Source organism: Phyllobates terribilis, unplaced genomic scaffold, assembly GCF_046119375.1.
Source record: "Phyllobates terribilis strain yellow unplaced genomic scaffold, ASM4611937v1 Scaffold_9__5_contigs__length_417890890, whole genome shotgun sequence".
Lineage (NCBI taxonomy): Eukaryota > Metazoa > Chordata > Amphibia > Anura > Dendrobatidae > Phyllobates > Phyllobates terribilis.
In genome coordinates this window covers 416,558,800-416,702,978 of record NW_027362769.1, presented here as the reverse complement: position 1 = coordinate 416,702,978, position 144,179 = coordinate 416,558,800, and the positions used below count along the sequence as shown (strand labels likewise).

General features: G+C 48.1%; 1 protein-coding gene across 1 annotated transcript; it reads left to right on the top strand.

Annotated features, from left to right (window-relative positions):
- Window positions 1–45,505: 45,505 nt before the first annotated feature.
- On the top strand, window positions 45,506–87,643 carry ARMC5 (armadillo repeat containing 5). Its single transcript, XM_073649071.1, has 7 exons — window positions 45,506–45,890; window positions 48,502–48,532; window positions 73,893–74,000; window positions 81,393–82,203; window positions 83,893–84,491; window positions 85,162–85,294; window positions 86,736–87,643. The coding sequence occupies exons 1-7, from the start codon at window positions 45,615–45,617 to the stop codon at window positions 87,493–87,495; spliced, it is 2,718 nt and encodes a 905-aa protein (XP_073505172.1). The 5' UTR covers window positions 45,506–45,614; the 3' UTR covers window positions 87,496–87,643.
- Window positions 87,644–144,179: the final 56,536 nt, after the last annotated feature.

The following is a 144,179-nucleotide window of genomic DNA, read 5'->3' as shown; positions in this document are numbered from 1 at the left end:
GGATGTCCTTAAGGACAAAAATGTCCAGGAAGGATGGGAAATTTTTAAAAATGAGATTCTCAAAGCACAATCGTTAACAATCCCGAAAAGTAGGAAGAATGGGAAGCATTTAAGGAAACCAGGATGGATGAACACAGAACTTAAACACATGCTAAAAAGAAAGAAAGAAATGTTTATTAAATGGAAAGAGGGAGGCATATCTAAAGAAGATTATAATGCAGTCTGCAGATCCTGCAGGGCACGTAGCAGGTTAGCTAAAGCTGACAATGAATTAAGGCTTGCAAGAGATGTCAAAAGCAATAAAAAAGGATTTTGGGGGTATGTCAAAAGTAAAAGAAAAGTCAAAGATGCTATAGGATTTTTACAGGATGAAAATGGAGAAATGGTAAGAGAGGATGTTGAGAAGGCCGAACTTTTTAATTCCTATTTTGCATCTGTTTTCTCTCAGAAAGAAAATGTAACATCAACTGATCTTCACTGTCCTTTTAAAGGAATAGAGGAATCCAAGTTATCTGTAAACAGAAAGATTGTGAGGGAATATTTAGCTAACATAAATGAGTTCAAGTCTCCAGGTCCAGATGAATTACACCCCAGAGTACTGGAGATCGTAGAAGAAATTTTAGAACCACTCTCCATAATCTTTGAAAATTCTTGGAGAACAGGAGAAGTCCCAGAAGACTGGAGAAGAGCAAATGTTGTTCCTATCTTCAAAAAGGGGAAGAAGGTGGACCCAGGGAACTATAGGCCGGTGAGTCTGACTTCTATACCAGGAAAGATCTTTGAACAAATTATTAAACAACATGTATGTAAGTACATGGATAAGAATGAAGTGATTAACCAGAGTCAGCATGGGTTTGTAACTAACAAGTCATGTCAGACTAACTTAATTTCCTTCTATGACAGAATCACTGACTGGGTGGATCAGGGAAATGCTGTAGATATAGTATATCTTGACTTCAGCAAAGCATTTGACAAAGTATCTCACACCATCCTTATTGAAAAAATGACCAAGTATGCAATGGACCAGGCAACTGTTAGGTGGATTCATAACTGGCTTAGTGATCGGACTCAAAGGGTGGTTGTAAATGGCTTCACATCCAGCTGGATGAATGTCTCAAGTGGGGTACCACAGGGCTCCGTCCTGGGACCTGTATTGTTCAACATCTTTATCAATGATTTAGATGAAGGAATTGAGGGTAAACTGATTAAATTTGCTGATGACACAAAGCTAGGAGGGATAGCTAATACTAGAGAAGAGAGAGAGAGGATTCAAAAAGACCTAAATAAACTGGAGCAGTGGGCAGCAACCAACAGAATGGTTTTTAACAGGGAAAAATGCAAAGTACTATATCTGGGCAATAAAAATGAAAAAAGCATATACAGAATGGGAGGAATAGAGCTAAGCAACAGTACATGTGAAAAAGACTTAGGTATACTAATAGATCATAGACTGAACATGAGTCAACAGTGTGATGCAGCAGCAAAAAAGGCAAATACAATTCTGGGATGTATTAACAGAAACATACAGTCTAGATCACGTGAAGTCATTATCGGTCTTTACTCCTCTTTGGTCAGAACTCATCTGGAATACTGTGTACAGTTTTGGGCACCACATTTTAAAAAAGACATAGACAAACTGGAGCAAGTTCAGAGAAGAGCGACCAGAATGGTGACTGGTCTGCAAACCATGTCCTATGAGGAACGGTTGCAGGATTTGGGAATGTTTAGCTTGCAAAAAAGAAGACTGAGAGGAGACTTAATAGCTGTCTACAAATATGTCAAGGGCTGTCACATTGTAGAAGGATCATCTTTATTCTCATTTGCACAAGGAAAGACTAGAAGCAATGGGATGAAACTAAATGGGAGGAGACACAGATTAGATATTAGAAAAAACTTTTTGACAGTTAGGGTGATTAATGAGTGGAACAGGCTGCCACGAGAGGTGGTGAGTTCCCCTTCAATGGACGTCTTCAAACAGAGGCTGGACAGACATCTGTCTGAGATGATTTAGTGAATCCTGCTTTGAGCAGGGGGTTGGACCAGATGACCCAGGAGGTCCCTTCCAACTCTACCATTCTATAATTCTATAATTCATACACTGCGCTGTATATGAGGAGCATACACTGCGCTGTATATGAGGAGTATACACTGCGCTGTATATGAGGAGTATACACTGCGCTGTATATGAGGAGTATACACTGCGCTGTATATGAGGAGTATACACTGCGCTGTATATGAGGAGCATACACTGCGCTGTATATGAGGAGCATACACTGCGCTGTATATGAGGAGTATACACTGCGCTGTATATGAGGAGTATACACTGCGCTGTATATGAGTATACACTGCACTGTAAATGAGGAGTATACACTGTGCTGTATATGAGGAGCATACACTGCGCTGTATATGAGGAGTATACACTGCACTGTATATGAGGAATATACACTGCACTGTATATGAGGAGTATACACTGCGCTGTATATGGGGAGTATACACTGCGCTGTATATGGGGAGTATACACTGCGCTGTATATGGGGAGTATACACTGCACTGTATATGAGGAGTATACACTGTGCTGTATATGAGGAGCATACACTGCGCTGTATATGAGGAGTATATACTGCGCTGTATATGAGGAGTATACACTGCGCTGTATATGAGGAGTATACACTGCGCTGTATATGAGGAGTATACACTGCGCTGTATATGAGGAGTATACACTGCGCTGTATATGAGGAGTATACACTGCGCTGTATATGAGGAGTATACACTGCGCTGTATATGAGGAGTATACACTGCGCTGTATATGAGGAGTATACACTGCGCTGTATATGAGGAGTATACACTGCGCTGTATATGAGGAGCATACACTGCGCTGTATATGAGGAGTATACACTGCGCTGTATATGAGGAGTATACACTGCGCTGTATATGAGGAGTATACACTGCGCTGTATATGAGGAGTATACACTGCGCTGTATATGAGGAGTATACACTGCGCTGTATATGAGGAGTATACACTGCGCTGTATATGAGTATACACTGCACTGTATATGAGGAGTATACACTGTGCTGTATATGAGGAGCATACACTGCGCTGTATATGAGGAGTATACACTGCACTGTATATGAGGAGTATACACTGCACTGTATATGAGGAGTATACACTGTGCTGTATATGAGGAGTATACACTGCACTGTATATGAGGAATATACACTGCACTGTATATGAGGAGTATACACTGCGCTGTATATGGGGAGTATACACTGCGCTGTATATGGGGAGTATACACTGCGCTGTATATGGGGAGTATACACTGCGCTGTATATGGGGAGTATACACTGCACTGTATATGAGGAGTATACACTGTGCTGTATATGAGGAGCATACACTGCGCTGTATATGAGGAGTATATACTGCGCTGTATATGAGGAGTATACACTGCGCTGTATATGAGGAGTATACACTGCGCTGTATATGAGGAGTATACACTGCGCTGTATATGAGTATACACTGCGCTGTATATGAGGAGTATACACTGCGCTGTATATGAGGAGCATACACTGCGCTGTATATGAGGAGTATACACTGCGCTGTATATGAGGAGTATACACTGCGCTGTATATGAGGAGTATACACTGCGCTGTATATGAGGAGCATACACTGCGCTGTATATGAGGAGTATACACTGCGCTGTATATGAGGAGTATACACTGCGCTGTATATGAGGAGTATACACTGCACTGTATATGAGGAGTATACACTGCGCTGTATATGAGGAGTATACACTGCGCTGTATATGAGGACTATACACTGAGCTGTATATGAGGAGTATACACTGCACTGTATATGAGGAGTATACACTGCGCTGTGTATGAGGAGTATACACTGCGCTGTATATGAGGAGTATACACTGCGCTGTATATGAGGAGTATACACTGCGCTGTATATGAGTATACACTGCACTGTATATGAGGAGTATACACTGTGCTGTATATGAGGAGCATACACTGCGCTGTATATGAGGAGTATACACTGCACTGTATATGAGGAGTATACACTGCACTGTATATGAGGAGTATACACTGTGCTGTATATGAGGAGTATACACTGCACTGTATATGAGGAATATACACTGCACTGTATATGAGGAGTATACACTGCGCTGTATATGGGGAGTATACACTGCGCTGTATATGAGGAGTATACACTGCGCTGTATATGGGGAGTATACACTGCGCTGTATATGGGGAGTATACACTGCACTGTATATGAGGAGTATACACTGTGCTGTATATGAGCATACACTGCGCTGTATATGAGGAGTATATACTGCGCTGTATATGAGGAGTATACACTGCGCTGTATATGAGGAGTATACACTGCACTTGAGGAGTATACACTGCACTGTATATGAGGAGTATACACTGTGCTGTATATGAGGAGTATACACTGCACTGTATATGAGGAATATACACTGCACTGTATATGAGGAGTATACACTGCGCTGTATATGGGGAGTATACACTGCGCTGTATATGAGGAGTATACACTGCACTGTATATGAGTGTACACTGCGCTGTATATGAGGAGTATACACTGCGCTGTATATGAGGAGTATACACTGCACTGTATATGAGGAGTATACACTGCACTGTATATGAGGAGTATACACTGCGCTGTATATGGGGAGTATACAATGCGCTGTATATGAGGAGTATACACTGCGCTGTATATGAGGAGTATACACTGCACTGTATATGAGGAGTATACACTGCGCTGTATATGAGGAGTATACATAGTACTGTATATGAGGAGTATACACTGCGCTGTATATGAGGAGTATACACTGCACTGTACATGAGGAGTATACACTGCGCTGTATATGAGGAGTATACACTGCGCTGTATATGGGGAGTATACACTGCGCTGTATATGAGGAGTATACACTGCGCTGTATATGAGGAGTATACACTGCGCTGTATATGAGGACTATACACTGAGCTGTATATGAGGAGTATACATTGCGCTGTATATGAGGAGTATACACTGCGCTGTATATGAGGAGTATACACTGCGCTGTATATGAGGACTATACACTGAGCTGTATATGAGGAGTATACACTGCACTGTATGAGGAGCATACACTGCACTGTATATGAGGAGTATACACTGCGCTGTATATGAGGAGTATACACTGCGCTGTATATGGGGAGTATACACTGTGCTGTATATGGGGAGTATACACTGCGCTGTATATGAGGAGTATACACTGCGCTGTATATGAGGAGTATACACTGCGCTGTATATGAGGAGTATACACTGCACTGTATATGAGGAGTATACACTGCACTGTATATGAGGAGTATACACTGCGCTGTATATGAGGAGTATACACTGCGCTGTATATGAGGAGTATACACTGCGCTGTATATGAGGACTATACACTGCGCTGTATATGAGGAGTACATACTGCACTGTATATGAGGAGTATACACTGCGCTGTATATGAGGAGTATACACTGCGCTGTATATGAGTATACACTGAGCTGTATATGAGGAGTATACACTGCGCTGTATATGAGTATACACTGCACTGTATATGAGGAGTATACACGGCACTGTATTTGAGGAGCATACACTGCGCTGTACATGAGGAGCATACACTGCGCTGTATATGAGGAGCATACACTGTGCTGTATATGAGTATACACTGCGCTGTATATGAGGAGTATACACTGCGCTGTATATGAGGAGTATACACTGCGCTGTATATGAGGAGTATACACTGCGCTGTATATGAGTATACACTGCGCTGTATATGAGGAGTATACACTGCGCTGTATATGAGGAGTATACACTGCGCTGTATATGAGGAGTATACACTGCGCTGTATATGAGGAGTATACACTGCGCTGTATATGAGTATACACTGCACTGTATATGAGGAGTATACACTGCGCTGTATATGAGGAGTATACACTGCGCTGTATATGAGGAGTATACACTGCACTGTATATGAGGAGTATACACTGCACTGTATATGAGGAGTATACACTGCGCTGTATATGGGGAGTATACACTGCGCTGTATATGGGGAGTATACACTGCGTTGTATATGAGGAGTATACACTGCGCTGTATATGAGGAGTATACACTGCGCTGTATATGGGGAGTATACACTGCGCTGTATATGAGGAGTATACACTGCGCTGTATATGAGGAGTATACACTGCGCTGTATGAGGAGTATACACTGCGCTGTATATGAGGAGTATACACTGCGCTGTATATGAGGAGTATACACTGCGCTGTATATGAGGAGTATACACTGCGCTGTATATGAGGAGCATACACTGCGCTGTATATGAGGAGTACACACTGCGCTGTATATGAGGAGTATACACTGCACTGTATATGAGGAGTATACACTGCGCTGTATATGAGGAGTATACACTGCACTGTATATGAGGAGTATACACTGCACTGTATATGAGGAGTATACACTGCACTGTATATGAGGAGCATACACTGCGCTGTATATGAGGAGTATACACTGCGCTGTATATGAGGAGTATACACTGCGCTGTATATGAGGAGTATACACTGCGCTGTATATGAGGAGTATACACTGCGCTGTATATGAGGAGTATACACTGCGCTGTATATGAGGAGTATACACTGCGCTGTATATGAGGAGCATACACTGCGCTGTATATGAGGAGTATACACTGCGCTGTATATGAGGAGTATACACTGCGCTGTATATGAGGAGTATACACTGCGCTGTATATGAGTATACACTGCACTGTATATGAGGAGTATACACTGTGCTGTATATGAGGAGCATACACTGCGCTGTATATGAGGAGTATACACTGCACTGTATATGAGGAATATACACTGCACTGTATATGAGGAGTATACACTGCGCTGTATATGGGGAGTATACACTGCGCTGTATATGAGGAGTATACACTGCGCTGTATATGGGGAGTATACACTGCACTGTATATAAGGAGTATACACTGTGCTGTATATGAGGAGCATACACTGCGCTGTATATGAGGAGTATATACTGCGCTGTATATGAGGAGTATACACTGCGCTGTATATGAGGAGTATACACTGCGCTGTATATGAGGAGTATACACTGCGCTGTATATGAGGAGTATACACTGCGCTGTATATGAGGAGTATACACTGCGCTGTATATGAGGAGTATACACTGCGCTGTATATGAGGAGTATACACTGCGCTGTATATGAGGAGTATACACTGCGCTGTATATGAGGAGTATACACTGCGCTGTATATGAGGAGCATACACTGCGCTGTATATGAGGAGCATACACTGCGCTGTATATGAGGAGTATACACTGCGCTGTATATGAGGAGTATACACTGCGCTGTATATGAGGAGTATACACTGCGCTGTATATGAGGAGTATACACTGCGCTGTATATGAGGAGTATACACTGCGCTGTATATGAGTATACACTGCACTGTATATGAGGAGTATACACTGTGCTGTATATGAGGAGCATACACTGCGCTGTATATGAGGAGTATACACTGCACTGTATATGAGGAGTATACACTGCACTGTATATGAGGAGTATACACTGTGCTGTATATGAGGAGTATACACTGCACTGTATATGAGGAATATACACTGCACTGTATATGAGGAGTATACACTGCGCTGTATATGGGGAGTATACACTGCGCTGTATATGGGGAGTATACACTGCGCTGTATATGGGGAGTATACACTGCGCTGTATATGGGGAGTATACACTGCACTGTATATGAGGAGTATACACTGTGCTGTATATGAGGAGCATACACTGCGCTGTATATGAGGAGTATATACTGCGCTGTATATGAGGAGTATACACTGCGCTGTATATGAGGAGTATACACTGCGCTGTATATGAGGAGTATACACTGCGCTGTATATGAGGAGTATACACTGCGCTGTATATGAGGAGTATACACTGCGCTGTATATGAGGAGCATACACTGCGCTGTATATGAGGAGTATACACTGCGCTGTATATGAGGAGTATACACTGCGCTGTATATGAGGAGTATACACTGCGCTGTATATGAGGAGCATACACTGCGCTGTATATGAGGAGTATACACTGCGCTGTATATGAGGAGTATACACTGCGCTGTATATGAGGAGTATACACTGCGCTGTATATGAGGAGTATACACTGCGCTGTATATGAGTATACACTGCACTGTATATGAGGAGTATACACTGTGCTGTATATGAGGAGCATACACTGCGCTGTATATGAGGAGTATACACTGCACTGTATATGAGGAGTATACACTGCACTGTATATGAGGAGTATACACTGTGCTGTATATGAGGAGTATACACTGCACTGTATATGAGGAATATACACTGCACTGTATATGAGGAGTATACACTGCGCTGTATATGGGGAGTATACACTGCGCTGTATATGAGGAGTATACACTGCGCTGTATATGGGGAGTATACACTGCGCTGTATATGGGGAGTATACACTGCACTGTATATGAGGAGTATACACTGTGCTGTATATGAGCATACACTGTGCTGTATATGAGGAGTATATACTGCGCTGTATATGAGGAGTATACACTGCGCTGTATATGAGGAGTATACACTGCACTTGAGGAGTATACACTGCACTGTATATGAGGAGTATACACTGTGCTGTATATGAGGAGTATACACTGCACTGTATATGAGGAATATACACTGCACTGTATATGAGGAGTATACACTGCGCTGTATATGGGGAGTATACACTGCGCTGTATATGAGGAGTATACACTGCACTGTATATGAGTGTACACTGCGCTGTATATGAGGAGTATACACTGCGCTGTATATGAGGAGTATACACTGCACTGTATATGAGGAGTATACACTGCACTGTATATGAGGAGTATACACTGAGCTGTATATGAGGAGTATACACTGCGCTGTATATGGGGAGTATACAATGCGCTGTATATGAGGAGTATACACTGCGCTGTATATGAGGAGTATACACTGCACTGTATATGAGGAGTATACACTGCGCTGTATATAAGGAGTATACATAGTACTGTATATGAGGAGTATACACTGCGCTGTATATGAGGAGTATACACTGCACTGTACATGAGGAGTATACACTGCGCTGTATATGAGGAGTATACACTGCGCTGTATATGGGGAGTATACACTGCGCTGTATATGAGGAGTATACACTGCGCTGTATATGAGGAGTATACACTGCGCTGTATATGAGGACTATACACTGAGCTGTATATGAGGAGTATACACTGCGCTGTATATGAGGAGTATACACTGCGCTGTATATGAGGAGTATACACTGCGCTGTATATGAGGACTATACACTGAGCTGTATATGAGGAGTATACACTGCACTGTATGAGGAGCATACACTGCGCTGTATATGAGGAGTATACACTGCGCTGTATATGAGGAGTATACACTGCGCTGTATATGGGGAGTATACACTGTGCTGTATATGGGGAGTATACACTGCGCTGTATATGAGGAGTATACACTGCGCTGTATATGAGGAGTATACACTGCGCTGTATATGAGGAGTATACACTGCACTGTATATGAGGAGTATACACTGCACTGTATATGAGGAGTATACACTGCGCTGTATATGAGGAGTATACACTGCGCTGTATATGAGGAGTATACACTGCGCTGTATATGAGGACTATACACTGCGCTGTATATGAGGAGTACATACTGCACTGTATATGAGGAGTATACACTGCGCTGTATATGAGGAGTATACACTGCGCTGTATATGAGTATACACTGAGCTGTATATGAGGAGTATACACTGCGCTGTATATGAGTATACACTGCACTGTATATGAGGAGTATACACGGCACTGTATTTGAGGAGCATACACTGCGCTGTACATGAGGAGCATACACTGCGCTGTATATGAGGAGCATACACTGCGCTGTATATGAGGAGTATACACTGCGCTGTATATGAGGAGTATACACTGCGCTGTATATGAGGAGTATACACTGCGCTGTATATGAGCATACACTGCGCTGTATATGAGGAGTATACACTGCGCTGTATATGAGGAGTATACACTGCGCTGTATATGAGGAGTATACACTGCGCTGTATATGAGTATACACTGCACTGTATATGAGGAGTATACACTGCGCTGTATATGAGGAGTATACACTGCGCTGTATATGAGGAGTATACACTGCACTGTATATGAGGAGTATACACTGCACTGTATATGAGGAGTATACACTGCGCTGTATATGGGGAGTATACACTGCGCTGTATATGGGGAGTATACACTGCGCTGTATATGGGGAGTATACACTGCGTTGTATATGAGGAGTATACACTGCGCTGTATATGAGGAGTATACACTGCGCTGTATATGGGGAGTATACACTGCGCTGTATATGAGGAGTATACACTGCGCTGTATATGAGGAGTATACACTGCGCTGTATGAGGAGTATACACTGCGCTGTATATGAGGAGTATACACTGCGCTGTATATGAGGAGTATACACTGCGCTGTATATGAGGAGTATACACTGCGCTGTATATGAGGAGCATAAACTGCGCTGTATATGAGGAGTACACACTGCGCTGTATATGAGGAGTATACACTGCACTGTATATGAGGAGTATACACTGCGCTGTATATGAGGAGTATACACTGCACTGTATATGAGGAGTATACACTGCACTGTATATGAGGAGTATACACTGCACTGTATATGAGGAGTATACACTGCGCTGTATATGAGGAGTATACACTGCGCTGTATATGAGGAGTATGCACTGCGCTGTATATGAGGAGTACATACTGCACTGTATATGAGGAGTATACACTGCGCTGTATATAAGGAGTATACACTGCGCTGTATATGAGTATACACTGAGCTGTATATGAGGAGTATACACTGCGCTGTATATGAGGAGTATACACTGCGCTGTATATGAGGAGTATACACTGCGCTGTATATGAGGAGTATACACTGCGCTGTATATGAGGAGTATACACTGCGCTGTATATGAGGAGTATACACTGCGCTGTATATGAGGAGTATACACTGCGCTGTATATGAGGAGTATACACTGCGCTGTATATGAGGAGTATACACTGCGCTGTATATGAGGAGTATACACTGCGCTGTATATGAGGAGTACATACTGCACTGTATATGAGGAGTATACACTGCGCTGTATATGAGGAGTATACACTGCGCTGTATATGAGTATACACTGAGCTGTATATGAGGAGTATGCACTGCGCTGTATATGAGTATACACTGCACTGTATATGAGGAGTATACACGGCACTGTATATGAGGAGCATACACTGCGCTGTATATGAGGAGCATACACTGCGCTGTATATGAGGAGTATACACTGCGCTGTATATGAGGAGTATGCACTGCGCTGTATATGAGGAGTACATACTGCACTGTATATGAGGAGTATACACTGCGCTGTATATAAGGAGTATACACTGCGCTGTATATGAGTATACACTGAGCTGTATATGAGGAGTATACACTGCGCTGTATATGAGTATACACTGCACTGTATATGAGGAGTATACACGGCACTGTATATGAGGAGCATACACGGCGCTGTATATGAGGAGCATACACTGCGCTGTATATGAGGAGCATACACTGCGCTGTATATGAGGAGTATACACTGCGCTGTATATGAGGAGTATACACTGCGCTGTATATGAGGAGTATACACTGCGCTGTATATGAGTATACACTGCGCTGTATATGAGGAGTATACACTGCGCTGTATATGAGGAGTATACACTGCGCTGTATATGAGGAGTATACACTGCGCTGTATATGAGGAGTATACACTGCGCTGTATATGAGGAGTATACACTGCGCTGTATATGAGGAGTATACACTGCGCTGTATATGAGGAGTATACACTGCGCTGTATATGAGGAGTACATACTGCACTGTATATGAGGAGTATACACTGCGCTGTATATGAGGAGTATACACTGCGCTGTATATGAGTATACACTGAGCTGTATATGAGGAGTATGCACTGCGCTGTATATGAGGAGTATACACGGCACTGTATATGAGGAGCATACACTGCGCTGTATATGAGGAGCATACACTGCGCTGTATATGAGGAGTATACACTGCGCTGTATATGAGGAGTATACACTGCGCTGTATATGAGGAGTATACACTGCGCTGTATATGAGGAGTATACACTGCGCTGTATATGAGTATACACTGCGCTGTATATGAGGAGTATACATTGCGCTGTATATGAGGAGTATACACTGCGCTGTATATGAGGAGTATACACTGCGCTGTATATGAGGAGTATACACTGCGCTGTATATGAGGAGCATACACTGCGCTGTATATGAGGAGTATACACTGCGCTGTATATGAGGAGTATACACTGCGCTGTATATGAGGAGTATACACTGCGCTGTATATGAGGAGTATACACTGCGCTGTATATGAGGAGTATACACTGCGCTGTATATGAGGAGTATGCACTGCGCTGTATATGAGGAGTACATACTGCACTGTATATGAGGAGTATACACTGCGCTGTATATAAGGAGTATACACTGCGCTGTATATGAGTATACACTGAGCTGTATATGAGGAGTATACACTGCGCTGTATATGAGTATACACTGCACTGTATATGAGGAGTATACACGGCACTGTATATGAGGAGCATACACGGCGCTGTATATGAGGAGCATACACTGCGCTGTATATGAGGAGCATACACTGCGCTGTATATGAGGAGTATACACTGCGCTGTATATGAGGAGTATACACTGCGCTGTATATGAGGAGTATACACTGCGCTGTATATGAGGAGTATACACTGCGCTGTATATGAGGAGTATACACTGCGCTGTATATGAGGAGTATACACTGCGCTGTATATGAGGAGTATACACTGCGCTGTATATGAGGAGTATACACTGCGCTGTATATGAGGAGTATACACTGCGCTGTATATGAGGAGTATACACTGCGCTGTATATGAGGAGTACATACTGCACTGTATATGAGGAGTATACACTGCGCTGTATATGAGGAGTATACACTGCGCTGTATATGAGTATACACTGAGCTGTATATGAGGAGTATGCACTGCGCTGTATATGAGTATACACTGCACTGTATATGAGGAGTATACACGGCACTGTATATGAGGAGCATACACTGCGCTGTATATGAGGAGCATACACTGCGCTGTATATGAGGAGTATACACTGCGCTGTATATGAGGAGTATACACTGCGCTGTATATGAGGAGTATACACTGCGCTGTATATGAGGAGTATACACTGCGCTGTATATGAGTATACACTGCACTGTATATGAGGAGTATACACTGCGCTGTATATGAGGAGTATACACTGCGCTGTATATGAGGAGTATACACTGCGCTGTATATGAGGAGTATACACTGCGCTGTATATGAGGAGTATACACTGCGCTGTATATGAGGAGCATACACTGCGCTGTATATGAGGAGTTTACACTGCGCTGTATATGAGGAGTATACACTGCGCTGTATATGAGGAGTATACACTGCGCTGTATATGAGGAGTATACACTGCGCTGTATATGAGGAGTATACACTGCGCTGTATATGAGTATACACTGCACTGTATATGAGGAGTATACACTGCGCTGTATATGAGTATACACTGCACTGTATATGAGGAGTATACACTGCGCTGTATATGAGGAGTATACACTGCGCTGTATATGAGGAGTATACACTGCGCTGTATATGAGGAGTATACACTGCGCTGTATATGAGTATACACTGCACTGTATATGAGGAGTATACACTGCGCTGTATATGAGGAGTATACACTGCGCTGTATATGAGGAGTATACACTGCGCTGTATATGAGGAGTATACACTGCGCTGTATATGAGGAGTATACACTGCGCTGTATATGAGGAGTATACACTGCGCTGTATATGAGGAGTATACACTGCGCTGTATATGAGGAGTATACACTGCGCTGTATATGAGGAGTATACACTGCGCTGTATATGAGGAGTATACACTGCGCTGTATATGAGTATACACTGAGCTGTATATGAGGAGTATACACTGCACTGTATATGAGGAGTATACACGGCTGTAGTGCCGGCGTCCCTGCCCTCTGCTAGGCAGGGACGCTGCTCCCCTCACCGCTCTGCCCCGTGCCCGGCGTCCCTCTCCCGCTCTGCTGTCAGCGCGCGCTCCTTCCCGGCGTCCTCCTCCCGCTCTGCTCTCAGCGCGCGCTCCTTCCCGGACCCTGTGCTCAGGGCGCGCGCGCGCGCGCGCTCCCCTCCTCTTAAAGGGGCCGCGCGCGCCGTCCTAAGGAGTCCCCGGCCAATGGCCGGAGGACTTCATCATATATAAGGCACCTCCTCCAAAATGGAGGTGCCCGAGCAATGTTGTTTGCACCTGTGTCTCACCTGTGCTTCAGCCCTCAGGTCCCGTTGCCAGTTACCTGCCAGTTACCTGTCAGATTCCTGCCTGATTACTTGCTACCTGTCTGCTAGTCTGAGGTCCGACGGTCTGCCTTACTACTCCTGTCAGTCTGTCTAAGGACCAGCCTGCCCGCTCACCTGGGAGCGCACCTCAGCTACCTGCCTGCTTTCCTGAGGTCCGACGGTCTGCCTTACAACTCCGGTCAGTCTGTCTATGGACCAGCTTGCCCGCTCACCTGGGAGCACTTCTCCGTTACCTGCCTGCTTGCCAGCCCGGAGGCTCCGCTGTCACGTGCTGTGACCACCAGCTACTCCAGACTCTTGCCCGCTCACCTGGGAGCGCTTCTCCGCTACCTGCCTGCTTGCCTGCCCGGAGGCTCCGCTGTCACGTGCTGTGACCACCAGCTACTCCAGACTCTTGCCCGCTCACCTGGGAGCGCTACTCCGCTACCTGCCTGCTTGCCTGCCCGGAGGCTCCGCTGTCACGTGCTGTGACCACCAGCTATTCCTGAGACTCTTGCCCGCTCACCTGGGAGCGCTTCTCCGTTACCTGCCTGCTTGCCTACCTGGAGGCTCCGCCGTCACGTGCTGTGACCACCTGCTATTCCAGAGACTCTCGCTTGCTACCCTTTATCCAGAGACTGCCCCGATCACTTGCCGTGTCCTCCTGCCCGTACACCCAGAGACTGTCCTGGTCACCTCCTGTGACTACCTGCCTGGTCGCCACCCGCTCCCTTACAAGGACCGCCCCCTTGTATTGTAGCCCAGAGGTTCCGCCTCCCAGACCCGTTACAGTTTGCTCGGGCCATGGAACCCGGTGGCACCCAAGCTCCCTCGCTCTCGGACCTCTGTCTTGAACTGTCCCGTCAGAGGTCCCAACAGGAGTCCATCCTGGGTCACCTGCGGAATGTCAATACTCGCCTGAACACTCTGTCTGATCCACCAACAACCTCCGCCAGTGCCATATCTTGCAATCTGGCTCCGCTGCCCACTAATACCATGGCATCCTACCCCGGACCCCGGCTTTCTGCACCTCCTCGCTTCGGAGGCGACTCCGTCCAGGCTCGGGGCTTCTTAAATCAGTGCACCCTGCACTTTGAACTTTTGTCCCACCAGTTTAACTCCGACCGGGCCAAAATTGCCTTCATCATGTCCCATCTCACCGGGGAGGCCCTGGCCTGGCTAAATCCTCTATGGGAGAGAGGAGACCCCCTGGTGTCCAACTTGCCTGCTTTTCTCACGGCTTTCCGGAAAGTCTTCGACGAACCCGGACGGAAGACCTCATCTGCATCATCGTTGCTACGCCTCCGTCAGGAGAGTCTCACCGCGGGCCAATATGCCATACGGTTCCGTACCCTTGCCTCGGAGCTGGCCTGGGATAACGACGCTCTGGTTTCCGTCTTCTGGGAGGGTCTGTCCGGCCGTATTAAAGATGAACTTGCCGGTCGGGACATTCCTACCACTCTCGATGACTTAATAACTCTTGCCACCCGGATTGACCTACGGTTCCAGGAGCGTGCCAGAGAGGTCACCCGTGAGAGGAGGTTACCACGTCTAGCTCCTACTTTTCAGAAACCCGTCACTCCTTCTGTCTCTAACCAGGTACACCCTCCTGAGCCTATGCAGGTCGACCAGACCAAGATGGTCAAGACCCGTCAGGACTTACGCCGTGCCGAGGGGACCTGCTTCTACTGTGGCAGCAAGGAGCACCGGATCCGTGCCTGCCCGGAGAGGTCGGGAAACGCCTGTGTCTAGGTTCGCTCAGAGAGGTCCACCTAGACAAGAATAAATCCTCTCCATCCCTGCTGTTGTCAGTTTCAATCGTCTACGGGGAGAACCGTTATTTCGAACTAGCCCAACTGGACTCTGGAGCGGCCGGGAATCTTATTTCACAGTCCCTGGTAGAGAAATACCGCATCCCCACCAAACCTCTGGCTGTACCCTTGTCTGTGGCTGCCGTGGATGGGGGGCTCTTACCACGCCGAATCCATTACTCTGCAGGTGGGAATGCTGCATTCTGAAAGTATCTCCTTTCATGTTCTGCCTGGACTCTCTCACGCCCTCTTGCTAGGTCTGCCTTGGCTCCAGAGACATGCACCCGTGCTTGACTGGCAAACCGGAGAAGTCCTTCGCTGGGGACAAGACTGTCATAAGACCTGCCTGGTTCCCGTCCATCCCGTCCGTCCCTCTCCTACCCCAGCTAATCTACCTGGACTTCCAATTCCTTATTGGTCTTATGCTGATGTCTTTAATAAAAAGGAGGCAGAGACATTACCCCCTCATAGACCATACGACTGTCCCATCGACCTGTTACCCGGTACTACTCCTCCCCGTGGGCGTATTTATCCTTTATCCGCTGCTGAGACCCGGTCGATGTCCGAATATATTGAGGAGAATCTGGCCAGGGGATTCATCCGGAAATCTACCTCCCCGGCGGGAGCAGGCTTCTTTTTCGTCAAAAAGAAGGACGGCTCTCTCCGTCCCTGTATAGACTATAGAGGCCTAAACCAGATCACGGTGAAGAATAAGTACCCCCTTCCGCTCATTCCAGAATTATTTGATCGTCTGAGGGGGGCTAGAATCTTCACCAAACTAGACCTCCGTGGGGCGTACAACCTGGTTCGTATCCGTCAAGGGGATGAATGGAAGACGGCATTCAACACCCGGGACGGCCACTATGAATACCTGGTAATGCCCTTTGGTCTCTGTAACGCTCCTGCCGTCTTTCAAGAGTTGGTCAATGACATCTTCCGGGACCTTCTCTACTCCTGCGTAGTGGTGTACCTGGACGACATCTTGGTCTTCTCTCCGGATCTCCAGACTCACCGGAGGGACGTTCGTCAGGTCCTGCTCAGGCTCAGGCAGAATCACCTCTTCGCTAAATACGAGAAGTGCCTCTTTGAGCAGACCTCGCTTCCGTTTTTGGGCTACATTATTTCTCAGACCGGCCTACGAATGGATCCAGAGAAACTGTCTGCCATCGAGAAATGGCCCCGACCGGAGGGGTTGAAGGCCATTCAGCGGTTCCTGGGCTTCGCCAACTACTACCGCCTCTTCATACCACACTTCTCTTCCCGGACTGCCCCAATTTCCGCGCTCACCCGTAAGGGTACTAATCCCAAAGAGTGGCCGCCCGAAGCAGAAGAAGCCTTTCTTTCCTTAAAACAGGCCTTCTCTTCCGCCCCGGTGCTGCATCGCCCGGACGGCAACAAGCAGTTCTTCCTGGAAGTGGACGCCTCCTCCTCTGGAGCTGGAGCGGTACTTACTCAAAAATCTTCTTCCGGGAGGATGGTAACTTGCGGCTTCTTCTCTAAACTCTTCTCCTCCTCAGAGCGCAATTATTCCATTGGAGATCGAGAGTTATTGGCCATCAAACTGGCATTGGAGGAGTGGCTTTACCTGCTTGAGGGGGCTCTTCACCCGGTAATAATTTACACTGACCACAAGAACTTGGCTTACCTCCAGCATGCCCAGAGACTTAACCCGCGCCAAGCCCGGTGGTCCTTGTTTTTTGCTCGTTTTGATTTTGTCCTTCATTTTCGCCCGGCTGACAAAAACGTCAAGGCGGACGCCTTGTCTCGATCCTTTCTGGTATCTGATCTCGAGGAAGATCCGAAACACATCATCGATCCCGCCAGAGTAATGCAGGTGGCTCCCGTGAGTCTAAATCGTCTCCCTCCCGGAAAGACGTTCGTATCAGTACCTGATCGGGAGAAGATCCTTCACTGGGGTCACTCGTCTAAACTGGCTGGCCACGCTGGTCAGAAGAAGACCCTCCAGCTTATTTCCCGGCACTACTGGTGGCCTACCCTGCACAAGGATGTAATAGACTTTGTTTCTGCCTGTGTGTCCTGCGCCCGCAACAAGGTTCCGAGACATCTGCTAGCCGGTCGCCTCCTTCCGCTCCCAGTACCTGCTGCCCCCTGGCAGCATATTGCAATGGACTTCATAACTGACCTCCCACTCTCTGCCGGTTGTACGGTCATTTGGGTGGTCGCTGACCGCTTCTCCAAGATGGCTCATTTCGTTCCCCTGCCAGGCCTCCCGTCTGCACCCGAGCTAGCTAGAGACTTTATTCGTCACATCTTCCGTCTTCATGGCCTGCCCCTCCACATCGTGTCGGATCGTGGGGTACAGTTCACCTCACGCTTCTGGAGAGCCACTTGTAAACTACTAGACGTCACCCTGGACTTCTCTTCCGCTTACCACCCACAGTCCAATGGTCAAGTGGAGCGGATCAATCAGAACCTGACCAGTTACCTCCGGCACTTCGTTAATGCCCACCATTCTGACTGGGTGGATCTCCTACCATGGGCCGAGTTCTCTTACAATAATCACGAGAGCGAATCCTCCTCCAAATCCCCGTTTTTTGTAGTCTTTGGTCAGCATCCTCGGATTCCTTTTCCTGTCTCCACCTCGGTGGACAACCCGGCTGCGGAATCTCTCGTTAGCAAATTTTCCTCCATTTGGGAGAGTACCCGATCCGCACTCCTTCAGTCGTCCGAGCGGATGAAAAGACACGCTGACAAAAAACGCCTGGATCCTCCTCAATTTCGTCCAGGAGATAAGGTCTGGCTCTCATCTAAATATGTTCGACTCAAGATACCCTCTTACAAGTTAGGGCCTCGGTTCATCGGACCTCTGGAGGTCACCAGTCAGATCAACCCGGTGGCCTATAAATTGAAACTCCCGGCCAACTTACGGATCCCTAACTCCTTCCATGTATCTCTCCTCAAACCTGTGGTACTTAACTCTTTTTCCAAGTCTACAGGTACGCCTCCTGCTCCGGTTTCTGCTGAGGACGAGTTTGAGGTAGAGAACATTCTTGCCACCAAAAGGGTAAGAGGAAAGACCTTTTTTCTGGTAGATTGGAAGGGGTTTGGTCCTGAGGAGAGAACGTGGGAGCCCCGGGAGAACATCCATGCCCCTCTCATCCTAGCTAAATTTCTGTCTGGCCTAAAAAAGGGGGGGCCTAAAGGGGGGGGTACTGTAGTGCCGGCGTCCCTGCCCTCTGCTAGGCAGGGACGCTGCTCCCCTCACCGCTCTGCCCCGTGCCCGGCGTCCCTCTCCCGCTCTGCTGTCAGCGCGCGCTCCTTCCCGGCGTCCTCCTCCCGCTCTGCTCTCAGCGCGCGCTCCTTCCCGGCCCCTGTGCTTAGGGCGCGCGCGCTCCCCTCCTTTTAAAGGGGCCGCGCGCGCCGTCCTAAGGAGTCCCCGGCCAATGGCCGGAGGACTTCATCATATATAAGGCACCTCCTCCAAAATGGAGGTGCCCGAGCAATGTTGTTTGCACCTGTGTCTCACCTGTGCTTCAGCCCTCAGGTCCCGTTGCCAGTTACCTGCCAGTTACCTGTCAGATTCCTGCCTGATTACTTGCTACCTGTCTGCTAGTCTGAGGTCCGACGGTCTGCCTTACTACTCCTGTCAGTCTGTCTAAGGACCAGCCTGCCCGCTCACCTGGGAGCGCACCTCAGCTACCTGCCTGCTTTCCTGAGGTCCGACGGTCTGCCTTACAACTCCGGTCAGTCTGTCTATGGACCAGCTTGCCCGCTCACCTGGGAGCACTTCTCCGTTACCTGCCTGCTTGCCAGCCCGGAGGCTCCGCTGTCACGTGCTGTGACCACCAGCTACTCCAGACTCTTGCCCGCTCACCTGGGAGCGCTTCTCCGCTACCTGCCTGCTTGCCTGCCCGGAGGCTCCGCTGTCACGTGCTGTGACCACCAGCTACTCCAGACTCTTGCCCGCTCACCTGGGAGCGCTTCTCCGCTACCTGCCTGCTTGCCTGCCCGGAGGCTCCGCTGTCACGTGCTGTGACCACCAGCTATTCCTGAGACTCTTGCCCGCTCACCTGGGAGCGCTTCTCCGTTACCTGCCTGCCTGCCAGCCCGGAGGCTCCGCTGTCACGTGCTGTGACCACCAGCTATTCCAGAGACTCTTGCCCGCTCACCTGGGAGCGCTTCTCCGCTACCTGCCTGCTTGCCTACCTGGAGGCTCCGCCATCACGTGCTGTGACCACCTGCTATTCCAGAGACTCTCGCTTGCTCACCTGGGAGCACACATTCTTCATCTGCCTTGCTAGCCTACCTGAAGGTTCAGCCATCACAGGTCGTACCTACCCTTTATCCAGAGACTGCCCCGATCACTTGCCGTGTCCTCCTGCCCGTACACCCAGAGACTGTCCTGGTCACCTCCTGTGACTACCTGCCTGGTCGCCACCCGCTCCCTTACAAGGACCGCCCCCTTGTATTGTAGCCCAGAGGTTCCGCCTCCCAGACCCGTTACAACGGCACTGTATTTGAGGAGCATACACTGCGCTGTACATGAGGAGCATACACTGCGCTGTATATGAGGAGCATACACTGCGCTGTATATGAGGAGTATACACTGCGCTGTATATGAGGAGTATACACTGCGCTGTATATGAGGAGTATACACTGCGCTGTATATGAGGAGCCTACACTGCGCTGTATATGAGGAGTATACACTGCGCTGTATATGAGGAGTATACACTGCGCTGTATATGAGGAGTATACACTGCGCTGTATATGAGGAGTATACACTGCGCTGTATATGAGGAGTATACACTGCGCTGTATATGAGGAGTATACACTGCGCTGTATATGAGGAGTATACACTGCGCTGTATATGAGGAGTTTACACTGCGCTGTATATGAGGAGTATACACTGCACTGTATATGGGGAGTATACACTGCGCTGTATATGGGGAGTATACACTGCGCTGTATATGAGGAGCATACACTGCGCTGTATATGAGTATACACTGCACTGTATATGAGGAGTATACACGGCACTGTATATGAGGAGCATACACTGCGCTGTATATGAGGAGCATACACTGCGCTGTATATGAGGAGCATACACTGCGCTGTATATGAGGAGCATACACTGCGCTGCATATGAGTATACACTGCGCTGTATATGAGTATACACTGCGCTGTATATGAGTATACACTGCGCTGTATATGAGGAGTATACACTGCGCTGTATATGAGGAGCATACACTGCGCTGTATATGAGGAGTATACACTGCGCTGTATATGAGGAGTATACACTGCACTGTATATGAGGAGTATACACTGCACTGTATATGAGTATACACTGCGCTGTATATGAGGAGTATACACTGCGCTGTATATGAGGAGTATACACTGCGCTGTATATGAGGAGTATACACTGTGCTGTATATGAGGAGTATACACTGCGCTGTATATGAGGAGTACATACTGCACTGTATATGAGGAGTATACACTGCGCTGTATATGAGGAGTATACACTGCGCTGTATATGAGTATACACTGAGCTGTATATGAGGAGTATACACTGCGCTGTATATGAGGAGTATACACTGCGCTGCATATGAGTATACACTGCGCTGTATATGAGTATACACTGCGCTGTATATGAGTATACACTGCGCTGTATATGAGGAGTATACACTGCGCTGTATATGAGGAGCATACACTGCGCTGTATATGAGGAGTATACACTGCGCTGTATATGAGGAGTATACACTGCGCTGTATATGAGGAGTATACACTGCGCTGTATATGAGTATACACTGCACTGTATATGAGGAGTATACACTGTGCTGTATATGAGGAGTATACACTGCGCTGTATATGAGGAGTATACACTGCGCTGTATATGAGGAGTATACACTGCGCTGTATATGAGGAGTATACACTGCGCTGTATATGAGTATACACTGCACTGTATATGAGGAGTATACACTGTGCTGTATATGAGGAGTATACACTGCGCTGTATATGAGGAGTATACACTGCACTGTATATGAGGAGTATACACTGTGCTGTATATGAGGAGTATACACTGCGCTGTATATGAGGAGCATACACTGCGCTGTATATGAGGAGTATACACTGCGCTGTATATGAGTATACACTGCACTGTATATGAGGAGTATACACTGCGCTGTATATGAGGAGTATACACTGCACTATATATGGGGAGTATACACTGCGCTGTATATGAGGAGTATACACTGCACTGTATATGAGGAGTATACACTGTGCTGTATATGAGGAGTATACACTGCGCTGTATATGAGGAGTATACACTGCACTATATATGGGGAGTATACACTGCGCTGTATATGGGGAGTATACACTGCGCTGTATATGAGGAGTATACACTGCACTGTATATGAGGAGTATACACTGTGCTGTATATGAGGAGTATACACTGCGCTGTATATGAGGAGTATACACTGTGCTGTATATGAGGAGTATACACTGCGCTGTATATGAGGAGTATACACTGCACTGTATATGAGGAGTATACACTGTGCTGTATATGAGGAGCATACACTGCGCTGTATATGAGGAGTATACACTGCACTATATATGGGGAGTATACACTGCGCTGTATATGAGGAGTATACACTGTGCTGTATATGAGGAGTATACACTGTGCTGTATATGAGGAGTATACACTGTGCTGTATATGAGGAGTATACACTGCACTATATATGGGGAGTATACACTGCGCTGTATATGGGGAGTATACACTGCGCTGTATATGAGGAGTATACACTGCACTGTATATGAGGAGTATACACTGCGCTGTATATGAGGAGTATACATAGTACTGTATATGAGGAGTATACACTGCGCTGTATATGAGGAGTATACACTGCACTGTATATGAGGAGTATATACTGCGCTGTATATGAGGAGCATACACTGCGCTGTATATGAGGAGCATACACTGCGCTGTATATGAGGAGTATACACTGCGCTGTATATGAGGAGTATACACTGTGCTGTATATGAGGAGTATACACTGTGCTGTATATGAGGAGTATACACTGTGCTGTATATGAGGAGTATACACTGCACTATATATGGGGAGTATACACTGCGCTGTATATGGGGAGTATACACTGCGCTGTATATGAGGAGTATACACTGCGCTGTATATGAGGAGTATACATAGTACTGTATATGAGGAGTATACACTGCGCTGTATATGAGGAGTATACACTGCACTGTATATGAGGAGTATATACTGCGCTGTATATGAGGAGCATACACTGCGCTGTATATGAGGAGCATACACTGCGCTGTATATGAGGAGTATACACTGCGCTGTATATGAGGAGTATACACTGCGCTGTATATGAGGAGTATACACTGCGCTGTATATGAGGAGTATACACTGCGCTGTATATGAGGAGCATACACTGCGCTGTATATGAGTATACACTGCACTGTATATGAGGAGTATACACGGCACTGTATATGAGGAGCATACACTGCGCTGTATATGAGGAGCATACACTGCGCTGTATATGAGGAGTATATACTGCACTGTATATGAGGAGTATACACTGCACTGTATATGAGGAGTATACACTGCGCTGTATATGAGTATACACTGCACTGTATATGAGGAGTATACACTGCGCTGTATATGAGGAGTATACACTGCACTGTATATGAGGAGTATACACTGCACTGTATATGAGGAGTATACACTGCGCTGTATATGGGGAGTATACACTGCGCTGTATATGAGGAGTATACACTGCGCTGTATATGAGGAGTATACACTGCGCTGTATATGAGGAGTATACACTGCACTGTATATGAGGAGTATACACTGCGCTGTATATGAGAAGTATACACTGCGCTGTATATGAGGAGTATACACTGCGCTGTATATGGGGAGTATACACTGCGCTGTATATCAGGAGTATACACTGCGCTGTATATGAGGAGTATACACTGCGCTGTATATGAGGAGTATACACTGCGCTGTATATGAGGAGTATACACTGCACTGTATATGAGTATACACTGCACTGTATATGAGGAGTATACACTGCGCTGTACATGAGGAGTATACACTGCGCTGTATATGAGGAGTATACACTGCGCTGTACATGAGGAGTATACACTGCGCTGTATATGAGGAGTATACACTGCGCTGTATATGGGGAGTATACACTGCGCTGTATATGAGGAGTATACACTGCGCTGTATATGAGGAGTATACACTGCATTGTATATGAGGAGTATACACTGCACTGTATATGAGGAGTATACACTGCACTGTATATGAGGAGTATACACTGCACTGTATATGAGGAGTATACACTGCACTGTATATGAGTATACACTGCGCTGTATATGAGTATACACTGCGCTGTATATGAGTATACACTGCACTGTATATGAGGAGTATACACTGCACTGTATATGAGTATACACTGCGCTGTATATGAGGAGTATACACTGCGCTGTATATGAGGAGTATACACTGCGCTGTATATGAGGAGTATACACTGTGCTGTATATGAGGAGTATACACTGCGCTGTATATGAGGAGTACATACTGCACTGTATATGAGGAGTATACACTGCACTGTATATGAGGAGTATACACTGCGCTGTATATGAGTATACACTGAGCTGTATATGAGGAGTATACACTGCACTGTATATGAGGAGTATACACGGCACTGTATATGAGGAGCATACACTGCGCTGTATATGAGGAGCATACACTGCGCTGTATATGAGGAGCATACACTGCGCTGCATATGAGTATACACTGCGCTGTATGAGTATACACTGCGCTGTATATGAGTATACACTGCGCTGTATATGAGGAGTATACACTGCGCTGTATATGAGGAGTATACACTGCGCTGTATATGAGGAGTATACACTGCGCTGTATATGAGGAGTATACACTGTGCTGTATATGAGGAGTATACACTGCGCTGTATATGAGGAGTATACACTGCACTGTATATGAGGAGTATACACTGTGCTGTATATGAGGAGTATACACTGCGCTGTATATGAGGAGTATACACTGCACTATATATGGGGAGTATACACTGCGCTGTATATGAGGAGTATACACTGCACTGTATATGAGGAGTATACACTACTGTATATGAGGAGTATACACTGCGCTGTATATGAGGAGTATACACTGCACTATATATGGGGAGTATACACTGCGCTGTATATGGGGAGTATACACTGCGCTGTATATGAGGAGTATACACTGCACTGTATATGAGGAGTATACACTGTGCTGTATATGAGGAGTATACACTGCGCTGTATATGAGGAGTATACACTGTGCTGTATATGAGGAGTATACACTGCGCTGTATATGAGGAGTATACACTGCACTGTATATGAGGAGTATACACTGTGCTGTATATGAGGAGCATACACTGCGCTGTATATGAGGAGTATACACTGCACTATATATGGGGAGTATACACTGCGCTGTATATGAGGAGTATACACTGTGCTGTATATGAGGAGTATACACTGTGCTGTATATGAGGAGTATACACTGTGCTGTATATGAGGAGTATACACTGCACTATATATGGGGAGTATACACTGCGCTGTATATGGGGAGTATACACTGCGCTGTATATGAGGAGTATACACTGCACTGTATATGAGGAGTATACACTGCGCTGTATATGAGGAGTATACATAGTACTGTATATGAGGAGTATAGACTGCGCTGTATATGAGGAGTATACACTGCGCTGTATATGAGGAGAATACACTGCGCTGTATATGAGGAGTATACACTGCGCTGTATATGAGGAGTATACACTGCGCTGTATATGAGGAGTATACACTGCGCTGTATATGAGGAGTATACACTGCGCTGTATATGAGGAGTATACACTGCACTGTATATGAGGAGTATACACTGCGCTGTATATGAGGAGTATACACTGCACTGTATATGAGGAGTATACACTGCACTGTATATGAGGAGTATACACTGCACTGTATATGAGTATACACTGCGCTGTATATGAGGAGTATACACTGCGCTGTATATGAGGAGTATACACTCTGCTGTATATGAGGAGTATACACTGCGCTGTATATGAGGAGTACATACTGCACTGTATATGAGGAGTATACACTGCGCTGTATATGAGGAGTATACACTGCGCTGTATATGAGGAGTACATACTGCACTGTATATGAGTATACACTGAGCTGTATATGAGGAGTATACACTGCGCTGTATATGAGTATACACTGCACTGTATATGAGGAGTATACACGGCACTGTATATGAGGAGCATACACTGCGCTGTATATGAGGAGCATACACTGCGCTGTATATGAGGAGCATACACTGCGCTGTATATGAGGAGTATACACTGCGCTGTATATGAGGAGTATACACTGCGCTGTATATGAGTATACACTGCACTGTATATGAGGAGTATACACTGTGCTGTATATGAGGAGTATACACTGCGCTGTATATGAGGAATATACACTGCACTGTATATGAGGAGTATACACTGTGCTGTATATGAGGAGTATACACTGCGCTGTATATGAGGAGTATACACTGCACTATATATGGGGAGTATACACTGCGCTGTATATGAGGAGTATACACTGCACTGTATATGAGGAGTATACACTGTGCTGTATATGAGGAGTATACACTGCGCTGTATATGAGGAGTATACACTGCACTATATATGGGGAGTATACACTGCGCTGTATATGGGGAGTATACACTGCGCTGTACATGAGGAGTATACACTGCACTGTATATGAGGAGTATACACTGTGCTGTATATGAGGAGTATACACTGCGCTGTATATGAGGAGTATACACTGTGCTGTATATGAGGAGTATACACTGCGCTGTATATGAGGAGTATACACTGCACTGTATATGAGGAGTATACACTGTGCTGTATATGAGGAGCATACACTGCGCTGTATATGAGGAGTATACACTGCACTATATATGGGGAGTATACACTGCGCTGTATATGAGGAGTATACACTGTGCTGTATATGAGGAGTATACACTGCGCTGTATATGAGGAGTATACACTGCACTATATATGGGGAGTATACACTGCGCTGTATATGTGGAGTATACACTGCGCTGTATATGAGGAGTATACACTGCACTGTATATGAGTATACACTGCGCTGTATATGAGGAGTATACATAGTACTGTATATGAGGAGTATACACTGCGCTGTATATGAGGAGTATACACTGCACTGTATATGAGGAGTATATACTGCGCTGTATATGAGGAGCATACACTGCGCTGTATATGAGGAGCATACACTGCGCTGTATATGAGGAGTATACACTGCGCTGTATATGAGGAGTATACACTGCGCTGTATATGAGGAGCATACACTGCGCTGTTTATGAGTATACACTGCACTGTATATGAGGAGTATACACGGCACTGTATATGAGGAGCATACACTGCGCTGTATATGAGGAGCATACACTGCGCTGTATATGAGGAGCATACACTGCGCTGTATATGAGGAGTATACACTGCGCTGTATATGAGGAGTATACACTGCGCTGTATATGAGTATACACTGCACTGTATATGAGGAGTATACACTGCGCTGTACATGAGGAGTATACACTGCGCTGTATATGAGGAGTATACACTGCGCTGTACATGAGGAGTATACACTGCGCTGTACATGAGGAGTATACACTGCGCTGTATATGGGGAGTATACACTGCGCTGTATATGAGGAGTATACACTGCGCTGTATATGAGGAGTATACACTGCATTGTATATGAGGAGTATACACTGCGCTGTATATGAGGAGTATACACTGCACTGTATATGAGGAATATACACTGCACTGTATATGAGGAGTATACACTGTGCTGTATATGAGGAGTATACACTGCGCTGTATATGAGGAGTATACACTGCACTATATATGGGGAGTATACACTGCGCTGTATATGAGGAGTATACACTGCACTGTATATGAGGAGTATACACTGTGCTGTATATGAGGAGTATACACTGCGCTGTATATGAGGAGTATACACTGCACTATATATGGGGAGTATACACTGCGCTGTATATGGGGAGTATACACTGCGCTGTACATGAGGAGTATACACTGCACTGTATATGAGGAGTATACACTGTGCTGTATATGAGGAGTATACACTGCGCTGTATATGAGGAGTATACACTGTGCTGTATATGAGGAGTATACACTGCGCTGTATATGAGGAGTATACACTGCACTGTATATGAGGAGTATACACTGTGCTGTATATGAGGAGCATACACTGCGCTGTATATGAGGAGTATACACTGCACTATATATGGGGAGTATACACTGCGCTGTATATGAGGAGTATACACTGTGCTGTATATGAGGAGTATACACTGCGCTGTATATGAGGAGTATACACTGCACTATATATGGGGAGTATACACTGCGCTGTATATGGGGAGTATACACTGCGCTGTATATGAGGAGTATACACTGCACTGTATATGAGTATACACTGCGCTGTATATGAGGAGTATACATAGTACTGTATATGAGGAGTATACACTGCGCTGTATATGAGGAGTATACACTGCACTGTATATGAGGAGTATATACTGCGCTGTATATGAGGAGCATACACTGCGCTGTATATGAGGAGCATACACTGCGCTGTATATGAGGAGTATACACTGCGCTGTATATGAGGAGTATACACTGCGCTGTATATGAGGAGCATACACTGCGCTGTATATGAGTATACACTGCACTGTATATGAGGAGTATACACGGCACTGTATATGAGGAGCATACACTGCGCTGTATATGAGGAGCATACACTGCGCTGTATATGAGGAGCATACACTGCGCTGTATATGAGGAGTATACACTGCGCTGTATATGAGGAGTATACACTGCGCTGTATATGAGTATACACTGCACTGTATATGAGGAGTATACACTGCGCTGTACATGAGGAGTATACACTGCGCTGTATATGAGGAGTATACACTGCGCTGTACATGAGGAGTATACACTGCGCTGTACATGAGGAGTATACACTGCGCTGTATATGGGGAGTATACACTGCGCTGTATATGAGGAGTATACACTGCGCTGTATATGAGGAGTATACACTGCATTGTATATGAGGAGTATACACTGCGCTGTATATGAGGAGTATACACTGCACTGTATATGAGGAGTATACACTGCACTGTATATGAGGAGTATACACTGCACTGTATATGAGTATACACTGCGCTGTATATGAGTATACACTGCGCTGTATATGAGGAGTATACACTGCACTGTATATGAGGAGTATACACTGCACTGTATATGAGTATACACTGCGCTGTATATGAGGAGTATACACTGCGCTGTATATGAGGAGTATACACTGCGCTGTATATGAGGAGTATACACTGTACTGTATATGAGGAGTATACACTGCGCTGTATATGAGGAGTACATACTGCACTGTATATGAGGAGTATACACTGCGCTGTATATGAGGAGTATACACTGCGCTGTATATGAGTATACACTGCACTGTATATGAGGAGTATACACTGCGCTGTATATGAGGAGTACATACTGCACTGTATATGAGGAGTATACACTGCGCTGTATATGAGGACTATACACTGAGCTGTATATGAGTACACACTGCGCTGTATATGAGGAGTATACACTGCGCTGTATATGAGGAGTATATACTGCGCTGTATATGAGGAGTATACACTGCGCTGTATATGAGGAGTATACACTGAGCTGTATATGAGGAGTATACACTGCACTGTATATGAGGAGTATACACGGCACTGTATATGAGGAGCATACACTGCGCTGTATATGAGGAGCATACACTGCGCTGTATATGAGGAGTATACACTGCGCTGTATATGAGTACACACTGCACTGTATATGAGGAGTATACACTGTGCTGTATATGAGGAGTATACACTGCACTGTATATGAGGAGTATACACTGCACTGTATATGGGGAGTATACACTGCGCTGTATATGGGGAGAATACACTGCGCTGTATATGAGGAGTATACACTGCGCTGTATATGAGGAGTATACACTGCACTGTATATGAGGAGTATACACTGCGCTGTATATGAGGAGTATACATAGTACTGTATATGAGTATACACTGCGCTGTATATGAGGAGTATACACTGCACTGTATATGAGGAGTATATACTGCGCTGTATATGAGGAGCATACACTGCGCTGTATATGAGGAGCATACACTGCGCTGTATATGAGGAGTATACACTGCGCTGAATATGAGGAGTATACACTGCGCTGTATATGAGGAGTATACACTGCGCTGTATATGAGGAGTATACACTGCGCTGTATATGAGGAGTATACACTGCGCTGTATATGAGGAGCATACACTGCGCTGTATATGAGGAGCATACACTGCGCTGTATATGAGGAGTATACACTGCACTGTATATGAGGAGTATACACTGCACTGTATATGAGGAGTATACACTGCACTGTATATGAGGAGTATACACTGCACTGTATATGAGGAGTATACACTGCACTGTATATGAGGAGTATACACTGCGCTGTATATGAGGAGTATACACTGCACTGTATATGAGGAGTATACACTGCGCTGTATATGGGGAGTATACACTGCGCTGTATATGGGGAGTATACACTGCGCTGTATATGAGGAGTATACACTGCGCTGTATATGAGGAGTATACACTGCACTGTATATGAGGAGTATACACTGCGCTGTATATGAGGAGTATACATAGTACTGTATATGAGTATACACTGCGCTGTATATGAGGAGTATACACTGCACTGTATATGAGGAGTATACACTGCGCTGTATATGAGGAGTATACATAGTACTGTATATTAGGAGTATACACTGCGCTGTATATGAGGAGTATACACTGCACTGTATATGAGGAGTATACACTGCGCTGTACATGAGGAGTATACACTGCGCTGTATATGGGGAGTATACACTGCGCTGTATATGAGTATACACTGCGCTGTATATGAGGAGTATACACTGCGCTGTATATGAGTATACACTGCACTGTATATGAGGAGTATACATAGTACTGTATATGAGGAGTATACACTGCGCTGTATATGAGTATACATAGTACTGTATATGAGGAGTATACACTGCGCTGTATATGAGGAGTATACACTGCACTGTATATGAGGAGTATACACTGCGCTGTATATGAGGAGTATACACTGCGCTGTATATGAGGAGTATACACTGTGCTGTATATAAGGAGCATACACTGCGCTGTATATGAGGAGTATACACTGTGCTGTATATGAGGAGTATACACTGCGCTGTATATGAGGAGTATACATAGTACTGTATATGAGGAGTATACACTGCGCTGTATATGAGTATACACTGCGCTGTATATGAGGAGTATACACTGTGCTGTATATGAGGAGTATACACTGCGCTGTATATGAGTATACACTGCGCTGTATATGAGGAGTATATACTGCGCTGTATATGAGGAGTATATACTGCGCTGTATATGAGGAGTATACACTGCACTGTATATGAGGAGTATACACTGCGCTGTATATGAGGAGTATATACTGCGCTGTATATGAGGAGTATATACTGCGCTGTATATGAGGAGTATACACTGCACTGTATATGAGGAGTATACACTGCGCTGTATATGAGGAGTATACATAGTACTGTATATGAGTATACACTGCGCTGTATATGAGGAGTATACACTGCACTGTATATGAGTATACACTGCGCTGTATATGAGGAGTATACATAGTACTGTATATGAGGAGTATACACTGCGCTGTATATGAGGAGTATACACTGCACTGTATATGAGGAGTATACACTGCGCTGTACATGAGGAGTATACACTGCGCTGTATATGGGGAGTATACACTGCGCTGTATATGAGGAGTATACACTGCGCTGTATATGAGGAGTATATACTGCGCTGTATATGAGGAGTATACACTGCACTGTATATGAGGAGTATACACTGCGCTGTATATGAGGAGTATACACTGCGCTGTATATGAGTATACACTGCGCTGTATATGAGGAGTACACACTGCGCTGTATATGAGGAGTATACACTGCACTGTATATGAGGAGTATACACTGCGCTGTATATGAGGAGTATACATAGTACTGTATATGAGTATACACTGCGCTGTATATGAGTATACACTGCGCTGTATATGAGTATACACTGCACTGTATATGAGGAGTATACACTGCACTGTATATGAGTATACACTGCGCTGTATATGAGGAGTATACACTGCGCTGTATATGAGGAGTATACACTGCGCTGTATATGAGGAGTATACACTGTGCTGTATATGAGGAGTATACACTGCGCTGTATATGAGGAGTACATACTGCACTGTATATGAGGAGTATACACTGCACTGTATATGAGGAGTATACACTGCGCTGTATATGAGTATACACTGAGCTGTATATGAGGAGTATACACTGCACTGTATATGAGGAGTATACACGGCACTGTATATGAGGAGCATACACTGCGCTGTATATGAGGAGCATACACTGCGCTGTATATGAGGAGCATACACTGCGCTGCATATGAGTATACACTGCGCTGTATGAGTATACACTGCGCTGTATATGAGTATACACTGCGCTGTATATGAGGAGTATACACTGCGCTGTATATGAGGAGTATACACTGCGCTGTATATGAGGAGTATACACTGCGCTGTATATGAGGAGTATACACTGTGCTGTATATGAGGAGTATACACTGCGCTGTATATGAGGAGTATACACTGCACTGTATATGAGGAGTATACACTGTGCTGTATATGAGGAGTATACACTGCGCTGTATATGAGGAGTATACACTGCACTATATATGGGGAGTATACACTGCGCTGTATATGAGGAGTATACACTGCACTGTATATGAGGAGTATACACTACTGTATATGAGGAGTATACACTGCGCTGTATATGAGGAGTATACACTGCACTATATATGGGGAGTATACACTGCGCTGTATATGGGGAGTATACACTGCGCTGTATATGAGGAGTATACACTGCACTGTATATGAGGAGTATACACTGTGCTGTATATGAGGAGTATACACTGCGCTGTATATGAGGAGTATACACTGTGCTGTATATGAGGAGTATACACTGCGCTGTATATGAGGAGTATACACTGCACTGTATATGAGGAGTATACACTGTGCTGTATATGAGGAGCATACACTGCGCTGTATATGAGGAGTATACACTGCACTATATATGGGGAGTATACACTGCGCTGTATATGAGGAGTATACACTGTGCTGTATATGAGGAGTATACACTGTGCTGTATATGAGGAGTATACACTGTGCTGTATATGAGGAGTATACACTGCACTATATATGGGGAGTATACACTGCGCTGTATATGGGGAGTATACACTGCGCTGTATATGAGGAGTATACACTGCACTGTATATGAGGAGTATACACTGCGCTGTATATGAGGAGTATACATAGTACTGTATATGAGGAGTATAGACTGCGCTGTATATGAGGAGTATACACTGCGCTGTATATGAGGAGAATACACTGCGCTGTATATGAGGAGTATACACTGCGCTGTATATGAGGAGTATACACTGCGCTGTATATGAGGAGTATACACTGCGCTGTATATGAGGAGTATACACTGCGCTGTATATGAGGAGCATACACTGCGCTGTATATGAGGAGCATACACTGCGCTGTATATGAGGAGTATACACGGCACTGTATATGAGGAGTATACACGGCACTGTATATGAGGAGCATACACTGCGCTGTATATGAGGAGCATACACTGCGCTGTATATGAGGAGCATACACTGCGCTGTATATGAGGAGTATACACTGCACTGTATATGAGGAGTATACACTGCACTGTATATGAGGAGTATACACTGCACTGTATATGAGGAGTATACACTGCGCTGTATATGAGGAGTATACACTGCACTGTATATGAGGAGTATACACTGCGCTGTATATGAGGAGTATACACTGCACTGTATATGAGGAGTATACACTGCACTGTATATGAGGAGTATACACTGCACTGTATATGAGTATACACTGCGCTGTATATGAGGAGTATACACTGCGCTGTATATGAGGAGTATACACTCTGCTGTATATGAGGAGTATACACTGCGCTGTATATGAGGAGTACATACTGCACTGTATATGAGGAGTATACACTGCGCTGTATATGAGGAGTATACACTGCGCTGTATATGAGGAGTACATACTGCACTGTATATGAGTATACACTGAGCTGTATATGAGGAGTATACACTGCGCTGTATATGAGTATACACTGCACTGTATATGAGGAGTATACACGGCACTGTATATGAGGAGCATACACTGCGCTGTATATGAGGAGCATACACTGCGCTGTATATGAGGAGCATACACTGCGCTGTATATGAGGAGTATACACTGCGCTGTATATGAGGAGTATACACTGCGCTGTATATGAGTATACACTGCACTGTATATGAGGAGTATACACTGTGCTGTATATGAGGAGTATACACTGCGCTGTATATGAGGAATATACACTGCACTGTATATGAGGAGTATACACTGTGCTGTATATGAGGAGTATACACTGCGCTGTATATGAGGAGTATACACTGCACTATATATGGGGAGTATACACTGCGCTGTATATGAGGAGTATACACTGCACTGTATATGAGGAGTATACACTGTGCTGTATATGAGGAGTATACACTGCGCTGTATATGAGGAGTATACACTGCACTATATATGGGGAGTATACACTGCGCTGTATATGGGGAGTATACACTGCGCTGTACATGAGGAGTATACACTGCACTGTATATGAGGAGTATACACTGTGCTGTATATGAGGAGTATACACTGCGCTGTATATGAGGAGTATACACTGTGCTGTATATGAGGAGTATACACTGCGCTGTATATGAGGAGTATACACTGCACTGTATATGAGGAGTATACACTGTGCTGTATATGAGGAGCATACACTGCGCTGTATATGAGGAGTATACACTGCACTATATATGGGGAGTATACACTGCGCTGTATATGAGGAGTATACACTGTGCTGTATATGAGGAGTATACACTGCGCTGTATATGAGGAGTATACACTGCACTATATATGGGGAGTATACACTGCGCTGTATATGTGGAGTATACACTGCGCTGTATATGAGGAGTATACACTGCACTGTATATGAGTATACACTGCGCTGTATATGAGGAGTATACATAGTACTGTATATGAGGAGTATACACTGCGCTGTATATGAGGAGTATACACTGCACTGTATATGAGGAGTATATACTGCGCTGTATATGAGGAGCATACACTGCGCTGTATATGAGGAGTATACACTGCGCTGTATATGAGGAGTATACACTGCGCTGTATATGAGGAGCATACACTGCGCTGTTTATGAGTATACACTGCACTGTATATGAGGAGTATACACGGCACTGTATATGAGGAGCATACACTGCGCTGTATATGAGGAGCATACACTGCGCTGTATATGAGGAGCATACACTGCGCTGTATATGAGGAGTATACACTGCGCTGTATATGAGGAGTATACACTGCGCTGTATATGAGTATACACTGCACTGTATATGAGGAGTATACACTGCGCTGTACATGAGGAGTATACACTGCGCTGTATATGAGGAGTATACACTGCGCTGTACATGAGGAGTATACACTGCGCTGTACATGAGGAGTATACACTGCGCTGTATATGGGGAGTATACACTGCGCTGTATATGAGGAGTATACACTGCGCTGTATATGAGGAGTATACACTGCATTGTATATGAGGAGTATACACTGCGCTGTATATGAGGAGTATACACTGCACTGTATATGAGGAATATACACTGCACTGTATATGAGGAGTATACACTGTGCTGTATATGAGGAGTATACACTGCGCTGTATATGAGGAGTATACACTGCACTATATATGGGGAGTATACACTGCGCTGTATATGAGGAGTATACACTGCACTGTATATGAGGAGTATACACTGTGCTGTATATGAGGAGTATACACTGCGCTGTATATGAGGAGTATACACTGCACTATATATGGGGAGTATACACTGCGCTGTATATGGGGAGTATACACTGCGCTGTACATGAGGAGTATACACTGCACTGTATATGAGGAGTATACACTGTGCTGTATATGAGGAGTATACACTGCGCTGTATATGAGGAGTATACACTGTGCTGTATATGAGGAGTATACACTGCGCTGTATATGAGGAGTATACACTGCACTGTATATGAGGAGTATACACTGTGCTGTATATGAGGAGCATACACTGCGCTGTATATGAGGAGTATACACTGCACTATATATGGGGAGTATACACTGCGCTGTATATGAGGAGTATACACTGTGCTGTATATGAGGAGTATACACTGCGCTGTATATGAGGAGTATACACTGCACTATATATGGGGAGTATACACTGCGCTGTATATGGGGAGTATACACTGCGCTGTATATGAGGAGTATACACTGCACTGTATATGAGTATACACTGCGCTGTATATGAGGAGTATACATAGTACTGTATATGAGGAGTATACACTGCGCTGTATATGAGGAGTATACACTGCACTGTATATGAGGAGTATATACTGCGCTGTATATGAGGAGCATACACTGCGCTGTATATGAGGAGCATACACTGCGCTGTATATGAGGAGTATACACTGCGCTGTATATGAGGAGTATACACTGCGCTGTATATGAGGAGCATACACTGCGCTGTATATGAGTATACACTGCACTGTATATGAGGAGTATACACGGCACTGTATATGAGGAGCATACACTGCGCTGTATATGAGGAGCATACACTGCGCTGTATATGAGGAGCATACACTGCGCTGTATATGAGGAGTATACACTGCGCTGTATATGAGGAGTATACACTGCGCTGTATATGAGTATACACTGCACTGTATATGAGGAGTATACACTGCGCTGTACATGAGGAGTATACACTGCGCTGTATATGAGGAGTATACACTGCGCTGTACATGAGGAGTATACACTGCGCTGTACATGAGGAGTATACACTGCGCTGTATATGGGGAGTATACACTGCGCTGTATATGAGGAGTATACACTGCGCTGTATATGAGGAGTATACACTGCATTGTATATGAGGAGTATACACTGCGCTGTATATGAGGAGTATACACTGCACTGTATATGAGGAGTATACACTGCACTGTATATGAGGAGTATACACTGCACTGTATATGAGTATACACTGCGCTGTATATGAGTATACACTGCGCTGTATATGAGGAGTATACACTGCACTGTATATGAGGAGTATACACTGCACTGTATATGAGTATACACTGCGCTGTATATGAGGAGTATACACTGCGCTGTATATGAGGAGTATACACTGCGCTGTATATGAGGAGTATACACTGTACTGTATATGAGGAGTATACACTGCGCTGTATATGAGGAGTACATACTGCACTGTATATGAGGAGTATACACTGCGCTGTATATGAGGAGTATACACTGCGCTGTATATGAGTATACACTGAGCTGTATATGAGGAGTATACACTGCACTGTATATGAGGAGTATACACGGCACTGTATATGAGGAGCATACACTGCGCTGTATATGAGGAGCATACACTGCGCTGTATATGAGGAGTATACACTGCGCTGTATATGAGTACACACTGCACTGTATATGAGGAGTATACACTGTGCTGTATATGAGGAGTATACACTGCACTGTATATGAGGAGTATACACTGCACTGTATATGGGGAGTATACACTGCGCTGTATATGGGGAGAATACACTGCGCTGTATATGAGGAGTATACACTGCGCTGTATATGAGGAGTATACACTGCACTGTATATGAGGAGTATACACTGCGCTGTATATGAGGAGTATACATAGTACTGTATATGAGTATACACTGCGCTGTATATGAGGAGTATACACTGCACTGTATATGAGGAGTATATACTGCGCTGTATATGAGGAGCATACACTGCGCTGTATATGAGGAGCATACACTGCGCTGTATATGAGGAGTATACACTGCGCTGAATATGAGGAGTATACACTGCGCTGTATATGAGGAGTATACACTGCGCTGTATATGAGGAGTATACACTGCGCTGTATATGAGGAGTATACACTGCGCTGTATATGAGGAGCATACACTGCGCTGTATATGAGGAGCATACACTGCGCTGTATATGAGGAGTATACACTGCACTGTATATGAGGAGTATACACTGCACTGTATATGAGGAGTATACACTGCACTGTATATGAGGAGTATACACTGCACTGTATATGAGGAGTATACACTGCACTGTATATGAGGAGTATACACTGCGCTGTATATGAGGAGTATACACTGCACTGTATATGAGGAGTATACACTGCGCTGTATATGGGGAGTATACACTGCGCTGTATATGGGGAGTATACACTGCGCTGTATATGAGGAGTATACACTGCGCTGTATATGAGGAGTATACACTGCACTGTATATGAGGAGTATACACTGCGCTGTATATGAGGAGTATACATAGTACTGTATATGAGTATACACTGCGCTGTATATGAGGAGTATACACTGCACTGTATATGAGGAGTATACACTGCGCTGTATATGAGGAGTATACATAGTACTGTATATGAGGAGTATACACTGCGCTGTATATGAGGAGTATACACTGCACTGTATATGAGGAGTATACACTGCGCTGTACATGAGGAGTATACACTGCGCTGTATATGGGGAGTATACACTGCGCTGTATATGAGTATACACTGCGCTGTATATGAGGAGTATACACTGCGCTGTATATGAGTATACACTGCACTGTATATGAGGAGTATACATAGTACTGTATATGAGGAGTATACACTGCGCTGTATATGAGTATACATAGTACTGTATATGAGGAGTATACACTGCGCTGTATATGAGGAGTATACACTGCACTGTATATGAGGAGTATACACTGCGCTGTATATGAGGAGTATACACTGCGCTGTATATGAGGAGTATACACTGTGCTGTATATAAGGAGCATACACTGCGCTGTATATGAGGAGTATACACTGTGCTGTATATGAGGAGTATACACTGCGCTGTATATGAGGAGTATACATAGTACTGTATATGAGGAGTATACACTGCGCTGTATATGAGTATACACTGCGCTGTATATGAGGAGTATACACTGTGCTGTATATGAGGAGTATACACTGCGCTGTATATGAGTATACACTGCGCTGTATATGAGGAGTATATACTGCGCTGTATATGAGGAGTATATACTGCGCTGTATATGAGGAGTATACACTGCACTGTATATGAGGAGTATACACTGCGCTGTATATGAGGAGTATATACTGCGCTGTATATGAGGAGTATATACTGCGCTGTATATGAGGAGTATACACTGCACTGTATATGAGGAGTATACACTGCGCTGTATATGAGGAGTATACATAGTACTGTATATGAGTATACACTGCGCTGTATATGAGGAGTATACACTGCACTGTATATGAGTATACACTGCGCTGTATATGAGGAGTATACATAGTACTGTATATGAGGAGTATACACTGCGCTGTATATGAGGAGTATACACTGCACTGTATATGAGGAGTATACACTGCGCTGTACATGAGGAGTATACACTGCGCTGTATATGGGGAGTATACACTGCGCTGTATATGAGGAGTATACACTGCGCTGTATATGAGGAGTATATACTGCGCTGTATATGAGGAGTATACACTGCACTGTATATGAGGAGTATACACTGCGCTGTATATGAGGAGTATACACTGCGCTGTATATGAGTATACACTGCGCTGTATATGAGGAGTACACACTGCGCTGTATATGAGGAGTATACACTGCACTGTATATGAGGAGTATACACTGCGCTGTATATGAGGAGTATACATAGTACTGTATATGAGTAAACACTGCGCTGTATATGAGGAGTATACACTGCACTGTATATGAGTATACACTGCGCTGTATATGAGGAGTATACATAGTACTGTATATGAGGAGTATACACTGCGCTGTATATGAGGAGTATACACTGCACTGTATATGAGGAGTATACACTGCGCTGTACATGAGGAGTATACACTGCGCTGTATATGGGGAGTATACACTGCGCTGTATATGAGGAGTATACACTGCGCTGTATATGAGGAGTATACACTGCGCTGTATATGAGTATACACTGCACTGTATATGAGGAGTATACATAGTACTGTATATGAGGAGTATACACTGCGCTGTATATGAGGAGTATACATAGTACTGTATATGAGGAGTATACACTGCGCTGTATATGAGGAGTATACACTGCGCTGTATATGAGGAGTATACACTGCACTGTATATGAGGAGTATACACTGCGCTGTATATGAGGAGTATACACTGCGTTGTATATGAGGAGTATACACTGCGCTGTATATGAGGAGTATACACTGCGCTGTATATGAGGAGTATACACTCCGCTGTATATGAGGACTATACACTGAGCTGTATATGAGGAGTATACACTGAGCTGTATATGAGGAGTATACATAGTACTGTATATGAGGAGCATACACTGCGCTGTATATGAGGAGTATACACTGTGCTGTATATGAGGAGCATACACTGCGCTGTATATGAGGAGTATACACTGCGCTGTATATGAGGAGTATACATAGTACTGTATATGAGGAGTATACACTGCGCTGTATATGAGTATACACTGCGCTGTATATGAGGAGTATACACTGTGCTGTATATGAGGAGTATACACTGCGCTGTATATGAGGAGTATATACTGCGCTGTATATGAGGAGTATATACTGCGCTGTATATGAGGAGTATACACTGCACTGTATATGAGGAGTATACACTGCGCTGTATATGAGGAGTATATACTGCGCTGTATATGAGGAGTATATACTGAGCTGTATATGAGGAGTATACACTGCACTGTATATGAGGAGTATATACTGCGCTGTATATGAGGAGTATACACTGCACTGTATATGAGGAGTATACACTGTGCTGTATATGAGTATACACTGTGCTGTATATGAGTATACACTGCGCTGTATATGAGGAGTATACACTGTGCTGTATATGAGTATACACTGCGCTGTATATGAGGAGTATACACTGCGCTGTATATGAGGAGTATACACTGTGCTGTATATGAGGAGTATACACTGCGCTGTATATGAGGAGTATACACTGCGCTGTATATGAGGAGTATACACTGCGCTGTATATGAGGAGTATACACTGCGCTGTATATGAGGAGTATACACTGCGCTGTATATGAGGAGTATACACTGCGCTGTATATGAGGAGTATATACTGCGCTGTATATGAGGAGTATACACTGCGCTGTATATGAGGAGTATACACTGCGCTGTATATGAGGAGTATACACTGCGCTGTATATGAGTATACACTGCACTGTATATGAGGAGTATATACTGCGCTGTATATGAGGAGTATACACTGCGCTGTATATGAGGAGTATACACTGCACTGTATATGAGGAGTATACACTGCGCTGTATATGAGGAGTATACACTGCGCTGTATATGAGGAGTATACACTGCGCTGTATATGAGGAGTATATACTGCGCTGTATATGAGGAGTATACACTGCACTGTATATGAGGAGTATACACTGCGCTGTATATGAGGAGTATACACTGTGCTGTATATGAGGAGTATACACTGCGTTGTATATGAGGAGAATACACTGCGCTGTATATGAGGAGTATACACTGCGCTGTATATGGGGAGTATACACTGAGCTGTATATGAGGAGTATACACTGCGCTGTATATGAGGAGTATACACTGCGCTGTATATGAGGAGTATACACTGCGCTGTATATGAGGAGTATACACTGCGCTGTATATGAGGAGTATACACTGCGCTGTATATGAGGAGTATACACTGCGCTGTATATGAGGAGTATACACTGCGCTGTATATGAGGAGTATACACTGCGCTGTATATGAGGAGTATACACTGCGCTGTATATGAGGAGTGTACACTGCGCTGTATATGAGGAGTATACACTGCGCTGTATATGGGGAGTATAGACTGCGCTGTATATGAGTATACACTGCGCTGTATATGAGGAGTATACACTGCGCTGTATATGAGGAGTATACACTGCACTGTATATGAGGAGTATACATAGTACTGTATATGAGGAGTATACACTGCGCTGTATATGAGGAGTATACACTGCGCTGTATATGAGGAGTATACACTGCGCTGTATATGAGGAGTATACATAGTACTGTATATGAGGAGTATACACTGCGCTGTATATGGGGAGTATACACTGCGCTGTATATGAGGAGTATACACTGCGCTGTATATGAGGAGTATACACTGCGCTGTATATGAGGAGTATACATAGTACTGTATATGAGGAATATACACTGCGCTGTATATGGGGAGTATACACTGCGCGGTATATGAGGAGTATACACTGCGCTGTATATGAGGAGTATACACTGTGCTGTATATGGGGAGTATACACTGCGCTGTATATGAGGAGTATACATAGTACTGTATATGAGGAGTATACACTGAGCTGTATATGAGGAGTATACACTGCGCTGTATATGAGGAGTATACACTGCGCTGTATATGAGTATACATAGTACTGTATATGAGGAGTATACACTGCGCTGTATATGAGGAGTATACACTGCGCTGTATATGAGGAGTATATACTGCGCTGTATATGAGGAGTATACACTGCACTGTATATGAGGAGTATACACTGCGCTGTATATGAGGAGTATACACTGCGCTGTATATGGGGAGTATACACTGCGCTGTATATGAGGAGTATACACTGCGCTGTATATGAGGAGTATACACTGCGCTGTATATGAGGAGTATACACTGCGCTGTATATGAGGAGTATACACTGCGCTGTATATGAGGAGTATACACTGCGCTGTATATGAGTATACACTGCGCTGTATATGGGGAGTATACACTGCGCTGTATATGGGGAGTATACACTGCGCTGTATATGAGGAGTATACACTGCGCTGTATATGAGGAGTATACACTGCGCTGTATATGAGGAGTATACACTGCGCTGTATATGAGGAGTATACACTGCGCTGTATATGAGGAGTATACACTGCGCTGTATATGGGGAGTATACACTGCGCTGTATATGGGGAGTATACACTGCGCTGTATATGAGGAGTATACACTGCGCTGTATATGAGTATACACTGCGCTGTATATGAGGAGTATACACTGCGCTGTATATGAGGAGTATACACTGCGCTGTATATGAGGAGTATACACTGCGCTGTATATGAGGAGTATACACTGCGCTGTATATGAGGAGTATACACTGCGCTGTATATGGGGAGTATACACTGCGCTGTATATGGGGAGTATACACTGCGCTGTATATGAGGAGTATACACTGCGCTGTATATGAGTATACACTGCGCTGTATATGAGGAGTATACACTGCGCTGTATATGAGGAGTATACACTGCGCTGTATATGAGGAGTATACACTGCGCTGTATATGAGGAGTATACACTGCGCTGTATATGAGTATACACTGCGCTGTATATGAGGAGTATACACTGCGCTGTATATGAGGAGTATACACTGAGCTGTATATGAGTATACACTGCGCTGTATATGAGTATACACTGCGCTGTATATGAGGAGTATACACTGCGCTGTATATGAGGAGTATACACTGCGCTGTATATGGGGAGTATACACTGCGCTGTATATGAGTATACACTGCGCTGTATATGAGTATACACTGCGCTGTATATGAGGAGTATACACTGCGCTGTATATGAGGAGTATACACGGCACTGTATATAAGGAGTATACACGGCACTGTATATGAGGAGTATACACTGCGCTGTATATGAGGAGTATACACTGCCCTGTATATGAGGAGTATACACTGCGCTGTATATGAGTATACACTGCACTGTATATGAGGAGCATACACTGCGCTGTATATGAGGAGTATACACTGCGCTGTATATGAGGAGTATACACTGCGCTGTATATGAGGAGTATATACTGCGCTGTATATGAGGAGTATGCACTGCGCTGTATATGAGGAGTATACACTGCGCTGTGTATGAGGAGTATACACTGAGCTGTATATGAGGAGTATACACTGCGCTGTATATGAGGAGTATACACTGCGCTGTGTATGAGGAGTATACACTGCGCTGTGTATGAGGAGTATACACTGCGCTGTATATGAGGAGTATACACTGCGCTGTACATGAGGAGTATACACTGCGCTGTATATGAGGAGTATACACTGCGCTGTATATGAGGAGTATACACTGCGCTGTATATGGGGAGTATACACTGCGCTGTATATGAGGAGTATACACTGCACTGTATATGAGGAGTATACACTGCGCTGTATATGAGGAGTATACACTGCGCTGTATATGGGGAGTATACACTGCACTGTATATGAGGAGTATACACTGCACTGTATATGAGGAGTATATACTGCGCTGTATATGAGGAGCATACACTGCGCTGTATATGAGGAGTATACACTGCGCTGTATATGAGGAGTATACACTGCGCTGTATATGAGGAGTATACACTGCGCTGTATATGAGGAGTATATAGTGCGCTGTATATGAGTATATACTGCGCTGTATATGAGGAGTATACACTGCGCTGTATATGAGGAGTATACACTGTGCTGTATATGAGGAGTATACACTGCGCTGTATATGAGGAGTATACACTGCACTGTACATGGAGACGTGCTGTAATAACACTATTCAGCCTGTAGGGGGCAGTATGAGACTGACGTGATTATCACTGGAGTGAGGGCCACGCCCCACAATCCTCTGTCCAATGATATCACGTTATCGCCTGTTGTCTGATTTCCGCTTTGCAGAAACACCAGGTCCCGGCATGCCGCGCGGTGATGGACGCGGATGCGCATGCGCTGTCCTCCCTCCGCTCGGGTGTGAGCACTGATGTCTAGTTCGTCGCTTTCTTCCTGTCTGTCTCGGTTGGCGGCGGTGGTTGAGGACCCGGCAGGTCTCGGGAGGGCGCTGAGTGAACTGCGGAGCCGCCATGTGTCCCGGGCGGGGGGCGCCGAGCTCTTCCGGAAGCGGGGCGGGCTGACGCTGCTGCTCGAGCTGTTTACGGATCCCGCGCGGGCTGCTGTGCTCGGAAACTCGCGCAGGAACCTGGAGCTCGCCCTCAGTCTGCTGGCCAATGGCTGCACGGAGGCGGGGAGCCGCTCCCAGGTAAGACACGCCCTCTGCTGCACCTCATTGGCTGCCTGCTCGTCAGTCACTGGATGACCCGCCCCTCTACGCAGGGGTCTTCTTGTATGAGGAGATTTAGGGGAGGGGAGGTGAGATGTGGGGGTGATATCCCCCTCGTACGGTCAGGGGGGGGGTTGATGGCCCCCTCGTAAAGGTCAGCAGGGGGGGTTGATGGCCCCCTCGTACGGTCAGCGGGGGGGGGTCGATGGGCCCCTCGTACGGTCAGCGGGGGGGGTCGATGGCCCCCTCGTACGGTCAGCGGGGGGGGTCAATGGCCCCCTCGTACGGTCAGCGGGGGGGGTCGATGGCCCCCTCGTACGGTCAGCGGGGGGGGGTCGATGGCCCCCTCGTACGGTCAGCGGGGGGGGGCGATGGCCCCCTCGTACGGTCAGCGGGGGGGGGCGATGGCCCCCTCGTACGGTCAGCGGGGGGGTCGATGGCCCCCTCGTATGGTCAGCGGGGGGGGTCGATGGTCCCTCGTACGGTCAGAGCGGGGGGAGGGTCGATGGCCCCCTCGTACGGTTAGCGGGGGGGTTCGCCCTCAGTCTGCTGGCCAATGGCTGCACGGAGGCGGGGAGCTGCTCCCAGGTAAGACACGCCCTCTGCTGCACCTCATTGGCTGCCTGCTCGTCAGTCACTGGATGACCCGCCCCTCTACGCAGGGGTCTTCTTGTATGAGGAGATTTAGGGGAGGGGAGGTGAGATGTGGGGGTGATATCCCCCTCGTAAGGTCAGCGGGGGGGTTGATGGCCCCCTCGTATTGTCGGGGGGTTGATGGCCCCCTCGTAAAGGTCAGCAGGGGGGGTTGATGGCCCCCTCGTACGGTCAGCGGGGGGGGTTGATGGCCCCCTCGTAAGGTCAGCGGGAGGGGTTTGGGGTCGATGGCCCCCTCGTACGGTCAGCGGGGGGGGGGGTCGATGGTCCCCTCGTACGGTCAGCGGGGGGGGTCGAGTCGATGGCCCCATTGTACGGTCAGCGGGGGGGGGGTCGGTGGCCCCCTCGTATGGTTAGCGGGGGGGTTGATGGCCCCATTGCATTGTACGGTCAGCGGGGGGGGTCGATGGCCCCCTCGTACGGTCAGCGGGGGGTCGGGTCGATGGCCCCATTGTAAGGTTAGCGGGGCTGTCGATGGCCCCCTCGTACGGTTAGCGGGGGGTCGGGTCGATGGCCCCATTGTAAGGTTAGCGGGGGGGTCGATGGCCCCATTGTAAGGTTAGCGAGGGGGTCGATGGCCCCCTCGTACGGTTAGCGGGGGGGGGTTCGCCCTCAGTCTGCTGGCCAATGGCTGCACGGAGGCGGGGAGCCGCTCCCGGGTGAGACACACCCTCTGCTGTACGTCATTGGCTGCCTGCTCGTCAGTCACTGGATGACCCGCCCCTCTACGCAGGGGTCTTCTTGTATGAGGAGATTTGGAGGAGGGGAGGTGAGATGTGGGGGTGATATCCCCCATCGTAAGGTCAGCGGGGGGGTTGATGGCCCCCTCGTACGGTCAGCGGGGGGGTGATGGCCCCCTCTTACGGTCAGCAGGGGGTTTGGGGTCGATGGCCCCCTCGTACGGTCAGCGGGGGAGGGTCGATGGCCCCCTCGTACGGTCAGCGGGGGAGGGTCGGTTCCATGGCCCCCTCGTACGGTCAGCGGGGGAGGGTCGGTTCCATGGCCCCCTCGTACGGTTAGCGGGGGGGTCGGTTCGATGGCCCCCTCGTACGGTTAGCGGGCGGGTCGGGTCGATGGCCCCCTCGTAAGGTTAGCGGGGGGGGTCGGGTCGATGGCCCCCTCGTAAGGTTAGCGGGGGAGGGTCGGGTCGATGGCCCCCTCGTAAGGTTAGCGGGGGAGGGTCGGGTCGATGGCCCCCTCGTAAGGTTAGCGGGGGAGGGTCGGGTCGATGGCCCCCTCGTACGGTTAGCGGGGGAGGGTCGGGTCGATGGCCCCCTCGTACGGTTAGCGGGGGAGGGTCGGGTCGATGGCCCCCTCGTACGGTTAGCGGGGGTGGTCGGGTCGATGGCCCCCTCGTACGGTCAGCGGGAGGGGGGGCGATGGCCCCATTGTACGGTCAGCGGAGGGGCGGGTCGATGGCCCCCTCGTACGGTCAGCGGGGGAGGGTCGATGGCCCCTTTGTACGATCTGTGGGGGGGGGTCGATGGCCCCATTGTACGGTCAGCGGGTGGGGGGGTCGATGGCCCCCTCGTACGGTCAGCGCGAGGGGGGTTGATTTTGGGTGTGATATCCTCATACCATTGGCGGGGTGATGCCTTCCTCTCGGATGATGTGATAATCTTCTCGTGGGGTCGGCGGAGTGATTAGGGGGTGTGATATCCTCCACGTGGGTGATTTGGGGGGTGATACCGTCCTTGCATAGTGACTTGGTGGGCTGATGAGCTTCTGGAGGGGGGTGGGGTTATTGGGGAGGGGATGTAATATCCTCGTACGGTCAGTGGGGTGATTGGGGGTGGTGATATCCACCACGGATAGTCGCTTGGTGGGCTGATGACATTATGGGGGGGGATATCCGGTCTGTCACCGTGTCTCGAGCAGCAGACTGTGGCCTCTGGGGGGCGCAGCCGCGGGTATAATTCTTACTTTGTCTTTTCAGGTGCGGGAGCTGGATGGGATTCCTGCGCTGGGTGAGTTTTCTTCTCGATTGTCCGCTCAGTTGTGATTTGTTTCTTGTGATAAAGGGATTTTCTGGGACTCTTGTTCTTACTGACTGGTGGTTGCTCCCTACTTGCATGCTCTGCCGATGTCTGCCGGCTCAGCGCAGTCATGGACCGCTCCCGCCCCTGCCTGTGGGTCTGCATCTTCCGTTGACCTCTCGACAGCAGAGCGGCACCTTCTCTTCAGCTCTGCTTTATGGCCGGGGGGGCGTCTCTTCCGATGTCCTGATGATTCCTGACTGCGAGGAGCCGGGCAGCACGAGGTCGGCCGTGACGCCCCATTGACAGAGCTGAAGGAAGATGCTGTTCTGTCAATGTGAGGTCGGATGAAGCCGCAGGAGCGGACCGTGACTTCTCTGAGCTGGCAGAGAACAGCGCCGGGCACAACAGCCGGGTGGTTGGCAGCGACCTGCCGGAAAGTCCCGGAGAGATCCTTTAGGGATCCCGACTCGTCCTTCCTCTTATTAGTAAAATGATTGTAGATCCTATTTAACGTTTATCAGATGGTAAAAGGCTCCTGGCCACGTTCCTGGCGCACCCCCCGCCTGTAGTTCTAGTTCTGGGGAGACTGACGAGTGCAGACATTGGAGAGGGTCCTGAACACATTACAGATCTGTCAGTTGAATGTCTGGCCACGTTCTTACCTCACCCCCCGCCTGTAGTTCTCGTTCTGGGGAGACTGACGAGTGCAGACATTGGAGAGGGCCCTATACACATTACAGATCTGTCAGGTGAATGTCTGGCCACGTTCTTACCTCATCCCCCGCCTGTAGTTCTAGTTCTGGGGAGACTGACGAGTGCAGACATTGGAGAGGGTCCTGTACACATTACAGATCTGTCAGTTGAATGTCTGGCCACGTTCTTACCTCATTCCCCGCCTGTAGTTCTAGTTCTGGGGAGACTGACGAGTGCAGACATTGGAGAGGGTCCTGTACACATTACAGAACTGTCAGGTGAATGTCTGGCCACGTTCTTACCTCATCCCCCGCCTGTAGTTCTAGTTCTGGGGAGACTGACGAGTGCAGACATTGGAGAGGGTCCTGTACACATTACAGATCTGTCAGGTGAATGTCTGGCCACGTTCTTACCTCACCCCCTGCCTGTAGTTCTAGTTCTGGGGAGACTGACGAGTGCAGACATTGGAGAGGGTCCTGTACACATTACAGATCTGTCAGGTGAATGTCTGGCCACGTTCTTACCTCACCCCCTGCCTGTAGTTCTAGTTCTGGGGAGACTGACGAGTGCAGACATTGGAGAGGGTCCTGTACACATTACAGAACTGTCAGGTGAATGTCTGGCCACGTTCTTACCTCACCCCCCGCCTGTAGTTCTAGTTCTGGGGTGACTGACGAGTGCAGACATTGGAGAGGGTCCTGTACACATTACAGATCTGTCAGGTGAATGTCTGGCCACGTTCTTACCTCACCCCCCGCCTGTAGTTCTAGTTCTGGGGAGACTGACGAGTGCAGACATTGGAGAGGGCCCTGTACACATTACAGAACTGTCAGGTGAATGTCTGGCCACGTTCTTACCTCACCCCCCGCCTGTAGTTCTAGTTCTGGGGTGACTGACGAGTGCAGACATTGGAGAGGTCCCTGTACACATTACAGAACTGTCAGGTGAATGTCTGGCCACGTTCTTACCTCATCCCCCGCCTGTAGTTCTAGTTCTGGGGTGACTGACGAGTGCAGACATTGGAGAGGGCCCTGTACACATTACAGATCTGTCAGGTGAATGTCTGGCCACGTTCTTACCTCACCCCCCGCCTGTAGTTCTAGTTCTGGGGAGACTGACGAGTGCAGACATTGGAGAGGGCCCTGTACACATTACAGATCTGTCAGGTGAATGTCTGACCACGTTCTTACCTCATCCCCCCGCCTGTAGTTCTAGTTCTGGGGAGACTGACGAGTGCAGACATTGGAGAGGGTCCTGTACACATTACAGATCTGTCAGGTGAATGTCTGGCCACGTTCTTACCTCACCCTCTGCCTGTAGTTCTAGTTCTGGGGAGACTGACGAGTGCAGACATTGGAGAGGGCCCTGTACACATTACAGATCTGTCAGGTGAATGTCTGGCCACGTTCTTACCTCACCCCCCGCCTGTAGTTCTAGTTCTGGGGAGACTGACGAGTGCAGACATTGGAGAGGGCCCTGTACACATTACAGATCTGTCAGGTGAATGTCTGACCACATTCTTACCTCATCCCCCGCCTGTAGTTCCAGTTCTGGGGTGACTGATGAGTGCAGACATTGGAGAGGGCCCTGTACACATTACAGATCTGTTAGGTGAATGTCTGACCACATTCTTACCTCATCCCCCGCCTGTAGTTCTAGTTCTGGGGTGACTGACGAGTGCAGACATTGGAGAGGGTCCTGTACACATTACAGATCTGTCAGGTGAATGTCTGGCCACGTTCTTACCTCATCCCCCGCCTGTAGTTTTAGTTCTGGGGAGACTGATGAGTGCAGACATTGGAGAAGGCCCTGTACACATTACAGATCTGTCAGGTGAATGTCTGACCACATTCTTACCTCATCCCTCGCCTGTAGTTCTAGTTCTGGGGTAACTGATGAGTGCAGACATTGGAGAGGGCCCTGTACACATTACAGATCTGTCAGGTGAATGTCTGACCACGTTCTTACCTCATCCCCCGCCTGTAGTTCTAGTTCTGGGGTGACTGATGAGTGCAGACATTGGAGAGGGCCCTGTACACATTACAGATCTGTCAGGTGAATGTCTGGCCACGTTCTTACCTCACCCCCCGCCTGTAGTTGTAGTTCTGGGGTGACTGACGAGTGCAGACATTGGAGAGGGCCCTGTACACATTACAGATCTGTCAGGTGAATGTCTGGCCCCGTTCTTACCTCATCCCCTGCCTGTAGTTCTAGTTCTGGGGAGACTGACGAGTGCAGACATTGGAGAGGGTCCTGTACACATTACAGATCTGTCAGGTGAATGTCTGGCCACGTTCTTACCTCACCCCCCGCCTGTAGTTCTAGTTCTGGGGAGACTGACGAGTGCAGACATTGGAGAGGGTCCTGTACACATTACAGAACTGTCAGGTGAATGTCTGGCCACGTTCTTACCTCATCCCCCGCCTGTAGTTCTAGTTCTGGGGAGACTGACGAGTGCAGACATTGGAGAGGGTCCTGTACACATTACAGGTCTGTCAGGTGAAGGTCTGGCCATGTTCTTACCTCACCCCCCGCCTGTAGTTCTAGTTCTGGGGAGACTGACGAGTGCAGACATTGGAGAGGGTCCTGAACACATTACAGATCTGTCAGTTGAATGTCTGGCCACGTTCTTACCTCACCCCCCGCCTGTAGTTCTCGTTCTGGGGAGACTGACGAGTGCAGACATTGGAGAGGGCCCTATACACATTACAGATCTGTCAGGTGAATGTCTGGCCACGTTCTTACCTCATCCCCCGCCTGTAGTTCTAGTTCTGGGGAGACTGACGAGTGCAGACATTGGAGAGGGTCCTGTACACATTACAGAACTGTCAGGTGAATGTCTGGCCATGTTCTTACCTCACCCCCCGCCTGTAGTTCTAGTTCTGGGGAGACTGACGAGTGCAGACATTGGAGAGGGTCCTGTACACATTACAGATCTGTCAGGTGAATGTCTGGCCACGTTCTTACCTCACCCCCCGCCTGTAGTTCTAGTTCTGGGGAGACTGACGAGTGCAGACATTGGAGAGGGTCCTGTACACATTACAGATCTGTCAGTTGAATGTCTGGCCACGTTCTTACCTCATTCCCCGCCTGTAGTTCTAGTTCTGGGGAGACTGACGAGTGCAGACATTGGAGAGGGTCCTGTACACATTACAGAACTGTCAGGTGAATGTCTGGCCACGTTCTTACCTCATCCCCCGCCTGCAGTTCTAGTTCTGGGGAGACTGACGAGTGCAGACATTGGAGAGGGTCCTGTACACATTACAGATCTGTCAGGTGAAGGTCTGGCCCCGTTCTTACCTCATCCCCTGCCTGTAGTTCTAGTTCTGGGGTAACTGACGAGTGCAGACATTGGAGAGGGTCCTGTACACATTACAGATCTGTCAGGTGAATGTCTGGCCACGTTCTTACCTCACCCCCCGCCTGTAGTTCTAGTTCTGGGGTGACTGACGAGTGCAGACATTGGAGAGGGTCCTGTACACATTACAGATCTGTCAGGTGAATGTCTGGCCACGTTCTTACCTCATCCCCCGCCTGTAGTTCTAGTTCTGGGGTGACTGACGAGTGCAGACATTGGAGAGGGCCCTGTACACATTACAGATCTGTCAGGTGAAGGTCTGGCCATGTTCTTACCTCACCCCCCGCCTGTAGTTCTAGTTCTGGGGAGACTGACGAGTGCAGACATTGGAAAGGACCCTGTACACATTACAGATCTGTCAGGTGAATGTCTGGCCACGTTCTTACCTCACCCCCCGCCTGTAGTTCTAGTTCTGGGGAGACTGACGAGTGCAAACATTGGAGAGGGTCCTGTACACATTACAGATCTGTCAGGTGAATGTCTGGCCACGTTCTTACCTCACCCCCCGCCTGTAGTTCTAGTTCTGGGGAGACTGACGAGTGCAGACATTGGAGAGGGTCCTGTACACATTACAGATCTGTCAGGTGAATGTCTGGCCACGTTCTTACCTCATTCCCCGCCTGTAGTTCTAGTTCTGGGGAGACTGACGAGTGCAGACATTGGAGAGGGTCCTGTACACATTACAGATCTGTCAGGTGAATGTCTGGCCACGTTTTTACCTCATTCCCCGCCTGTAGTTCTAGTTCTGGGGAGACTGACGAGTGCAGACATTGGAGAGGGTCCTGTACACATTACAGAACTGTCAGGTGAATGTCTGGCCACGTTCTTACCTCATCCCCCGCCTGTAGTTCTAGTTCTGGGGAGACTGACGAGTGCAGACATTGGAGAGGGTCCTGTACACATTACAGATCTGTCAGGTGAATGTCTGACCACGTTCTTACCTCATCCCCCGCCTGTAGTTCTAGTTCTGGGGTGACTGATGAGTGCAGACATTGGAGAGGGCCCTGTACACATTACAGATCTGTCAGGTGAATGTCTGGCCACGTTCTTACCTCACCCCCCGCCTGTAGTTGTAGTTCTGGGGTGACTGACGAGTGCAGACATTGGAGAGGGCCCTGTACACATTACAGATCTGTCAGGTGAATGTCTGGCCCCGTTCTTACCTCATCCCCTGCCTGTAGTTCTAGTTCTGGGGAGACTGACGAGTGCAGACATTGGAGAGGGTCCTGTACACATTACAGATCTGTCAGGTGAATGTCTGGCCACGTTCTTACCTCACCCCCCGCCTGTAGTTCTAGTTCTGGGGAGACTGACGAGTGCAGACATTGGAGAGGGTCCTGTACACATTACAGATCTGTCAGGTGAATGTCTGGCCACGTTCTTACCTCATCCCCCGCCTGTAGTTCTAGTTCTGGGGAGACTGACGAGTGCAGACATTGGAGAGGGTCCTGTACACATTACAGAACTGTCAGGTGAATGTCTGGCCATGTTCTTACCTCACCCCCCGCCTGTAGTTCTAGTTCTGGGGAGACTGACGAGTGCAGACATTGGAGAGGGTCCTGTACACATTACAGATCTGTCAGGTGAATGTCTGGCCACGTTCTTACCTCACCCCCCGCCTGTAGTTCTAGTTCTGGGGAGACTGACGAGTGCAGACATTGGAGAGGGTCCTGTACACATTACAGATCTGTCAGTTGAATGTCTGGCCACGTTCTTACCTCATTCCCCGCCTGTAGTTCTAGTTCTGGGGAGACTGACGAGTGCAGACATTGGAGAGGGTCCTGTACACATTACAGAACTGTCAGGTGAATGTCTGGCCACGTTCTTACCTCATCCCCCGCCTGCAGTTCTAGTTCTGGGGAGACTGACGAGTGCAGACATTGGAGAGGGTCCTGTACACATTACAGATCTGTCAGGTGAAGGTCTGGCCCCGTTCTTACCTCATCCCCTGCCTGTAGTTCTAGTTCTGGGGTAACTGACGAGTGCAGACATTGGAGAGGGTCCTGTACACATTACAGATCTGTCAGGTGAATGTCTGGCCACGTTCTTACCTCATCCCCCGCCTGTAGTTCTAGTTCTGGGGAGACTGACGAGTGCAGACATTGGAGAGGGCCCTGTACACATTACAGATCTGTCAGGTGAAGGTCTGGCCATGTTCTTACCTCACCCCCCGCCTGTAGTTCTAGTTCTGGGGAGACTGACGAGTGCAGACATTGGAAAGGACCCTGTACACATTACAGATCTGTCAGGTGAATGTCTGGCCACGTTCTTACCTCACCCCCCGCCTGTAGTTCTAGTTCTGGGGAGACTGACGAGTGCAGACATTGGAGAGGGTCCTGTACACATTACAGATCTGTCAGGTGAATGTCTGGCCACGTTCTTACCTCATCCCCCGCCTGTAGTTCTAGTTCTGGGGAGACTGACGAGTGCAGACATTGGAGAGGGTCCTGTACACATTACAGAACTGTCAGGTGAATGTCTGGCCACGTTCTTACCTCATCCCCCGCCTGTAGTTCTAGTTCTGGGGAGACTGACGAGTGCAGACATTGGAGAGGGTCCTGTACACATTACAGATCTGTCAGGTGAAGGTCTGGCCCCGTTCTTACCTCATCCCCCGCCTGTAGTTCTAGTTCTGGGGTAACTGACGAGTGCAGACATTGGAGAGGGTCCTGTACACATTACAGATCTGTCAGGTGAATGTCTGGCCACGTTCTTACCTCATTCCCCGCCTGTAGTTCTAGTTCTGGGGAGACTGACGAGTGCAGACATTGGAGAGGGTCCTGTACACATTACAGATCTGTCAGGTGAATGTCTGGCCACGTTCTTACCTCATCCCCCGCCTGTAGTTCTAGTTCTGGGGAGACTGACGAGTGCAGACATTGGAGAGGGTCCTGTACACATTACAGATCTGTCAGGTGAAGGTCTGGCCATGTTCTTACCTCACCCCCCGCCTGTATTTCTAGTTCTGGGGAGACTGACGAGTGCAGACATTGGAGAGGGTCCTGTACACATTACAGATCTGTCAGGTGAATGTCTGGCCACGTTCTTACTTCATCCCCCGCCTGTAGTTCTAGTTCTGGGGAGACTGACGAGTGCAGACATTGGAGAGGGTCCTGTACACATTACAGATCTGTCAGGTGAAGGTATGGCCATGTTCTTACCTCACCCCCCGCCTGTAGTTCTAGTTCTGGGGAGACTGACGAGTGCAGACATTGGAGAGGGCCCTGTACACATTACAGATCTGTCAGGTGAAGGTATGGCCATGTTCTTACCTCACCCCCCGCCTGTAGTTCTAGTTCTGGGGAGACTGACGAGTGCAGACATTGGAGAGGACCCTGTACACATTACAGATCTGTCAGGTGAATGTCTGGCCACGTTCTTACCTCACCCCCCGCCTGTAGTTCTCGTTCTGGGGAGACTGACGAGTGCAGACATTGGAGAGGGTCCTGTACACATTACAGATCTGTCAGGTGAATGTCTGGCCACGTTCTTACCTCACCCCCCGCCTGTAGTTCTAGTTCTGGGGAGACTGACGAGTGCAGACATTGGAGAGGGTCCTGTACACATTACAGAACTGTCAGGTGAATGTCTGGCCACGTTCTTACCTCATCCCCCGCCTGTAGTTCTAGTTCTGGGGAGACTGACGAGTGCAGACATTGGAGAGGGCCCTGTACACATTACAGATCTGTCAGGTGAATGTCTGGCCACGTTCTTACCTCATCCCCCCGCCTGTAGTTCTAGTTCTGGGGAGACTGACGAGTGCAGACATTGGAGAGGGTCCTGTACACATTACAGATCTGTCAGGTGAAGGTCTGGCCATGTTCTTACCTCACCCCCCGCCTGTAGTTCTAGTTCTGGGGTGACTGACGAGTGCAGACATTGGAGAGGGTCCTGTACACATTACAGATCTGTCAGGTGAATGTCTGTCTGGCCACGTTCTTACCTCACCCCCCGCCTGTAGTTCTAGTTCTGGGGAGACTGACGAGTGCAGACATTGGAGAGGGTCCTGTACACATTACAGATCTGTCAGGTGAATGTCTGGCCACGTTCTTACCTCACCCCCCGCCTGTAGTGACGAGTGCAGACATTGGAGAGGGTCCTGTACACATTACAGATCTGTCAGGTGAATGTCTGGCCACGTTCTTACCTCACCCCCCGCCTGTAGTTCTAGTTCTGGGGAGACTGACGAGTGCAGACATTGGAGAGGGCCCTGTACACATTACAGATCTGTCAGGTGAATGTCTGGCCACGTTCTTACCTCATCCCCCCGCCTGTAGTTCTAGTTCTGGGGAGACTGACGAGTGCAGACATTGGAGAGGGTCCTGTACACATTACAGATCTGTCAGGTGAAGGTCTGGCCATGTTCTTACCTCACCCCCCGCCTGTAGTTCTAGTTCTGGGGTGACTGACGAGTGCAGACATTGGAGAGGGTCCTGTACACATTACAGATCTGTCAGGTGAATGTCTGTCTGGCCACGTTCTTACCTCACCCCCCGCCTGTAGTTCTAGTTCTGGGGAGACTGACGAGTGCAGACATTGGAGAGGGTCCTGTACACATTACAGATCTGTCAGGTGAATGTCTGGCCACGTTCTTACCTCATTCCCCGTCTGTAGTTCTAGTTCTGGGGAGACTGACGAGTGCAGACATTGGAGAGGGTCCTGTACACATTACAGATCTGTCAGGTGAATGTCTGGCCACGTTCTTACCTCACCCCCCGCCTGTAGTGACGAGTGCAGACATTGGAGAGGGTCCTGTACACATTACAGATCTGTCAGGTGAATGTCTGGCCACGTTCTTACCTCACCCCCCGCCTGTAGTTCTAGTTCTGGGGAGACTGACGAGTGCAGACATTGGAGAGGGCCCTGTACACATTACAGATCTGTCAGGTGAAGGTCTGGCCACGTTCTTACCTCATCCCCCGCCTGTAGTTCTAGTTCTGGGGAGACTGACGAGTGCAGACATTGGAGAGGGTCCTGTACACATTACAGATCTGTCAGGTGAATGTCTGGCCACGTTCTTACCTCATCCCCCGCCTGTAGTTCTAGTTCTGGGGAGACTGACGAGTGCAGACATTGGAGAGGGTCCTGTACACATTACAGATCTGTCAGGTGAAGGTCTGGCCACGTTCTTACCTCACCCCCCGCCTGTAGTTCTAGTTCTGGGGAGACTGACGAGTGCAGACATTGGAGAGGGCCCTGTACACATTACAGATCTGTCAGGTGAAGGTCTGGCCACGTTCTTACCTCACCCCCCGCCTGTAGTTCTAGTTCTGGGGAGACTGACGAGTGCAGACATTGGAGAGGGTCCTGTACACATTACAGATCTGTCAGTTGAATGTCTGGCCACGTTCTTACCTCATTCCCCGCCTGTAGTTCTAGTTCTGGGGAGACTGACGAGTGCAGACATTGGAGAGGGTCCTGTACACATTACAGAACTGTCAGGTGAATGTCTGGCCACGTTCTTACCTCATCCCCCGCCTGTAGTTCTAGTTCTGGGGAGACTGACGAGTGCAGACATTGGAGAGGGTCCTGTACACATTACAGATCTGTCAGGTGAAGGTCTGGCCCCGTTCTTACCTCATCCCCCGCCTGTAGTTCTAGTTCTGGGGTAACTGACGAGTGCAGACATTGGAGAGGGTCCTGTACACATTACAGATCTGTCAGGTGAATGTCTGGCCACGTTCTTACCTCATTCCCCGCCTGTAGTTCTAGTTCTGGGGAGACTGACGAGTGCAGACATTGGAGAGGGTCCTGTACACATTACAGATCTGTCAGGTGAATGTCTGGCCACGTTCTTACCTCATCCCCCGCCTGTAGTTCTAGTTCTGGGGAGACTGACGAGTGCAGACATTGGAGAGGACCCTGTACACATTACAGATCTGTCAGGTGAATGTCTGGCCACGTTCTTACCTCACCCCCCGCCTGTAGTTCTCGTTCTGGGGAGACTGACGAGTGCAGACATTGGAGAGGGTCCTGTACACATTACAGATCTGTCAGGTGAATGTCTGGCCACGTTCTTACCTCACCCCCCGCCTGTAGTTCTAGTTCTGGGGAGACTGACGAGTGCAGACATTGGAGAGGGTCCTGTACACATTACAGAACTGTCAGGTGAATGTCTGGCCACGTTCTTACCTCATCCCCCGCCTGTAGTTCTAGTTCTGGGGAGACTGACGAGTGCAGACATTGGAGAGGGCCCTGTACACATTACAGATCTGTCAGGTGAATGTCTGGCCACGTTCTTACCTCATCCCCCCGCCTGTAGTTCTAGTTCTGGGGAGACTGACGAGTGCAGACATTGGAGAGGGTCCTGTACACATTATAGATCTGTCAGGTGAAGGTCTGGCCATGTTCTTACCTCACCCCCCGCCTGTAGTTCTAGTTCTGGGGTGACTGACGAGTGCAGACATTGGAGAGGGTCCTGTACACATTACAGATCTGTCAGGTGAATGTCTGTCTGGCCACGTTCTTACCTCACCCCCCGCCTGTAGTTCTAGTTCTGGGGAGACTGACGAGTGCAGACATTGGAGAGGGTCCTGTACACATTACAGATCTGTCAGGTGAATGTCTGGCCACGTTCTTACCTCATTCCCCGCCTGTAGTTCTAGTTCTGGGGAGACTGACGAGTGCAGACATTGGAGAGGGTCCTGTACACATTACAGATCTGTCAGGTGAATGTCTGGCCACGTTCTTACCTCACCCCCCGCCTGTAGTGACGAGTGCAGACATTGGAGAGGGTCCTGTACACATTACAGATCTGTCAGGTGAATGTCTGGCCACGTTCTTACCTCACCCCCCGCCTGTAGTTCTAGTTCTGGGGAGACTGACGAGTGCAGACATTGGAGAGGGTCCTGTACACATTACAGATCTGTCAGGTGAATGTCTGGCCACGTTCTTACCTCATCCCCCGCCTGTAGTTCTAGTTCTGGGGAGACTGACGAGTGCAGACATTGGAGAGGGCCCTGTACACATTACAGATCTGTCAGGTGAATGTCTGACCACGTTCTTACCTCATCCCCCGCCTGTAGTTCTAGTTCTGGGGAGACTGACGAGTGCAGACATTGGAGAGGGTCCTGTACACATTACAGATCTGTCAGGTGAAGGTCTGGCCACGTTCTTACCTCACCCCCTGCCTGTAGTTCTAGTTCTGGGGAGACTGACAAGTGCAGACATTGGAGAGGGTCCTGTACACATTACAGAACTGTCAGGTGAATGTCTGGCCACGTTCTTACCTCATCCCCCGCCTGTAGTTCTAGTTCTGGGGTAACTGACGAGTGCAGACATTGGAGAGGGCCCTGTACACATTACAGATCTGTCAGGTGAATGTCTGACCACGTTCTTACCTCATCCCCCGCCTGTAGTTCTAGTTCTGGGGTGACTGATGAGTGCAGACATTGGAGAGGGCCCTGTACACATTACAGATCTGTCAGGTGAATGTCTGGCCACGTTCTTACCTCATCCCCCGCCTGTAGTTCTAGTTCTGGGGTAACTGACGAGTGCAGACATTGGAGAGGGTCCTGTACACATTACAGATCTGTCAGGTGAATGTCTGGCCACGTTCTTACCTCATCCCCCTCCTGTAGTTCTAGTTCTGGGGAGACTGACGAGTGCAGACATTGGAGAGGGTCCTGTACATATTACAGATCTGTCAGGTGAATGTCTGGCCACGTTCTTACCTCATCCCCCGCCTGTAGTTCTAGTTCTGGGGAGACTGACGAGTGCAGACATTGGAGAGGGCCCTATACACATTACAGATCTGTCAGGTGAAGGTCTGGCCACGTTCTTACCTCATCCCCTGCCTGTAGTTCTAGTTCTGGGGAGACTGACGAGTGCAGACATTGGAGAGGGCCCTGTACACATTACAGATCTGTCAGGTGAAGGTCTGGCCACGTTCTTACCTCATCCCCTGCCTGTAGTTCTAGTTCTGGGGAGACTGACGAGTGCAGACATTGGAGAGGGCCCTGTACACATTACAGATCTGTCAGGTGAATGTCTGGCCACGTTCTTACCTCATCCCCCGCCTGTAGTTCTAGTTCTGGGGTAACTGACGAGTGCAGACATTGGAGAGGGCCCTGTACACATTTCAGATCTGTCAGGTGAATGTCTGGCCACGTTCTTACCTCATGCCCCGCTTGTAGTTCTAGTTCTGGGGTGACTGACGAGTGCAGACATTGGAGAGGGCCCTGTACACATTACAGATCTGTCAGGTGAATGTCTGGCCACGTTCTTACCTCACCCCCCGCCTGTAGTTCTAGTTCTGGGGAGACTGACGAGTGCAGACATTGGTGAGGACCCTGTACACATTACAGATCTGTCAGGTGAATGTCTGGCCATGTTCTTACCTCACCCCCCGCCTGTAGTTCTAGTTCTGGGGTGACTGACGAGTGCAGACATTGGAGAGGGCCCTGTACACATTACAGATCTGTCAGGTGAATGTCTGGCCACGTTCTTACCTCACCCCCCGCCTGTAGTTCTAGTTCTGGGGAGACTGACGAGTGCAGACATTGGAGAGGACCCTGTACACATTACAGATCTGTCAGGTGAATGTCTGGCCACGTTCTTACCTCACCCCCCGCCTGTAGTTCTAGTTCTGGGGTGACTGACGAGTGCAGACATTGGAGAGGGCCCTGTACACATTACAGATCTGTCAGGTGAATGTCTGGCCTCGTTCTTACCTCATCCCCCGCCTGTAGTTCTAGTTCTGGGGAGACTGACGAGTGCAGACATTGGAGAGGACCCTGTACACATTACAGATCTGTCAGGTGAATGTCTGGCCACGTTCTTACCTCACCCCCCGCCTGTAGTTCTAGTTCTGGGGTGACTGACGAGTGCAGACATTGGAGAGGGCCCTGAACACATTACAGATCTGTCAGGTGAATGTCTGGCCACGTTCTTACCTCACCCCCTGCCTGTAGTTCTAGTTCTGGGGAGACTGACGAGTGCAGACATTGGAGAGGGCCCTGTACACATTACAGATCTGTCAGGTGAATGTCTGGCCACGTTCTTACCTCATCCCCCCGCCTGTAGTTCTATTTCTGGGGAGACTGACGAGTGCAGACATTGGAGAGGGCCCTGTACACATTACAGATCTGTCAGGTGAAGGTCTGGCCACGTTCTTCCCTCACCCCCTGCCTGTAGTTCTAGTTCTGGGGAGACTGACGAGTGCTGACATTGGAGAGGACCCTGTACACATTACAGATCTGTCAGGTGAATGACTGACCACGTTCTTACCTCACCCCCCGCCTGTAGTTCTAGTTCTGGGGAGACTGACGAGTGCAGACATTGGAGAGGGTCCTGAACACATTACAGATCTGTCAGTTGAATGTCTGGCCACGTTCTTACCTCACCCCCCGCCTGTAGTTCTCGTTCTGGGGAGACTGACGAGTGCAGACATTGGAGAGGGCCCTATACACATTACAGAACTGTCAGGTGAATGTCTGGCCATGTTCTTACCTCACCCCCCGCCTGTAGTTCTAGTTCTGGGGAGACTGACGAGTGCAGACATTGGAGAGGGCCCTGTACACATTACAGAACTGTCAGGTGAATGTCTGGCCACGTTCTTACCTCATCCCCCGCCTGTAGTTCTAGTTCTGGGGAGACTGACGAGTGCAGACATTGGAGAGGGTCCTGTACACATTACAGAACTGTCAGGTGAATGTCTGGCCATGTTCTTACCTCACCCCCCGCCTGTAGTTCTAGTTCTGGGGAGACTGACGAGTGCAGACATTGGAGAGGGTCCTGTACACATTACAGATCTGTCAGGTGAATGTCTGGCCACGTTCTTACCTCACCCCCCGCCTGTAGTTCTAGTTCTGGGGAGACTGACGAGTGCAGACATTGGAGAGGGTCCTGTACACATTACAGATCTGTCAGTTGAATGTCTGGCCACGTTCTTACCTCATTCCCCGCCTGTAGTTCTAGTTCTGGGGAGACTGACGAGTGCAGACATTGGAGAGGGTCCTGTACACATTACAGATCTGTCAGGTGAATGTCTGGCCACGTTCTTACCTCATCCCCCGCCTGTAGTTCTAGTTCTGGGGTGACTGACGAGTGCAGACATTGGAGAGGGCCCTGTACACATTACAGATCTGTCAGGTGAAGGTCTGGCCATGTTCTTACCTCACCCCCCGCCTGTAGTTCTAGTTCTGGGGAGACTGACGAGTGCAGACATTGGAAAGGACCCTGTACACATTACAGATCTGTCAGGTGAATGTCTGGCCACGTTCTTACCTCACCCCCCGCCTGTAGTTCTAGTTCTGGGGAGACTGACGAGTGCAGACATTGGAGAGGGTCCTGTACACATTACAGATCTGTCAGGTGAATGTCTGGCCACGTTCTTACCTCATCCCCTGCCTGTAGTTCTAGTTCTGGGGAGACTGACGAGTGCAGACATTGGAGAGGGCCCTGTACACATTACAGACCTGTCAGGTGAATGTCTGGCCACGTTCTTACCTCATCCCCCGCCTGTAGTTCTAGTTCTGGGGTAACTGACGAGTGCAGACATTGGAGAGGGCCCTGTACACATTTCAGATCTGTCAGGTGAATGTCTGGCCACGTTCTTACCTCATGCCCCGCTTGTAGTTCTAGTTCTGGGGTGACTGACGAGTGCAGACATTGGAGAGGGCCCTGTACACATTACAGATCTGTCAGGTGAATGTCTGGCCACGTTCTTACCTTACCCCCCGCCTGTAGTTCTAGTTCTGGGGAGACTGACGAGTGCAGACATTGGTGAGGACCCTGTACACATTACAGATCTGTCAGGTGAATGTCTGGCCATGTTCTTACCTCACCCCCCGCCTGTAGTTCTAGTTCTGGGGTGACTGACGAGTGCAGACATTGGAGAGGGCCCTGTACACATTACAGATCTGTCAGGTGAATGTCTGGCCACGTTCTTACCTCACCCCCCGCCTGTAGTTCTAGTTCTGGGGAGACTGACGAGTGCAGACATTGGAGAGGACCCTGTACACATTACAGATCTGTCAGGTGAATGTCTGGCCACGTTCTTACCTCACCCCCCGCCTGTAGTTCTAGTTCTGGGGTGACTGACGAGTGCAGACATTGGAGAGGGCCCTGTACACATTACAGATCTGTCAGGTGAATGTCTGGCCTCGTTCTTACCTCATCCCCCGCCTGTAGTTCTAGTTCTGGGGAGACTGACGAGTGCAGACATTGGAGAGGACCCTGTACACATTACAGATCTGTCAGGTGAATGTCTGGCCACGTTCTTACCTCACCCCCCGCCTGTAGTTCTAGTTCTGGGGTGACTGACGAGTGCAGACATTGGAGAGGGCCCTGAACACATTACAGATCTGTCAGGTGAATGTCTGGCCACGTTCTTACCTCACCCCCTGCCTGTAGTTCTAGTTCTGGGGAGACTGACGAGTGCAGACATTGGAGAGGGCCCTGTACACATTACAGATCTGTCAGGTGAAGGTCTGGCCACGTTCTTCCCTCACCCCCTGCCTGTAGTTCTAGTTCTGGGGAGACTGACGAGTGCTGACATTGGAGAGGACCCTGTACACATTACAGATCTGTCAGGTGAATGACTGACCACGTTCTTACCTCACCCCCCGCCTGTAGTTCTAGTTCTGGGGAGACTGACGAGTGCAGACATTGGAGAGGGTCCTGAACACATTACAGATCTGTCAGTTGAATGTCTGGCCACGTTCTTACCTCACCCCCCGCCTGTAGTTCTCGTTCTGGGGAGACTGACGAGTGCAGACATTGGAGAGGGCCCTATACACATTACAGAACTGTCAGGTGAATGTCTGGCCATGTTCTTACCTCACCCCCCGCCTGTAGTTCTAGTTCTGGGGAGACTGACGAGTGCAGACATTGGAGAGGGCCCTGTACACATTACAGAACTGTCAGGTGAATGTCTGGCCACGTTCTTACCTCATCCCCCGCCTGTAGTTCTAGTTCTGGGGAGACTGACGAGTGCAGACATTGGAGAGGGTCCTGTACACATTACAGAACTGTCAGGTGAATGTCTGGCCATGTTCTTACCTCACCCCCCGCCTGTAGTTCTAGTTCTGGGGAGACTGACGAGTGCAGACATTGGAGAGGGTCCTGTACACATTACAGATCTGTCAGGTGAATGTCTGGCCACGTTCTTACCTCACCCCCCGCCTGTAGTTCTAGTTCTGGGGAGACTGACGAGTGCAGACATTGGAGAGGGTCCTGTACACATTACAGATCTGTCAGTTGAATGTCTGGCCACGTTCTTACCTCATTCCCCGCCTGTAGTTCTAGTTCTGGGGAGACTGACGAGTGCAGACATTGGAGAGGGTCCTGTACACATTACAGATCTGTCAGGTGAATGTCTGGCCACGTTCTTACCTCATCCCCCGCCTGTAGTTCTAGTTCTGGGGTGACTGACGAGTGCAGACATTGGAGAGGGCCCTGTACACATTACAGATCTGTCAGGTGAAGGTCTGGCCATGTTCTTACCTCACCCCCCGCCTGTAGTTCTAGTTCTGGGGAGACTGACGAGTGCAGACATTGGAAAGGACCCTGTACACATTACAGATCTGTCAGGTGAAGGTCTGGCCACGTTCTTACCTCACCCCCCGCCTGTAGTTCTAGTTCTGGGGAGACTGACGAGTGCAGACATTGGAAAGGACCCTGTACACATTACAGATCTGTCAGGTGAATGTCTGGCCACGTTCTTACCTCACCCCCCGCCTGTAGTTCTAGTTCTGGGGAGACTGACGAGTGCAGACATTGGAGAGGGTCCTGTACACATTACAGATCTGTCAGGTGAATGTCTGGCCACGTTCTTACCTCACCCCCCGCCTGTAGTTCTAGTTCTGGGGAGACTGACGAGTGCAGACATTGGAGAGGGTCCTGTACACATTACAGATCTGTCAGGTGAATGTCTGGCCACGTTCTTACCTCATTCCCCGCCTGTAGTTCTAGTTCTGGGGAGACTGACGAGTGCAGACATTGGAGAGGGTCCTGTACACATTACAGAACTGTCAGGTGAATGTCTGGCCACGTTCTTACCTCATCCCCCGCCTGTAGTTCTAGTTCTGGGGAGACTGACGAGTGCAGACATTGGAGAGGGCCCTGTACACATTACAGATCTGTCAGGTGAATGTCTGGCCACGTTCTTACCTCATCCCCCCGCCTGTAGTTCTAGTTCTGGGGAGACTGACGAGTGCAGACATTGGAGAGGGCCCTGTACACATTACAGATCTGTCAGGTGAATGTCTGGCCACGTTCTTACCTCATCCCCCCGCCTGTAGTTCTAGTTCTGGGGAGACTGACGAGTGCAGACATTGGAGAGGGTCCTGTACACATTACAGATCTGTCAGGTGAAGGTCTGGCCATGTTCTTACCTCACCCCCCGCCTGTAGTTCTAGTTCTGGGGAGACTGACGAGTGCAGACATTGGAGAGGGTCCTGTACACATTACAGATCTGTCAGGTGAATGTCTGGCCACGTTCTTACCTCATCCCCCCGCCTGTAGTTCTAGTTCTGGGGAGACTGACGAGTGCAGACATTGGAGAGGGCCCTGTACACATTACAGATCTGTCAGGTGAATGTCTGGCCACGTTCTTACCTCATCCCCCCGCCTGTAGTTCTAGTTCTGGGGAGACTGACGAGTGCAGACATTGGAGAGGGTCCTGTACACATTACAGATCTGTCAGGTGAAGGTCTGGCCATGTTCTTACCTCACCCCCCGCCTGTAGTTCTAGTTCTGGGGAGACTGACGAGTGCAGACATTGGAGAGGGTCCTGTACACATTACAGATCTGTCAGGTGAATGTCTGGCCACGTTCTTACCTCATCCCCCCGCCTGTAGTTCTAGTTCTGGGGAGACTGACGAGTGCAGACATTGGAGAGGGTCCTGTACACATTACAGATCTGTCAGGTGAAGGTCTGGCCATGTTCTTACCTCACCCCCCGCCTGTAGTTCTAGTTCTGGGGAGACTGACGAGTGCAGACATTGGAGAGGGTCCTGTACACATTACAGATCTGTCAGGTGAATGTCTGGCCACGTTCTTACCTCACCCCCCGCCTGTAGTTCTAGTTCTGGGGAGACTGACGAGTGCAGACATTGGAGAGGGTCCTGTACACATTACAGAACTGTCAGGTGAATGTCTGGCCACGTTCTTACCTCATCCCCCGCCTGTAGTTCTAGTTCTGGGGAGACTGACGAGTGCAGACATTGGAGAGGGTCCTGTACACATTACAGATCTGTCAGGTGAATGTCTGACCACATTCTTACCTCATCCCTCGCCTGTAGTTGTAGTTCTGGGGTGACTGACGAGTGCAGACATTGGAGAGGGCCCTGTACACATTACAGATCTGTCATGTGAAGGTCTGGCCCCGTTCTTACCTCATCCCCCGCCTGTAGTTCTAGTTCTGGGGAGACTGACGAGTGCAGACATTGGAGAGGGTCCTGTACACATTACAGATCTGTCAGGTGAATGTCTGGCCACGTTCTTACCTCACCCCCCGCCTGTAGTTCTAGTTCTGGGGTGACTGACGAGTGCAGACATTGGAGAGGGTCCTGTACACATTACAGAACTGTCAGGTGAATGTCTGGCCACGTTTTTACCTCATTCCCCGCCTGTAGTTCTCGTTCTGGGGAGACTGACGAGTGCAGACATTGGAGAGGGCCCTATACACATTACAGAACTGTCAGGTGAATGTCTGGCCACGTTCTTACCTCACCCCCCGCCTGTAGTTCTAGTTCTGGGGAGACTGACGAGTGCAGACATTGGAGAGGGCCCTGTACACATTACAGAACTGTCAGGTGAATGTCTGGCCATGTTCTTACCTCACCCCCCGCCTGTAGTTCTAGTTCTGGGGAGACTGACGAGTGCAGACATTGGAGAGGGCCCTGTACACATTACAGAACTGTCAGGTGAATGTCTGGCCACGTTCTTACCTCATCCCCCGCCTGTAGTTCTAGTTCTGGGGAGACTGACGAGTGCAGACATTGGAGAGGGTCCTGTACACATTACAGAACTGTCAGGTGAATGTCTGGCCATGTTCTTACCTCACCCCCCGCCTGTAGTTCTAGTTCTGGGGAGACTGACGAGTGCAGACATTGGAGAGGGTCCTGTACACATTACAGATCTGTCAGGTGAATGTCTGGCCACGTTCTTACCTCACCCCCCGCCTGTAGTTCTAGTTCTGGGGAGACTGACGAGTGCAGACATTGGAGAGGGTCCTGTACACATTACAGATCTGTCAGTTGAATGTCTGGCCACGTTCTTACCTCATTCCCCGCCTGTAGTTCTAGTTCTGGGGAGACTGACGAGTGCAGACATTGGAGAGGGTCCTGTACACATTACAGATCTGTCAGGTGAATGTCTGGCCACGTTCTTACCTCATCCCCCGCCTGTAGTTCTAGTTCTGGGGTGACTGACGAGTGCAGACATTGGAGAGGGCCCTGTACACATTACAGATCTGTCAGGTGAAGGTCTGGCCATGTTCTTACCTCACCCCCCGCCTGTAGTTCTAGTTCTGGGGAGACTGACGAGTGCAGACATTGGAAAGGACCCTGTACACATTACAGATCTGTCAGGTGAATGTCTGGCCACGTTCTTACCTCACCCCCCGCCTGTAGTTCTAGTTCTGGGGAGACTGACGAGTGCAGACATTGGAGAGGGTCCTGTACACATTACAGATCTGTCAGGTGAATGTCTGGCCACGTTCTTACCTCACCCCCCGCCTGTAGTTCTAGTTCTGGGGAGACTGACGAGTGCAGACATTGGAGAGGGTCCTGTACACATTACAGATCTGTCAGGTGAATGTCTGGCCACGTTCTTACCTCATTCCCCGCCTGTAGTTCTAGTTCTGGGGAGACTGACGAGTGCAGACATTGGAGAGGGTCCTGTACACATTACAGATCTGTCAGGTGAATGTCTGGCCACGTTCTTACCTCATCCCCCGCCTGTAGTTCTAGTTCTGGGGAGACTGACGAGTGCAGACATTGGAGAGGGTCCTGTACACATTACAGAACTGTCAGGTGAATGTCTGGCCACGTTCTTACCTCATCCCCCGCCTGTAGTTCTAGTTCTGGGGAGACTGACGAGTGCAGACATTGGAGAGGGTCCTGTACACATTACAGAACTGTCAGGTGAATGTCTGGCCACGTTCTTACCTCATCCCCCGCCTGTAGTTCTAGTTCTGGGGAGACTGACGAGTGCAGACATTGGAGAGGGTCCTGTACACATTACAGATCTGTCAGGTGAATGTCTGACCACATTCTTACCTCATCCCTCGCCTGTAGTTGTAGTTCTGGGGTGACTGACGAGTGCAGACATTGGAGAGGGCCCTGTACACATTACAGATCTGTCATGTGAAGGTCTGGCCCCGTTCTTACCTCATCCCCCGCCTGTAGTTCTAGTTCTGGGGAGACTGACGAGTGCAGACATTGGAGAGGGTCCTGTACACATTACAGATCTGTCAGGTGAATGTCTGGCCACGTTCTTACCTCACCCCCCGCCTGTAGTTCTAGTTCTGGGGTGACTGACGAGTGCAGACATTGGAGAGGGTCCTGTACACATTACAGAACTGTCAGGTGAATGTCTGGCCACGTTTTTACCTCATTCCCCGCCTGTAGTTCTAGTTCTGGGGAGACTGACGAGTGCAGACATTGGAGAGGGTCCTGTACACATTACAGATCTGTCAGGTGAATGTCTGGCCACGTTTTTACCTCATTCCCCGCCTGTAGTTCTAGTTCTGGGGAGACTGACGAGTGCAGACATTGGAGAGGGTCCTGTACACATTACAGAACTGTCAGGTGAATGTCTGGCCACGTTCTTACCTCATCCCCCGCCTGTAGTTCTAGTTCTGGGGAGACTGACGAGTGCAGACATTGGAGAGGGCCCTGTACACATTACAGATCTGTCAGGTGAAGGTCTGGCCACGTTCTTACCTCACCCCCCGCCTGTAGTTCTAGTTCTGGGGAGACTGACGAGTGCAGACATTGGAGAGGGTCCTGTACACATTACAGATCTGTCAGGTGAAGGTCTGGCCACGTTCTTACCTCACCCCCCGCCTGTAGTTCTAGTTCTGGGGAGACTGACGAGTGCAGACATTGGAGAGGGCCCTGTACACATTACAGATCTGTCAGGTGAAGGTCTGGCCACGTTCTTACCTCATTCCCCGCCTGTAGTTCTAGTTCTGGGGTGACTGACGAGTGCAGACATTGGAGAGGGCCCTGTACACATTACAGATCTGTCAGGTGAATGTCTGACCACGTTCTTACCTCATCCCCCGCCTGTAGTTCTAGTTCTGGGGAGACTGACGAGTGCAGACATTGGAGAGGGTCCTGTACACATTACAGATCTGTCAGGTGAAGGTCTGGCCACGTTCTTACCTCACCCCCTGCCTGTAGTTCTAGTTCTGGGGAGACTGACGAGTGCAGACATTGGAGAGGACCCTGTACACATTACAGATCTGTCAGGTGAATGTCTGGCCACGTTCTTACCTCACCCCCCGCCTGTAGTTCTAGTTCTGGGGAGACTGACGAGTGCAGACATTGGAGAGGGCCCTGTACACATTACAGATCTGTCAGGTGAATGTCTGACCACGTTCTTACCTCATCCCCCGCCTGTAGTTCTAGTTCTGGGGTGACTGATGAGTGCAGACATTGGAGAGGGCCCTGTACACATTACAGATCTGTCAGGTGAATGTCTGGCCACGTTCTTACCTCACCCCCCGCCTGTAGTTCTAGTTCTGGGGAGACTGACGAGTGCAGACATTGGAGAGGGCCCTGTACACATTACAGATCTGTCAGGTGAATGTCTGGCCACGTTCTTACCTCATCCCCCGCCTGTAGTTCTAGTTCTGGGGTAACTGACGAGTGCAGACATTGGAGAGGGCCCTGTACACATTTCAGATCTGTCAGGTGAAGGTCTGGCCACGTTCTTACCTCATGCCCCGCTTGTAGTTCTAGTTCTGGGGTGACTGACGAGTGCAGACATTGGAGAGGGCCCTGTACACATTACAGATCTGTCAGGTGAATGTCTGGCCACGTTCTTACCTCACCCCCCGCCTGTAGTTCTAGTTCTGGGGAGACTGACGAGTGCAGACATTGGAGAGGACCCTGTACACATTACAGATCTGTCAGGTGAATGTCTGGCCACGTTCTTACCTCACCCCCCGCCTGTAGTTCTAGTTCTGGGGTGACTGACGAGTGCAGACATTGGAGAGGGCCCTGTACACATTACAGATCTGTCAGGTGAATGTCTGGCCTCGTTCTTACCTCATCCCCCGCCTGTAGTTCTAGTTCTGGGGAGACTGACGAGTGCAGACATTGGAGAGGACCCTGTACACATTACAGATCTGTCAGGTGAATGTCTGGCCACGTTCTTACCTCACCCCCCGCCTGTAGTTCTAGTTCTGGGGTGACTGACGAGTGCAGACATTGGAGAGGGCCCTGAACACATTACAGATCTGTCAGGTGAATGTCTGGCCACGTTCTTACCTCACCCCCTGCCTGTAGTTCTAGTTCTGGGGAGACTGACGAGTGCAGACATTGGAGAGGGCCCTGTACACATTACAGATCTGTCAGGTGAATGTCTGGCCACGTTCTTACCTCATCCCCCCGCCTGTAGTTCTAGTTCTGGGGAGACTGACGAGTGCAGACATTGGAGAGGGTCCTGTACACATTACAGATCTGTCAGGTGAATGTCTGGCCACGTTCTTACCTCACCCCCCGCCTGTAGTTCTAGTTCTGGGGAGACTGACGAGTGCAGACATTGGAGAGGGTCCTGTACACATTACAGATCTGTCGGGTGAATGTCTGGCCACGTTCTTACCTCACCCCCCGCCTGTAGTTCTAGTTCTGGGGTGACTGACGAGTGCAGACATTGGAGAGGGCCCTGTACACATTACAGATCTGTCATGTGAAGGTCTGGTCCCGTTCTTACCTCATCCCCCGCCTGTAGTTCTAGTTCTGGGGTGACTGACGAGTGCAGACATTGGAGAGGGCCCTGTACACATTACAGATCTGTCATGTGAAGGTCTGGTCCCGTTCTTACCTCATCCCCCGCCTGTAGTTCTAGTTCTGGGGAGACTGACGAGTGCAGACATTGGAGAGGGTCCTGTACACATTACAGATCTGTCAGGTGAATGTCTGGCCACGTTCTTACCTCATCCCCCGCCTGTAGTTCTAGTTCTGGGGAGACTGACGAGTGCAGACATTGGAGAGGGTCCTGTACACATTACAGATCTGTCAGGTGAATGTCTGGCCACGTTCTTACCTCACCCCCTGCCTGTAGTTCTAGTTCTGGGGAGACTGACGAGTGCAGACATTGGAGAGGGCCCTGTACACATTACAGATCTGTCAGGTGAATGTCTGACCACGTTCTTACCTCATCCCCCGCCTGTAGTTCTAGTTCTGGGGTGACTGATGAGTGCAGACATTGGAGAGGGCCCTGTACACATTACAGATCTGTCAGGTGAATGTCTGGCCACGTTCTTACCTCATCCCCCGCCTGTAGTTCTAGTTCTGGGGAGACTGACGAGTGCAGACATTGGAGAGGGCCCTGTACACATTACAGATCTGTCAGGTGAATGTCTGGCCACGTTCTTACCTCATTCCCCGCCTGTAGTTCTAGTTCTGGGGTGACTGATGAGTGCAGACATTGGAGAGGGCCCTATACACATTACAGATCTGTCAGGTGAAGGTCTGGCCACGTTCTTACCTCATCCCCCGCCTGTAGTTCTAGTTCTGGGGTAACTGACGAGTGCAGACATTAGAGAGGGCCCTGTACACATTTCAGATCTGTCAGGTGAATGTCTGGCCACGTTCTTACCTCATGCCCCGCTTGTAGTTCTAGTTCTGGGGTGACTGACGAGTGCAGACATTGGAGAGGGCCCTGTACACATTACAGATCTGTCAGGTGAATGTCTGGCCACGTTCTTACCTCACCCCCCGCCTGTAGTTCTAGTTCTGGGGAGACTGACGAGTGCAGACATTGGAGAGGACCCTGTACACATTACAGATCTGTCAGGTGAATGTCTGGCCACGTTCTTACCTCACCCCCCGCCTGTAGTTCTAGTTCTGGGGTGACTGACGAGTGCAGACATTGGAGAGGGCCCTGTACACATTACAGATCTGTCAGGTGAATGTCTGGCCACGTTCTTACCTCATCCCCCGCCTGTAGTTCTATTTCTGGGGAGACTGACGAGTGCAGACATTGGAGAGGGCCCTGTACACATTACAGATCTGTCAGGTGAAGGTCTGGCCACGTTCTTACCTCATCCCCCGCCTGTAGTTCTATTTCTGGGGAGACTGACGAGTGCAGACATTGGAGAGGGCCCTGTACACATTACAGATCTGTCAGGTGAAGGTCTGGCCACGTTCTTACCTCATCCCCCGCCTGTAGTTCTATTTCTGGGGAGACTGACGAGTGCAGACATTGGAGAGGGCCCTGTACACATTACAGATCTGTCAGGTGAAGGTCTGGCCACGTTCTTCCCTCACCCCCTGCCTGTAGTTCTAGTTCTGGGGAGACTGACGAGTGCTGACATTGGAGAGGACCCTGTACACATTACAGATCTGTCAGGTGAATGTCTGACCACGTTCTTACCTCGCCCCCCGCCTGTAGTTCTAGTTCTGGGGAGACTGACGAGTGCAGACATTGGAGAGGGTCCTGTACACATTACAGATCTGTCAGGTGAATGTCTGGCCACGTTCTTACCTCATCCCCCGCCTGTAGTTCTAGTTCTGGGGAGACTGACGAGTGCAGACATTGGAGAGGGCCCTGTACACATTACAGATCTGTCAGGTGAATGTCTGGCCACGTTCTTACCTCACCCCCCGCCTGTAGTTCTAGTTCTGGGTAGACTGATGAGTGCAGACATTGGAGAGGACCCTGTACACATTACAGAACTGTCAGGTGAATGTCTGGCCACGTTCTTACCTCACCCCCCGCCTGTAGTTCTAGTTCTGGGGAGACTGACGAGTGCAGACATTGGAGAGGACCCTGTACACATTACAGATCTGTCAGGTGAATGTCTGGCCACGTTCTTACCTCACCCCCCGCCTGTAGTTCTAGTTCTGGGGAGACTGACGAGTGCAGACATTGGAGAGGGTCCTGTACACATTACAGATCTGTCAGGTGAATGTCTGGCCACGTTCTTACCTCATGCCCCGCCTGTAGTTCTAGTTCTGAGGAGACTGATGAGTGCAGACATTGGAGAGGACCCTGTACACATTACAGATCTGTCAGGTGAAGGTCTGCCTCTCCCGGATTGTGGTCTTGGTGGTGTGTTGCTCCCCGTGGGACGATGCTTCTTGACTACATTTGTCCGTTGTTCTTCCTTCACAGTTTCTATCCTGCAGTCTGTTTGCGTTGATTCCATATGGAACCGCGTTTCTCGAGCTTTAGGGAACTTGGCTTTGGACCCGCTGAACAGTGTGATTATCCACCAGTCGGGTAAGTGAGGAGACTGCGCCCGTGCTGTGCTCTGCATTATATACTGGTACAATGGGATCTCTGTGGCTAAGGGGAACACCGCTCCATAACTGGTGACGTCAGGGGTCCGGCCGCTCTCCGCGGCTCAATCGTCCTCCGGTCTCCATAAACAGTGATTTCCCTCCAGTGCAGGAATAGATCAGTGATGACCCCTGTCTTTGGATATCAAACTTTAGCCTTCAATGATTTTGGGCAGAATTGTGAGATGGCCATATGTTCATCCTGGTTGACAGCTCTGCCCTAATGCCCAAATACTGACTGCACCAATCACGAGTGCCAAGAGTTCATGGCATATACTGGGAGCATCGGATCCATGGTTGTGCCACATGCTCCACTGCTGATTGACTCTTCAATGGTCATGGTAATGGGCAATGTTAAAGCGCCTCTCCGGCGTGTGTGGTATGGGCTTTTATTTTATACTCCGTTAGGGATCACGTATGTAAGTGTAATGCGTTTAGTTACACTCTCCGGTTGCCGCCATCTTCGCGTGTTTCCAGCCCCGCTCTGGCACCACGTTACTACAGTAGTTACTGTGTGAAGCGGAGGTCACTTTTCAATATCTTCTCAATGCACAGAAGTCCGAACCAGACTCTACAATGACATCCGCATCATGCAATGACCTGGCTTCTTACAAAAGCCCTTAGGTGGTTCCGGAGGGGGGCTGAAAGCTAGTGAAGATGCCGACCGGTGAGTGTAAAACTATATGACTTAACTATGCGATCTCTAACAAGGTGGTCCTTTAACTTTTTATCAGTTTTTATCTAATGTCTCTGGCATAACCCTCATATATGGGCTAACCCCGGAGAAGGGAACCCCATGTTATAAAATGTGTCCTGCATATCTGTCACGCAAGGTGTGGGAAAGACTAAGTGCAACACGAAGGGAAGAGGGGAAGGGGGAGTGGAGACCTAGGCTGAACTGATATCACCCTGTCTCCCCTATTGTCTCTATATTGGTGCCTTAGCAATCGCTGCACAGGAGCCTAAACCCTGTATTTCCCTAGAGCTAGGCCCTGGATAGAGAAGGGGGAGATGACCACTAGTCAGTCCCCACTAACAACTAAAGACAACAAGGGAGACAAACACTGGGAAAAGTAACTTAGATTAAGCCGACTTGAGATATATTACACCACACGTCCTAACACCAGAGAGGATGTAAGCAGACTGCAATAGCGCCAAGACTTCACAAGGAAACATGTGAATATCACCGACACCTCCCTGTAGCAAACAAAGTATTTAAACACTCAGGCCAGGGTATCAATCACAGCAGGAGGGAGGTAGCCGCTGGGTCCTAGAGTGAGACAGAACTAAGAAGGTGTCTGCAATGCCAAACGAAGAGATCTTCTGCAACCAAGTGCAGGGTGACTGTCACACCCGTGTCAATATCCTAATAACCCTCATATATAGGCTAACCCCAGAGGAGCGGACCCCACTGTATATAATATCCTGCATATACCAATGACCCTCATATATGGGTTAACCCCAGAGGAGCGGACCCCACAGTATATAATATCCTATATATCCTAATAACCCTCATATATGGGCTAACCCCAGAGGAGCGGACCCCACGGTATATCCTAATAACCCTCATATATGGGCTAACCCCAGAGGAGCACACCCCACTGTATATAATATCCTGCATATCCCAATGACCCTCATATATGGGCTAACCCCAGAGGAGCGGACCCCACAGTATATAATATCCTGTATATCCTAATAACCCTCATATATGGGCTAACCCCAGAGGAGCGGACCCACAGTATATAATATCCTGTATATCCTAATAACCCTCATATATGGGCTAACCCCAGAGGAGCGGACCCCACTGTATATAATATCCTATATATGCTAATAACCCTCATATATGGGCTAGCCCCAGAGGAGCGGACCCCACTGTATATAATATCCTGTATATCCTAATAACCCTCATATATGGGCTAACCCCAGAGGCGCGGACTCCACAGTATATAATATCCTGTATATCCTAATAACCCTCATATATGGGCTAACCCCAGAGGAGCGGACCCCACAGTATATAATATCCTATTTATCCCAGTAACCCTCATACATGGGCTAACCCCAGAGGAGCGGACCCCACGGTATATAATATCCTATATATCCTAATAACCCTCATATATGGGCTAACCCCAGAGGAGCGGACCTCACGGTATATAATATCTTGTATATCCCAGTAACCCTCATATGGGCTAACCCCAGAGGAGCGAACCCCAGGGTATATAATATCCTGTATATCCGAATAACCCTCATATATGGGCTAACCCCAGAGGAGCGGACCCCACAGTATATAATATCCTGTATATCCTAATAACCCTCATATATGGGCTAACCCCAGAAGAGTGGACCCCACAGTATATAATATCCTATATATCCTAATAACCCTCATATATGGGCTAACCCCAGAGGACCGGACCCCATAGTATATAATATCCTGTATATCCCAATAACCCTCATATATGGGCTAACCCCAGAGGAGCGGACCCCACTGTATATAATATCCTATATATCCTAATAGCCCTCATATATGGGCTAACCCCAGAGGAGCTGACCCCACGGTATATAATATCCTATATATCCTAATAACCCTCATATATGGGCTAACCCCAGAGGAGCGGACCCCACGGTATATAATATCCTATATATCCTAATAGCCCTCATATATGGGCTAACCCCAGAGGAGCGGACCCCACTGTATATAATATCCTATATATCCTAATAACCCTCATATATGGGCTAACCCCAGAGGAGCGGACCCCACTGTATATAATATCCTATATATCCCAGTAACCCTCATATATGGGCTAACCCCAGAGGAGCGGACCCCACAGTATATAATATCCTATATATCCCAGTAACCCTCATATGGGCTAACCCCAGAGGAGCGGACCCCACGGTATATAATATCCTATATATCCTAATAACCCTCATATATGGGCTAACCCCGGAGGAGCGGACCCCACGGTATATAATATCCTATATATCCTAATAACCCTCATATATGGGCTAACCCCAGAGGAGCGGACCCCACTGTATATGATATCCTGTATATCCTAATAACCCTCATATATGGGCTAACCCCAGAGGAGCGGACCCCACAGTATATAATATCCTGTATATCCTAATAACCCTCATATATGGGCTAACCCCAGAGGAGCACACCTCACAGTATATAATATCCTATATATCCTAATAGCCCTCATATATGGGCGGACCCCACTGTATATAATATCCTGTATATCCTGATAACCCTCATATATGGGCTAACCCCAGAGGAGCGGACCCCACTGTATATAATATCCTGTATATCCTAATAACCCTCATATATGGGCTAACCCCAGAGGAGCACACCCCACAGTATATAATATCCTATATATCCTAATAACCCTCATATATGGACTAACCCCAGAGGAGCGGACCCCACTGTATATAATATCCTATATATCCTAATAACCCTCATATATGGGCTAACACCAGAGGAGCGGACCCCACTGTATATAATATCCTATATATCCTAATAACCCTCATATATGGGCTAACACCAGAGGAGCGGACCCCACAGTATATAATATCCTATATATCCCAGTAACCCTCATATATGGGCTAACCCCAGAGGAGCACACTCCACAGTATATAATATCCTATATATCCTAATAACCCTCATATATAGGCTAACCCCAGAGGAGCGGACCCCACTGTATATAATATCCTATATATCCCTCATATATGGGCTAACCCCAGAGGAGCGGACCCCACTGTATATAATATCCTATGTATCCTAATAACCCTCATATATGGGCTAACCCCAGAGGAGCGGACCCCACAGTATATAATATCCTATATATCCCAGTAACCCTCATATATGGGCTAACCCCAGAGGAGCGGACCCCACTGTATATAATATCCTATGTATCCCAGTAACCCTCATATATGGGCTAACCCCAGAGGAGCGGACCCCACGGTATATAATATCCTATATATCCCAGTAACCCTCATATGGGCTAACCCCAGAGGAGCGGACCCCACGGTATATAATATCCTATATATCCTAATAACCCTCATATATGGGCTAACCCCGGAGGAGCGGACCCCACGGTATATAATATCCTATATATCCTAATAACCCTCATATATGGGCTAACCCCAGAGGAGCGGACCCCACTGTATATAATATCCTGTATATCCTAATAACCCTCATATATGGGCTAACCCCAGAGGAGCGGACCCCACAGTATATAATATCCTGTATATCCTAATAACCCTCATATATGGGCTAACCCCAGAGGAGCGGACCCCACTGTATATAATATCCTGTATATCCCAATGACCCTTATATATGGGCTAACCCCGGAGGAGCGGACCCCACAGTATATAATATCCTATATATCCTAATAACCCTCATATATGGGCTAACCCCAGAGGAGCGGACCCCACAGTATATAATATCCTATATATCCTAATAACCCTCATATATGGGCTAACCCCAGAGGAGCACACCCCACAGTATATAATATCCTATATATCCTAATAACCCTCATATATGGACTAACCCCAGAGGAGCGGACCCCACTGTATATAATATCCTATATATCCTAATAGCCCTCATATATGGGCTAACCCCAGAGGAGCGGACCCCACAGTATATAATATCCTATATATCCCAGTAACCCTCATATATGGGCTAACCCCAGAGGAGCACACCCCACAGTATATAATATCCTATATATCCTAATAACCCTCATATATAGGCTAACCCCAGAGGAGCGGACCCCACTGTATATAATATCCTGTATATCCCAATGACCCTTATATATGGGCTAACCCCAGAGGAGCGGACCCCACAGTATATAATATCCTATATATCCTAATAACCCTCATATATGGGCTAACCCTAGAGGAGCGGACCTCACTGTATATAATATCCTATATATCCTAATAACCCTCATATATGGGCTAACCCCAGAGGAGCGGACCCCACTGTATATAATATCCTATATATCCCAATAACCCTCATATATGGGCTAACCCCAGAGGAGCGGACCCCACGGTATATAATATCCTGTATATCCTAATAACCCTCATATATGGGCTGACCCCAGAGAAGCGGACCCCACTGTATATAATATCCTGTATATCCTAATAACCCTCATATATGGGCTAACCCCAGAGAAGCGGACCCCACTGTATATAATATCCTATATATCCTAATAACCCTCATATATGGGCTAACCCCAGAGAAGCGGACCCCACTGTATATAATATCCTGTATATCCTAATAACCCTCATATATGGGCTAACCCCAGAGGAGCCGACCCCACGGTATATAATATACTATATATCCTAATAACCCTCATATATGGGCTAACCCCAGAGGAGCGGAGCCCACTGTATATAATATCCTATATATGCTAATAACCCTCATATATGGACTAACCCCAGAGGAGCGGACCCCACGGTATATAATATCCTGTATATCCTAATAACCCTCATATATGGGCTAACCCTAGAGGAGCGAACCCCACTGTATATAATATCCTGTATATGCTAATAACCCTCATATATGGGCTAACCCCAGAGGAGCGGACCGCACGGTATATAATATCCTATATATGCTAATAACCCTCATATATGGGCTAACACCAGAGGAGCAGACCCCACAGTATATAATATCCTATATATCCCAGTAACCCTCATATATGGGCTAACCCCAGAGGAGCCGACCCCACTGTATATAATATCCTATATATCCTAATTACCCTCATATATGGGCTAACCCCAGAGGAGCGGACCCCACGGTATATAATATCCTATATATCCTAATAACCCTCATATATGGGCTAACCCCAGAGGAGCGGACCCCACGGTATATCCTAATGACCCTCATATATGGGCTAACCCCAGAGGAGCACACCCCACTGTATATAATATCCTGCATATCCCAATGACCCTCATATATGGGCTAACACCAGAGGAGCGGACCCCACTGTATATAATATCCTATATATCCCAGTAACCCTCATATATGGGCTAACCCCAGAGGAGCAGACCCCACTGTATATAATATCCTGTATATCCTAATAACCCTCATATATGGGCTAACCCCAGAGGAGCGGACCCCACTGTATATAATATCCTGTATATCCTAATAACCCTTATATATGGGCTAACCCCAGAGGAGCGGACCCCACAGTATATAATATCCTATATATGCTAATAACCCTCATATATGGGCTAACCCCAGAGGAGCCGACCCCACGGTATATAATATACTATATATGCTAATAACCCTCATATATGGGCTAACCCCAGAGGAGCAGACCCCACTGTATATAATATCCTGTATATCCTAATAACCCTCATATATGGGCTAACCCCAGAGGAGCGGACCCCACTGTATATAATATCCTGTATATCCTAATAACCCTCATATATGGGCTAACCCCAGAGGAGCAGACCCCACAGTATATAATATCCTAAATATGCTAATAACCCTCATATATGGGCTAACCCCAGAGGAGCGGACCCCACTGTATATAATATCCTGTATATCCCAATGACCCTTATATATGGGCTAACCCCAGAGGAGCGGACCCCACTGTATATAATATCCTGTATATCCTAATAACCCTCATATATGGGCTAACCCCAGAGGAGCAGACCCCACTGTATATAATATCCTGTATATCCTAATAACCCTCATATATGGGCTAACCCCAGAGGAGCAGACCCCACTGTATATAATATCCTATATATGCTAATAACCCTCATATATGGGCTAACCCCAGAGGAGCACACCCCACAGTATATAATATCCTATATATCCTAATAACCCTCATATATGGACTAACCCCAGAGGAGCAGACCCCACAGTATATAATATCCTGTATATCCCAATGACCCTTATATATGGGCTAACCCCAGAGGAGCGGACCCCACTGTATATAATATCCTGTATATCCTAATAACCCTCATATATGGGCTAACCCCAGAGGAGCGGACCCCACTGTATATAATATCCTGTATATCCTAATAACCCTCATATATGGACTAACCCCAGAGGAGCGGACCCCACAGTATATAATATCCTGTATATCCCAATGACCCTTATATATGGGCTAACCCCAGAGGAGCGGACCCCACTGTATATAATATCCTGTATATCCTAATAACCCTCATATATGGGCTAACCCCAGAGGAGTGGACCCCACGGTATAAACCCTAATAAGCTGTGGCAGACCTGTTATGTCCCCACAGATGGAGGCTGCAGCTTGTTGGGCTCTGTTCACACTTTCCGTCTTGCCGGCTGACGTCTTCTCCCCTCTTTGTCTCTTCCGTACAGGCGCAGTCTCTAGTCTGGTGCAGATCTTACAGCGCTCTAAAGATGGCGGCTGCCTGCAGAGTTGTATGAGGGCGCTTCGTATCTTGGGGGATTCTCCAGCTCACAGAGTGTCGGTTTGTGCACAGGGGGGTCTGGTGCCTTGTGTGCAGATGCTGAGCTCTGCGGACCCCGATGTGGTGTGCACTGCTGTGCGTGCCGTCAGTGAGCTGAGCCGCGGCTGTACTCTGGACTGTGCGGAGCAGCTCAGCCTCGCTGTTCCCACCCTGGTAATTCTCGCCAATGGAGAAGGAGTGAAAGCCGCTGTGCGCCAAGCTGCCCTAGGAACTCTGTCTAACCTCTGCAATCAGGGAGCGCTGCGCCCCCTGCTGGGTAATGCTGGCGCCATTGATCTCCTCATAGCTGAAGTCAAGGCGGTGCTGGGAGCCCCTACGCGCTGCCTTCCGCTTGTGCGATCACTGTGTCTCTGCTGCCGCGAAGCATTAAATCGGCGTCGAGTCAGAGAATTGGGAGGATTGGAACTTCTTCTAGACCTACTGCGAGACCCTCACTATCGCTCTGCCCACCACAAGATAATCGCTGCATTTCTGCACTACTGCTATGACACGACTGCCCTCGCCATGCTCAGCTCTGGAGGCCTGGCACCCTTGTTGGCAAAAAGATTAGAGGACGTGGTGAGGGCTGCTGAAGATGTAGGAGGCTCATACTGTGCTAAAGAGCTGGACGTAGAGGAAGATCCGGGATCTGCGTCTTTTGATTTCCCATCAGAGCCCAAGAAGAAGGAAGACGTGGGAACATCGGAGGAGAGTCTGAAGTAAGGGCGGACGGACAGTGTGGCTTGTGTGCGTGCGCTGTGTGAGGTCTGCTATAGTGACTTGTAGATCCTTCAGATGTGAGACGACTTTATCTGGAGCCATGTGGCCTGTGGGCAGTCCGCGGGCTGTGTGCGGTCCGCGGGCCTCAGGTCTGCCGGCTGCGTGCGCAGGCCTCGGACGGTCTGCCGGCTGCTTGCGCGGGCCTCAGGTCTGCCGGCTGTGTGCGCGGGCGCTGTGTGAGGTCTGCTATGGTGACTTGTAGATCCTTCAGATGTGAGACGACTTTATCTGGAGCCTTGTGGGCTGTGCGCGGGCCTCGGTCGGTCCGCGGGCCTCGGTCTGTCTGAGTGCGCTGTGTGAGGTCTGCTATGGTGACTTGTAGATCCTTCAGTTGTGAGACGACTTTATCTGGAGCCATGTGGCCTGTGTGCGGTCCGCGGGCTGTGTGCGGGCCTCAGGTCTGCCGGCTGCGTGCGCGGGCGCTGTGTGAGGTCTGCTATGGTGACTTTTAGATCCTTCAGTTGTGAGACGACTTTATCTGGAGCCATGTGGCCTGTGTGCGGTCCGCGGGCTGTGTGCGGGCCTCAGGTCTGCCGGCTGCGTGCGCGGGCGCTGTGTGAGGTCTGCTATGGTGACTTTTAGATCCTTCAGTTGTGAGACGACTTTATCTGGAGCCATGTGGCCTGTGTGCGGTCCGCGGGCTGTGTGCGGGCCTCAGGTCTGCCGGCTGCGTGCGCGGGCGCTGTGTGAGGTCTGCTATGGTGACTTTTAGATCCTTTAGATGTGAGACGACTTTATCTGGAGCCTTGTGGGCTGTGCGCGGTCTGTGCGCGGGCCTCGGTCGGTCCGCGGGCCTCGGTCTGTCTGAGTGCGCTGTGTGAGGTCTGCTATGGTGACTTGTAGATCCTTCAGTTGTGAGACGACTTTATCTGGAGCCATGTGGCCTGTGTGCGGTCCGCGGGCTGTGTGCGGGCCTCAGGTCTGCCGGCTGCGTGCGCGGGCGCTGTGTGAGGTCTGCTATGGTGACTTGTAGATCCTTCAGTTGTGAGACGACTTTATCTGGAGCCATGTGGCCTGTGTGCGGTCCGCGGGCTGTGTGCGGGCCTCAGGTCTGCCGGCTGCGTGCGCGGGCGCTGTGTGAGGTCTGCTATGGTGACTTTTAGATCCTTTAGATGTGAGACGACTTTATCTGGAGCCTTGTGGGCTGTGCGCGGTCTGTGCGCGGGCCTCGGTCGGTCCGCGGGCCTCGGTCTGTCTGAGTGCGCTGTGTGAGGTCTGCTATGGTGACTTGTAGATCCTTCAGATGTGAGACAACTTTATCTGGAGCCATGTGGGCTGTGCGCGGTCTGTGTGTGGGCCGCCGGCTTTGATGTCGTGGCTGACGTGTATTGGAAACGTGTGTCCCATGCCCTATGGTTATTGGGTAATTCGTGCCGGTAACTTTCTTCCCTTTGTTACAGTCTTACTCCAATGTGTTTGGGACTCCCTGAAGCGTATAGGGGCCTACGTTGGACCATACGTTTAGAGTAACCAGATGTTTTTCTTGGGCCTTTGCTATCTGGTGACGATGGGCACAGTTAGAAGAGCTGATAGGACGTGTTGTTTTCAGCCCTGGCACTGACCACCCGGACCCTGCCGGCCTCGATGGTTCTGTTTCTCACTTCTGATTCGTTCTTGTCATCCCTCAGGAGTTGGCTGCTGTCGGAGGGCTACATCGGCACATTGGATGAGCTTCCACCAGACTTGTCCCTGGAGCAAGTTCCCGCTGGAGATCGGAATATCAGACGCTCCTCTGACACGCTCGACCGTCCTCCTCCGTCACAGGCGACATCACCGACCCTCTCCGGACCCAGGAGGGTGCCGGCCTCTGTCACCTGTCAGCAGGGCTGCTCCCCACCCTTTTCTTCTACATCATGTCCATCCCCAATGCAAGAAATACTGCGCGCTCAGGAGCCATTAGGGCCCAGGTCTCCGCCATCGGAATTTTGGGGTCCGGAGTTCCCAGTTATGATTCTCTTGTCTCGTTTTTCTCAGCTGTCTGATTCCAGCTCCTGTCTGGTCTCCCATCCGGTATTACGGGGTCTACTGACTTATGTCACCTGTCACCCGCAACCTTCTAGAAGTGCCGCCAGGCTTCTTCAGCGTCTGACCTGTGACCCCACTTGTCTGGAAGCATTTATTAGGACAGGAAGTATCTGCACCCTTAGATGCCGATTACTCCTGAGTGCATCACCAGATCAAGATCCGGAGCTGAGGCCCCGTCACCCCGGGAGGGCGAGAAAGCTGGGTAAGAACCTGCGAGGGTAACGGTAAATCCATGTAGCCCCTGCGCTAAGAATGGTCACTGAATATCCTCTCATCTGCACGGAAGAATCTGTCACTATAGCACAAACATATACCACGGTGTTTTACCAGCAAAGAAGTGAGGATTCATGAGAAAATGACATGCCTGTATGGTATAAATCCTGTTTTTAGGGAGCTCCCCCTAGTGGAGGCTGCAGACAGGCTCTTATGTATCTCTGTATACAGGGAGCTCCTCCTAGTGGTGTCTGCAGACAGAATCTTATCCTGTATCTCTGTATACAGGGAGCTCCCCCTAGTGGTGGCTGCAGACAGGATCTTATCATGTATCTCTGTATACAGGGAGCTCCCCCTAGTGGTGGCTGCAGACAGGATCTTAATATGTATCTCTGTATACAGGGAGCTCCCCCTAGTGATGGCTGTAGACAGGATCTTAATATGTATCTCTGTATACAGGGAGCTCCCTCTAGTGGTGGCTGCAGACAGAATCGTATCATGTATCTCTGTATACAGGGAGCTCCCCCTAGTGGTGGCTGCAGACAGGATCTTATGTATTTCTGTATACAGAGAGCTCCTCCTAGTGGTGGCTGCAGACAGAATCTTATCATGTATCTCTAGAATCTCGTTAATCACAGTGACGCTTTCCTTCTCTGCAGGCCATGTGCTCCTCCGTAATCTTCGTATTCAGGCTGAGTCGCCATTTGGTGTTGGGGTGATTACCCACATACTGGCATCTGGATCCCCGAGTGAGAGACTGCAGTGCGCCCTCTGTCTGCCCTTTATTTACAGGTAGGAGGTCTGGGTCTCTAGCACAGCATTTTCGTGGGGTCTCCCGGCCCCTATTAAACTGTTTTGTGTGAGTGAATTGAAAGTGATGACTATAAGCCTTTCCCTTCTTGGCTTTTCATGGTCTTCTCCCACCTCAAACTGAACTGCTTCTGCAGCACCTCTTTGGTCTGTTGCTGGGGTCCCTGCCCACCTCATACTGAACTGCTCCTGCAGCTCCTCTTTGGTCTGTTGCTGGGGTCCCTGCCCACCTCATACTGAACTGCTCCTGCAGCTCCTCTTTGGTCTGTTGCTGGGGTCCCTGCCCACCTCATACTGAACTGCTCCTGCAGCACCTCTTTGGTCTGTTGCTGGGGTTCCTGCCCACCTCACACTGAACTGCTCCTGCAGCACCTCTTTGGTCTGTTGCTGGGGTTCCTGCCCACCTCATACTGAACTGCTGCTGCAGTACCTCTTTGGTCTGTTGCTGGGGTCCCTGCCCACCTCACACTGGTACATTACATAGAACTTGTGCCCCACTGTGACTGTCACTATTGGATGGCTGGGTACATTCATGGGAAGCGGAGGCTCTTGGGTAAGTGGACACAATAGGGAGGGCATAAAGGAAAGAGGGTCTTCTCCTTCGTGAATAGGAGCAATACATAAAGCCAGTGTGTGACCATGTCCATGTGACATATATAAGGGACCACTAGAGAGTCGATGAGGAGTGAGAAGTCCTTTAGCTCCACAGCACGGCTCGTCCTCGGCAGGTACCAGGAAATCCTCTCTTTGGGGGTCCTCCTGACCGACCGGCTATAATAGCACCATAGTGATTGGTCTCTGCCTGGTGGAGAGGACCCTCGTATCCTGAGGAAGTCTACTGAGCCCACTGATTAGATGTCAGGGGAGAGAAGGATGGGACATGTCTGCTCCTGACTTTCACTATAGAATAATCATAGGAATTATTCTCTTTCCCACGCTCATCTCCCAATTTCCTATTCAATGAGATGTTTCCATCTTGTTCATTTTTGGCAAACCCACCGGTTAGAGAGGAGACCCCTGTTCACAAGGCTTGGAATCTGCAAAAAACAACCTTGTACTTCCGGGTGATTGGAGAGCGTAGACTTTCCTGGAGAGATGGGGTCTTTTACCTGCGGCAGCGTCAGACTGGCGGGGGGATTGTAGGTATGGAGGGGACGGGTCTAGTACTGGAGATTAGGGCAGAGATCTATGGAGGGCGCTGGTTATATACCGGGGTACGTCTGTCTCAGGTGGGAGTCACCCACAACAACGTTGCAGAAGTCCATGGAGGAAATCTCTCTGTCATTAACTTTTTAATGGCCATAAGTGGAGTTCCATAATGTGTGCTGTTGGTACGTGGCGTAACTCTGCTTTCTCGGGTACTGTGTTGGATGTTTGTGAGTTTTGTGATGGTCTTCACCCCCTTCTTTTACCTCCATTATAGGAAACACTCCCCGCATCGGCAGCCGCTGGTTTCTGGAGCGCTTCAGCTGGTCTTGGAAACATTGATGACTTCTGTGGACCCCGCTTATTTCTTCCACGCCTCAGAATGCCTGTCCGCTTTATTAAACCCGGAGGATTACCTGGTCCCCTGTAAATCCCCTCCATTAATCTCCCCAAGATGCTGTTACTTGGAACTCCTCTCTCAGGGCCAGGGAAATGTGGTATTTGTGCTAGATGGAGGAGACCGTCTGGCTGGTAATCGAGAGACGGTGTGTAGAGAAAGTGATGTGTTCAGAGCTATGCTGCAAGGTGGCTACGCGGAGTCCCAGCAGCACGAGGTGCGTGTGTGCCAGGTGCCCGCCTGCGCCTTCTTACCCCTGCTCCACTACCTGCATGGCTGCTCCCCACACTCCCTGTGTCCTACGCTGCAGGGACTGGCGCCGGGGTCTGGAGAAGAGCTGCTCCACTCTCCTCTAGTCTCCACGTTGGCTGCTGCTGGGAGATTTCTATTACCGGGTCTACAGAGTGTGCTGGAGAATGCTGTACGAGACAGTCTGAGCCTGGAGAGTCTGCCCTATGTCTACAGCGTGGCTGAGACCTATGAAAGCGCTCGGCTCAGAAGAGACTGCTGCTCTTACCTCCTGCGAGGACCTCACTCTCCACCGGAGAAGTCACACGTCCTTCTTCAGCTGTGTGAGAGCGCGCAAGACAAGCAGCGGCTTTCCCAACTCCTGGCAAACCTTCTTCACGATGGACCCTGACGCTCTTTTTTATCTTACACACTGTGCCTTGTCCCATCCCCCTCCCACCCGGTGTCCTTCCTACGGTGGGCGATACCCTGACTGCTCAGCCCCTTGTGCTAGGTACTACTGTAGCCCATATTGGGTGTGGAATAAATGCTGCGCTATAGTCCTTTGCTTGTCTCCATTTTTTTTTAATTTTCTATAAATGCAGTTAATATCTTGTCGTTGAGCCTGAATGTTGCCGCCTCATTCCCTTGAAGATGCCAGTAATGTGGAAACCTGTTGGGGAGGTGTGGCGCCCAGCTGCGCTTGGTACCACAGATCCTAGAAGGGTGCATTAATGGAATCCTCCACAAGAGGCCCCCATAAGCATTCACACACCTCCACCTTCCACCTCAGACCACCAGAGGGAGCCCATTAGGGATATAAATAGGGAAGGTGGAGTTAGGCAGTTAGGTTAGTCTGGAGTGCACAGAGAGTGAAGAGCTGTGTGTGCGGAGAAGCACGCGGGTAGCTGTGAAGGCAAGCTAGGCCTCCAGCGATCCTGAAGCCCAGTCTAGACTCAGGAGCTCAAGTGAGCTTAAGGTGTGCCGACACCTGTAAGAGCGGTGAAGAGCGGCAAGCTGCCGTTAGTGTGAGTAGCCTAGTGAGGGCCCGAGCGCAGCCGAAGGCGAGTGGAAAGTGAGTAGCAGTGGGGGTAGAGGAGCTTACCCAGCTCATCCCGAAACATATACCGGACACCGAGTCCCAGCTTACCGGGATCTCTACGACCCAGTAAGGCATAACCGGAATCCCTAGAGAACTACAGGTCCTAGGATCACCAGAGAGCTGATACTTAACTGAGCCAGGAGACACATAGGCCCCGTAAGCTGGGAGCGTGCACTCCAAGAGAAGGCCCTACCACAAGGTCAGCCAGCGCAGGACAGAGACAAAGTTAGGCCTAGCTCCAGGCAGGTCAGAAACTTACTACGCAGAGGCAAGAAACAGGAGGCCCAAAACCTGCTCATTGGGGAGAATCCGGACATACACCCTTCACCCTACAGTGCTCCGGGACGTGCCTGAATTTCCATCAGTAAAAGGTACTGAAGTGACTATCGTGTCCGTCCCTGTTCTTGCTCTGACCCGGCTGGGTCTCGCCTGTCCTGCATTCCCCTTCATACGCTGCCCTGAGGCCTAGCTCCACCTGTGGGGAGCTATACCATCGAGCTGCCTTATCACCGGCCTCAGTGGGCTGCTGCAGCGCTGGTGACCCTTCACCAGAAGCCACAGGTGGCGTCACTAACTTCCATAAAATTAGCAAACCAATCCACCCTTTTAAAAGCTGACCCCAGAGTACGGGCCCGGGAGCCGACCACCGCGACATCCCTAAGGTCAGGCAAAAGGCCTGGGTAGCGAGTCGTCCCCATCCTCCTGGAAGAGTCAGAGGCAGCTGGCTATCTATTTTAATAGCAATTGTTTGTAGTTTGTTTGACAAATGAGCAAAAAAGTGTTGGTCCACGGGCACACTATGCAGAGGCACTCCGTTTTTTAGTATGTTTAGTATCCAGTAGGGAGCATTAGGCCGCTGGCAGAGTTTCACCGGTAGGGAGCATTAGGCAGCTGGCGGAGCTTGACCGGTAGGGAGCATTAGGCCGCTGGCAGAGCTTCACCGGTAGGGAGCATTAGGCGGCTGGCGGAGCTTCACCGGTAGGGAGCATTAGGCAGCTGGTGGAGCTTCACCGGTAGGGAGCATTAGGCAGCTGGCAGAGCTTCACCGGTAAGGGAGCATTAGGCGGCTGGCGGAGCTTCACCGGTAGGGAGCATTAGGCGGCTGGCGGAGCTTCACCGGTAGGGAGCATTAGGCGGCTGGTGGAGCTTCACCGGTAGGGAGCATTAGGCCGCTGGCGGAGCTTCACCGGTAGGGAGCATTAGACCGCTGGCGGAGCTTCACCGGTAGGGAGCATTAGGCAGCTGGCGGAGCTTCACCACGAGGAGTTTACTTCTCACTTCATGGTTCAGGTGACTGTATCGGCAAAATAACACAATAATACAAAGTGAAGGAACACTGATCAGGTGGCCATTTCCTCCAGTGGACTGATCGATCACTGTGAATAATCAATATTATAAGGAATATAAGCTAACCGTCCTTAAATCCCCATCTGCAGAGCTAGACTATATATCAACAAATGACCCCCCGACATACAGATGACCCTCGTAGTTATGAATCCGGATACGGTAAAGAAGTCTCATAGTGACCCATACCAGCGCCGTGTGTTGAAGAATGGCCCAGGCTCTTTACTGAATACAAGTTAGATTTTATTACAGAATCTTTAGTTGAGGTCTATTTGCTTTATGGCAATTTGTAACTAAATGTGGTAAATTCCAGCCACGGCCCCAAGCGATAGATATTGTGGTCATGTGTCCCATTTATCCTTTTTATAGGTATGACACATGGCACGTATAGTATCATCATCCCTCTGTTATTACGGTGGAGGTGTTACGGTGATGTGAGTGAACGCGATATGTTCGCCACAACGCCCAAAATATATCTGATGGATGCAAACACCAGTATTCATCACTGCCTCGAATGTCTGAGAATCAGGAATTGTACCTTTCTGCCTTTCAGTATACAAATCCTAGACTTGGTAGCTGGCACTCAGCTGATCTCTGCTGTAATTACCTGTTCACGGCAGGAGGTCCTACTTCAATGAAAGTTGAAATGTCAGCTCTTCCTCCCTTCCCCAGTTATGGGATAAATTATATCTTCAATGTGAGGGTGATATGTCCCCTCTCCGGAGATGTCTTCATGGTTTTACAATTTTTCTCTGCGACAATATATTTTTTACAGGACGTCCCCTCCGTGTACAGCGTATACTGTTCAGTACTGAGTATATACAGTTAGGTCCAGGAATATTTGGACAGTGACACAAGTTTTGGTATTTTAGCAGTTTACCCAAACACATTCTAGATCCAGTTCTATAATCAACCTGGGCTTAGTGCCGACTCTCGGCTTTAAGTAGAGGGATTCGCATCCTAATTGGAGTAAGGGTTTAGGAATTACAGCTCGTGAACCCCTTTCTGACGTGCTCCGTCCCTGTGCCCTGGGCCTATTGCACCGGGTGCGTACTATGTGGTGCAGTGAAAGGTGTATTACTGGCTGGAAGGTAGATTTCTCCCAGCAATATAAAATGGGGCCTGGATTTTCCCTAACTCTCCGGGTTTTCAGCGCAAAGCCTGCCATACACAGCTGCAGCACTCACGCCTGCAGAGCCAGTTAGGGGGGATATCTCCGGGTGTGAGGGGCTACGCTGGACTCAGCCTGAAGTTGTATTGCTGTTTGGATACCTGCTGGAAAGGTCTGTGCCAAAGATTCACGCAACCCTGGGAATGGCACCTGGTGGCCGCCTGTGGCCTGCAACTAACCACAGCCCTAGTGGTGACCGGGTGGCCGCTTAGTTAAGCCCGTCCCATGCAAGTGTGAGTCTGAGACCGGTAGTTCTCCAAGTTGGAGTACATTTACGTTGTTTTTTCCCTTTCTGCCACCTGCTCTTTAAAGTGTGAATAAAACACTGAAGTTTGTGCTTTAAGCCTGTGTGTTGCCTCATTACTGCGCTCCTGCCACTGCCTACCAGAGCAAATCCCTACACAAGCGGTGTGGGGGGCGATCGCCGCCGGGTGTCAGCTGATTCTCACAGCTGAGACCCGGTGCTATGTGCCAGGAGTTGTCCCGCACCGCTCCCGGCACATTAACCCCCGCAATGCTGCGATCGAAGTCTATCACAGCATTGCGGGAGCAAGGGGGGGTAAGCGCGACGTACTTGCCTCCTCTCCGGCATCCAGCGCTATCTGTGCCGGGTCCCGGTGGTTGTCATGGTGACCCGATGTCGTCATGATGACATCCGGGTCACCAGGCAGCAGGAACTTACTTTGATCATGCGCAGTGCGCAATCAAAGTAAATTCTGTCTGTGCAGCGCTGACATACAGCATAGCATAGAGATCAGCGATCAGTCTGCAAAAAGTGAAAATCCCATAGTGGGACAAAGTGTAAAAAGTAAAAAAAAATTAAAAGAAAATTGTAAAAAATATTTTAAAAAATAAAATAAAATAATCCCAAAAAAATAAAAATATGGGCAGCACGATGGCTTAATGGTTAGCACTGCAGCGCTGGGGTCAAATCCCACCAAGGACAACATCTGCCAGGACTTTGTATGTTCTCCCTGTGTTTGCGTGGGTTTCCTCTAGGTTCTCTGGTTTCTTCCCACACTCCAAAGACATACTGATAGGGGACTTAGATTGTGAGCCCCAATGAGGACAGCGATGATTATGTCTGTAAAGCGCTGTGGAATTAATGGGGCTATATAGGTGAGTAAAATAAATAAAGATAAATAAAATATGAAAAAAACAATAAAAGTACACATATTTGTTATCGCCGCGTCCGGAGCGACGTGACCTATAAAACTGTCCCACTAGTTAACCCCTTTAGTGAACACGGTCAAAAAAAGAGACGCAAAAAACGATGCCACGATCATACCGCCAAACAAAGAATGGAATAAAACGCGATCAAAAAGACGAATGTAAATAAATATGGTACCGCTGAAAACGTCATCTCGTCCTGCAAAAAAACAAGCCGCCATACAGCTCCATCAGCCGAAAAATTATTTATAGTTCTCAAAATAAAGCGATGCAAAAAAAAGTTTTTCTATTAAAGTTTGTGTAAATGTGCCAAAACCTAAATGATATTAATGTAGTATCGCTGTAAACGCACTGACCCGAAGAATAAAGCTGCTTCATCAATTTTACCACATGCATAAAAATAAAAACAATTCCTGAATTGTTGGTTTTTGTTTATTCTGCTTCCCAAAAATCTGAATAGAAAGCGATCAAAAAATGTCACGTGCCTGAAAATGGCCCCAATAAAAACGTCAACTTGTCCCGCAAAAAAGAAAACAGTCATATTACTGTCGACTTAAAATTCTAGCTCTCAAAATATGACGATGCAAAAACTAGTCTTTGCACAAAAAAAAGTTGTTGTTTTTTTTTTTTTAGTGTGTGACAGCTGTCAATCATAAAAACCCGATATTATTCTGGTCTCGCTGTAATTGCACCGACCCGAAGAATAAAGTCGTCTAATCACTTATACCGCACGAGGAACAGCGTAAAAAATGAACGCTAGGGTTAGGGTTGGGCTAGGATTAGGGTTATGTTGGGATTGGTATTTTTTCAATACTAAAGAAAAAAAAGATTATGATATGGCAACTAGTGTTGAGCGCTCGCTACTTGAGTTTGTATTGGGTGCTCGGGTTTGCACAGAGTATTGCAGGTGCTCGAGTGACATGCCTGAGTCTCCGTCCCACGTCTTTCGCGGTTGTTATACAGCCAAAAAAAAACTCGCGGGGATTGCCTGCCATGTATGAGCGACCCACGCTTGGTTTTTTTTGGGTGTCTAATAACCATGAAACATGCGGGCGGGGACTCTAGCATGTTGCTCCAGCACCCGCGATACATGGTGCATACCCGAGTACCCGATGCAAACTCAAGTAGCGAGCACTTGCGCTCAAGACTAATGACAACTTATTCAATATGATGACCTAATGTTATCAAATTCTGTGTCGTACCTCTGGGTTCAAAATGTTCACTATACCCCTTGATAAAATCCTTGAGGGGTGTAGTTTCCAAAATGGGGTCACTTGGAGGGAAGGGGATTTCCACTGTTTAGGCACACAGGGGCTCTCCAAACGCGACATGGCGTCCGTTCTCGATTCAAGCCAATTTTACGATCAAAAAGTCACACAGTGCTCCTTCTCTTCTGAACCCTGCCAAGTGCCCAGTGTATTTGCCCCACATATCGGGTATCTGTGTACTCAGGAGAAATTGCACAACAGTTTTTGGGGTCCATTTTCTCCTTTTACCCTTGTGAAAATAAAAAAATTGGGGATAAAAGATCATTTTTTGGGGAAAAAGTTTGATTTTTTTTTTTATTTTTACGGTTCTACGTTATAAACTTCTGTGAAGCACCTGGGTGTTAAGGGTACTCACCACACATGTAGAGAAGTTCCTTGAGGGGTCTAGTTTCCAAAGTGGAGTCTTTTGTGGGGGGTTTCCACTGTTTAGGGACTTCAGGGGCTCCCCAAACGTGACGTGGCGTCCGCTAATTATTCAAGCAAATTTTACATTAAAAAAATCAAATGGCACTCCTTCACTTCCGAGCCCTGCCGTGTGCCCAAACAGTGTTTTTTCCCCCACATATGGGGTATCTGCTTACTCAGGAGAAATTGCACAACAAGTTGTATGGTGCAATTTCTCCTGTTACCCTTAAGAAAATAAAAAATTGGAGGTTGAAAAACATTTTTGTGGGAAAAAAGTGAAAATTTTATTTTTTCGGCTCAATGTTATAAACTTCTGTGAAGCAGTTGGGGGTTCAAGGTACTCATCACACACATAGATAAGCTCCTGAGGTGTGTAGTTTCCAAAATGGTGTCACTTGTGGGGGGTTTCCACTGTTTAGTTACGTCAGGGGCTCTCTAAACACGACATGGCATCTGCAAATTATTCAAGCAAATTTTACATTCAAAAAGTCAAATGGCGCTCCTTCCGAGCCCTGCCGTGCGCCCAAACAGTGGTTTTTCCCAACATATGGGGTATCTGCATGCTCAGGAGAAATTGCACAACAAATTTTGGGGTCCATTTTTTCCTGTTATCATTGTGAAAATAAAAAAAAATTGGGTCTAAAGTAACATTTTTGTGAAATAAAATTTTCATTTTTTTTCTTTCACATTCCAAAAATTCCTGTGAAGCACCTGAAGGGTTAATAAAGTTCTTTGAATGTGGTTTTGAGCACCTTGAGGGGTGCAGTTTTTAGAATGGTGGCACTTTTGGGTATTTTCTGTCATAAAGGCCCCTCAAAGTGACTTCAAATGTGATGTGGTCCCTAAAAAAATGATTTTGTAAATTTTGTTGGAAAAATGAGAAATCGCTGGTCAACTTTTAACCCTTATAATTTCCTAACAAAAAAGATTTTGGTTCCAAAGTTGTGCTGATGTAAAGTAGACATGTGGGAAATGTTATTTATTAACTATTTTGTGTGACATATTGCTCTGATTTAGGGGCATCAAAATGCAAAGTTTGTAAATTGTGAAATTTTTTACAAATTTCCAATTTTTTCCACAAATAAACACAAGTCATATCGAAGAAATTTTACCACAATCATGAAATACAATATGTCAGGAAAGAAAAGTCTCAGAATCGCCAAGATCTGCTGAAGCTCCAGAGTTATTACCTCATAAAGTGACATTGTAAAAATTAGCCCAGTCATTAACAAGCAAACCACCTTCGGGGGTAAAGGGGTTAATATGTAGCTGCCTCTTTTTAAAGGGACTGAAGGTAATTAGACAATGATCTCAAAAGCTCTTTAATGGGCTTTTCCCTCGTTAATCCATCATCAATTAATCAGGTAAAATGGCTGGAGCGGATTCCGGGTGCGGCATTTGCATATGAAAGCTGTTGCTGTGAAACTACAAACATCCGGTCAAAGGAGCTTTCAGTGGAAGAGAAACCGACCATTATAAGGATGTAAAAAAAAGAAGAAACCTATCAGAGAGCAGAAATGTTAGGAGCCGCCAAATCACCAGTGTGATGCATTCTGCAAAAAAAAATGACGCACTAGTGAGTTAGAGAAGTCTGAAAGGTCTGGACGTCAACAGAAGACACCTTTCCATGGTGAAGAAAACCCCTTCACTACATCCCACCAAGTGCAAAAACTCCAGAAAGTCGGTGTCTCAGTATCGAAGTCTACCATAAAGAGAACACTTCATGAGAGCAAGTACAGAGGGGTAGCCACAAGGTGCAAACCATTAAAAATAGGCCAGATTAGACTTTGCCAAAAAAGATCTAAAGAAGCCGCTAGTTCTGGAAAAGCAAAACTAAGATCAACCTGCACCAGATTGATGGGAAGAAGAAAGTCTGGAGAAGGCTTGGAGCGGCACAGCACATCCTCTGTAACACATGGCGGAGGCGGTGTGATTTGCGCGGGCATGCATGGCGTCCATTCGCATTAGGTCACTGGTATTTATTGATGATGTGACTAAAAACTGAAGCAGTCAGATGAATCGTGTGTGTACAGGGTGATACCTTCTGCTCAGATTCACCCAAATGCAGCAAGGTTGATTGGATGGCGCTTCATAGGACAGATGGAAGTGAAGGGAGAGATCAAACTGAACATTTTATTTATGGGAAACTTAACTAGCCAATTACTTTTGAGCCCCCGAAATGAGGAGGCTTTGAAGAAAAATGTTTGCATTTCACAGGAGATTTTTGTCCAATCGCTTTAATTAAACCTGAAATTCTACAATTCAATCGCATCTCAGTTGTTTGATTTTTAAATCCAAAATAGTGGCCTGCAGAGCTGAAATCACACATGATTAATCACTGGTCAAATATTTCTGCATGTTTCCTCCATGTACAATGCAGTGTATACTCCTCGAAGTATATATCTATATCTCATCACAGGGCATGCCATTCATGTACCCTCAGCCCTCCAAGCAGTATAACGACCACCACATAGCCCTCCAAGCAGTATAACGACCACCACATAGCCCTCCAAGCAGTATAATGACCACCACATAGCCCTCCAAGCAGTGCAATCATACCTTCAAACTTTTGAAGAACACAAAGGGGAAAAAATCATGCTTATCGCGCAGCTGCAAATTATGACCACCCCGTTAGCCATCACACCCTGCCACACCCATGTACCATATCTTTACTGGCAGGAGGAGCATTCAACAGACATATGAGACTACATGGTGTAAACCAGCATTGGACTGGCCTGGTGAGACATCAGAGGATTCTCCAATGGGCCCTTGATCCTCAGCGGATCCCCGAGCAGGACTAAGAGTAGCCCTGCCGGTAACCATGCTGGCATCAACTGAATGTACATCCTCAGATGCACATTCAGTTGAATGGTATTGCGGTGCAAAAAGCCTCAGCTTCCTGCACTGCAATATTTAAATTCGACACCGGCCTATCAGAGACCGGCAGCTGATATCAGCACGCTGGTCGTGGTCGGCGCATGACAGTGACGTGACATATGTTGCCTGCAACGTGTGCGCTGATGCCAACAGCTGGCCTCTGATAGGCCACTGGCTATTTTAATGACCACGTGTGATATGAAGCAGCACAAGGACGCTGCGTGGGAGCGCAGGCAGGTAAGAAGAATCCCCCCCCCCCCCTCTCTGTGGATGCGGCAGCATAGTGGACAAAGGATGGAGGAACATAATGGCCCAGGATTGGGGAAAATAGAGGCCCAGGACGGAGGAACATAAGGGCCCAGGATGAGGAACATAAGGGCCCAAGATGGGGGAACATAGGTGCCCAGAATGGGGAACATTGAGGCCTGGGGTAGAGACATTATTAAATAAGGGGGCCCAGGATGGGGGACAATTATTACATGGAGACTAGAATGAGGAACATAAACTAATAATCTATGATGGCAAATGGAGGACATAATAAGACCTGAGCCCTGTGTAATAACACCCTCTCTAACCCTTGCCCTGTGGATGTGTACTTGAAAGAACAAATGTGAACTATTCAAGGAACATATGCCTCTGTAGCAGGCAGAATTGAAAGAGACTTTACAAGGAGAATCAAAGATCAGATTCTCTTCAGACCATCAGCTTGGTAGCATTGCTTTATCCAAAGAGACACAGATTTGGATTCTACATGATTCCAGCCTAAGGGTATGTCAAGGTAAAATATATATATTATAGAAAATCAATTAGTTTCTTTTAATAGATTACCTAATCAGTGTGAATTAATATAGAGATATAGAGATGATGGAATAATCTATGTGTATATGTATGCAAATGTGTATATGCACATGGATTATGTTAATAGTTAATGAATATATTCATGTTGAGTTGGCAAAGCTGGCGCTGAGAGACGAACTCACCCCTCCCATCGGAATTCCTAAGGTGTTACTCAGACCAAGAGATACATGGATGAGCTAATTGCAATGTGCCGAGTTATCAGAAAGAGCAAGGAATTTTACTAATCCCACCTAGAAGGAGAATACTATTTAACCCCATGTCTACGTAAAAGTATGCCATTTTGCGTGGTTCAGTCTCTGAGTGAAGTTTTTCAACCAGATTAGCAAATTTGGTTAATTAGCTTCTCTGCATGCACTCGGACATCTTTAATTTGGAGGAGAGCAGTTACCTGGTGTATCTTAAATTGGTGAAACCTCCACAAATGGTGCCGTGACTCGGATCACACTTGAGGGGACTCTAAGTCTCGGGGTGCCCATCACTGGACCACCTACGGACGAGCCGGGACTGCTCAAAGCGAGAGCCTGATCAACTCTCATCACTGAATGCGGTAAGTCTACATATTTAATGAATCCGTAGTGCTTATTCGTATTTTGAGCGGTCTCTGGTGAGTTTGTGGTGTCTAGATTGGCCCTTAGGGGCAGCCCGTGCGACTGGGCGGGTCCCCGCTGTGTGATTCCAAGAAGTCTGGTGTGTAGTCGCCCCTGGCTAACTGCTGCTCTGTGGTATCTTAGGTGTCCTGTCCCATTAGAACGATCTTTGTACGCAGGGGCGTACAAGTATACACTTGAGAATTTAGGAAAATTTCTTTGTTTATAACGCTGGGAGTGACATTGTTGCTGATAAGTCATGTATTAAGACGCCATTAGGACGCGGGCACACGGGGCCAACCAATCCTCTATTAAGTCGTGAGACACACGGGGAGGGAAGTTACTGATAAGTCGTGTATTAAGACGTTATTAGGGCACGCGGAGTTAACTAATCCTCTATTAAGACGTGGAATACGCGGGGAGCTGACTGCATCGTTAAGCCGTATATTAAGACATCACTAGGACGCAGGTGCGCGGGGTGTTCAGTACTTCATTTAGTCCTAAAAGAATCAATTCAGTGCTTGGTAGGGAGTGTAGGGACCGGTTACAATTCTACTTGAGTATCAGCTGCCTGGTCTGATCATAAGTCTAAGGAGACGAAACGCCTGGAGCCAAAATCATGGAAAAACTAAAGACATTGTTTGTGTCGCAGGGGTCGCTCGAACAGGAATGACAGGACCCCAAAGATATAGCTGATAGAAGAGAAGGAAGGAAATATGTAGAGAAAACCGAAAAAGTAATGTCATTGTGTGGGTTGTACCCGGGGGAGTAGATTACAGAACGAGATGTTGAATGCAGCAATTGGGGAAAACTGGAAGATAATGGGTTGTTGCAAAGTGCGTACATGTGGAAAAAGATTGCGCTGAGTTTGTCAAAAGAAAGGAAAAAGTATGTGCAGAAACTTAAACCGTGAACTAAAATATGCGAGCTACCAGATAAGGGCCGGTTACAGCTGCTAGAATGACAAGAAATTATGAAGAAGAAAAAGGGCAAGCTAGAAGATAAAGGATTGTTACAAACAGCTTTGGCTTGGTATAGAACAGCAGAAAATTTGTCAAAAGAAGGGTGGGTGGAGGAAGAAAATACAGACAATAAGGGAAAGACGCCATGTTATGTGTATTACAAAGATACTGCTGTCCAGTCACCGCCCGATAATGGCGGACGGGGGGGATGGACCTGTACAAATTGCAGTCAGCAGAATCCTGATAACAGAGATACTTGTCTTGCATGCAGGGTACCACGTCCCAGAACTCACACTGTTCCTCCCCTCCCCACCATGCCTCCGCCACTGCCCTATAATGGCGGCGCAATGAATTGTTGGGTGTGTTCTAATTGTGGCCAGCAGAATCCATTTTCAGCAGATTATTGTGTTGCATGTCACGCACCCCGTCCAGGAGGCCCACCCCTTGCTACTACCCAAGCCACTGATAGTGCCCCATCCTCATCTGTTATACCTATGTCCGCCCAAAGTTCCAACCCTTCCTGCAGCGGCCATGTTGCTACACCCATTGCATCACCTCCGGCCTCTGACCAGATGTCCCTTTTGGTGGCGGCCATCTTGGCGCACCCGGAATACAGGCCACAAACAGTGGAGCACACCCTTCCTGTAGTGTGCTTCCTTCCGGTGGCGGCCATCTTGGCGCACCCGGAATACAGGCCACAATACACCCGTAACATCAACAGCAACATTTACTCCTATATGAGTGTGTCCGGTTGTCACTCCGGATGGTGCGTACTATGTCCCAAAAGACTATGTCCCTCTCTATCCTCATTTGCCCAGTGCCGAAACTTTATTTAATAGTCCGGAGTTCCGGCAGGCCCTTAACCGAAGGAGAAATACTATTGAACCGGAGGAGCCGTGAGATGAAGAGGATGCAGCACCACCATCAGCGTCCACACCAATAAGCGATCTAGAAGGTAAACCGGCTCGTGTGACATTTCGTACACCAATATCAGAATTCTCTCCGGATCGGGAGGATTCCCGTGCCACCCTTTCAGATGAAGAATACCCACAGGTGTGGAAACCATGGACTGAAAGAATAATTTGGAAGTCATCAACGGTACTAACAGCAGGTCTGGGGGATCTGGTAACACAGCGGGTGGATGCAATATTTAATGCAGCAAACCCTAGATTACAACATAGGGGAGGAGTGGCTAAGACTATTTTGCAAGCGGAGGTAATGCTATTCAGGAAGACTAACAGCATTATACATTCTTCAGGACCGGTCGAGGCAACAGACCTGGTAGCCACCAAACCAGGGAGATTACCATGCAGGCTTATCATTCATGAGTAGGTCCAGTGTATGCTGAAGATCATCATGATCAGTGTGTGTCACAACTTAGAGCTACAATCAACAATATTCTGAACTATGTTGGAACAAGGAACCTTACTTCTTTTGCTCTTCCTGCTATAAGTTCTGGAATGTATGGATTTCCTATGCAAGCCTGTGCCCAAGCAATAGTCCAAGCTATACGGGAGTATAGAGGATTAACTTGGAAGAGATAAGACTAATCAGAAATGACTATCAGGAATCTAAAATTCTCACCTGAGCTGTGGAAAGTGCCACAGCTAGATCAGATCCACTCAGCCGCCAGATGACCTCGGAAGATAACCCAAATGAACTATTTCCTGGACAAACAAGCCCACCTCCTGTTGCTGTGTTGTCGGTATGGCTATGTGCCCACGTTGCAGAAATGAAGCAGAAAATTTCTGCTTCATTTCTGCAAGTCCTCTCCCGGAAAAACGCATGCGGAATTCAGCACGCATTTATCGCGCGTTTTTCGTGCGTTTATCGCGCGTTTTCCACATGCGGAATTGCCTTGCGTTTTTTATGCATTGCTCAAGGCAATTCCGCTTGCGGAAACGCAAAATTAATTGACATGCTGCGGATTTTTGAACGCAGCATAAACGCTGCGGAAAAATCCGCAGCATGTGCATAGAACTTGCGGAATCCCCTTGGGGACCATGGGGAGCGGATTACCTAGCGTTTTACAAGCGTTTCGGTTGCGGAAATTCCGCATCAAAAACGCTTGTAATCCGCAACGTGGGCACCCAGCCTATCTCCCTCAACATCTTCTCAGTCAGAATCTCCAGTGCCAGATCACCATAATAGATATGTGGCATTCACACCTTCGCAAGTTTATGGAGTGATTAGTCAACTACCTGACCCAGACAGACACCCTATGGCGTTCTACAGAGGAATCAGACAAATTCAACAAACTTATTCAGCCACTTGGAAAGATCTTCATGAAATCACTAGCATTAAAGCGGGAGATGCCTTCTGGACAATAATTCAAGTAGCTCTGAATGACAGCCAAGTGACAGACAAGGAGACTTACCAATCAGGAGGAGCCTTTTGTCAACAACTTCAGCAATTAGCCAAGGAGCGGCTCACAGACTCATCTACCAGTGTATTGGACTGTACTCAAGAATCAGGGGAGAATGTCAAAAAATGTTACACCAGAATCCATACTCTGTTCAAGGATCAAGGGTTCGATGAAGGTCAGAGGATCCAACAAAATCTGCTAGTCACTTCATTTGTTAGGGGACTCAGAGAGGAAATCTCAGCGAAGTTTACAGTCTCCAGGCCAGAATACGTGGACATGTCCTCGCAGAAGGTACTCCTCATTGCTAAAGCTATAGAGAAACAATTGAATGCTGTACCAAGACCTGCTCCAGAGTCTGCTCCAGCACCTGCTCAAGAGATTTACCCTATGAATCGCTTATTTCTGATTATTTCCTTTCATGTGTGGGAGTGGATGGAAAACCACACTCATCCCTACTAACATTTCCATTGCCTATTGGGAAAGAACAGAAGCTGCTGGCCAGATTGCTCGTTTCAGACACCTGCCTGCTTAATTTGTTGGGAGCAGATCTACTCCAGAAGTTAAATGCTCAAATATCATATGATGAGAATGGAATACATCTAGATGTCTCTACTCCATTATCATTAGAGTAACAAAGGTCCATGCCCTCCCATTGTGTGTCATCCAATTTGCAACAACCGCCATACCACAGCATTATCTTGACGGCATACCACCTGAACTCTGGTCTCAAGGTCCTGATGATATAGGCCGGCTGCCTGTCCCGCCAGTCTAAGTTTTCCTGAAAGAAGGTGCACGGATTCCCAGACTCCCACAGTACCCACTGAAAGCAGCCCAAGAAGCGTCATTAGATGCCCAGATCCAAGAATTACTCAAGAAAGGAGCATTAATTCCCTGTGTTTCTCCTGCTAATACTCCATTGTTTCCAGTGAAGAAGAAAACTGCAAGAGGAGAACCGGATAAATTTAGGATGGTGCAAGATCTGAGAGCTGTGAATGCAGTTACAATCCTGGAGACCCCAGTGGTGCCAAATCCACATACATTACTCAGTGAAATTCCCCCTGAGGCAACACATTTTACAGTAATCGACTTGGCAAACGCCTTCTTCAGTGTGCCTCTGCATCCAGACTGTCAGTATCTTTTTGCTTTTGCACACAGTGGGGTACAGTACACCTGGACCGTTATGCCTCAAGGAGCTCAGAACTCTCCTCATCACTTCACATTGGCCTTAACTACCCGTCTCCAGCCCTGGAAGAGTGAGAACCCTGAAGTCATATTGATACAATATGTCGATGATCTACTCCTCTGTTGTCCTGATGACCAAACTTTCCACAGGTTCAGCTATTCTTTGCTCCGATTTCTGGCCTTCGTCAGATGCAAAGTTACTCTGCAAAAGCTACAATGGTGTTGTACCAAAGTGGTGTTTTTGGGTCATTGCTTATCCCAAGCTACCAAGCATCTCACTGAAGAGCGGAAAACTGCCATCCGTGACATCCCGTACCCAAGAACTGTCAAACAACTCCAAGCTTTCCTGGGAATGGTCACATACTGCAGGCACTGGATCCCTAACACGTCAGCTCTCATGCAACCTCTATATGATCGGGTCCACTCTTCTGAGCTTGACCTGCATTTTGACCAAGAAGCTGAAGATGCAATGGACCAGTTGAAAGAACTCATCATTTCAGCCCCTGCACTGGGGATTCCCAACTATGAATTTCCATTCTTTCTATTGGTCTCTGAAGCGTGTGGCCATGCCTCAGGAGTTCTGGCACAAAAACATGGAGGCCACATGAGACCCATTGGATATTACTCCAGTAAATTGGATCCAGTGGCGCAAACATCTCCAATATGTCTCAAAGCAGTGCTGGCAGCTACAGAACTCCTCCACAGAACAGCAGATGTTGTACTTGGCCATCCTACAACTATACTGGCCCCTCATGATTTGAAAGCTATCCTTGCACAAACCCAGCACAATCATCTATTTATGCAACGTCATGTCAGAATCCAATGTGAGCTGCTTTTACCAGAAAATATAGCTCTTCGGCGATGTACTGTCTTGAACCCCTCCACTCTGCTTCCTCTGTCAAGGGGGAACCTCTGAAGACCCTGAATACCCTGATTCAAGTCTTTGTTACGGTAACACCTGCATTCCAAGCAATTATTACTAAAGAGAATGATATTCCAGTTTTCTGGTACAACAGTTCCTTGAATGTGGTGACATGAAGATTAGGATTAGACTGGAGGGCAAATGGACTGGGGAATGTGCCATAACTAAAGCAATAATGTCTGTTTACCTTATATCTGAGTCCCAGGAATCCAAAAAGGAAATAAAGGCTGCGTTTACAGGCACATACAGGGCCAAGAGAGAAGGTAAGTCCAAAGGCAGTTTTGACCCACATAGACGAATTCAAGGCCCGAGACCAAGTGAAGGCGGGATTTGAGTCCATAATACCCATAATAACCGTCAACAAGAACGTAGATTGGATAAATTACATATATTATAACCCACAAAGATTTGTCAATTACACCAAAGATGCCTTACAAGGGATAGCTGACCAACTAGCACGCACATCTACCATGGCCTTCCAAAACAGAATAGCTCTGGATATGTTACTTGCAGAAAAAGGAGGGGTATGAAAAATGATAGGTGAGCATTGTTGTACTTATATCCCAGACAATAGGGCCCCACAAGGAAAGTTACTAAGGCTCTCAAAATCTATGAACAAACAGTTCCCTTAGAACAAAAGTGTTGTACCAGAGAGATTACCGGAAGTAAATGAGTTTGTAAAGTTAATATCCATATTTCTGTGTTAGGGGTGGCCCTCGATTACCTAGTCACTAGATCTTTTAGGGTCTTCACCCCTTTCCTGTAGGTCTTCGTACGAGTTAGATTTAGGAACGTCGGTGGGTCCGTCTAAAAGGGACGGGGCGCCCGTCACATCGTAGGGTTCCAGAATAGCCTTAACATAGGGTCAATTCTTTCTCCCCCTCTGATTTTTAGCATATGGATATTAAAAGCAAATAATTGATTTAGGGGGGTCTGTCAAGGTAAAATATATATATTATAGAAAATCAATTAGTTTCTTTTAATAGATTACCTAATCAGTGTGAATTAATATAGAGATGATGGAATAATCTATGTGTATGTATGTATGCAAATGTGTACAGTATATGCACATGGATTATGTTAATAGTTAATGAATATATAACTAACAGCTTCTGTTTTTATTGTAGACACGAACAACTAAATGATTTCCTGGGAATGACGTATGCATGTGCACGGCTGATAACTGAGAGATTCATGTCGAGTTGGCAAAGCTGGCGCTGAGAGACGAACTCACCCCCTCCCATCGGAATTCCTAAAATGTTACTCAGACCAAGAGATACATGGATGAGCAAATTGCAATGTGCTGAGTTATCAGAAAGAGCAAGGAATTGTACTAATCCCACCTAGAAAGAGAATGTTATTTAACCCCATGTCTACATAATAAAGTATGCCATTTTGCGTGGTTTGTCTCTGAGTGAAGTTTTTCAACCAGATTAGCAAATTTGGTTAATTAGCTTCTCTGCATGCACTCGGAAATCTTTCATTTGGAGGAGAGCAGTTACCTGGTGTATCGTAAATTGGTGAAACCTCCACAGGTATATGGCCCTCACTGGAAAGATATGGATCTGCTCCATTGACCATCAGAGCGCCCATGGATACATTTGGGGAGACCAGGTTGGGAAGATGAAGTCACCTGGCCCCATAGATATGTTGTTTGGGGTTGACAGGTGGAACCCTCCGGTCGCCTGGAACCCATGGAGACATTCGGAGAAGCCAGATTGGGACCAGCCGATCGTCTGGCCCCATGGAAACTCACAGAGGCCTCTCTGTGGGGGTCCGCCAAAAGCAGGGGGGGCCACTGGTTGAGGTAGTTGGCCTTGGAAGTCTCAAAGTCGCAGCTGTTCTATTACCAGGATGGCCAGCGTAAGGGTGAGACTGTGTAATGTTGTACCATCTTGGGTATTAGCTGGGACTGTTCTATGTGTTTATTATTCGTTTGGTGGTTCCATAAAGTATTGCCACACTGTTTTACCCTCACCCTGTGTTGTCTGAGTAGTATTATGCCCCCGGAAGACCCCGGGTCTTCTATTTAACAAGCCCTATGTTTCTGCCTTCATCAATGCCGAACAGTCATGTTCATGTGTCAATGTCAAACTGAGCTTCCTCATCTGCTAGTTAGAAAACAGGGGCAGGTTTTGGCTCAGAGTCTCTCCCTCTTCCCCACCCTGATATTCTCCTTCCTTTTCTAAAGCCACTGGTAATCGTGTAGCTGGATATAGAACATTACAGCGTTTGATGGTTGTATGGGGGAATATTAAACAGGGAGATTATAGTGACAATAAGACCTCCTCTCTGGAGCTCTCAGATGTTATCATACATCACCGCGTTCAGTATACAGGGGACTGGACACCTGGTTTAAGTTTTACTGTCACCTGGGAATGGGTAGTTCTCCCAAATCAAGTTTGCAACATGCCCACTGCTGGCTGGTTATGTTCTCGAACCCATGTAAGTAGGGAATGGGGATCAGAGCATGTACTGTCCACGGCTATAGGAAGTGTCTGGGACACGAGACTACACAGGGTGCCTTCATCTATAGGGGCATCTTGGGGCCATTTGGAGCAAATTCTATGCAAGCTCCAATTTTCTGCAAAATGTTTGTCCCTAACAAATTATAAAATACATCAGAAACTGAATCATGCAAATTCAGTCGGAGGGGCTGAGTCATTTGTAATTTACTAGCTCGTCCCTCTACCCCTTCACAAGTTACATATTTGGGGGACAGTATGTTTTCTGATTTGTGTTCTTGCATTAATACTGTAAAAGGCTTCTCCAGTATCGATCATGAATGTAACAGTTTGTCCCTCCCCAGAGAAATGGGGACAGAAAGTGTGGGTCCCTGAGGGGTGACAATGGAGCACTGGGAGACCGCTGGAGTGCCAGTTTCCTATGGGGGGGTTCAGGATAGTAGCTGTTGATCTTGTAGGACATTTGGCCGTACTTTGCTGCAGTCTCCATTTCTTGATGATTGCTTTCCCTCTCTCTCCCCTCCCTCTTCCCTTTCTGGATGCAGGGCCTAATTAACTCTTTCTTTGACATGCTTTCTACTTCAGCATCCTGGGCTAGTTCCTTCAGATCAACCCATTGCATATTGCGGCACTCCGGGCGACTAGTGCGTAATACGGCCTGGACTATAGGTCTAAGGCCATTCATGAAACACTGCAGCAATAATAAGAGGTCACTGTAAAATCACTGAGACTAGATCATCCCATCTGGCCCAATATGCCTCCTCAACACCATGGAGATGCATTTGAAATGTTAAGGGGTCTGGAAGCTGGGCAGCGAGAGCAATGAGCTCACTGGGGGACTAGGGCCATGATTATGCCATTGGCTATATCTATGGTGGATCATGTACAGCAGGTTATTTTCTATCCTAGGAGGTACAAAAGTGAACATGGCTCGTGGTCCTCATGTGGTCAGTGAAGCTGTGTAGTTTGCAGCTTCACTGCGCATGCGCTATGACCCTCTGTTCCCCGCGTATGGGCAGTGAGGCTGTGTAGTTACCAGCTTCACTGTGCATGTGCTATGTTCCCATGCATGCGCAGTGAGACTGGCAACCACGCAGCCTCACTGCACACGCGTGGGAAACAGAGGGTCATAGCGCATGCGCAGTGAAGATGCGAATTACACAGCCTCACTGAGCACGTGCGGGAACATAGCGCGTGCTCAGTGAAGCTGGTAACCACAGAGCCTCACTGCGCAGGCACGGCACCAGCGGTGGACATGTAGAGATGCGCATGCGTCCCACAATAATAGCGCTTGCTGGTAGAAATATTCAAATACGTGGGCGGCGCCAGCAGTGACTGAATAGCAGAATCACATCCCTATGAATGAAAACAAGCAGGTAGGACAAAGTATATAAAAGGTTATAAAATCATTATATTACCACTAATTTTAATGAAAAAAGGTTGTTAGTGATTCATCCCTAACAAAGCAATGGGGGCAGTGTAGATAGAAACTAGGACATGACAGGTTCCCTTTAATGTCCCATACAGAATAATTGTCAACTGAACCTGAAAATGCTGGCTGGCAGTCTAAGGTTGAATTCACAAATCCCATGTTTTGCCATCTGAATTAAACACCCGCATATGTGCCTATGAGGCTGTGGAGTTTGGAAAAAGAGATGTCACGGGTGTGGCAGGTGTAGTAGACCGTCGCTCTGGATCTGGCTGTAGAAGGTCATTCGCTTGGCATTACAGACATCTTCTTAATTCTTCCTTTAAGACCCAGCAGCAACCTCCCTCCTGCTGCTGATTGACACACCCTTGCCTGGGAGTTAAAAACACTCAGTTTGCTCTAGAGAATCACCAGTGATACTTCTATGTACCTTTGTGCAGGCTTGGAACACTACCGGTCGGCTAGCTTCTTCTCTGGTGCCCTTGGAGGACAGTTAGCGATACTCCTCTGGTGTCTGCTCAAGCAAGGTTTATCACCTTTGTTTGTCTACCTTGTTGTCTTTAGTTTGTACAGTGCTCACCCCTCCCTCTCACTATCTAGGGTCAAGCTCTTGGGACTTCCAGGGCTTAGGGTTCCGCTCAGCAATAGGTGTGGTAGGGATGATAGGGTAGGCAGCGTGACATTAGATCTGCTTAGGGGCCTCCACTCCCCCATGTGTTTGGGCTTCCTCCCTCTCTTCCTTTCGAGTCTTTCCCACACCTTGTGTGACAAAAGACATGTGATGGCGGATGGGACAGAAATGTGACCTCGGGTGGGGCAGACATGTGATGGCATATGGGGCAGACACATGATTTTAAAAGGGGCAGACACGTGATGTCATAAGGGGCAGATGTGTCATGGCGCATCATGGCAGATAGGGCATGGACGAATAGGTCAGACGTGTCATTGCATATGGGGCCGATTTGATGGCGGATGGGGCAGACACGTGATGGCGGATGAGGCAGACATGTGATTACCAATAGGGCAGACATATAATGGTGGATGGGGCAGACACGGTAATGGCTTATGGGGCAGACGTGTCATGTCGGATGGGGCAGATATGTGATCGTGGGTGGGGCAGAATGTGATGATGGATGGTGCAGACACATGATGGCGTATGGGGCACATGTGTCATGGCAGATGGGTCAGTTGTGTCAATGCATATGGGGCCGATTTGATGGCACATGGGTCAGATGTGTCATGGCTTATAGGGCAAATGTGATGGCGGGTGGGGCAGACACGTGATGGCAGATGGGGCAGAGGTGTCATGGCAGTTGGGGCAGAAGTGTCATGACGGATGGGTCAGACGTATAATGGTATATGGGGCAGACGTGATGGTGGGTGGGGCAGACACGTGATGGCGGTTGGGGCAGAAGTGTCATGATGGATGGGTCAGACGTGTCATGGCATATGGGGCAGACATGATGGCGGATGGAGCAGAGGTGCCATGGCAGATGGGTCAGAAGTGTCATGGCATATGGGTCAGACGTGATGGTGGGTGGGGCAGACACGTGATGGCGGATGGGGCAGAGGTGTCATGGCGGTTGGGGCAGAAGTGTCATGATGGATGGGTCAGACGTGTCATGGCATATGGGGCAGACATGATGGCGGATGGGGCAGACACGTGATGGTGGATGGGGCAGAGGTGTCATGGCAGATGGGTCAGAAGTGTCATGGCATTTGGGGCAAACGTGATGGCAGATGGGGCAGACACGTGATGACGGATGGGGCAGACATGTGATGACATATGGGACAGACACGTGATGGGGCAGACACATGATGGCGGATGGGGCAGAAGTGTCATGTTGGATGGGTCAGAAGTGTCATGGCATATGGGGCAGATGTGATGGTGGATGTGGCAGACACGTGATGGCGGGTGGGACAGACACGTGATGGCGGGTGGGGCAGACACGTGATGGCGGGTGGGGCAGACGTGTCATGGCATATAGGGCAGATGTGATGGCGGATGGGGAAGACACGTGATGGCGGATGGGGCAGACACGTGGTGGCGGATGGGGCAGACACGTGATGGATGGAGAAGACACGTGATGGCAGATGGAGAAGACACATGATGGCGGATGGGGAAGACACGTGGTGGTGAATGGGGCATACATGTGATGCAGATGGGGCAAAGGTGTCATGACAGATGGGGAAGAGGTGTCATGACGGATCGGTCAGATGTGTCATGGCGGATGGGGCAGATGTGATGGTGGGTGGGGCAGACATGTGATTGTGGATGTGGCAGACACGTGATGGTGGGTGGGGCAGACACGTGATGGCGGGTGGGGAAGACACGTGATGGCGGGTGGGGAAGACATGTGATGGCGGGTGGGGAAGACACGTGATGGCGGGTGGGGAAGACACGTGATGGCAGATGGGGAAGACACGTGATGGCAGATGGGGAAGACACGTGATGGCAGATGGGGAAGACACGTGATGTGGATGGGGCAGAGGTGTCATGATGAATGGGTCAGATGTGCCATGGCATATGGAGCACACGTGATGGCGGATGGGGCAGACACGTGATGGTGGATGGGTCTGAAGTGTCATGGCATATGGGGCAGATGTGATGGCGGATGGGGCAGATGTGATGGCGGATGGGGCATACACATTATGGCCGATGTGATCGTGTAAGGGGAAGACACATGTTGTCGGATGGGGCAGACACGTTATGACATACTGGGCAGACATGATGGTGGATGAGGCAGACAAGTGATGGTGTGTGGGAAAGACGTGTCATGGCATATGGGGCCGATGTCATGGCAGATAGGGCAGACACATGATGTTGATGGGGCAGACGTGATGGCAAATGGGACAGACATGTGATGATGGATGGGGTAGGTGTGATCTTGTAAGGGGAAGACACATGATGGCAGATGGGGCAGACACTTGATGGTTGATGGGGCAGACGTGATGGCGAATGGGGCAGACGTGATGATGTATGGGGAAGACACATGATGGCGAATGGGGAAGACATTTGATGGCGGATAGGGCAGACATGTTATGGACATGATAGCAGAGGGGGCAGACGTGATGGTGTATGGGGAAGACACGTGATGGCGGATAGGGCAGACATGTTCTGGCATACGGGGCAGACACGATGGTGAATGGAGCAGATGTGATGGCGTATGGGGCAGACGTGATGGCGTATGGGGCAGACGTGATGGCGTATGGGGCATACAGATGATGGTGGATGGGGCAGACATATGATTGCGGATGGGGCAGACATATGATTGCGTATGGGTTAGATATGTTATGGCGGATTGGACATGTTATGGCGGATAGGTCAGTGTCATGGCATATGGGTCCGATGACATGGCGGATGGAGCAGACACGTGATGGCAAATGGGGCAGAAGTGATGGCAGATGGGATAGACATGTGATGGTGGATGGGGCAGGTGTGATCTTGTAAGGGGAAGACACGTGATGGCGGACGGGGCAGACACGTGATGGCGGACGGGGCAGACACGTGATGGCGGATGGGGCAGACACGTGATGGCGGACGGGGCAGACACGTGATGGCGGACGGGGCAGACACGTGATGGCGGACGGGGCAGACACGTGATGGCGGACAGGGCAGACACGTGATGGCGTATGGGTTAGATATGTTATGGCGGATTGGACTTGTTATGGCAGATAGGTCAGTGTCATGGCATATGGGTCCGATGTCATGGCGGATGGGGCAGACACGTGATGGCAAATGGGGCACAAGTGATGGCAGATGGGATAGACATGTGATGGTGGATGGGGCAGGTGTGATCTTGTAAGGGGAAGACACGTGATGGCCGACGGGGCAGACACGTGATGGCGGACGGGGCAGACACGTGATGGCGGACGGGGCAGACACGTGATGGCGGACGGAGCAGACATGTGATGGCGGACGGAGCAGACGTGATGGTGGATGGGGCAAACATGATGGCAGATGGGGCAGACTCGAGATGGTGGATGGGGAAGATGTGATGGTGTATGCGGAAGACACAAGATGATGCATGGAGCAGACACATGATGGTGGATGGGGCAGACGTGATGATGGGGGGTACCCACTAGCCACCAGATACCTTGAAAAAGGCCTTGATAGGCCGAAACATCGGAATCAGTATCAGACTTCATTTGGGTCTATTTTCCAATTTGTGTCATTTTATTGTATAATAAATTAATTTGCATCACGTAACTTTGAGTGCTGGAGTTTAAATTTATGGACTAAGCATAGGGAAGACACGTTATGTCAGATTGGGCAGACATGTTATGGCATATGGGGCAGACATGATGGCGGATGGGGCAGACGTGATGGTGTATGGGGAAGACACATGATGGCGGATGGGGTAGACGTGATGACAGATGAGGCAGACATGATGACGGATGGGGAAGACACGTGATGGTGGATATGGATTATAGAATAATTGTCTAACTTAATAAATAAAATACAATATGATTAAAGCATAAACATACCCCAGTCCCACCTAAAGCCATGCCCACATCTTGAAATCATCTCCTCTACCATAATCCTCAATGCCAAGCCAAGAGTGTAGAGGAAGAAAAATTAACAAGTTCATACAATATTCATGTTTTTATTGTCTATGTCTTGTCATTCTGACCTAAGAAGAGTTTTTAGGTCACTCCATCCTTCAGTTCAGGGGGCTCCATGGTCAATCCATACAGTTATTATTATTAACCATGCTTGGGGACTTTTTTGAGTCCATTAGCCCCAGTTTAGTAATTAGTTCACAAATTGCTGGGTCCAGGCAGATTTTTGTTCCAGATCTAGGTTAGTAAGATGGCTGCAGTCGAGAAATGATTTCTGAACAAGGCCAGCATGTTTAAAGAGGATTGGACATGAGGGTGATGGGGCACGGACACATTTACAGGCGCTGACAGTGGCCAATCGGGAGTTATCAATAGCCCATGTAGAGCGGCCGACCGCACTTCACAATTTTTGGGTGCCATTCCTTTTCTGACCATTTTGGGTGAGATGTTCCCTGTTGACTCAGTTCCTGTGATTTACATTATTTTGTAGCTGGGGTGAAGCCTCTCTACAGCTGGTGACCTTTAGTTTTGTAAATGTCAGCCCTTTTCTGGTTTCAGCCATTTTTATGTATTATACACAGATTTACGAGAATTGTTTCCCTTTCTGGATGACTTCTGATAACTGGAAGATCTGGTTCAGAGCGGCAGCGTGGAGCTCCCTTTTCGGTCATTGCTGTTATTTGTAAATGATAGATTACAGCTTGGAAAGTTTCCGCTCAGAGCTCCGATAGGAAAGGTGAAGGTGGTCATCCTGTTATAGCCGGCTGATGGGAGTACTAACCAATATGTGGAGGATAGGGCCACAAACCACTCATAATGCGTATAATACACTCCTCTATATGCAAATATTTCTTAACAATCTAATTACCCCATTAAGGTCCAGACTGTTTGGAGCTTTAAATAAGCTATCCAACATTTTCTTTAAAAAAAGCCAAACAATTTACAAGTTATTAAAAAAAAATACTTCACACCTATACTTTACCCAAATGATCCAGTGCGGTCCCACTCTGACCCTCCAGTGCTGGTTCGGAGCTCTCATTCAGCTTGCACACAATCGATGAAGTCCACAAACGGCCACACTGGTCACAGTCGGTACTACAAAAGTCACCGCCACAATGGGATCCATGATGCCAGTCATAGGCAGATTATAATGAGGGAAATCTGGGCTACCGTCCGGGGCCCCGGGGGGTCCATGGCCAGATTGCCCTCATTACATACCGGCAGGCAGAGGCAGGGGGGCCCCGGACCGCTCCCCCAGCAGCGGCACAGGGCCGCTGCTTCTTCTGCGGCCGGGCCAGCACTGCACCTGTTAACTTCCTTGTGTGCTGGCCCGGCCGCGTCACTGTTAAGAGACACGGCCCTGTGTGCGGCCGTGTCTGCTAGTGTGACGTCACGCAGTGCGCACCCATGGGGGACAATTATTACATGGAGACTAGAATGAGGAACATAAACTAATAATCTATGATGGCAAATGGAGGACATAATAAGACCTGAGCCCTGTGTAATAACACCCTCTCTAACACTTGCCCTGTGGATGTGTACTTGAAAGAACAAATGTGAACTATTCAAGGAACATATGCCTCTATAGCAGGCAGAATTGAAAGAGACTTTACAAGGAGAATCAAAGATCAGATTCTCTTCAGACCATCAGCTTGGTAGCATTGCTTTATCCAAAGAGACACAGATTTGGATTCTACATGATTCCAGCCTAAGGGTATGTCAAGGTAAAATATATATATTATAGAAAATCAATTAGTTTCTTTTAATAGATTACCTAATCAGTGTGAATTAATATAGAGATATAGAGATGATGGAATAATCTATGTGTATGTATGTATGCAAATGTGTATATGCACATGGATTATGTTAATAGTTAATGAATATATTCATGTTGAGTTGGCAAAGCTGGCGCTGAGAGACGAACTCACCCCTCCCATCGGAATTCCTAAGGTGTTACTCAGACCAAGAGATACATGGATGAGCTAATTGCAATGTGCCGAGTTATCAGAAAGAGCAAGGAATTTTACTAATCCCACCTAGAAGGAGAATACTATTTAACCCCATGTCTACGTAAAAGTATGCCATTTTGCGTGGTTCAGTCTCTGAGTGAAGTTTTTCAACCAGATTAGCAAATTTGGTTAATTAGCTTCTCTGCATGCACTCGGACATCTTTAATTTGGAGGAGAGCAGTTACCTGGTGTATCTTAAATTGGTGAAACCTCCACAAATGGTGCCGTGACTCGGATCACACTTGAGGGGACTCTAAGTCTCGGGGTGCCCATCACTGGACCACCTACGGACGAGCCGGGACTGCTCAAAGCGAGAGCCTGATCAACTCTCATCACTGAATGCGGTAAGTCTACATATTTAATGAATCCGTAGTGCTTATTCGTATTTTGAGCGGTCTCTGGTGAGTTTGTGGTGTCTAGATTGGCCCTTAGGGGCAGCCCGTGCGACTGGGCGGGTCCCCGCTGTGTGATTCCAAGAAGTCTGGTGTGTAGTCGCCCCTGGCTAACTGCTGCTCTGTGGTATCTTAGGTGTCCTGTCCCATTAGAACGATCTTTGTACGCAGGGGCGTACAAGTATACACTTGAGAATTTAGGAAAATTTCTTTGTTTATAACGCTGGGAGTGACATTGTTGCTGATAAGTCATGTATTAAGACGCCATTAGGACGCGGGCACACGGGGCCAACCAATCCTCTATTAAGTCGTGAGACACACGGGGAGGGAAGTTACTGATAAGTCGTGTATTAAGACGTTATTAGGGCACGAGGAGTTAACTAATCCTCTATTAAGACGTGGAATACGCGGGGAGCTGACTGCATCGTTAAGCCGTATATTAAGACATCACTAGGACGCGGGTGCGCGGGGTGTTCAGTACTTCATTTAGTCCTAAAAGAATCAATTCAGTGCTTGGTAGGGAGTGTAGGGACCGGTTACAATTCTACTTGAGTATCAGCTGCCTGGTCTGATCATAAGTCTAAGGAGACGAAACGCCTGGAGCCAAAATCATGGAAAAACTAAAGACATTGTTTGTGTCGCAGGGGTCGCTCGAACAGGAATGACAGGACCCAAAAGATATAGCTGATAGAAGAGAAGGAAGGAAATATGTAGAGAAAACCGAAAAAGTAATGTCATTGTGTGGGTTGTACCCGGGGGAGTAGATTACAGTACGAGATGTTGAATGCAGCAATTGGGGAAAACTGGAAGATAATGGGTTGTTGCAAAGTGCGTACATGTGGAAAAAGATTGCGCTGAGTTTGTCAAAAGAAAGGAAAAAGTATGTGCAGAAACTTAAACCGTGAACTAAAATATGCGAGCTACCAGATAAGGGCCGGTTACAGCTGCTAGAATGACAAGAAATTATGAAGAAGAAAAAGGGCAAGCTAGAAGATAAAGGATTGTTACAAACAGCTTTGGCTTGGTATAGAACAGCAGAAAATTTGTCAAAAGAAGGGTGGGTGGAGGAAGAAAATACAGACAATAAGGGAAAGACGCCATGTTATGTGTATTACAAAGATACTGCTGTCCAGTCACCGCCCGATAATGGCGGACGGGGGGGATGGACCTGTACAAATTGCAGTCAGCAGAATCCTGATAACAGAGATACTTGTCTTGCATGCAGGGTACCACGTCCCAGAACTCACACTGTTCCTCCCCTCCCCACCATGCCTCCGCCACTGCCCTATAATGGCGGCGCAATGAATTGTTGGGTGTGTTCTAATTGTGGCCAGCAGAATCCATTTTCAGCAGATTATTGTGTTGCATGTCACGCACCCCGTCCAGGAGGCCCACCCCTTGCTACTACCCAAGCCACTGATAGTGCCCCATCCTCATCTGTTATACCTATGTCCGCCCAAAGTTCCAACCCTTCCTGCAGCGGCCATGTTGCTACACCCATTGCATCACCTCCGGCCTCTGACCAGATGTCCCTTTTGGTGGCGGCCATCTTGGCGCACCCGGAATACAGGCCACAAACAGTGGAGCACACCCTTCCTGTAGTGTGCTTCCTTCCGGTGGCGGCCATCTTGGCGCACCCGGAATACAGGCCACAATACACCCGTAACATCAACAGCAACATTTACTCCTATATGAGTGTGTCCGGTTGTCACTCCGGATGGTGCGTACTATGTCCCAAAAGACTATGTCCCTCTCTATCCTCATTTGCCCAGTGCCGAAACTTTATTTAATAGTCCGGAGTTCCGGCAGGCCCTTAACCGAAGGAGAAATACTATTGAACCGGAGGAGCCGTGAGATGAAGAGGATGCAGCACCACCATCAGCGTCCACACCAATAAGCGATCTAGAAGGTAAACCGGCTCGTGTGACATTTCGTACACCAATATCAGAATTCTCTCCGGATCGGGAGGATTCCCGTGCCACCCTTTCAGATGAAGAATACCCACAGGTGTGGAAACCATGGACTGAAAGAATAATTTGGAAGTCATCAACGGTACTAACAGCAGGTCTGGGGGATCTGGTAACACAGCGGGTGGATGCAATATTTAATGCAGCAAACCCTAGATTACAACATAGGGGAGGAGTGGCTAAGACTATTTTGCAAGCGGAGGTAATGCTATTCAGGAAGACTAACAGCATTATACATTCTTCAGGACCGGTCGAGGCAACAGACCTGGTAGCCACCAAACCAGGGAGATTACCATGCAGGCTTATCATTCATGAGTAGGTCCAGTGTATGCTGAAGATCATCATGATCAGTGTGTGTCACAACTTAGAGCTACAATCAACAATATTCTGAACTATGTTGGAACAAGGAACCTTACTTCTTTTGCTCTTCCTGCTATAAGTTCTGGAATGTATGGATTTCCTATGCAAGCCTGTGCCCAAGCAATAGTCCAAGCTATACGGGAGTATAGAGGATTAACTTGGAGGAGATAAGACTAATCAGAAATGACTATCAGGAATTTAAAATTCTCACCTGAGCTGTGGAAAGTGCCACAGCTAGATCAGATCCACTCAGCCGCCAGATGACCTCGGAAGATAACCCAAATGAACTATTTCCTGGACAAACAAGCCCACCTCCTGTTGCTGTGTTGTCGGTATGGCTATGTGCCCACGTTTCAGAAATGAAGCAGAAAATTTCTGCTTCATTTCTGCAAGTCCTCTCCCGGAAAAACGCATGCGGAATTCAGCACGCATTTATCGCGCGTTTTTCGTGCGTTTATCGCGCGTTTTCCACATGCGGAATTGCCTTGCATTTTTTATGCATTACTCAAGGCAATTCCGCTTGCGGAAATGCAAAATTAATTGACATGCTGCGGATTTTTGAACGCAGCATAAACGCTGCGGAAAAATCCGCAGCATGTGCATAGAACTTGCGGAATCCCCTTGGGGACCATGGGGAGCGGATTACCTAGCGTTTACAAGCGTTTCCGCTGCGGAAATTCCGCATCAAAAACGCTTGTAATCCGCAACGTGGGCACCCAGCCTATCTCCCTCAACATCTTCTCAGTCAGAATCTCCAGTGCCAGATCACCATAATAGATATGTGGCATTCACACCTTCGCAAGTTTATGGAGTGATTAGTCAACTACCTGACCCAGACAGACACCCTATGGCGTTCTACAGAGGAATCAGACAAATTCAACAAACTTATTCAGCCACTTGGAAAGATCTTCATGAAATCACTAGCATTAAAGCGGGAGATGCCTTCTGGACAATAATTCAAGTAGCTCTGAATGACAGCCAAGTGACAGACAAGGAGACTTACCAATCAGGAGGAGCCTTTTGTCAACAACTTCAGCAATTAGCCAAGGAGCGGCTCACAGACTCATCTACCAGTGTATTGGACTGTACTCAAGAATCAGGGGAGAATGTCAAAAAATGTTACACCAGAATCCATACTCTGTTCAAGGATCAAGGGTTCGATGAAGGTCAGAGGATCCAACAAAATCTGCTAGTCACTTCATTTGTTAGGGGACTCAGAGAGGAAATCTCAGCGAAGTTTACAGTCTCCAGGCCAGAATACGTGGACATGTCCTCGCAGAAGGTACTCCTCATTGCTAAAGCTATAGAGAAACAATTGAATGCTGTACCAAGACCTGCTCCAGAGTCTGCTCCAGCACCTGCTCAAGAGATTTACCCTATGAATCGCTTATTTCTGATTATTTCCTTTCATGTGTGGGAGTGGATGGAAAACCACACTCATCCCTACTAACATTTCCATTGCCTATTGGGAAAGAACAGAAGCTGCTGGCCAGATTGCTCGTTTCAGACACCTGCCTGCTTAATTTGTTGGGAGCAGATCTACTCCAGAAGTTAAATGCTCAAATATCATATGATGAGAATGGAATACATCTAGATGTCTCTACTCCATTATCATTAGAGTAACAAAGGTCCATGCCCTCCCATTGTGTGTCATCCAATTTGCAACAACCGCCATACCACAGCATTATCTTGACGGCATACCACCTGAACTCTGGTCTCAAGGTCCTGATGATATAGGCCGGCTGCCTGTCCCGCCAGTCTAAGTTTTCCTGAAAGAAGGTGCACGGATTCCCAGACTCCCACAGTACCCACTGAAAGCAGCCCAAGAAGCGTCATTAGATGCCCAGATCCAAGAATTACTCAAGAAAGGAGCATTAATTCCCTGTGTTTCTCCTGCTAATACTCCATTGTTTCCAGTGAAGAAGAAAACTGCAAGAGGAGAACCGGATAAATTTAGGATGGTGCAAGATCTGAGAGCTGTGAATGCAGTTACAATCCTGGAGACCCCAGTGGTGCCAAATCCACATACATTACTCAGTGAAATTCCCCCTGAGGCAACACATTTTACAGTAATCGACTTGGCAAACGCCTTCTTCAGTGTGCCTCTGCATCCAGACTGTCAGTATCTTTTTGCTTTTGCACACAGTGGGGTACAGTACACCTGGACCGTTATGCCTCAAGGAGCTCAGAACTCTCCTCATCACTTCACATTGGCCTTAACTACCTGTCTCCAGCCCTGGAAGAGTGAGAACCCTGAAGTCATATTGATACAATATGTCGATGATCTACTCCTCTGTTGTCCTGATGACCAAACTTTCCACAGGTTCAGCTATTCTTTGCTCCGATTTCTGGCCTTCGTCAGATGCAAAGTTACTCTGCAAAAGCTACAATGGTGTTGTACCAAAGTGGTGTTTTTGGGTCATTGCTTATCCCAAGCTACCAAGCATCTCACTGAAGAGCGGAAAACTGCCATCCGTGACATCCCGTACCCAAGAACTGTCAAACAACTCCAAGCTTTCCTGGGAATGGTCACATACTGCAGGCACTGGATCCCTAACACGTCAGCTCTCATGCAACCTCTATATGATCGGGTCCACTCTTCTGAGCTTGACCTGCATTTTGACCAAGAAGCTGAAGATGCAATGGAACAGTTGAAAGAACTCATCATTTCAGCCCCTGCACTGGGGATTCCCAACTATGAATTTCCATTCTTTCTATTGGTCTCTGAAGCGTGTGGCCATGCCTCAGGAGTTCTGGCACAAAAACATGGAGGCCACATGAGACCCATTGGATATTACTCCAGTAAATTGGATCCAGTGGCGCAAACATCTCCAATATGTCTCAAAGCAGTGCTGGCAGCTACAGAACTCCTCCACAGAACAGCAGATGTTGTACTTGGCCATCCTACAACTATACTGGCCCCTCATGATTTGAAAGCTATCCTTGCACAAACCCAGCACAATCATCTATTTATGCAACGTCATGTCAGAATCCAATGTGAGCTGCTTTGACCAGAAAATATAGCTCTTCGGCGATGTACTGTCTTGAACCCCTCCACTCTGCTTCCTCTGTCAAGGGGGAACCTCTGAAGACCATGAATACCCTGATTCAAGTCTTTGTTACGGTAACACCTGCATTCCAAGCAATTATTACTAAAGAGAATGATATTCCAGTTTTCTGGTACAACAGTTCCTTGAATGTGGTGACATGAAGATTAGGATTAGACTGGAGGGCAAATGGACTGGGGAATGTGCCATAACTAAAGCAATAATGTCTGTTTACCTTATATCTGAGTCCCAGGAATCCAAAAAGGAAATAAAGGCTGCGTTTACAGGCACATACAGGGCCAAGAGAGAAGGTAAGTCCAAAGGCAGTTTTGACCCACATAGACGAATTCAAGGCCCGAGACCAAGTGAAGGCGGGATTTGAGTCCATAATACCCATAATAACCGTCAACAAGAACGTAGATTGGATAAATTACATATATTATAACCCACAAAGATTTGTCAATTACACCAAAGATGCCTTACAAGGGATAGCTGACCAACTAGCACGCACATCTACCATGGCCTTCCAAAACAGAATAGCTCTGGATAAGTTACTTGCAGAAAAAGGAGGGGTATGAAAAATGATAGGTGAGCATTGTTGTACTTATATCCCAGACAATAGCGGCCCCACAAGGAAAGTTACTAAGGCTCTCAAAATCTATGAACAAACAGTTCCCTTAGAACAAAAGTGTTGTACCAGAGAGATTACCGGAAGTAAATGAGTTTGTAAAGTTAATATCCATATTTCTGTGTTAGGGGTGGCCCTCGATTACCTAGTCACTAGATCTTTTAGGGTCTTCACCCCTTTCCTGTAGGTCTTCGTACGAGTTAGATTTAGGAACGTCGGTGGGTCCGTCTAAAAGGGACGGGGCGCCCGTCACATCGTAGGGTTCCAGAATAGCCTTAACATAGGGTCAATTCTTTCTCCCCCTCTGATTTTTAGCATATGGATATTAAAAGCAAATAATTGATTTAGGGGGGTCTGTCAAGGTAAAATATATATATTATAGAAAATCAATTAGTTTCTTTTAATAGATTACCTAATCAGTGTGAATTAATATAGAGATGATGGAATAATCTATGTGTATGTATGTATGCAAATGTGTACAGTATATGCACATGGATTATGTTAATAGTTAATGAATATATAACTAACAGCTTCTGTTTTTATTGTAGACACGAACAACTAAATGATTTCCTGGGAATGACGTATGCATGTGCATGGCTGATAACTGAGAGATTCATGTCGAGTTGGCAAAGCTGGCGCTGAGAGACGAACTCACCCCCTCCCATCGGAATTCCTAAAATGTTACTCAGACCAAGAGATACATGGATGAGCAAATTGCAATGTGCTGAGTTATCAGAAAGAGCAAGGAATTGTACTAATCCCACCTAGAAAGAGAATGTTATTTAACCCCATGTCTACATAATAAAGTATGCCATTTTGCGTGGTTTGTCTCTGAGTGAAGTTTTTCAACCAGATTAGCAAATTTGGTTAATTAGCTTCTCTGCATGCACTCGGAAATCTTTCATTTGGAGGAGAGCAGTTACCTGGTGTATCGTAAATTGGTGAAACCTCCACAGGTATATGGCCCTCACTGGAAAGATATGGATCTGCTCCATTGACCATCAGAGCGCCCATGGATACATTTGGGGAGACCAGGTTGGGAAGATGAAGTCACCTGGCCCCATAGATATGTTGTTTGGGGTTGACAGGTGGAACCCTCCGGTCGCCTGGAACCCATGGAGACATTCGGAGAAGCCAGATTGGGACCAGCCGATCGTCTGGCCCCATGGAAACTCACAGAGGCCTCTCTGTGGGGGTCCGCCAAAAGCAGGGGGGGCCACTGGTTGAGGTAGTTGGCCTTGGAAGTCTCAAAGTCGCAGCTGTTCTATTACCAGGATGGCCAGCGTAAGGGTGAGACTGTGTAATGTTGTACCATCTTGGGTATTAGCTGGGACTGTTCTATGTGTTTATTATTCGTTTGGTGGTTCCATAAAGTATTGCCACACTGTTTTACCCTCACCCTGTGTTGTCTGAGTAGTATTATGCCCCCGGAAGACCCCGGGTCTTCTATTTAACAAGCCCTATGTTTCTGCCTTCATCAATGCCGAACAGTCATGTTCATGTGTCAATGTCAAACTGAGCTTCCTCATCTGCTAGTTAGAAAACAAGGGCAGGTTTTGGCTCAGAGTCTCTCCCTCTTCCCCACCCTGATATTCTCCTTCCTTTTCTAAAGCCACTGGTAATCGTGTAGCTGGATATAGAACATTACAGCGTTTGATAGTTGTATGGGGGAATATTAAACAGGGAGATTATAGTGACAATAAGACCTCCTCTCTGGAGCTCTCAGATGTTATCATACATCACCGCGTTCAGTATACAGGGGACTGGACACCTGGTTTAAGTTTTACTGTCACCTGGGAATGGGTAGTTCTCCCAAATCAAGTTTGCAACATGCCCACTGCTGGCTGGTTATGTTCTCGAACCCATGTAAGTAGGGAATGGGGATCAGAGCATGTACTGTCCACGGCTATAGGAAGTGTCTGGGACACGAGACTACACAGGGTGCCTTCATCTATAGGGGCATCTTGGGGCCATTTGGAGCAAATTCTATGCAAGCTCCAATTTTCTGCAAAATGTTTGTCCCTAACAAATTATAAAATACATCAGAAACTGAATCATGCAAATTCAGTCGGAGGGGCTGAGTCATTTGTAATTTACTAGCTCGTCCCTCTACCCCTTCACAAGTTACATATTTGGGGGACAGTATGTTTTCTGATTTGTGTTCTTGCATTAATACTGTAAAAGGCTTCTCCAGTATCGATCATGAATGTAACAGTTTGTCCCTCCCCAGAGAAATGGGGACAGAAAGTGTGGGTCCCTGAGGGGTGACAATGGAGCACTGGGAGACCGCTGGAGTGCCAGTTTCCTATGGGGGGGTTCAGGATAGTAGCTGTTGATCTTGTAGGACATTTGGCCGTACTTTGCTGCAGTCTCCATTTCTTGATGATTGCTTTCCCTCTCTCTCCCCTCCCTCTTCCCTTTCTGGATGCAGGGCCTAATTAACTCTTTCTTTGACATGCTTTCTACTTCAGCATCCTGGGCTAGTTCCTTCAGATCAACCCATTGCATATTGCGCCACTCCGGGCGACTAGTGCGTAATACGGCCTGGACTATAGGTCTAAGGCCATTCATGAAACACTGCAGCAATAATAAGGGGTCACTGTAAAATCACTGAGACTAGATCATCCCATCTGGCCCAATATGCCTCCTCAACACCATGGAGATGCATTTGAAATGTTAAGGGGTCTGGAAGCTGGGCAGCGAGAGCAATGAGCTCACTGGGGGACTAGGGCCATGATTATGCCATTGGCTATATCTATGGTGGATCATGTACAGCAGGTTATTTTCTATCCTAGGAGGTACAAAAGTGAACATGGCTCGTGGTCCTCATGTGGTCAGTGAAGCTGTGTAGTTTGCAGCTTCACTGCGCATGCGCTATGACCCTCTGTTCCCCGCGTATGGGCAGTGAGGCTGTGTAGTTACCAGCTTCACTGTGCATGTGCTATGTTCCCATGCATGCGCAGTGAGACTGGCAACCACGCAGCCTCACTGCACACGCGTGGGAAACAGAGGGTCATAGCGCATGCGCAGTGAAGATGCGAATTACACAGCCTCACTGAGCACGTGCGGGAACATAGCGCGTGCTCAGTGAAGCTGGTAACCACAGAGCCTCACTGCGCAGGCATGGCACCAGCGGTGGACATGTAGAGATGCGCATGCGTCCCACAATAATAGCGCTTGCTGGTAGAAATATTCAAATACGTGGGCGGCGCCAGCAGTGACTGAATAGCAGAATCACATCCCTATGAATGAAAACAAGCAGGTAGGACAAAGTATATAAAAGGTTATAAAATCATTATATTACCACTAATTTTAATGAAAAAAGGTTGTTAGTGATTCATCCCTAACAAAGCAATGGGGGCAGTGTAGATAGAAACTAGGACATGACAGGTTCCCTTTAATGTCCCATACAGAATAATTGTCAACTGAACCTGAAAATGCTGGCTGGCAGTCTAAGGTTGAATTCACAAATCCCATGTTTTGCCATCTGAATTAAACACCCGCATATGTGCCTATGAGGCTGTGGAGTTTGGAAAAAGAGATGTCACGGGTGTGGCAGGTGTAGTAGACCGTCGCTCTGGATCTGGCTGTAGAAGGTCATTCGCTTGGCATTACAGACATCTTCTTAATTCTTCCTTTAAGACCCAGCAGCAACCTCCCTCCTGCTGCTGATTGACACACCCTTGCCTGGGAGTTAAAAACACTCAGTTTGCTCTAGAGAATCACCAGTGATACTTCTATGTACCTTTGTGCAGGCTTGGAACACTACCGGTCGGCTAGCTTCTTCTCTGGTGCCCTTGGAGGACAGTTAGCGATACTCCTCTGGTGTCTGCTCAAGCAAGGTTTATCACCTTTGTTTGTCTACCTTGTTGTCTTTAGTTTGTACAGTGCTCACCCCTCCCTCTCACTATCTAGGGTCAAGCTCTTGGGACTTCCAGGGCTTAGGGTTCCGCTCAGCAATAGGTGTGGTAGGGATGATAGGGTAGGCAGCGTGACATTAGATCTGCTTAGGGGCCTCCACTCCCCCATGTGTTTGGGCTTCCTCCCTCTCTTCCTTTCGAGTCTTTCCCACACCTTGTGTGACAAAAGACATGTGATGGCGGATGGGACAGAAATGTGACCTCGGGTGGGGCAGACATGTGATGGCATATGGGGCAGACACATGATTTTAAAAGGGGCAGACACGTGATGTCATAAGGGGCAGATGTGTCATGGCGCATCATGGCAGATAGGGCATGGACGAATAGGTCAGACGTGTCATTGCATATGGGGCCGATTTGATGGCGGATGGGGCAGACACGTGATGGCGGATGAGGCAGACATGTGATTACCAATAGGGCAGACATATAATGGTGGATGGGGCAGACACGGTAATGGCTTATGGGGCAGACGTGTCATGTCGGATGGGGCAGATATGTGATCGTGGGTGGGGCAGAATGTGATGATGGATGGTGCAGACACATGATGGCGTATGGGGCACATGTGTCATGGCAGATGGGTCAGTTGTGTCAATGCATATGGGGCCGATTTGATGGCACATGGGTCAGATGTGTCATGGCTTATAGGGCAAATGTGATGGCGGGTGGGGCAGACACGTGATGGCAGATGGGGCAGAGGTGTCATGGCAGTTGGGGCAGAAGTGTCATGACGGATGGGTCAGACGTATAATGGTATATGGGGCAGACGTGATGGTGGGTGGGGCAGACACGTGATGGCGGTTGGGGCAGAAGTGTCATGATGGATGGGTCAGACGTGTCATGGCATATGGGGCAGACATGATGGCGGATGGAGCAGAGGTGCCATGGCAGATGGGTCAGAAGTGTCATGGCATATGGGTCAGACGTGATGGTGGGTGGGGCAGACACGTGATGGCGGATGGGGCAGAGGTGTCATGGCGGTTGGGGCAGAAGTGTCATGATGGATGGGTCAGACGTGTCATGGCATATGGGGCAGACATGATGGCGGATGGGGCAGACACGTGATGGTGGATGGGGCAGAGGTGTCATGGCAGATGGGTCAGAAGTGTCATGGCATTTGGGGCAAACGTGATGGCAGATGGGGCAGACACGTGATGACGGATGGGGCAGACATGTGATGACATATGGGACAGACACGTGATGGGGCAGACACATGATGGCGGATGGGGCAGAAGTGTCATGTTGGATGGGTCAGAAGTGTCATGGCATATGGGGCAGATGTGATGGTGGATGTGGCAGACACGTGATGGCGGGTGGGACAGACACGTGATGGCGGGTGGGGCAGACACGTGATGGCGGGTGGGGCAGACGTGTCATGGCATATAGGGCAGATGTGATGGCGGATGGGGAAGACACGTGATGGCGGATGGGGCAGACACGTGGTGGCGGATGGGGCAGACACGTGATGGATGGAGAAGACACGTGATGGCGGATGGAGAAGACACATGATGGCGGATGGGGAAGACACGTGGTGGTGAATGGGGCATACATGTGATGCAGATGGGGCAAAGGTGTCATGACAGATGGGGAAGAGGTGTCATGACGGATCGGTCAGATGTGTCATGGCGGATGGGGCAGATGTGATGGTGGGTGGGGCAGACATGTGATTGTGGATGTGGCAGACACGTGATGGTGGGTGGGGCAGACACGTGATGGCGGGTGGGGCAGACACGTGATGGCGGGTGGGGAAGACACGTGATGGCGGGTGGGGAAGACATGTGATGGCGGGTGGGGAAGACACGTGATGGCGGGTGGGGAAGACACGTGATGGCAGATGGGGAAGACACGTGATGGCAGATGGGGAAGACACGTGATGTGGATGGGGCAGAGGTGTCATGATGAATGGGTCAGATGTGCCATGGCATATGGAGCACACGTGATGGCGGATGGGGCAGACACGTGATGGTGGATGGGTCTGAAGTGTCATGGCATATGGGGCAGATGTGATGGCGGATGGGGCATACACATTATGGCCGATGTGATCGTGTAAGGGGAAGACACATGTTGTCGGATGGGGCAGACACGTTATGACATACTGGGCAGACATGATGGTGGATGAGGCAGACAAGTGATGGTGTGTGGGAAAGACGTGTCATGGCATATGGGGCCGATGTCATGGCAGATAGGGCAGACACATGATGTTGATGGGGCAGACGTGATGGCAAATGGGACAGACATGTGATGATGGATGGGGTAGGTGTGATCTTGTAAGGGGAAGACACATGATGGCAGATGGGGCAGACACTTGATGGTTGATGGGGCAGACGTGATGGCGAATGGGGCAGACGTGATGATGTATGGGGAAGACACATGATGGCGAATGGGGAAGACATTTGATGGCGGATAGGGCAGACATGTTATGGACATGATAGCAGAGGGGGCAGACGTGATGGTGTATGGGGAAGACACGTGATGGCGGATAGGGCAGACATGTTCTGGCATACGGGGCAGACACGATGGTGAATGGAGCAGATGTGATGGCGTATGGGGCAGACGTGATGGCGTATGGGGCAGACGTGATGGCGTATGGGGCATACAGATGATGGTGGATGGGGCAGACATATGATTGCGGATGGGGCAGACATATGATTGCGTATGGGTTAGATATGTTATGGCGGATTGGACATGTTATGGCGGATAGGTCAGTGTCATGGCATATGGGTCCGATGACATGGCGGATGGAGCAGACACGTGATGGCAAATGGGGCAGAAGTGATGGCAGATGGGATAGACATGTGATGGTGGATGGGGCAGGTGTGATCTTGTAAGGGGAAGACACGTGATGGCGGACGGGGCAGACACGTGATGGCGGACGGGGCAGACACGTGATGGCGGATGGGGCAGACACGTGATGGCGGACGGGGCAGACACGTGATGGCGGACGGGGCAGACACGTGATGGCGGACGGGGCAGACACGTGATGGCGGACAGGGCAGACACGTGATGGCGTATGGGTTAGATATGTTATGGCGGATTGGACTTGTTATGGCAGATAGGTCAGTGTCATGGCATATGGGTCCGATGTCATGGCGGATGGGGCAGACACGTGATGGCAAATGGGGCACAAGTGATGGCAGATGGGATAGACATGTGATGGTGGATGGGGCAGGTGTGATCTTGTAAGGGGAAGACACGTGATGGCCGACGGGGCAGACACGTGATGGCGGACGGGGCAGACACGTGATGGCGGACGGGGCAGACACGTGATGGCGGACGGAGCAGACATGTGATGGCGGACGGAGCAGACGTGATGGTGGATGGGGCAAACATGATGGCAGATGGGGCAGACTCGAGATGGTGGATGGGGAAGATGTGATGGTGTATGCGGAAGACACAAGATGATGCATGGAGCAGACACATGATGGTGGATGGGGCAGACGTGATGATGGGGGGTACCCACTAGCCACCAGATACCTTGAAAAAGGCCTTGATAGGCCGAAACATCGGAATCAGTATCAGACTTCATTTGGGTCTATTTTCCAATTTGTGTCATTTTATTGTATAATAAATTAATTTGCATCACGTAACTTTGAGTGCTGGAGTTTAAATTTATGGACTAAGCATAGGGAAGACACGTTATGTCAGATTGGGCAGACATGTTATGGCATATGGGGCAGACATGATGGCGGATGGGGCAGACGTGATGGTGTATGGGGAAGACACATGATGGCGGATGGGGTAGACGTGATGACAGATGAGGCAGACATGATGACGGATGGGGAAGACACGTGATGGTGGATATGGATTATAGAATAATTGTCTAACTTAATAAATAAAATACAATATGATTAAAGCATAAACATACCCCAGTCCCACCTAAAGCCATGCCCACATCTTGAAATCATCTCCTCTACCATAATCCTCAATGCCAAGCCAAGAGTGTAGAGGAAGAAAAATTAACAAGTTCATACAATATTCATGTTTTTATTGTCTATGTCTTGTCATTCTGACCTAAGAAGAGTTTTTAGGTCACTCCATCCTTCAGTTCAGGGGGCTCCATGGTCAATCCATACAGTTATTATTATTAACCATGCTTGGGGACTTTTTTGAGTCCATTAGCCCCAGTTTAGTAATTAGTTCACAAATTGCTGGGTCCAGGCAGATTTTTGTTCCAGATCTAGGTTAGTAAGATGGCTGCAGTCGAGAAATGATTTCTGAACAAGGCCAGCATGTTTAAAGAGGATTGGACATGAGGGTGATGGGGCACGGACACATTTACAGGCGCTGACAGTGGCCAATCGGGAGTTATCAATAGCCCATGTAGAGCGGCCGACCGCACTTCACAATTTTTGGGTGGCCATTCCTTTTCTGACCATTTTGGGTGAGATGTTCCCTGTTGACTCAGTTCCTGTGATTTACATTATTTTGTAGCTGGGGTGAAGCCTCTCTACAGCTGGTGACCTTTAGTTTTGTAAATGTCAGCCCTTTTCTGGTTTCAGCCATTTTTATGTATTATACACAGATTTACGAGAATTGTTTCCCTTTCTGGATGACTTCTGATAACTGGAAGATCTGGTTCAGAGCGGCAGCGTGGAGCTCCCTTTTCGGTCATTGCTGTTATTTGTAAATGATAGATTACAGCTTGGAAAGTTTCCGCTCAGAGCTCCGATAGGAAAGGTGAAGGTGGTCATCCTGTTATAGCCGGCTGATGGGAGTACTAACCAATATGTGGAGGATAGGGCCACAAACCACTCATAATGCGTATAATACACTCCTCTATATGCAAATATTTCTTAACAATCTAATTACCCCATTAAGGTCCAGACTGTTTGGAGCTTTAAATAAGCTATCCAACATTTTCTTTAAAAAAAGCCAAACAATTTACAAGTTATTAAAAAAAAATACTTCACACCTATACTTTACCCAAATGATCCAGTGCGGTCCCACTCTGACCCTCCAGTGCTGGTTCGGAGCTCTCATTCAGCTTGCACACAATCGATGAAGTCCACAAACGGCCACACTGGTCACAGTCGGTACTACAAAAGTCACCGCCACAATGGGATCCATGATGCCAGTCATAGGCAGATTATAATGAGGGAAATCTGGGCTACCGTCCGGGGCCCCGGGGGGTCCATGGCCAGATTGCCCTCATTACATACCGGCAGGCAGAGGCAGGGGGGCCCCGGACCGCTCCCCCAGCAGCGGCACAGGGCCGCTGCTTCTTCTGCGGCCGGGCCAGCACTGCACCTGTTAACTTCCTTGTGTGCTGGCCCGGCCGCGTCACTGTTAAGAGACACGGCCCTGTGTGCGGCCGTGTCTGCTAGTGTGACGTCACGCAGTGCGCACCCATGGGGGACAATTATTACATGGAGACTAGAATGAGGAACATAAACTAATAATCTATGATGGCAAATGGAGGACATAATAAGACCTGAGCCCTGTGTAATAACACCCTCTCTAACACTTGCCCTGTGGATGTGTACTTGAAAGAACAAATGTGAACTATTCAAGGAACATATGCCTCTATAGCAGGCAGAATTGAAAGAGACTTTACAAGGAGAATCAAAGATCAGATTCTCTTCAGACCATCAGCTTGGTAGCATTGCTTTATCCAAAGAGACACAGATTTGGATTCTACATGATTCCAGCCTAAGGGTATGTCAAGGTAAAATATATATATTATAGAAAATCAATTAGTTTCTTTTAATAGATTACCTAATCAGTGTGAATTAATATAGAGATATAGAGATGATGGAATAATCTATGTGTATGTATGTATGCAAATGTGTATATGCACATGGATTATGTTAATAGTTAATGAATATATTCATGTTGAGTTGGCAAAGCTGGCGCTGAGAGACGAACTCACCCCTCCCATCGGAATTCCTAAGGTGTTACTCAGACCAAGAGATACATGGATGAGCTAATTGCAATGTGCCGAGTTATCAGAAAGAGCAAGGAATTTTACTAATCCCACCTAGAAGGAGAATACTATTTAACCCCATGTCTACGTAAAAGTATGCCATTTTGCGTGGTTCAGTCTCTGAGTGAAGTTTTTCAACCAGATTAGCAAATTTGGTTAATTAGCTTCTCTGCATGCACTCGGACATCTTTAATTTGGAGGAGAGCAGTTACCTGGTGTATCTTAAATTGGTGAAACCTCCACAAATGGTGCCGTGACTCGGATCACACTTGAGGGGACTCTAAGTCTCGGGGTGCCCATCACTGGACCACCTACGGACGAGCCGGGACTGCTCAAAGCGAGAGCCTGATCAACTCTCATCACTGAATGCGGTAAGTCTACATATTTAATGAATCCGTAGTGCTTATTCGTATTTTGAGCGGTCTCTGGTGAGTTTGTGGTGTCTAGATTGGCCCTTAGGGGCAGCCCGTGCGACTGGGCGGGTCCCCGCTGTGTGATTCCAAGAAGTCTGGTGTGTAGTCGCCCCTGGCTAACTGCTGCTCTGTGGTATCTTAGGTGTCCTGTCCCATTAGAACGATCTTTGTACGCAGGGGCGTACAAGTATACACTTGAGAATTTAGGAAAATTTCTTTGTTTATAACGCTGGGAGTGACATTGTTGCTGATAAGTCATGTATTAAGACGCCATTAGGACGCGGGCACACGGGGCCAACCAATCCTCTATTAAGTCGTGAGACACACGGGGAGGGAAGTTACTGATAAGTCGTGTATTAAGACGTTATTAGGGCACGAGGAGTTAACTAATCCTCTATTAAGACGTGGAATACGCGGGGAGCTGACTGCATCGTTAAGCCGTATATTAAGACATCACTAGGACGCGGGTGCGCGGGGTGTTCAGTACTTCATTTAGTCCTAAAAGAATCAATTCAGTGCTTGGTAGGGAGTGTAGGGACCGGTTACAATTCTACTTGAGTATCAGCTGCCTGGTCTGATCATAAGTCTAAGGAGACGAAACGCCTGGAGCCAAAATCATGGAAAAACTAAAGACATTGTTTGTGTCGCAGGGGTCGCTCGAACAGGAATGACAGGACCCCAAAGATATAGCTGATAGAAGAGAAGGAAGGAAATATGTAGAGAAAACCGAAAAAGTAATGTCATTGTGTGGGTTGTACCCGGGGGAGTAGATTACAGTACGAGATGTTGAATGCAGCAATTGGGGAAAACTGGAAGATAATGGGTTGTTGCAAAGTGCGTACATGTGGAAAAAGATTGCGCTGAGTTTGTCAAAAGAAAGGAAAAAGTATGTGCAGAAACTTAAACCGTGAACTAAAATATGCGAGCTACCAGATAAGGGCCGGTTACAGCTGCTAGAATGACAAGAAATTATGAAGAAGAAAAAGGGCAAGCTAGAAGATAAAGGATTGTTACAAACAGCTTTGGCTTGGTATAGAACAGCAGAAAATTTGTCAAAAGAAGGGTGGGTGGAGGAAGAAAATACAGACAATAAGGGAAAGACGCCATGTTATGTGTATTACAAAGATACTGCTGTCCAGTCACCGCCCGATAATGGCGGACGGGGGGGATGGAGCTGTACAAATTGCAGTCAGCAGAATCCTGATAACAGAGATACTTGTCTTGCATGCAGGGTACCACGTCCGAGAACTCACACTGTTCCTCCCCTCCCCACCATGCCTCCGCCACTGCCCTATAATGGCGGCGCAATGAATTGTTGGGTGTGTTCTAATTGTGGCCAGCAGAATCCATTTTCAGCAGATTATTGTGTTGCATGTCACGCACCCCGTCCAGGAGGCCCACCCCTTGCTACTACCCAAGCCACTGATAGTGCCCCATCCTCATCTGTTATACCTATGTCCGCCCAAAGTTCCAACCCTTCCTGCAGCGGCCATGTTGCTACACCCATTGCATCACCTCCGGCCTCTGACCAGATGTCCCTTTTGGTGGCGGCCATCTTGGCGCACCCGGAATACAGGCCACAAACAGTGGAGCACACCCTTCCTGTAGTGTGCTTCCTTCCGGTGGCGGCCATCTTGGCGCACCCGGAATACAGGCCACAATACACCCGTAACATCAACAGCAACATTTACTCCTATATGAGTGTGTCCGGTTGTCACTCCGGATGGTGCGTACTATGTCCCAAAAGACTATGTCCCTCTCTATCCTCATTTGCCCAGTGCCGAAACTTTATTTAATAGTCCGGAGTTCCGGCAGGCCCTTAACCGAAGGAGAAATACTATTGAACCGGAGGAGCCGTGAGATGAAGAGGATGCAGCACCACCATCAGCGTCCACACCAATAAGCGATCTAGAAGGTAAACCGGCTCGTGTGACATTTCGTACACCAATATCAGAATTCTCTCCGGATCGGGAGGATTCCCGTGCCACCCTTTCAGATGAAGAATACCCACAGGTGTGGAAACCATGGACTGAAAGAATAATTTGGAAGTCATCAACGGTACTAACAGCAGGTCTGGGGGATCTGGTAACACAGCGGGTGGATGCAATATTTAATGCAGCAAACCCTAGATTACAACATAGGGGAGGAGTGGCTAAGACTATTTTGCAAGCGGAGGTAATGCTATTCAGGAAGACTAACAGCATTATACATTCTTCAGGACCGGTCGAGGCAACAGACCTGGTAGCCACCAAACCAGGGAGATTACCATGCAGGCTTATCATTCATGAGTAGGTCCAGTGTATGCTGAAGATCATCATGATCAGTGTGTGTCACAACTTAGAGCTACAATCAACAATATTCTGAACTATGTTGGAACAAGGAACCTTACTTCTTTTGCTCTTCCTGCTATAAGTTCTGGAATGTATGGATTTCCTATGCAAGCCTGTGCCCAAGCAATAGTCCAAGCTATACGGGAGTATAGAGGATTAACTTGGAGGAGATAAGACTAATCAGAAATGACTATCAGGAATTTAAAATTCTCACCTGAGCTGTGGAAAGTGCCACAGCTAGATCAGATCCACTCAGCCGCCAGATGACCTCGGAAGATAACCCAAATGAACTATTTCCTGGACAAACAAGCCCACCTCCTGTTGCTGTGTTGTCGGTATGGCTATGTGCCCACGTTTCAGAAATGAAGCAGAAAATTTCTGCTTCATTTCTGCAAGTCCTCTCCCGGAAAAACGCATGCGGAATTCAGCACGCATTTATCGCGCGTTTTTCGTGCGTTTATCGCGCGTTTTCCACATGCGGAATTGCCTTGCATTTTTTATGCATTACTCAAGGCAATTCCGCTTGCGGAAATGCAAAATTAATTGACATGCTGCGGATTTTTGAACGCAGCATAAACGCTGCGGAAAAATCCGCAGCATGTGCATAGAACTTGCGGAATCCCCTTGGGGACCATGGGGAGCGGATTACCTAGCGTTTACAAGCGTTTCCGCTGCGGAAATTCCGCATCAAAAACGCTTGTAATCCGCAACGTGGGCACCCAGCCTATCTCCCTCAACATCTTCTCAGTCAGAATCTCCAGTGCCAGATCACCATAATAGATATGTGGCATTCACACCTTCGCAAGTTTATGGAGTGATTAGTCAACTACCTGACCCAGACAGACACCCTATGGCGTTCTACAGAGGAATCAGACAAATTCAACAAACTTATTCAGCCACTTGGAAAGATCTTCATGAAATCACTAGCATTAAAGCGGGAGATGCCTTCTGGACAATAATTCAAGTAGCTCTGAATGACAGCCAAGTGACAGACAAGGAGACTTACCAATCAGGAGGAGCCTTTTGTCAACAACTTCAGCAATTAGCCAAGGAGCGGCTCACAGACTCATCTACCAGTGTATTGGACTGTACTCAAGAATCAGGGGAGAATGTCAAAAAATGTTACACCAGAATCCATACTCTGTTCAAGGATCAAGGGTTCGATGAAGGTCAGAGGATCCAACAAAATCTGCTAGTCACTTCATTTGTTAGGGGACTCAGAGAGGAAATCTCAGCGAAGTTTACAGTCTCCAGGCCAGAATACGTGGACATGTCCTCGCAGAAGGTACTCCTCATTGCTAAAGCTATAGAGAAACAATTGAATGCTGTACCAAGACCTGCTCCAGAGTCTGCTCCAGCACCTGCTCAAGAGATTTACCCTATGAATCGCTTATTTCTGATTATTTCCTTTCATGTGTGGGAGTGGATGGAAAACCACACTCATCCCTACTAACATTTCCATTGCCTATTGGGAAAGAACAGAAGCTGCTGGCCAGATTGCTCGTTTCAGACACCTGCCTGCTTAATTTGTTGGGAGCAGATCTACTCCAGAAGTTAAATGCTCAAATATCATATGATGAGAATGGAATACATCTAGATGTCTCTACTCCATTATCATTAGAGTAACAAAGGTCCATGCCCTCCCATTGTGTGTCATCCAATTTGCAACAACCGCCATACCACAGCATTATCTTGACGGCATACCACCTGAACTCTGGTCTCAAGGTCCTGATGATATAGGCCGGCTGCCTGTCCCGCCAGTCTAAGTTTTCCTGAAAGAAGGTGCACGGATTCCCAGACTCCCACAGTACCCACTGAAAGCAGCCCAAGAAGCGTCATTAGATGCCCAGATCCAAGAATTACTCAAGAAAGGAGCATTAATTCCCTGTGTTTCTCCTGCTAATACTCCATTGTTTCCAGTGAAGAAGAAAACTGCAAGAGGAGAACCGGATAAATTTAGGATGGTGCAAGATCTGAGAGCTGTGAATGCAGTTACAATCCTGGAGACCCCAGTGGTGCCAAATCCACATACATTACTCAGTGAAATTCCCCCTGAGGCAACACATTTTACAGTAATCGACTTGGCAAACGCCTTCTTCAGTGTGCCTCTGCATCCAGACTGTCAGTATCTTTTTGCTTTTGCACACAGTGGGGTACAGTACACCTGGACCGTTATGCCTCAAGGAGCTCAGAACTCTCCTCATCACTTCACATTGGCCTTAACTACCTGTCTCCAGCCCTGGAAGAGTGAGAACCCTGAAGTCATATTGATACAATATGTCGATGATCTACTCCTCTGTTGTCCTGATGACCAAACTTTCCACAGGTTCAGCTATTCTTTGCTCCGATTTCTGGCCTTCGTCAGATGCAAAGTTACTCTGCAAAAGCTACAATGGTGTTGTACCAAAGTGGTGTTTTTGGGTCATTGCTTATCCCAAGCTACCAAGCATCTCACTGAAGAGCGGAAAACTGCCATCCGTGACATCCCGTACCCAAGAACTGTCAAACAACTCCAAGCTTTCCTGGGAATGGTCACATACTGCAGGCACTGGATCCCTAACACGTCAGCTCTCATGCAACCTCTATATGATCGGGTCCACTCTTCTGAGCTTGACCTGCATTTTGACCAAGAAGCTGAAGATGCAATGGAACAGTTGAAAGAACTCATCATTTCAGCCCCTGCACTGGGGATTCCCAACTATGAATTTCCATTCTTTCTATTGGTCTCTGAAGCGTGTGGCCATGCCTCAGGAGTTCTGGCACAAAAACATGGAGGCCACATGAGACCCATTGGATATTACTCCAGTAAATTGGATCCAGTGGCGCAAACATCTCCAATATGTCTCAAAGCAGTGCTGGCAGCTACAGAACTCCTCCACAGAACAGCAGATGTTGTACTTGGCCATCCTACAACTATACTGGCCCCTCATGATTTGAAAGCTATCCTTGCACAAACCCAGCACAATCATCTATTTATGCAACGTCATGTCAGAATCCAATGTGAGCTGCTTTGACCAGAAAATATAGCTCTTCGGCGATGTACTGTCTTGAACCCCTCCACTCTGCTTCCTCTGTCAAGGGGGAACCTCTGAAGACCATGAATACCCTGATTCAAGTCTTTGTTACGGTAACACCTGCATTCCAAGCAATTATTACTAAAGAGAATGATATTCCAGTTTTCTGGTACAACAGTTCCTTGAATGTGGTGACATGAAGATTAGGATTAGACTGGAGGGCAAATGGACTGGGGAATGTGCCATAACTAAAGCAATAATGTCTGTTTACCTTATATCTGAGTCCCAGGAATCCAAAAAGGAAATAAAGGCTGCGTTTACAGGCACATACAGGGCCAAGAGAGAAGGTAAGTCCAAAGGCAGTTTTGACCCACATAGACGAATTCAAGGCCCGAGACCAAGTGAAGGCGGGATTTGAGTCCATAATACCCATAATAACCGTCAACAAGAACGTAGATTGGATAAATTACATATATTATAACCCACAAAGATTTGTCAATTACACCAAAGATGCCTTACAAGGGATAGCTGACCAACTAGCACGCACATCTACCATGGCCTTCCAAAACAGAATAGCTCTGGATAAGTTACTTGCAGAAAAAGGAGGGGTATGAAAAATGATAGGTGAGCATTGTTGTACTTATATCCCAGACAATAGCGGCCCCACAAGGAAAGTTACTAAGGCTCTCAAAATCTATGAACAAACAGTTCCCTTAGAACAAAAGTGTTGTACCAGAGAGATTACCGGAAGTAAATGAGTTTGTAAAGTTAATATCCATATTTCTGTGTTAGGGGTGGCCCTCGATTACCTAGTCACTAGATCTTTTAGGGTCTTCACCCCTTTCCTGTAGGTCTTCGTACGAGTTAGATTTAGGAACGTCGGTGGGTCCGTCTAAAAGGGACGGGGCGCCCGTCACATCGTAGGGTTCCAGAATAGCCTTAACATAGGGTCAATTCTTTCTCCCCCTCTGATTTTTAGCATATGGATATTAAAAGCAAATAATTGATTTAGGGGGGTCTGTCAAGGTAAAATATATATATTATAGAAAATCAATTAGTTTCTTTTAATAGATTACCTAATCAGTGTGAATTAATATAGAGATGATGGAATAATCTATGTGTATGTATGTATGCAAATGTGTACAGTATATGCACATGGATTATGTTAATAGTTAATGAATATATAACTAACAGCTTCTGTTTTTATTGTAGACACGAACAACTAAATGATTTCCTGGGAATGACGTATGCATGTGCATGGCTGATAACTGAGAGATTCATGTCGAGTTGGCAAAGCTGGCGCTGAGAGACGAACTCACCCCCTCCCATCGGAATTCCTAAAATGTTACTCAGACCAAGAGATACATGGATGAGCAAATTGCAATGTGCTGAGTTATCAGAAAGAGCAAGGAATTGTACTAATCCCACCTAGAAAGAGAATGTTATTTAACCCCATGTCTACATAATAAAGTATGCCATTTTGCGTGGTTTGTCTCTGAGTGAAGTTTTTCAACCAGATTAGCAAATTTGGTTAATTAGCTTCTCTGCATGCACTCGGAAATCTTTCATTTGGAGGAGAGCAGTTACCTGGTGTATCGTAAATTGGTGAAACCTCCACAGGTATATGGCCCTCACTGGAAAGATATGGATCTGCTCCATTGACCATCAGAGCGCCCATGGATACATTTGGGGAGACCAGGTTGGGAAGATGAAGTCACCTGGCCCCATAGATATGTTGTTTGGGGTTGACAGGTGGAACCCTCCGGTCGCCTGGAACCCATGGAGACATTCGGAGAAGCCAGATTGGGACCAGCCGATCGTCTGGCCCCATGGAAACTCACAGAGGCCTCTCTGTGGGGGTCCGCCAAAAGCAGGGGGGGCCACTGGTTGAGGTAGTTGGCCTTGGAAGTCTCAAAGTCGCAGCTGTTCTATTACCAGGATGGCCAGCGTAAGGGTGAGACTGTGTAATGTTGTACCATCTTGGGTATTAGCTGGGACTGTTCTATGTGTTTATTATTCGTTTGGTGGTTCCATAAAGTATTGCCACACTGTTTTACCCTCACCCTGTGTTGTCTGAGTAGTATTATGCCCCCGGAAGACCCCGGGTCTTCTATTTAACAAGCCCTATGTTTCTGCCTTCATCAATGCCGAACAGTCATGTTCATGTGTCAATGTCAAACTGAGCTTCCTCATCTGCTAGTTAGAAAACAAGGGCAGGTTTTGGCTCAGAGTCTCTCCCTCTTCCCCACCCTGATATTCTCCTTCCTTTTCTAAAGCCACTGGTAATCGTGTAGCTGGATATAGAACATTACAGCGTTTGATAGTTGTATGGGGGAATATTAAACAGGGAGATTATAGTGACAATAAGACCTCCTCTCTGGAGCTCTCAGATGTTATCATACATCACCGCGTTCAGTATACAGGGGACTGGACACCTGGTTTAAGTTTTACTGTCACCTGGGAATGGGTAGTTCTCCCAAATCAAGTTTGCAACATGCCCACTGCTGGCTGGTTATGTTCTCGAACCCATGTAAGTAGGGAATGGGGATCAGAGCATGTACTGTCCACGGCTATAGGCAGTGTCTGGGACACGAGACTACACAGGGTGCCTTCATCTATAGGGGCATCTTGGGGCCATTTGGAGCAAATTCTATGCAAGCTCCAATTTTCTGCAAAATGTTTGTCCCTAACAAATTATAAAATACATCAGAAACTGAATCATGCAAATTCAGTCGGAGGGGCTGAGTCATTTGTAATTTACTAGCTCGTCCCTCTACCCCTTCACAAGTTACATATTTGGGGGACAGTATGTTTTCTGATTTGTGTTCTTGCATTAATACTGTAAAAGGCTTCTCCAGTATCGATCATGAATGTAACAGTTTGTCCCTCCCCAGAGAAATGGGGACAGAAAGTGTGGGTCCCTGAGGGGTGACAATGGAGCACTGGGAGACCGCTGGAGTGCCAGTTTCCTATGGGGGGGTTCAGGATAGTAGCTGTTGATCTTGTAGGACATTTGGCCGTACTTTGCTGCAGTCTCCATTTCTTGATGATTGCTTTCCCTCTCTCTCCCCTCCCTCTTCCCTTTCTGGATGCAGGGCCTAATTAACTCTTTCTTTGACATGCTTTCTACTTCAGCATCCTGGGCTAGTTCCTTCAGATCAACCCATTGCATATTGCGCCACTCCGGGCGACTAGTGCGTAATACGGCCTGGACTATAGGTCTAAGGCCATTCATGAAACACTGCAGCAATAATAAGGGGTCACTGTAAAATCACTGAGACTAGATCATCCCATCTGGCCCAATATGCCTCCTCAACACCATGGAGATGCATTTGAAATGTTAAGGGGTCTGGAAGCTGGGCAGCGAGAGCAATGAGCTCACTGGGGGACTAGGGCCATGATTATGCCATTGGCTATATCTATGGTGGATCATGTACAGCAGGTTATTTTCTATCCTAGGAGGTACAAAAGTGAACATGGCTCGTGGTCCTCATGTGGTCAGTGAAGCTGTGTAGTTTGCAGCTTCACTGCGCATGCGCTATGACCCTCTGTTCCCCGCGTATGGGCAGTGAGGCTGTGTAGTTACCAGCTTCACTGTGCATGTGCTATGTTCCCATGCATGCGCAGTGAGACTGGCAACCACGCAGCCTCACTGCACACGCGTGGGAAACAGAGGGTCATAGCGCATGCGCAGTGAAGATGCGAATTACACAGCCTCACTGAGCACGTGCGGGAACATAGCGCGTGCTCAGTGAAGCTGGTAACCACAGAGCCTCACTGCGCAGGCACGGCACCAGCAGTGGACATGTAGAGATGCGCATGCGTCCCACAATAATAGCGCTTGCTGGTAGAAATATTCAAATACGTGGGCGGCGCCAGCAGTGACTGAATAGCAGAATCACATCCCTATGAATGAAAACAAGCAGGTAGGACAAAGTATATAAAAGGTTATAAAATCATTATATTACCACTAATTTTAATGAAAAAAGGTTGTTAGTGATTCATCCCTAACAAAGCAATGGGGGCAGTGTAGATAGAAACTAGGACATGACAGGTTCCCTTTAATGTCCCATACAGAATAATTGTCAACTGAACCTGAAAATGCTGGCTGGCAGTCTAAGGTTGAATTCACAAATCCCATGTTTTGCCATCTGAATTAAACACCCGCATATGTGCCTATGAAGCTGTGGAGTTTGGAAAAAGAGATGTCACGGGTGTGGCAGGTGTAGTAGACCGTCGCTCTGGATCTGGCTGTAGAAGGTCATTCGCTTGGCATTACAGACATCTTCTTAATTCTTCCTTTAAGACCCAGCGGCAACCTCCCTCCTGCTGCTGATTGACACACCCTTGCCTGGGAGTTAAAAACACTCAGTTTGCTCTAGAGAATCACCAGTGATACTTCTATGTACCTTTGTGCAGGCTTGGAACACTACCAGTCGGCTAGCTTCTTCTCTGGTGCCCTTGGAGGACAGTTAGCGATACTCCTCTGGTGTCTGCTCAAGCAAGGTTTATCACCTTTGTTTGTCTACCTTGTTGTCTTTAGTTTGTACAGTGCTCACCCCTCCCTCTCACTATCTAGGGTCAAGCTCTTGGGACTTCCAGGGCTTAGGGTTCCGCTCAGCAATAGGTGTGGTAGGGATGATAGGGTAGGCAGCGTGACATTAGATCTGCTTAGGGGCCTCCACTCCCCCATGTGTTTGGGCTTCCTCCCTCTCTTCCTTTCGAGTCTTTCCCACACCTTGTGTGACAAAAGACATGTGATGGCGGATGGGACAGAAATGTGACCTCGGGTGGGGCAGACATGTGATGGCATATGGGGCAGACACATGATTTTAAAAGGGGCAGACACGTGATGTCATAAGGGGCAGATGTGTCATGGCGCATCATGGCAGATAGGGCATGGACGAATAGGTCAGACGTGTCATTGCATATGGGGCCGATTTGATGGCGGATGGGGCAGACACGTGATGGCGGATGAGGCAGACATGTGATTACCAATAGGGCAGACATATAATGGTGGATGGGGCAGACACGGTAATGGCTTATGGGGCAGACGTGTCATGTCGGATGGGGCAGATATGTGATCGTGGGTGGGGCAGAATGTGATGATGGATGGTGCAGACACATGATGGCGTATGGGGCACATGTGTCATGGCAGATGGGTCAGTTGTGTCAATGCATATGGGGCCGATTTGATGGCAGATGGGTCAGATGTGTCATGGCTTATAGGGCAAATGTGATGGCGGGTGGGGCAGACACGTGATGGCAGATGGGGCAGAGGTGTCATGGCAGTTGGGGCAGAAGTGTCATGACGGATGGGTCAGACGTATAATGGTATATGGGGCAGACGTGATGGTGGGTGGGGCAGACACGTGATGGCGGTTGGGGCAGAAGTGTCATGATGGATGGGTCAGACGTGTCATGGCATATGGGGCAGACATGATGGCGGATGGAGCAGAGGTGTCATGGCAGATGGGTCAGAAGTGTCATGGCATATGGGTCAGACGTGATGGTGGGTGGGGCAGACACGTGATGGCGGATGGGGCAGAGGTGTCATGGCGGTTGGGGCAGAAGTGTCATGATGGATGGGTCAGACGTGTCATGGCATATGGGGCAGACATGATGGCGGATGGGGCAGACACGTGATGGTGGATGGGGCAGAGGTGTCATGGCAGATGGGTCAGAAGTGTCATGGCATTTGGGGCAAACGTGATGGCAGATGGGGCAGACACGTGATGACGGATGGGGCAGACATGTGATGACATATGGGACAGACACGTGATGGGGCAGACACATGATGGCGGATGGGGCAGAAGTGTCATGTTGGATGGGTCAGAAGTGTCATGGCATATGGGGCAGATGTGATGGTGGATGTGGCAGACACGTGATGGCGGGTGGGACAGACACGTGATGGCGGGTGGGGCAGACACGTGATGGCGGGTGGGGCAGACGTGTCATGGCATATAGGGCAGATGTGATGGCGGATGGGGCAGACACGTGATGGATGGAGAAGACACGTGATGGCGGATGGAGAAGACACATGATGGCGGATGGGGAAGACACGTGGTGGTGAATGGGGCATACATGTGATGCAGATGGGGCAAAGGTGTCATGACAGATGGGGAAGAGGTGTCATGACGGATCGGTCAGATGTGTCATGGCGGATGGGGCAGATGTGATGGTGGGTGGGGCAGACATGTGATTGTGGATGTGGCAGACACGTGATGGTGGGTGGGGCAGACACGTGATGGCGGGTGGGGAAGACACGTGATGGCGGGTGGGGAAGACACGTGATGGCGGGTGGGGAAGACACGTGATGGCGGGTGGGGAAGACACGTGATGGCAGATGGGGAAGACACGTGATGGCAGATGGGGAAGACACGTGATGGCAGATGGGGAAGACACGTGATGTGGATGGGGCAGAGGTGTCATGATGAATGGGTCAGATGTGCCATGGCATATGGAGCACACGTGATGGCGGATGGGGCAGACACGTGATGGTGGATGGGTCTGAAGTGTCATGGCATATGGGGCAGATGTGATGGCGGATGGGGCAGATGTGATGGCGGATGGGGCATACACATTATGGCCGATGTGATCGTGTAAGGGGAAGACACATGTTGTCGGATGGGGCAGACACGTTATGACATACTGGGCAGACATGATGGTGGATGAGGCAGACAAGTGATGGTGTGTGGGAAAGACGTGTCATGGCATATGGGGCCGATGTCATGGCGGATAGGGCAGACACATGATGTTGATGGGGCAGACGTGATGGCAAATGGGACAGACATGTGATGATGGATGGGGTAGGTGTGATCTTGTAAGGGGAAGACACATGATGGCAGATGGGGCAGACACTTGATGGTTGATGGGGCAGACGTGATGGCGAATGGGGCAGACGTGATGATGTATGGGGAAGACACATGATGGCGAATGGGGAAGACATTTGATGGCGGATAGGGCAGACATGTTATGGACATGATAGCAGAGGGGGCAGACGTGATGGTGTATGGGGAAGACACGTGATGGCGGATAGGGCAGACATGTTCTGGCATACGGGGCAGACACGATGGTGAATGGAGCAGATGTGATGGCGTATGGGGCAGACGTGATGGCGTATGGGGCAGACGTGATGGCGTATGGGGCATACAGATGATGGTGGATGGGGCAGACATATGATTGCGGATGGGGCAGACATATGATTGCGTATGGGTTAGATATGTTATGGCGGATTGGACATGTTATGGCGGATAGGTCAGTGTCATGGCATATGGGTCCGATGACATGGCGGATGGAGCAGACACGTGATGGCAAATGGAGCAGAAGTGATGGCAGATGGGATAGACATGTGATGGTGGATGGGGCAGGTGTGATCTTGTAAGGGGAAGACACGTGATGGCGGACGGGGCAGACACGTGATGGCGGACGGGGCAGACACGTGATGGCGGATGGGGCAGACACGTGATGGCGGACGGGGCAGACACGTGATGGCGGACGGGGCAGACACGTGATGGCGGACGGGGCAGACACGTGATGGCGGACAGGGCAGACACGTGATGGCGTATGGGTTAGATATGTTATGGCGGATTGGACTTGTTATGGCAGATAGGTCAGTGTCATGGCATATGGGTCCGATGTCATGGCGGATGGGGCAGACACGTGATGGCAAATGGGGCACAAGTGATGGCAGATGGGATACACATGTGATGGTGGATGGGGCAGGTGTGATCTTGTAAGGGGAAGACACGTGATGGCCGACGGGGCAGACACGTGATGGCGGACGGGGCAGACACGTGATGGCGGACGGGGCAGACACGTGATGGCGGACGGAGCAGACACGTGATGGCGGACGGAGCAGACGTGATGGTGGATGGGGCAAACATGATGGCAGATGGGGCAGACTCGAGATGGTGGATGGGGAAGATGTGATGGTGTATGCGGAAGACACAAGATGATGCATGGAGCAGACACATGATGGTGGATGGGGCAGACGTGATGATGGGGGGTACCCACTAGCCACCAGATACCTTGAAAAAGGCCTTGATAGGCCGAAACATCGGAATCAGTATCAGACTTCATTTGGGTCTATTTTCCAATTTGTGTCATTTTATTGTATAATAAATTAATTTGCATCACGTAACTTTGAGTGCTGGAGTTTAAATTTATGGACTAAGCATAGGGAAGACACGTTATGTCAGATTGGGCAGACATGTTATGGCATATGGGGCAGACATGATGGCGGATGGGGCAGACGTGATGGTGTATGGGGAAGACACATGATGGCGGATGGGGTAGACGTGATGACAGATGAGGCAGACATGATGACGGATGGGGAAGACACGTGATGGTGGATATGGATTATAGAATAATTGTATAACTTAATAAATAAAATACAATATGATTAAAGCATAAACATACCCCAG

Excerpts from the sequence above, each read along its gene's own strand:
- ARMC5 (XM_073649071.1), top strand. The coding sequence starts at position 45,615 with ATGTCTAGTTCGTCGCTTTCTTCCTGTCTGTCTCGGTTGGCGGCGGTG. Across the intron at positions 74,001-81,392 it reads TGTGATTATCCACCAGTCGG|GCGCAGTCTCTAGTCTGGTG; the intron begins GTAAGTGAGGAG and ends TCTTCCGTACAG. Across the intron at positions 82,204-83,892 it reads ACATCGGAGGAGAGTCTGAA|GAGTTGGCTGCTGTCGGAGG; the intron begins GTAAGGGCGGAC and ends GTCATCCCTCAG.